Source organism: Eubalaena glacialis, chromosome 17 (genome assembly GCF_028564815.1).
Source record: "Eubalaena glacialis isolate mEubGla1 chromosome 17, mEubGla1.1.hap2.+ XY, whole genome shotgun sequence".
Classification (NCBI taxonomy): domain Eukaryota; kingdom Metazoa; phylum Chordata; class Mammalia; order Artiodactyla; family Balaenidae; genus Eubalaena; species Eubalaena glacialis.
The window spans coordinates 25,549,582-25,686,433 of record NC_083732.1 but is presented as its reverse complement, the minus strand read 5'-3'; the positions used below and the strand labels follow the sequence as shown (position 1 = coordinate 25,686,433).

At 37.8% G+C, this 136,852-nt stretch overlaps 4 protein-coding genes across 6 annotated transcripts; 3 read left to right on the top strand and 1 right to left on the bottom strand.

Moving 5' to 3' along the window:
* Nucleotides 1–31,109: 31,109 nt before the first annotated feature.
* Nucleotides 31,110–56,860, bottom strand: CHMP4C (charged multivesicular body protein 4C). The gene is made up of 5 exons (XM_061171678.1): nucleotides 56,490–56,860; nucleotides 38,164–38,341; nucleotides 35,874–35,988; nucleotides 32,717–32,882; nucleotides 31,110–32,525 (listed from the first exon to the last, which is right to left on the bottom strand). The coding sequence occupies exons 1-5, from the start codon at nucleotides 56,677–56,679 to the stop codon at nucleotides 32,461–32,463; spliced, it is 714 nt and encodes a 237-aa protein (XP_061027661.1). The 5' UTR covers nucleotides 56,680–56,860; the 3' UTR covers nucleotides 31,110–32,460.
* A 10,473-nt stretch (nucleotides 56,861–67,333) lies between these two features.
* On the top strand, nucleotides 67,334–92,887 carry ZFAND1 (zinc finger AN1-type containing 1). Of its 2 annotated transcripts, XM_061171990.1 has the most exons (8): nucleotides 67,334–67,432; nucleotides 70,347–70,389; nucleotides 71,358–71,397; nucleotides 73,803–73,927; nucleotides 74,015–74,106; nucleotides 74,896–75,017; nucleotides 92,351–92,506; nucleotides 92,597–92,887. In XM_061171990.1, the coding sequence occupies exons 1-8, from the start codon at nucleotides 67,378–67,380 to the stop codon at nucleotides 92,765–92,767; spliced, it is 804 nt and encodes a 267-aa protein (XP_061027973.1). In that variant the 5' UTR covers nucleotides 67,334–67,377; the 3' UTR covers nucleotides 92,768–92,887. The 2 variants fall into 2 exon arrangements, with proteins under 2 accessions (XP_061027973.1, XP_061027974.1); XM_061171991.1 differs by lacking the exon at nucleotides 92,351–92,506.
* A 3,148-nt stretch (nucleotides 92,888–96,035) lies between these two features.
* On the top strand, nucleotides 96,036–97,692 carry SLC10A5 (solute carrier family 10 member 5). Its single transcript, XM_061171989.1, has one exon. The coding sequence runs from the start codon at nucleotides 96,376–96,378 to the stop codon at nucleotides 97,690–97,692; it is 1,317 nt and encodes a 438-aa protein (XP_061027972.1). The 5' UTR covers nucleotides 96,036–96,375.
* A 7,032-nt stretch (nucleotides 97,693–104,724) lies between these two features.
* IMPA1 (inositol monophosphatase 1) lies at nucleotides 104,725–125,527 on the top strand. 2 transcript variants are annotated; one of them, XM_061171562.1, is made up of 9 exons: nucleotides 104,725–104,785; nucleotides 108,095–108,160; nucleotides 108,539–108,672; nucleotides 110,495–110,599; nucleotides 111,849–111,894; nucleotides 114,151–114,259; nucleotides 115,856–115,964; nucleotides 122,791–122,942; nucleotides 123,814–125,527. In XM_061171562.1, the coding sequence occupies exons 2-9, from the start codon at nucleotides 108,098–108,100 to the stop codon at nucleotides 123,927–123,929; spliced, it is 834 nt and encodes a 277-aa protein (XP_061027545.1). In that variant the 5' UTR covers nucleotides 104,725–104,785; nucleotides 108,095–108,097; the 3' UTR covers nucleotides 123,930–125,527. The 2 variants fall into 2 exon arrangements, with proteins under 2 accessions (XP_061027545.1, XP_061027546.1); XM_061171563.1 differs by having other exon boundaries at nucleotides 104,730–104,785; nucleotides 108,098–108,160.
* The last annotated feature ends 11,325 nt before the right edge of the window (nucleotides 125,528–136,852 follow it).

Genomic DNA, 136,852 nt, shown 5'->3' with positions numbered 1-136,852 from the left:
TATTGGGGAAAGAATAACAGTCTCCGTTTTTTTCTTTCACTAGCTAAAAGCTTATCAGTATCTCGATGTACATATTAAGATGTGGTTGTTTAAAATTCTACGGACGTAGATTAATAGGTACAATGGCTGTTGTCAACCTTTGATCTAAAAAGGAGACTGCTTTTTACCAAAGTACCAAAATTTTTCAAAGTCTTCATCGAAATGGACAGGTATGCTCTATCTCAATATTTTCCACAAACTGTATTAGAAACGTGTGCGCTGTCCGGGGAGACAGGAAGAGGATAATAAAACGGTCTACTTGTTCATTTCAAAATATTATTCTAGGCTTTAAACAGGTTTAAAAAAGAACAATCATTTAAATTAATCCATATCATGTTTAGTCTAATAAAACAAGATGATAAATTCCAGATATTGTAGTGCTACATACATGTCTGTTTTAAAGTGAACCCTACACTTTTTCAAAATCTGGCCTTTCAGAAGATTGTATTTAAAACTTTGAATGGGTGAAGAAAAACTCTTGTTAATTAGGGAAACCACTATTGTTTATATTTAGAATTTACTTTTATAATGCATCTTATTCCCAGTGTTATACTCATTTAATAAATTACTTTTTCAGTACAACAGTAACTGTGTTGTTCAGATCTTGAATACTATTTTTCTCCTCCAGTTTCTGTGTTCTTCTTCCTATCCCTTACGATTATTGTAAATTTCATTACAGTTAACTGCTGCATTTCACAGATGTGGAATGAGTCTGTGATTTTCTTTTTAAGTTTACACTTTATATTACTGATCATTTTAAGTATTTGTAAATAGGTGCAGTGCATTTAAATGTAACCAGTATTGATTAAAAATTTGAACATAACTGAAACAGAATTTTGTGGATAATCTTTTAACTTAACCTTTTGAAAATTAAGTCCACGTATAAGAAGTACAACCATAAAATTCAGCATTTTAGAATGTGTTCTATCAACTATACTTAGATTAGCCATTTAAAGCACATTTATTTAGAAAACCATGGTCCTCAGATAAATCATGTAGTCTACTTCACCTGTCTGTGAGATTAGAAAGGAACAGTGGCCTTAGGTCTAAGAATAATTAGTCTGGTTTTGAAATGGATTTGTATTACTTATAGGAATAGAGGAAGTTTTAGATGTTGTTAAAACAAGTTTGTATTCCCAACTAGAAAGAGAAAGGAATCTAAGTTTTATATTCTAGGAGACTTTCAAAGAGCTACATATTTGATCCACATTTTGATTCTTCATAGAATTAGCTTTACTCCATTGCAATTTGCTTCTATGCTGTTAGCTTCTACTAGCAAAAACAATCATCAAAACTTGTATTTTCAATGCATGTGTTTTTAAAGCTGATGCATTCTCTATCACATTGTGTACCATTTATGAGAACTCATGGGAGAAAATTCTCGTAGGTCTCAGTTCCAGTAAAACCTGTGCATCTCCTAAACAACTGATTTGTTTTTATCTTAAAGACTGTATTACTGTCATTCTCTTTTTTGTTTTGTTTTCTGGGGAGCTCTAAGCCAAATTGTGGTTCACCTGTAGCTACTGTATAGAACCTTATGAGTTATCCTTTTGTATAGTAAAGATGACTTTATTTTTCCCTCTTATTTTCTCTTAATTCCAATTTTCTTCCCTATTTAAGTTCTTCAATTAGAACAGATGTATTTTTGTTCTGGTAAAGTCTCAGATTTTAATGATGTTTTAGACTACATTATGTAAGAACTTGTCATAGCCTGTACTAAAACAGTTACTGCATCATTAAGTGATGCCAGTAATTATACAAATTATTTTAAAAGATGCCTTTAAGTAAAATCAGTGAACATGAAATGCAAATTTAGAAATGCTGGCTAGTGGTAAGCTATTGGTAGGTTCTCGGCCAGAACACAATAAACTCAAATTATGGCTTTAACCATTGCCTCGAATTAGAGCAGACCCTACTTGCCACTTTCTTATATTTATCATTGATGGAAAAGTAGAACAGTGTTAATATCTCCACACAAAACAAACAACAATTAAAAAAAATACAGCCAATGTATACTCAATAGATGAAAGGTAGTGTTTTAGATACAGGGAAGACTAGGTACAGACTTCAAATACCCTAGTGTAATGTTAGCAGCCCAGCTAATTGTAATCAAAGAGGTATTAGTGTTAGTCAGATGGTGGCTAAAGTCCTTTGCTACAGTGTGAAATATACAGCCCACCTTGTGGTGATTAATCTCATGACAGGAGGACTCTTCTAGAATGAGCTGATCTGCCAGTCCAGTCTTCCAGTTCCCTCTATAGCACACACCATCCATTGACTAACCTGACAGATGCTTGCATTCCTCATCTCCTTTGCCACCTCCAAAATAAGAATTGGAGAAACTTAATACTTGTTTTCTCAGCTCCCCTTGCAGCTAGGTTTGAGCCTGTGACACATTATGGCCAGTAACACAAGTGGAAGTCTGCTGGTAGCTTCTGGGAAATCTCTTGCTTTTCCTGTAAGAAGGTAAACATGCTACTGACCCATCCTCTCCCCCCTTCCTCTTGTTTTGACCTCAGATGGTATCCAGAGGTACTATGAAAGCCATCTTGCAAACATGAGGTGTGACAAGCATGGCGGAAGAGTAAGAGAATCACAGAGACTAGCCACTTGTTAAACCACTCTAAATTATAGTTTTTTGTTAATTGTACCAAGATAAAAGCTATCTTAAATTTGGATTGTGGATTATAAGCTTGAAGAGAAAATAAAAGGCCTTTCTTCCTGTGATGATGTTGTATATTGGCAAAGAAAAACAAAGGAGAAAAAAAACTTTTTGAAAGCTAAAGGGGAGAGAAGCATCTATTAGACATATCCAAGGTCACTTTACGATTGAGGCTCCTTTTGACAAATCAAATATGAAAGAGAAAATCTAGTATTCTACATATAGGTATTAGTCTGGTGGGGCTAGTATAACAAAATACCACAAACTGGATGGCTTAGACAATAAATTTACTCTCTCACAGTTCTGGAGGCTGGGTGCCAAGATCAAGGTGCCAGCAGGGTTGGTATCTGCTGAAGACTCTCCCTGGTTGCAGACAGCTTCTCGCTGTGTGCTCACGTGGCCCTTCCTCAGTGCACGTGCGTGTGGAGAGCAAGCTCTCTGGTATCGTAAGGACAGTAGTCCCATTGGATCAGGGCCCCACCCATGTGATCTCATTTAACCTTAATTACTCTTAGAGGCTCCATTTCCATATACAGCCACACTCGGGAGTTAGGGCTTCAACGTAGGAATTTGGCGGGGGACACGAACATTCAGTCCATAACAGTATGGAATGAATATGACATCATTAAATGCTTGCAAAGATTTTTCTCAGTTCAAAAGATAAAAGTAGATAGCCTTAAAAAATATAGCATATTCTTTCATTTGTTCATTCAACAAACACTGAGTATCTACTGTGTGTCTGCTCTGGGTTATAAAAGTTATTGAGAGGCACATGATCCCTTCAAGGAGTTCAGAGTGATACGATTTTTTATGATCTCTATGTGGTGCGGCATTGAGGTAGATGTGGTGATATTCTTGATGAATTATGAGAATGAGAGGAATGGAAAGTGGGGCGAAGACTGGCAAGCATTAGAAGTCTAGTGCTTTAGCTGCTTCTTAAAGTGGAATGTGAAGGGCACACCAAGCCGAAGAGTCAGCTCCAGCCTATGCAAGTGACAAGTATAATTATCCATAATTCTTTTTCCCTTATCCCGTACATTAGTTATAGCTACAAAATGCAGAAGTCCACTTACCTGATGTGATAGATCAGAGACACATACTACGATACACACCTTAAACATATTATTTTAACTTAATGCACATAAGTGTATATTCATTTACCAATGTTCTAATAGAGGTTCAAGGCTTTTCTTTGGTATAGTTTCACTAGTGAGAGTTTCTGGTTCTCTCTCTTGCTTAGACATACCCCTAATGCATTTTCTGAATCTTAGCTTTGGTTTCTGCAGAATGAAGACATGTATGAAGGAATCTGCGACAGGAAGCACATTTCTTACTGTTTTCTTTTTCAATCCTGTACTGCTATCTTACATACACTTTTACCAAGTATCATCTGACCTAGTTTTTCCTAGAAATGATAATTTATTCTCCTATTTCACTGTTTTATATACTATTAATAAATTTATTTAAAATTAGTCTAAGTACAGCTGATACAATTTTGGAAACAAAACTGATGCTTGGTAATCACACAGCCCTCTTAGGAGGGAACAGGAGTGTGCAGGTGTTCTAAGAAGGATCCAACCAGCCACGAGCATCCAGCGTATCATGGGTGTCAATGAGCACATTCTCTAGAGAAGATGGAAAACTTCAGCGGGTAAATTATGTATTCTAAGTTTGGGGGTGGCGAGGAGATGGCTTCCCTTATACCTTGAATTTATCCAATTCTCTTCATCTCCACTGCCATCTCCCTGGTCCAAACCACAAAAATATCTCAGGTGAACTACTGTGAGAATCTATCAACTGATCTCCCTGCTTCCATCTTTGCCCCACTATAATCTAGTCTCCCATAGTTGCCATAGTGTTCTTTTTGAAAAATGTAAATCACATAATGTTTTTTTCTCTACTTAAAAACTTTCAAAGATTTCCTATCATGTTTAGTATTGTAACATTCAAACTCCTTTATGTGGCCTCCAAACATGGTTTTACCCTGCCAACTCCTCTCCCTAACACCAGCCCACATGGCCACCTTTCTGTTCCTTGAGTCTGTTAAGGTCTTCTGCCACCTAACCTTTCCATATCCCCTGTCTAGAATGCTGTATCCAGAATCCTAACTGTCTGGCTGTTCTCCAAATTTTTTTTTTTTTTTTTTTTTTTTATTATTAATTTATTTATTTTTGGCTGTGTTGGGTCTTCGTTTCTGTGCGAGGGCTTTCTCTAGTTGCGACGAGCGGGGGCCACTCTTCATCGCGGTGCGCGGGCCTCTCACTATGGCGGCCTCTCTTGTTCCGGAGCACAGGCTCCTGACGCGCAGGCTCAGTAGTTGTGGCTCACGGGCCCAGTTGCTCCACGGCATGTGGGATCTTCCCAGACCAGGGCTCGAACCCGTGTCCCCTGCATTGGCAGGCAGATTCTCAACCACTGCGCCACCAGGGAAGCTCCCTGTTCTCCAAATTTTAAGTTAAATGTTATCTTTTTAGGCAACCTCAAATAGTTCTCAAAACAGTCACTTCAACTGCAGATTTCTTACTTTCTTATTGTCTGTTTCAGAGCTTCCTCCAAAAGGAAGCTCTGAAGCTTTGTCTACTTTCTTCTAACCCTTGCCTGCCCCCACCACTACCAAGCTTAGAAAGATACGGCACATAGTAGGTGCTCAAAAATATTTATTGAATAATTAAAGACCTAAATTAGGGAACTAGTAGAGAAAATAGAGGTATTTGAAAGGAAAATTTAAGTCTTGGGGATTGACACTCTCTGTGGATTGTGCTACCAACTGAGGAAGAGAGTGACTCAGGGAAGGGAAGGTTTAGGGAGGGGGGCGTAGATTCAGTTTGGGACACGCTGGGTTTGAAATACTGTAGGTTATCCAAGTGGAGCTCTCCAGCAGGCATTTGGATACAATCCTCCAAAATTCAGGGGAACGGTGTGCCTTGTAGAACTCAAGTCAGGTTAATTAGGATTAATTGTTTTCCATATCCCTTGCCCATTGTACATTAGTCTAAAACCTATCAGGGACTCATATGTTAGTACTAAAATGAAGACCAGAAATGCATGACTCCATGTGTACTATGGTGACAAGCATCACGGAAATATACCTAATGGGCCCAGGTGTCTCATCCAGTTAATTTGTTTTTCATCCCATAAGTAATTTGTTATCAGAGATCATGTTTTTCTTCTTCCTTCAGAGGGGATACAATAATGGCACAATATCACAGTTTTGTCTTGTTTTGGGCTAATTTTAATATTTAGTATTTAAAGCAAAGGTTAAGAAAAAGAAGAAATTCAAATGTACAATAAAATGAGAAAAGTTTGACCTCACTAATCAAAAATAATTGCTATATATATGTATATGTATATGTATATGTATATGTATATATTTTTTTAATGGTATTTTTACTAGAGTTGGAGAAATGAAGTCTGTGTATTGCTGGTGGCAGTGGGAATTGGTTTAAGAATAATATTTCTGGAGCTGACCTGACTACATACAGCAAAACTATTAAAAATGTTCATAGCCTTCAACCTAGGAATTACACTTCTAGGAACTTAAACCAAGGAAATATATGTGATATTTAAAGATCTTGCTTAAGGGATATGCGTCGCATTTATCTCAAACACTTCAACCAAAATTTCCACTGCTAAGGGGATTTATTAAATATTTTATAATAGATAAAAAGGTAGACTCTTTTGTACCCAATAAAGCAAGGTTGCAGAAGATTTAAAGATGTACATGAAATACCACTACTTGAAAGAAGCAGATTTCAAGACAGTATGGTCTCACTTTTATAAGGAAAAAAGGTATACATTTATGCATTGGTATACAGAAAGAATAAATATGTAAAATATAAGAATAAATAAAGATTAAATAAAGAATAAATACGTAAAATCATAGCCATGGTTATCTACTTGATGGAATTATGAAGGGATTTTTTTTCCTTCTTTTCATGAATCTGTATTCTCTCACTTTTTCTACCTTAAGCATGCATTACTTTGTAGTTTTTAAAAATTATTTTTAAACTAATGGTAACTAATATGTGTTTAACACCACCATCTACTGTGTGTTTGACTCATGGCAAATTCCTCAACCTACCTGTCTCCTGTAAAAGGAAGATAGTGCCATTCAAACTACAACACTGTTGAGGCCTAAATGGAGTGTGAAAACTCAGTCTATCACATAGTAGGCACTTATAAATGAACAGACTCTGACATCCAACCCTGTGTACCATCATTGTTGGCCATTCAGGTGTATACCCGTAAACCTGAAATACAGTGGAAATCCTTCATTAAACTGATATTGGTGGACAGACCGAATGTCATTCATTAACCATGTTATTCCATCATTTACCCTATATTTCACATTTTGAAGGCTTGAATAGGCTCTGTCTGGTTTATAAATGGTTTTTGTTCTAACCATACTTCCACGTGACCCATTTGGTAGGTGATGGTTTATCAAACTAAGCTTAAAATGCTTTTTAATCTATAAGATAATGGAAATCTGTAAAATGTTTGCAATGGGGCAAAATGGTTTTGAACTGGTGATTAAACAAGAATAACTTAACAACAAATATTTATGTGGACATACAGGGCTTGAGGGAAGCAGTTTGATTAGAGAAGAAAGGTACGTGGAGACTTTTTTTTATTGGAGTAAAATTGCTTTACAATGTTGTGTTAGTTTCTGCTGTACAATGAAGTGAAGCAGCTGTATGTATACCTATATCCCCTCGCTCTTAGACCTCCCTCCCACTGCCCGCCCCGCCATCCCACCCATCTAGGTCGTCGCAGAGCACCGAGCTGAGCTCGCTATGCTTTACAGCGGGTTCCCACTAGCTATCTATTTTACACATGGTAGTGTATTTATGTCAGAACTAATCTCCCAATTCGTCCCACCTTCCTCTTCCCCCCACTGTGTCCACATGTCCGTTCCCTATGTCTACGTCTCTATTCCATATATGTGGAATCTAGAATAATGGTACAGATGAATCTAAGTGGAGACTTTTGTAAAGAATCTAATGGGAGATTTCAAAGAGAGCCAGGCCAAACACAAAGAGATGATACAGATTTGTAGTCTGCTCAAAAATGACAACTCTGACCACCTCAACTAAATAGGCCACCAAAGCCAACAAACAGTGCAAAAGATTTGCCATAAGGATACAAAAATAGCTCTCCAAATTCTCCCAGGTTTCTCATGGAGGCCAACCTCTAGTCTGGTGACTCACGCAGCACACATGGGGCACAAGGTCACAGAAGCAAAGTAACCACTGGCTCCCTCCCTGCCTTCTGTACATTAGCTAGAGTGAAGCCATGTCAGCCCTAAAGGCCCACCTACTGCCATACAAGGTAACCCCTTTCAGTGCCATAATTATCTGACAATTAATTCTATTTTTAGTGTCTTCATGCATTCATGTTTCACAAAAGGCTATCAATCACCAGGTCTAATTTTATGCTCATTAATCAAAATAAGGGCTGTGTTTTTGCTTATAATAGATTAATGATTTCCTTGTGATAAATGAGCAGGAATTGGAAGACAGAGGAAGAAGTGAGAGATGGCCTATAGTTGAAATAATTAAAGTATGCATGATAAAAGAAGAACAAGTTACAACAACATTTGGGCTCATGCCCCAGAAATGAAGGAAAGAAGACCAGACAAATATGAATACAGTGGACAAAGCTGGGACAGACAAAAGCAGAGGGGCTCTCCGTCTAGGAGGCTGATAATTCACTGTGTCAGACTTCAATCCTTCAGAAACTCAATGATTTATTTAGTAGGGTCTTGGAGAAACGGTTTTTATAGTATATGAACAACTTTATGTTCAAAATAAGACTTTTATTGTATGTACTGAAAGATATAAATACATTTAGAAATGTCTTTCACTTTTTAGCTAGGTAATACATTAATTCCTCGATAAAGGTTGATATGGATAACATGGATATATTTACAATGTCTTCCTCAAAGTATTTTGTAAAAACCTGTTGGGTTTACTTTTCTGAACATTTCATATCTACAAAATATTTCCTAATTTTCTCCAGTTCTTGGAGCCCCAGAACCTTCCAAGTTCACTTACCTCTTAATCCAATACTAGTTAAGAATATACTTTAAAATTGAACAGACTTAAGTTTGAGTTTTGGCTCTGCTTCTTACCAAGTGGAGCAAGTTATTTTGCCTCTCTGAGCCTCAGTGCTCATTTAAAATGGAGATAATGATAATGTTCACCAAATTGGTTTGTTGAAAGGAGGACATGTGAAAGGGTGTGTCAAGTGTGCAGCTGTGGACCTGGCATCTCTCATGGCCTGGAAATATCACCATAGCCCCGGGGCAGCATGGGTGTGGCAAAGGTGCTAAGTGTGCTCTTCTGTGCACAGGTAAAGCTGTGTGTCAGTCAGGCATTTCTGCCTCATCCAGTGCCCACCAAACTGTGTTATAAAAAGGTCACAGTTCAGTCACAGTCTGGAGACTTAAGAGGAGAAGAGAAAGCTACCTGCAGTCCTGGATTATCCATATTCCTACCTTGTATAGTTTTACTTGGTGATAGTGGGATCTCTGTCTGAATAGATATTTTCATGGAAATACACGTTTAATGCACCCAAGTTGAGAATCAGCTGGAGCTCACCTCTGAAGGTCATCTATCACTCTGCTTCTCATTTCCTAGAGTCATATTAGCCTTTTTCAGCTCCTGGAGTGTTCTGCTTTCCTACCCCCTTACCTTCACACACAACATTATCTCCACATTTTCTTTCAATAGAAGCATAAAGCCAAAACTTAGGATATCTCAACTTCCTGCTTCTGCTGTCTTTCCAATAAGTTTTGTTTCATGAGTGATGCTTACAAATTGTTCTATAAACACTGAAAGTTAAAATGAATTGTCCAGTGTAAATGCATAAGGCAAATAGAGCATATTATTTAAGGACACAAAGAAATAGGGAAATGAAGGAAGTTGATCTATTTGTTGTCAGACATCAAATTCCCTCAGACTTATTCTTGGAAGCATTTTTCTTTTGGTTTAGTCTCACCTTTCAAATATGTCAGAGGAATAATATTGATTTAGTGCACTGTCAAGGCATAAAATCTGATATGGAAGTCACTTCCTAAATTTATTTTCACGGTACAGAATGGTCATCATGACTAAACAGACTGTATGCCTTGTGCCTTGGTAGGTTCCTCATTTTATTACATAGGGCGTTTTCAACTTAAAAATGTTTGAAAATAAATATTATTTGAATAACGTTATTCCATTCTTTTTTTCACAAGCTTCTGCTGGGATGAGGAGAGATGTAGTCTAAGAAATTTGTATTTTGAGATACAGAAATAAGAATTTCCTTAAATTTAACCAATTTGAGATTCCTGCCCATGTCCGTGGAATTTCTGGAAGAATGACAGCAACAAAGACACAATCTATGCTGGCCTTAGATTCTGTCTAGGGAAATATTGCAGAAACTTTTTAGACATTGCTCTCAGTTACACAACACTTTGTAATCTGTATGAGTTCAGGCATTTAATCAGCAAACAGTATTGGCCGTCTGCGTGGTAGAGCCTGTTCTTGACATGTGCTGCAATGAACAAGGCCCTTCCTGACCCAGCTACTTCTCCAGGCCCTCAACTCCAGACACGGTGAGCCCTCTGTGAGTCCTCAACTCCAGACATGCCATCTTCCAGCTCTGCATGGCATATTGCCACTGGGATGCCCAGGAAGCTGAACCCCTAGTACCTTGTACATTCCTCTAGTAGAGTACTTACTGCTTTGGGCTGTACATTTAAGTCCATTCCCCATGTAGACACTAATCATATGCATGCCAGAGGCTCTATGGATATTTGTTGCATGTGAAAGGATTGTGACCAATCTTGGAAATTAAAAATAAGGTATTTGGACCTCAGTCAATTAATACTTTATCAACAACTCACAAGTAATATAGACTCAGAGGATCTAATATAACTAGAAGTACTTTAGAAATTAACTGGTTTAAACTGATCCTCGGGCACAAATCCCATAGGTAACAAAGCTGCCTTTCCCCCAGAAGCGACTGTGATTTGGACAGCTCTCCTGCAGCGGGTGGCATGGAAGTTTGCAGACAGACTCTACTTCTCTAGATTCCAATCCTAGAATGTTTATGCCTGAAGGAGCCTGTCAAGTCTTCTGCTTCAAATCCCTCATCTTACAGGTAAAAAGTCAAACCAGAAAGATTACCTGAATGCAGTGACTGAGTGGTAGAGCGTCATGGAAAACAAGTCTTTTTGGCTTCCAGTCTAGTGCTACTTTATTGCATACAAACCTCTCCTGTGTTTGGTTATATCCATAAAGACAACATGGATGATAGATCATAGCCATTATCTATGTATTAACTTTCCCACAGCTACTGGAGGGAGAGTTCTCAATTTTGTCCCTGATTCCAGGTTCCAGTTCTACCTTTTAGGCTTATGTTGACAGAAGAGGTTGGTGAAGAAGGGTCATGTGTCCCATTTTAATACCAACAAACAGGAGTCAACTTCCAGCCTGAGCCTGGCTGCACGCGTCCTATCCTCTTCCCCGAAGTCTTTGAAAATCGGTACCCATTCCAATACCTGGAAGCTCATAGATAAGGAGAGCTGTTTCTCCGAATTTACTGGAATGTTGAGCCCCTCAGGCGCTGCTGCAATCATGCAGTCCTGGTTCCTCTGTGCGAGTGAGCAGTGAAAACCCTGCTCCTCTGAGCTGCTTGTTAGAGAAGTTACCTCTATTGCGTGCATGGCTGAGCAAGGTTGTTGGGTCTTATCAATTCCTTGAGAAGCAGTCAACCAAGGCATCTCCCAGTTAGCACAGTACCAAGCCACCTGTACTCGGGGAAGAGGGGGCCACCCCAGGCATCACTGCAAACTTGATGCTGTCACTGGCAGCCTCACCTTACTGGTGCGCAAGATGCCCCAGAGTGTGAGATGAAGCAGGAGGAGGGATTCCAAAGACGACTTACTTTCAGGCTCAGTTAAACCATATGGCACGCCTTGTTGCCTAGTTTATAAAGAAGCATTTATCAATTCTAAAGTTTCAATGAATAAAATGCAAACTATTAGCGATTTTCCACGAACCGAGCTGCCTATGGCAGATTTTAGCCGGCGGCTAATCCTCGGCTTGACGATGAGCTTGGAGTGCCGCCTAGTGGGAACGATGCGTGGTAGCACTTGATAGCCTCGCATTCTGCGGAGGCAAAAACTATCAGAGGAGATGTCAGAGAGGCTACAAATTGAAGATCTCGGCGTCTGGCTGTTGTTTTACGGGTTTGTCAGACCTCAAGGAGATACATCCCAAGGAGATTTATCTTGAGAGACTATCTCATCTAAGAAAATGTACTACCCGAATGAGTGAACTCATCCCAGCTAGATCTCAAATAGCCTACAGAGGAATGTATTTCATTTACTGTAGAATTTTGGGGGAATTTTTACGTTTACCTTCATAAAGTAAGAACATAAAATTGACCCTTGCCTTACCCATTTTTATATCTGAAATGCTAAAAGTCATTATCAACTATTTTTTAGTTGTAATAAACTTTGCAATGTATCCATTTCTATTAGTTTACCTATTTTTCACTTAGGATGCCAGCTACACAATGTTGAAAGGTACCTGTCTCCAAACATTTTTAATAATTCTACTCCCAATGTCACCCTTTTCATTGTTTCACATTCTCTTTATTCCTTTATCAAAACTTTTCTTGTGCTTTAATTCCTTTTACAGTTAGTTTTCTAAAAGTGGTATGTTTGAAAACTTTTTGTCACCTTATTTTGAAAAAATAAAATTCTTCCTCTTTTCTCCATATCTTCCGTTTGAGAGAGAGGTTGATTTTTGAAGAGAAGTGGCTTTGCTCAAATAATTAAAAGATGGAAAGCTGCTTCTTGGAAATAGGAGTTTTTCCATTCTGTCAAAATATGTCATAGAAGCTAAAAAAACCTCCTGGATTTTCCATGTATCTTGTTCCTTCCTCGGTTGTAATTTACAGTAACTGGCTATTAGCCAGTCCTCTTCCACTCCACCCTCTTCTCTCTACGGCTGCAGTTTGCTGACTCCAAACTCTGACTCTTGTACAGATTACCCTCTGCACTCCAGCCCTGAAATCATCAATGGGCACTAAACATCTCAGTGTTGATGTCCAAAACCAAACTGGTCCCATTCCTCCTACCCAGGTCAGATCCACCTTCTGATATCCCTATTTCAAAGAAAATGGCACAACCATCTGCTGAGCCTCTCAAACCAGTAATTGAGGATATTTATGACCCCTCATCTAAACCCCATTGCGGTGCTCTCAGTTGACACCTCTCAGTGGGTCTTTCTGTGTTCACCTCATCTGTCTCCAATCTAGTCTTTATTTTTGTGGTAGACTGGACTTTGTAAAATGCAAGCTCATCAACACTTAAAAATCCTTCCTTGACTCCACAGTACCTTCAGCATAAATCCAAATCCTATACTAGGATATTTGAGACCTTCATCACCTGGCTCCTATCAGCCTCATCTCTCCCCACCCTCTGTCTTACACCCAGTGTTCTGGCCATCCTAGACCCCAGTATAATCTTTCACAATGCCCTGCCTTAGCCACTGGCCACCAGCTCCTTGGACTAGACCCTTCAGTCCTCAACTCAAGCAACAGCTTGTCTGGAAGACCAGCCTAAGGCATCCAAGCAACAATGGAACACTTATCACATCGCATTGCACTGTCTTTTGATGTGCCAACCCTCCCCCAACCAGACTTCTTGAGGGCAGGAATTGTGGTTACCCATTTTTGAAAACCTAATGCCCTAGAGAGTAGTTGTTTTACTTATTGGAGAAGTTGTGAACAAGACGACAATGGAGAATCTTTGTGACTTCTCATGTGCCAGGCACAACATGGATGTTACCTGTATGGTTATATTTAATCTTAATTTTGACCTTATAAAGATATTTTTAAATACTTATTTTACACATGAAGAAAACAAGGGTCAACAAAGTTAAATTATCTAAGGTGACTGTGGTGGAAGCTATAATGTACCTTCCACATCCCCTTCAAGATATTACTGACTTTCTCATCTCCTTGAAGTGTTGTCTGTGGCACTCCTCACCCCAAGACTATGCCTTTTTTCAAGGCAGCCACATTCAATAACCGATCGCCATGGGGGATTGCCTCCACTCAGATACCACTTCTTAGTGTCTCACAGGGTTAGCTAAGGCCTCCGTTTAGATTGCATTGCAGCTCAGCTTCTCCTTCTATCTAATCCTTTCCTTGGGTATTGATGCCAAAAGTACCCCTTATTAAACTTCCTGTGTTCTTTTCCATCTCAGAGTCAGCTTCTTAGGGAACCTGGCTGGTAATAGTCATGCAGCTAGTAAATGATGGAGCCAACACCTGGACCAGATCAGCAGCCTACATCAGGAGCTGTGCTCGTGATCCATTAGACTACACCATCTCCTACGATAAACAAGCCTTGCTTATCTTTGTATCCCTGGTACTAAGCATAGGTACTCAACAAATATTTGTCAATTCACCTTTTTATCTGTTTTTTTGGCTTGGTTGGTTAGGGTTATTTGTTTACAGTTCTTGCCCTCAGGAACCTCACAATCTAGTCTATTGCCACAAAGGGGCGGGCAAATTGCATTCTAAAGTTCATGATTTTAGGATCAGGGCAAATAAATGATCAATTTAATTGCTTCAAACAGTACAAAAACACTCTAATTTTAGACTTTGTTTTATTTATCAATGCTTTTAGAAACCCCAAAATTTAGCAATTATATTTCTACCCCTTAAATACAAGCCTGACCCAAGTCTTATTGATGTTATTTTACTAAATACCTTTCAAGCCATTAAAAAGCGAAACATTTTAAGAGAAGGAGAGAGAAGAACTCACAGGCATGTAATGACCCTTGGGTCTACCAGGAGTGTTCATGTCACACATTTAGCTCTCCTGCACTTTACAGTCTGCTCTGAGTGACTTTAAGCATTGCAATCATCTGAAACTTTTAGCTATGGCAGAATGCTCCAGATCCTGTCAACAAACATCTTCAGGAAAGAAATCAGAGTAAAAACAACTCAAATTCCTTTGAACCTCAGTTTTTTGGTTTTGGTTTTTTTGCTTTTTTAAAAAACTTTTATTGGAGTATAGGTGTTTTACAATGTTGTGTTAGTTTCTGCTGTACAGCAAAGTGAATCAGTTATACATATATCCACTCTTTTTTAGATTTTCTTCCCATTTAGGTCACCAGAGAGCACTGAGTAGAGTTCCCTGTGCTATACAGTAGGTTCTCATTAGTTATCTATTTTATATATAGTGCTGTGTATAAGTTAACCCCAATCTCCCAATTTGAACCTCAGTTTTAAAACATGATCTTGAACTTGTCGATCTTGACTAAGAACTACAAATGGGCTAACTTTTCCAATAGGGACTGAGGGGAGCCAGTGTTTAAACTGTTAGTAGCTCAATCTTTTCGGCTGAAGTTTGCTTTCTTTCTCTGCCAAAAGCATAATTGTTCTTTAAAATAAAAAATTAAAACTCTGTCAGAAACACAAATAAACAATTAACTAATTAATTAGAAATGCAACCAATCTGGCCCAGTTTCCCAAGAGTTTATTACACAGTTTTAGGCTTATGTAATTTTGCATTGTCCAAAGTAAAATAACCTACTAGGAGAAATACCAGTATGACGCACTCACCCTTTTCACAGTCTGGATTTCTACAGCCGAAGAAAGACAAGGAATGGTCCTTTCTTAGATTATACTGGTCTGGAACTATTTTCTTAAGGATTTTATACCTGTGTCATCTTGTGAGAGAAGCACCGGTATCAGCAGAAGTACGGGGAAGAGGTTAAGGATATAGGTATTGAACTAAAGGAGAACTGAATTCAAATTCTTAGTCTTAATTTAGCAATTGTGTGTCCTCAGGAAGTTGCTTCATCTCTTTGAGCCACTTTCAAGCTTATTATTAAAGACTACTTATATTAATTAATTAATATCTAATTCATAGCCATGTTTTACAAACTAATGAAATATTGAATAAGACTTTTGCACTCAGTTGGCATAGAGATAGCACATGACAGATGGTGATAATTGTTACCTAAAGTGTCTCTGTTGCTTTGAGAATTGACAAGGGGAGGAAGAAAGTATTTATTAAGCATTAATTTTGTACCAGGTACTGTACTAGTTTTACATACATATTCCCATTTAATTCTCATGATAATCCAGTGATATCAAGGATAGTGTTCCTATTATATCATAGAAGAATTTCATCCTCAGAGAAATTAAGAAACTTTCCCAAGGTCACAGAGCTAAACTGTGACCAACCTAAGAGCAGCATCTGTGTCTTGCTTAAATTCACAATATCTATCATCAAGTAGTCTTTCGTGAAAAAATATATGAACAAATGAATAATTTGGGAATGCAAAAACTAAATGTAAGCCTTATTTCCCATGTAGTGCAGACTGTGCATATGTCACATTCAAGAAAACAGGAGTCTTACTGAAATTTTAACAAATCATGTAGACTGTTATTATGCATTCAGAAAAGGTACAGAGAGTGGTACACACCACTTTATGCAGAATATTTTGTTTTATACAACATACTTTATTTCCAGGTACTTAAGGAAATCTGTATCCAGTTATTAGCTGACCACTAATGAAACAGAGACTTCAATGGACACACACAACAAAGACTACAGACTTTAAAAAACTAGTAACTAAACAAGCAAACAAGTTCAAGAAACAACAAAAAACACTAAGGGATGGATTATAATATTTGAATATATGATATTCAAAATATCCTGTTTTCAACAACAACAAAAATATGATGAGACATACAAAGAAACAAGACAGTATGGTCCAAACACAGGGGAAAAAAGCAATCAATAAAAACTATACCTAAAAAAGCCTAGATGTTGGACTTATTAGATAAAGACTTTAAATTGGCCATTTTAAATGTGTTCAAACAGCTAAAACAAACAATTTCTAGAGTACTAAAGGAAAGCATGAGAACAATTTCTCACCAAATAGGAAATATTCATAAGGAGAAAGAATTTCTAAATAAGACCTAAATAGAAATTCTGAAGTTGAAAAATATAACAACTGAAATGAAAATTCACTAGGGAAAATCAGCAGCAAACTTAATCAGGCAGAGAAAGAATCAGTGGACTTGAAGGTAGATCAATTAAGATTATCTAGTCTGAAAAGCAAAAAGAAAAAATGAAAAAAAAAAAAAAAAAAAAAGAACAGAGCCTAAAAGACCCATCTGATACCACCAAGCAAACTAACATATGTAATTGGACACCCAAATAAAGAGAGAGAGAAAAAGGGAGCCAAAAGAATATTTGAAGAAATAATGGCAAATACTTCCCAACTTTGATGAAAGATATGAATCAACATATCCAAAAAGCTCAATGAACCTTAAGCTGGAAAAACTCAAAAAGATCCACACCTGCACACATTGTAATCAAATTGTCAAAAGGCAAAGAATCTTTAAAGTAGCCAGACAGAAGAGACTCATCATGTACAAAGGATCCTCAGTAAGATTAACAGCTGATTTCTCATCAAAAACCATGGAGACCAGAAGGAAGTAGCATATTCAAAGTGCTGAAAGAAAAAAAAAAAAAAAAAAAAAAACTGTTACCCAAAACTTTATAACCAAAAAAACTACCCTTCAAAAAATGAAGGAGAAATTAAGATACTCCCTGATAAAGAAAAACTGAAAGAATTCATTGTTAATAGACCTGCCTTATAAGACATGCTAAAAGAAGTCCTTCAAGCAGAAATGAAAGGACACTAGACAGTAATTTGAATCAACACAAAATAATAAAGAATAGCAGTAAAGGTAACTATTGCTAGGTAAATATTAGACAGTATTAATGTAATTTTTTGTTTGTAACTCCTCGTTTTTCCCATTTTATTTAAAAGACAAGTACATGATGCAATAACTATAAACCTATGTTGATGGGCACATATGCCTAAAGATGTAATTTATGCAACATAAAGGGGAATGCAGATATATAGAAACAGAGTTTTTGTATACTATTGAAGTTAAGTTTGTGTTAATCTGAACTAGTTATAAATTAAGGTGTTATTTGTAATCCCCAAGGAAATCACTAAGAAAATAACTTTAAATTACATAGTGAAAGAATCTGCCAGGGAATTAAAATAGTACACTAGAATGTATTTATTTACCATTTATTAACTTTTTAAAAGAAGTGAGTAATGGAGAAATTAAGGGGAAAAGACAGACATAGACATATAGAAAACAAGCAGCAAAATGGCAAATACAGTAACTACATTAAATAGTAATGCTTAAATTCTCCAATTAAAAAGCAGGGATTGGTGAATGGTTAAAAACAGAATATATAATTATATGCTGTCTACAAAAGACTCACGTTAGATTCAAGCACAGATACAGATTGAGAGTAAAAAGATGGAAAAAGATATCCCATGCAAACTGTAACCGAAAGAGAGCTGGAGGACCTATAAAAACACCAGATAAAACAGACTTTAAGACAAAGATGTTGACATGGAAGAGATGGCAGGAAAACTAAAGTAAACTTCTAATTGACTAGAACTTGGGATAGAGGTCACAGCTAGAAATATACATGATGACAGGACTGTTATATTAAACTTTAATCCCCATACTAGCTCAGAAGTCAGAGTATAATATTTAGTAAATATTGGTTGACTGAATGAATAAATTTATATGTGAAATCCAAGTCATTCTCATAGAAGGGTAGTTGAAGTTATAATTTAAATGATATCTATGAATAGTATAGAAGAAAGAGAGGTCAAATAACTAAATTATGGAAAATCTGGGAAAGATTCACATTTATGAGTCAGGAAGAAGACTGAGTCCTCCAAAGAGAAAGAAATGCAAGAGTGGGGATTGAGGAAATACAGGAAAGTTGTGGAGGGCAAGGAGTAGCAGACTTTCAAAAGAGTACAGGACACACACATATTGTATTAATATAGAGAGTATGTATAATTTGTATATAAGCATATATAATCTACATACACACATTTCATATATTTATAGATATATTACATATAATCATGTCACATGCCACATACATGTCACCCTTTCAGTGCTTCATCAAGAAGTCTGAATTGGAATGTTTTTCTGGATGCTGAAAAGGAACACTCAACCCTCCTGATATCACAAATAATAGTGTATATATAACCTTCAGTAGCCTGTGAATATCGGAAATGTTCAGGAGAATCATTCATAATCAGAGGCATTACCTACTTGCTCAGTGTTCGAATATCTCCCTTCTGAATAACAGTTTTACTGCTTTGCCCTGTTTGTACTCCCTCAATGTATACCAAGTCTTCTTTTTTTTTTCTGAAAAATAGCTCCAATGTCTTGTATAAAGTGCAATAAAACTTCTAGTCAGTCAAGAAACAAATGATGCAAAGTAAATTTGAAGTTAGAGGAGTATTTTAACTATTTTAAGAAACACTTTCTCCATCAGAAACATTAATATCTGTCTTAAATTAAAGAAATGAAAGGAAGTAGATAGGTGAAATAGACATTGACCAGCAGTTCATCAATTTGTTCCATTGGGCTGTAATGTAATGCTACCAAGATATCCTTATTGGTCCTAGTTTCTCTGTATTTTTCCCTTAAAAAATTTTTTTTTCTTTCTTCTTGCTTGGATTGCTAACTTTGACACATTATTCAATTTGTTTTAGTAAGACATATACCACTGTGGTGTATAAACTATTTGCTACTCCAATTTCTACTAAATAAATCAGTGCTTAGACTCTACGTTTGCCAAGAATAAGGAAATGCTGCAATTCAGAGTTAATTATTCTCGGTTGTTGAGTGGACATGTGTGGTTTGAAGCGGTGTTTTTAGGTTTAGGTAACTAACACCCCTTCTCTCTTCTTCAGGTAGGAGCACCTTGATTATGCTTTAGCAAACCTCCCTTCCTGCTTCTCAGTTCATGATGGTCCGGGTAGCTACTCCAGAGTTAGTTATATGAGCCAAGCTTGGTCAATCAAATATTCTGGCTCTGGAATTTGATTCTTGAGCAGAATAACAGCTTGGTCGAAATGGTAGCAGCTTACATTTCCTCACCGTTGGCTACTCAGAAAAAGGAGTCCCTTAGATCTGGCTGCTGTGAATTCCAGAGCCTCTCTGGTTTCTAATCTTCCTCTGATTTGCATTTCAAGTGTTTTCTTTGATTATGGGAACTATCCAAATCACTTCCAAAAAAATCCAAGTTTGTCTCTTAAGCAACGTTGTGTGTTTCTTACAACCAAAAAGAAGGAGAAAAGTCTAAGTGATATATTAGAAAACATTTTATTTAAAAATATGAAACAGTACTGCCCGAATGGAGATCCACCCCTGAGGTATCACTGTAATGTAGTGAAACCAATTTTTAGCAAACATCCCAGAATTTATAACTTCCAAACAGAAGTTCTTCCATTCTAAGATGCATTGCTGGAAACACCTTTAGATGTCTGATTAATACTTTTATTCTTTTCAATACCTCTTCAATCTAAGGATGATTTACTTTTCACCTTTCCTCTCATTTCTTCCATTCCTTCCTACTGTCAACAGAGGGGCAACAACATTATAATTTTATTTCAAAGTATTTTATTTCTTTTCAGAGTAAGAGGCCACCTTTTGCAAAATTTATTTTATTTTTAACGCTTTGGCATTTTAGTACTTCAAATCATACATTACTTGTGCACTCATGGCTAATGAGGAACTGATCTACTTACCCAAAGCTAACCAATAGAAATACAATGTGAGCCACATATGTAATTTTTAATTTCCAAGTAGCCATATTCAAAAATGGTAAAAACAATCAGGTGAAATAAATTTTAATAATATATTTTACTTAACCCAATACATCTAAAACAATATTTCAACATAAAATAAATATAAAAGTACTAATGACACATTCTACATTCTTTTTATACTAAATCTTTGAAATCCAATACAGTTAAGTCCCCTACATACGAACTAGTTCCGTTCTGAGAGCGTGCTCATAAGTCCAATTTGTTCGTAAATACAACAAAGTTAGCCTAGGTATCCAACTAACACAATCAGCTATATACTACTGTACTCTAATATGTTTATAATACTTTTCATTCAAATAATACATAAAAAACAAACACAAAAAATAAAGAAAACATTTTTAATCTTACAGTAGAGTACCTTGAAAATTACAGTAGTACAGTACAACAGCTGGCATACATGGGCTGGAATCGAGTGAACAGGAAAGAAGAGTTACTGACTGAAGGAGGGAGAGGAGGTGGGAGATGGTAGAGATGAAGGATCATCAGCAATAGGAGACAGAAGGCAAGCTGCAATTTCACTCACACCTGACGTTGATGGCACAGTTTCTGGTTCCTTGCTGGATTCAATTCTATCTACCTTCCTGAAAAAACGATCCAGTGATGTCTGAGTAGTAGTTCTTTTTTCTTGTCATAGATGACACTGTAGCACTGGATTGCATTCCAAACTGCTGCTGCAACCTTCATGTGCCATTCTATGTTCAGGTCCTGTGCCTCAAAAACTAACAGTGCCTCCTCAAATAAAGAAAATCCCCTTACCATTTCCTGCATCGTGAATCTCTTCAGTTCTTCAGTTACTTCTTCTTCCTCTTGTCTCTCTTCATCCTGTCTCTTGGCCTCCAATTCCATCAGGTCTTCATTAGTAAGCTCCTCGTGTTGCACAGCAAGGAGTTCAGTGAAGTCGTCCTCTTGCAGATCTAGCTCCAGCTTCTTGCTGATGGTCACTGAGGACCTCTTTGGACTCCTCATCCACCTTCTCAAATCCATGAAAATCGTGAACAAACTGCGGGCATCCTGGGCTTGAAATAAAGATACTGTACTACTGTACTCTCTACAGTACTGTACAGTAAAGTACACAAAAGCACAACCACTTGTAGAGGATGCACACACATGATAATGTACGCCAGACACATGAACTAACTTACGTGACTGGACATTCAAACGCACGTTCGCATCTTCGAAAGTTCGTAACTTGAAGGTTCATATGTAGGGAACTTACTGTATATATTTTACACTTAGAGCACATCTTAATTCAAATGAAAATTTCAATTAGAAATACTTGTTCTGTATATATATATTTTATAAATTTGACAGTTGAAAAAGTATGTACCCAAGTTTTTTCAAGCATACTTAACATTTCCTTATAGCCAAATTGATCACTAGTTTTTAAATTTAAATTAATTAAAACTAAATGAAATTAAAAATTCAGTTCCTCAACTGCACTAGCCACATTTCAAGTACTCATTTCATGTGGCTAATGGATACCGTTTGGACCTCACAGGTCTAGCAGAACTAGCTAGGTATGTGTGCTTAAGTAAGTGGGGAGAGATATCCAAACATGTCTCAGGTCTCATTTATGAGGTTTTTTTTGTTTGTTTTTTTTTTAACATCTTTAATGGAGTATAATTGCTTTACAATGGTGTGTCAGTTTCTGCTTTATAACAAAGTGAATCAGTTATACATATACATATGTTCCCATATCTCTTCCCTCTTGCATCTCCCTCCCTCCCACCCTCCCTATCCCACCCCTCTATGTGGTCACAAAGCAAAGAGCTGATTTCCCTGTGCTATGCGGTTGCTTCCCACTAGCTATCTAGTTTACATTTGGTAGTGTATATATGTCCATGCCACTTTCTCACTTTGTCACAGGTTACCCTTCCCCCTCCCCATATCCTCAAGTCCATTCTCTAGTAGGTCTGTGTCTTTATTCCTGTCTTGCCACTAGGTTCTTCATGACCTTTTTTTTTTCCCCTTAGATTCCATATATATGTGTTAGCGTACTGTATTTGCTTTTCTCTTTCTGACTTACTTCACTCTGTATGAGAGACTCTAACTCCATCCACCTCGCTACAAATAACTCCATTTCGTTTCTTTTTATGCTGAGTAATATTCCATTGTATATATGTGCCACATCTTCTTTATCCATTCATCCGATGATGGACATTTAGGTTGCTTCCATGTCCTGGCTATTGTAAATAGAGCTGCAATGAACATTTTGGTACATGACTCTTTTTGAATTATGGTTTTCTCAGGGTATATGCCCAGTAGTGGGATTGCTGGGTCATATGTTAGTTCTATTTTTAGTTTTTTAAGGAACCTCCATACTGTTCTCCATAGGGGCTGTATCAAGTTACATTCCCACCAACAGTGCAAGAGTGTTCCCTTTTCTCCACACCCTCTCCAACATTTATTGTTTCTAGATTTTTTGATGATGGCCATTCTGACCAGTGTGAGATGATATCTCATTGTAGTTTTGATTTGCATTTCTCTAATGATTAATGATGTTGAGCATTCTTTCATGTGTCTGTTGGCAATCCGTATATCTTCTGTGGAGAAATGTCTATTTAGGTCTTCTGCCCATTTTTGGATTGGGTTGTTTGTTTTTTTGTTATTGAGCTGCATGAGCTGCTTGTAAATTTTGGAGATTAATCCTTTGTCAGTTGCTTCATTTGCAAATATTTTCTCCCATTCTGAGGGTTGTCTTTTGGTGTTGGTTATGGTTTCCTTTGCCGTGCAAAAGCTTTTCAGTTTCATTAGGTCCCATTTGTTTATTTTTGTTTTTATTTCCGTTTCTCTAGGAACTGGGTCGAAAAGGATCTTGCTGTGATTTATGTCATAGAGTGTTCTGCCTATGTTTTCCTCTAAGAGTTTGATAGTGTCTGGCCTTACATTTAGGTCTTTAATCCATTTTGAGTTTATTTTTGTGTATGGTGTTAGGGAGTGTTCTAATTTCATACTTTTACATGTACCTGTCCAGTTTTCCCAGAACCACTTATTGAAGAGGCCGTCTTTTCTCCACTGTATATGCTTGCCTCCTTTATCAAAGATAAGGTGACCATATGTGCATGGGTTTATCTCTGGGCTTTCTATCCTGTTCCATTGATCTATATTTCTGTTTTTGTGCCAGTACCATATTCACTTGATTACTGTAGGTTTGTAGTATAGTCTGAAGTCAGGGAGCCTGATTCCTCCAGCTCCATTTTTCATTCTCAAGATTGCTTTGGCTATTTGGAGTCTTTTGTGTTTCCATACAAATTGTGAAATGTTTTGTTCTAGTTCTGTGAAAAATGGCAGTGGTAGTTTGATAGGGATTGCATTGAATCTGTAGATTGCTTTGGGTAGTAGAGTCATTTTCACAATGTTGATTCTTCCAATCCAAGAACATGGTATATCTCTCCATCTATCTGTATCATCTTTAATTTCTTTCATCAGTGTCCTACAATTTTCTGCGTACAGGTCTTTTGTCTCCTTAGGTAGGTTTATTACTAGATATTTTATTCTTTTTGTTGCAATGGTAAATGGGAGTGTTTTCTTAATTTCACTTTCAGATTTTTCATCATTAGTGTATAGGAATGCAAGAGATTTCTGTGCATTAATTTTGTATCCTGCTAATTTACCAAATTCATTGATTAGCTCTAGTAGTTTTCTGGTAGCATCTTTAGGATTCTCTATGTATAGTATCATGTCATCTGCAAACAGTGACAGCTTTACTTCTTCTTTTCTAATTTGGATTCCTTTTATTTCTTTTTCTTCTCTGATTGCTGTGGCTAAAACTTCCAAAACTATGTTGAATAATAGTGGTGAGAGTGGGCAACCTTGTCTTGTTCCTGATCTTAGTGGAAATGGTTTCAGTTTTTCACCATTGAGGATGATGTTGGCTGTTGGTATGTCATATATGGCCTTTATTATGTTGAGGAAAGTTCCCTCTATGCCTACTTTCTGCAGGGCTTTTATCATAAATGGGTGTTGAATTTTGTCGAAAGCTTTCTCTGCAACTATTGAGATGATCATATGGTTTTTCTCCTTCAATTTGTTAATATGGTGTATCACGTTGACTGATTTGCGTATATTGAAGAATACTTGCATTCCTGGAATAAATCCCACTTGATCATGGTGTATGATCCTTTTAATGTGCTGTTGGATTCTGTTTGCTAGTATTTTGTTGAGGATTTTTGCATCTATGTTCATCAGTGATATTGGCCTGTAGTTTTCTTTCTTTGTGACATCTTTGCCTGGTTTTGGTATCAGGGTGATGGTGGCCTCGTAGAATGAGTTGGGGAGTGTTCCTCCCTCTGCAATATTTTGGAAGAGTTTGAGAAGGATAGGTGTTACCTCTTTTCTAAATGTTTGATAGAATTCGCCTGTGAAGCCATCTGGTCCTGGGCTTTTGTTTGTTGGAAGATTTTTAATCACAGTTTCAATTTCAGTGCTTGTGATTGGTCTGTTCATATTTTCTATTTCTTCCTGGTTTAGTCTCAGCAGGTTGTGCATTTCTAAGAATTTGTCCATTTCTTCCAGGTTGTCCATTTTATTGGCATAGAGTTGCTTGTAGTAATCTCTCATGATCGTTTGTATTTCTGCAGTGTCAGTTGTTACTTCTCCTTTTTCATTTCTAATTCTATTGATTTGAGTCTTCTCCCTTTTTTTCTTGATGAGTCTGGCTAATGGTTTATCAATTTTGTTTATCTTATCAAAGAACCAGCCTTTAATTTTATTGATCTTTGCTATCGTTTCCTTCATTTCTTTTTCATTTATTTCTGATCTGATCTTTATGATTTCCTTCCTTCTGCTAACTTTGGGGTTTTTTTCTTCTTCTTTCTCTGATTGCTTTAGGTGCAAGGTTACGTTGTTTATGTCAAATTTTTCTTGTTTCTTGAGGTAGGCTTGTATTGCTATAAACTTCCCTTTTAGAACTGCTTTTGCTGCACCCCATAGGTTTTGGGTCGTCGTGTCTCCATTGCCATTTGTTTCTAGGTATTTTTTGATTTCCCCTTTGATTTCTTCAGTGATCACTTCATTATTAAGTAGTGTATTGTGTAGCCTCCTTGTGTTTGTATTTTTTATATATCTTTTCCTGTAATTGATATCTAGTCTCATAGTGTTGTGGTTGGAAAAGATACTTGATACGATTTCAATTTTCTTAAATTTACCAAGGCCTGATTTGTGACCCAAGATATGATCTATCCTGGAGAATGTTCCATGAGCACTTGAGAAAAATGTGTATTCTGTTGTTTTTGGGTGGAATGTCCTATAAATATCAATTAAGTCCATCTTGTTTAATGTATCATTTAAAGCTTGTGTTTCCTTATTTATTTTTATTTTGGATGATCTGTCCATTGGTGAAAGTGGGGTGTCAAAGTCCCCTACTATGATTGTGTTACTGTCGATTTCCCCTTTTATGGCTGTTAGTATTTGCCTTATGTATTGAGGTGCTCCTATGTTGGGTGCATAAATATTTACAATTGTTATACCTTCTTCTTGGATCGATCCCTTGATCATAATATAGTGTCCTTCTTTGTCTCTTGTAATAGTCTTTTTTTTTTTTTCAGAAGAAAAGAAAAGCTTTATTCTTTTTTTTTTTTTTAAGAATTTTGGTAGGAACTTTATAAATTTATTTTTATTTATTTATTTTTGCTGTGTTGGGTCTTCGTTTCTGTGCGAGGGCTTTCTCTAGTTGCGGCGAGTGGGGGCCACTCTTCATCGCGGTGCGCGGGCCTCTCATTATCGCGGCCTCTGTTGTTGCGGAGCACAGGCTCCAGACGCGCAGGCTCAGTAGTTGTGGCTCACGGGCCCAGTTGCTCCGCGGCATGTGGGATCTTCCCAGCCAGGGCTTGAACCCATGTCCCCTGCATTGGCAGGCAGATTCTCAACCACTGCGCCACCAGGGAAGCCCTGTAATAGTCTTTATTTTAAAGTCTATTTTGTCTGATATGAGAATTGCTACTCCAGCTTTCTTTTGATTTCCATTTGCATGGAATATCTTTTTCCATCCCCTCACTTTCAGTCTGTATGTGTCCCTTGTAGACAGCATATATACAGGTCTTGTTTTTGTATCCATTCAGCCAGTCCGTGTCTTTTGGTGGGAGCATTTAATCCATTTACATTTAAGGTAATTATCGATATGTATGTTCCTATTCCCATTTTCTTAAATGTTTTGGGTTTGTTATTGTACGTGTTTTCCTTCTCTTGTGTTTCTTGCCTAGAGAAGTTCCTTTAGCATTTGTTGTAAAGCTGGTTTGGTGGTGCTGAACTCTCTCAGCTTTTGCTTGTCTGTAAAGGTTTTAATTTCTCCATCAAATCTGAATGAGATCCTTGCTGGGTAGAGTAATCTTGGTTGTAGGTTTTTCTCCTTCATCACTTTAAATATGTCCTGCCACTCCCTTCTGGCTTGCAGAGTTTCTGCTGAAAGATCAGCTGTTAACCTTATGGGGATTCCCTTGTGTGTTATTTGTTGTTTTTCCCTTGCTGCTTTTAATATGTTTTCTTTATATTTAATTTTTGACAATTTGATTAATATGTGTCTTGGTGTGTTTCTCCTTGAATTTATCCTGTATGGGACTCTCTGTGCTTCCTGGACTTGATTAACTATTTCCTTTCCCATATAAGGGAAGTTTTCAACTATAATCTCTTCAAATATTTCTCAGTCCCTTTATTTTTCTCATCTTCTTCTGGGACCCCTATAATCTGAATGTTGGTGTGTTTAAGGTTTTCCTGAGGTCTCTGAGACTGTCCTCAGTTCTTTTCATTCTTTTTTCTTTATTCTGCTCTGCAGTAGTTATTTCCACTATTTTATCTTCCAGGTCACTTAACCGTTCTTCTTCCTCAGTTATTCTGCTATTGATCCCTTCTAGAGAATTTTTAATTTCATTTATTGTGTTGTTCATCACTGTTTGTTGCTCTTTAGTTCTTCTAAGTCCTTGTTAAACGTTTCTTGTATTTTCTCTATTCTATTTTGAAGATTTTGGATCATCTTTACTATCATTATTCTGAATTCTTTTTCAGGTAGACTGCCTATTTCCTCTTCATTTGTTAGGTCTGGTGTGTTTTGACCCTGCTCCTTCATCTGCTGTGTGTTTTTCTGTCTTCTCATTTTGCTTATCTTACTGTGTTTGGGGTCTCCTTTTCGCAGGCTGCAGGTTCGTAGTTCCTGTTGTTTTTGGTATCTGTCCCCAGTGGCTAAGGTTGGTTCAGTGGGTTGTGTAGGCTTCCTGGTGGAGGGGACTAGTGCCTGTGTCTGGTGGATGAGGCTGGATCTTGTCTTTCTGGTGGGCAGGTCCACGTCTGGTGGTGTGTTTTGGGGTGTCTGTGGCCTTATTATGATTTTACGCAGCCTCTCTGCTAGTGGATGGGGCTGTGTTCCTGTGTTGCTAGTTGTTTGGCATAGGGTGTCCAGCATATAGCTTGCTGGTCGTTGAGTGAAGCTGGGTCTTGGTGTTGAGATGGAGATCTCTGGGAGATTTTCGTTGTTTGGTATTACGTGGAGCTGGGAGGTCTCTTGTGGACCAGTGTCCTGAAGTTGGCTCTCCCACCTCAGAGGCACAGCCCTGATGCCTGGCTGGAGCACCAAGAACCTTTCAACCACACGGCTCAGAATAAAAGGGAGAAAAAATAGAAAGAAAAAAGAAAGAGGATAAAATAAAGTAAGATAAAATAAAATAAAGTTATTAAAGTGAAAAATAAAAAATATTAAGAAAAAAAGAAAAAAAATTTTAAAGTACAAAAAAAAAAAAAAGGACGGACAGAACCCTAGGACAAATGGTGAAAGCAAAGCTATGCAGACAAAATCTCACACAGAAGCCTACACATACACACTCACAAAAAGAGGAAAAGGGGAAAATATAATATATATTGCTCCCAAAATCCACCTCCTCAATTTGGGATGACTCGTTGTCTATTCAGGTATTCCACAGATGCAGGTACATCAAGTTGTTTGTGGAGCTTTAATCCACTGCTTCTGAGGCTGCTGGGAGAAATTTCCCTTTCTCTTCTTTGTTTGCACAGCTCCCGGGGTTCAGCTTTGGATTTGGACCCGCCTCTGTGTGTAGGTCGCCTGAGGGTGTCTGTTCTTCGCTCACACAGGACCGGGTTAAAGGAGCAGCTGCTTCGGGGGCTCTGGCACACTCAGGCCGGGGGGAGGGAGGGGTATGGATGCGGGGTGATTCTGCGGCGGCAGAGGCCAGCGTGAAGTTGCAGCAGCCTGAGGCGCGACGTGCGCTCTCCCGGGGAAGTTGTCCCTGGATCATGGGAGCCTGGCAGTGGCGGGCTGCACAGGCTCCCGGGAGGGGCGGTGTGGATAGTGACCTGTGCTTGCTCACAGGCTTCTTGGTGGCGGCAGCAGCAGCCTTAGCGTCTCATGCCCGTCTCTGGGGTCCGCGCTGATAGCCGCGGCTCGCGCCGGTCTCTGGGGCTCGTTTAAGCAGCGCTCTGAATCCCCTCTCCTTGAGCACCAGGAAACAAAGAGGCAAGGAAAAGTCTCTTGCCTGTTCAGCAGCTCCAGACCTTTTCCCAGACTCCCTCCCGGCCAGCTGTGGCGCACTAGCCCCTTCAGGCTGTGTTCATGCAGCCAACCCCAGTCCTCTCCCTGCGATCCGACCGAAGCTGGAGCCTCAGCTCCCAGCCCCCGCCCGCCCCGGCGGGTGAGCAGACAAGCCTCTCGGGCTGGTGAGTGCTGCTCGGCGCCGCTCCTCTGTGCGGGAATCTCTCCGCTTTGCCCTCCGCACCCCTGTGGCTGCGCTGTCCTCCGTGGCTCTGAAGCTTCCCGCCTCCGCCACCCGCAGTCTCCACCCGCGAAGGGGCTCCTAGTGTGTGGAAACCTTTCCTCCTTCACAGCTCCCTCCCACTGGTGCAGGTCCCGTCCCTATTCTTTTGTCTCTGTTCTTTTTTCTTTTGCTCTACCCAGGTACGTGGGGAGTTTCTTGCCTTTTGGGAGGTATGACGTCTTCTGCCAGCGTTCAGTGGGTGTTCTATAGGAGCAGTTCCATGTGTAGATGTATTTCTGTTGTATCTGTACAGAGGAAGGTGATCTCCGTGTCTTACTCTTCCGCCATCTTCTCCTCTCCCCTATGAGGTTTTGATGTTTAAGTTATGTTAAGCTTCACTGAACTGTGGGTTTATAGTTTTCATCAAACTTAAAATTTCTCAGCCATTATTCCTACAAAGGGTTTTTTTTTTTATCATATTCCCTCCCCCTACTCTCCCCCCCCGAAAATAAAATCCAGCCAACCCACCACCAGAATTCCAGGACTCCAATTACCTGCATGTTAGACAGTTTAATATGGTCTCACAGCTTACTCTTGTTCTATTTTTTTCCAGTCTTTTTTCTCTTTAGTATGTTATTTAGGATAATTTCTGTTGCTATGTCTTTAAGTTCACTAACCTTTTCTTCTGCAACATCTAATCTGATGTTACTCCCTCCCACTATATTCTGTATTTTCATTTCAGATAATGTATTTTTCATGTCTAGACTTTCAATTTGGGTCTTTTTTTCATATCTGTCATTTCTCTCTTCATTGTGATCATGCTTTTCTCTTCTTTCTCAAACATAGGGAGTATATTTATTATAGTAATTTTAATGAACATATGAAATATATTTATAATAGCTGTTTTAATAACCCTTGCCTTCAAATTCCATCATCTGTGTCATTTCTGAGTCTGTTCTTACTGTTTGATTTTTCTCTTGGTTATGGGTTGTATTTTCCTGCTTCTTTGCACTCCTGAAAATTTTTTATTGGATGCCAGACTTCGTGAATTTTATGCTGTTGGGTGCCAGTTTTATTTTAGTTGTTTTTTTGTTGGTACTTATTAGCTTTTATATTCCTTTAAGCATTGGGGGGTTTTGTTCTGGGATGCAGGTAAGTTACTTGGAATCATTTCATCCTTTTGAAGCTTGTTTTTAAGCTTTTTAGGGTGAGCACAGAACAGCCTTTAGTCTAGGCATAATTTGACCTCACTAGTGAGACAATATCCTTCTAAGGACTCAATCTGATGCCCCTGTAGTAGGAGGTCTTTCCCCTATGGCTAGTGGGAACACAAACTACTCCTAGCCCTGTGTGAGCTCTGGGGACTGATCTGCCTGCTTCTTTCCAGTGGTCCTTCCTGTCCTCAGTAATTTCTTCATACATGTATACAGATCAATTCTGAACCAAAGACTTGAAGAGACCTCTCTGCAGATCTCCAGCATGCTCTCTCTCTCTCTCTCTTTCTCTCTGCAGCAACCTCCTTTCCAGGAATTTCCCCCATAGATTTCCTCCACTTGGTAAGACCGCCAGGCTCTGTGAAGGCAGTGAGCTGGGACTGGAAGTACTCGTTTCATTTGTTTCCCTCTCAAGAATCACAGTCTAGCGCTGCCTGCTGTCAACTGTCTGGAAACTGTTGTTTCATATATTTTGTCCAATTTTCTAGTTATTTGATGGTAGAAGGTACATCCAGTTCCTGTTATTCTATCGGGACCCAAAAGATGTAAAAACTTAATAGTCATTCATTTAACAAATCTTTATTAAATGCCAACTGTATGTGAGGGACTGTGCAGAGATACACAGTGGGATTGAACTGGAAGAGATACAGTCCATGACCTCAAATTACCACAGCCCAGCAGGGAAGAATAATAATAAAGTGATTATTCAAGTAAATATGCAACATAAACCATGATAGATGATAGGAGAGAAAGCAGAGTGCTACAAAAGCATATAACAGGGAGACTTGATTTAGTCTGTGCAATCAGGAAAAGTTTACCAAAACAAAGGACACTCTAAGATTTAAGGAATAAGTAAGATGTGGTATCTGTGTTGTGGAGGGTGGGAAGACTGCTAAGAAAAAACAGCATGTGCAAAAGGCCTGTGGCAAGATGGAACCATTAGACATCATCAAGTCCAACCCTTAGATTTCCCAGTGAAGACACAAAGGCAAGACACAAGAGTTTATGACTTGCCTAGTTGTACTGTGTTAGTGTCAGAGCAGGAGATGGAATCCAGAACTCCGACCTCCAGGTCTAGTGTTTTTTCCATCCCATTAGACCTTGTATTCCCTAAGCAAATGTGGGGAATTACTAGATCATTTTCTATAATGACATTTGTCATTTTATGGTCTATGAACCATTATGGACAATACCTAATGTTGTACTTTCACTTAAAAATCATTATGGCCAAAACTTTATTCAAGATATACTTTTAATTTCCTATATTTTTACATATTTACAAGGAATATGATGTAAAGTATAAATAAATGTACAAGAGAGCACAAAACAGAAAAGAATGAATATTCACACATTTAGCATGCTGAAGCCATAACAGCATCATAATGGACTGGGAATGTTAATGCAGCCCCCTAAGTGACTGAATTACACCCAGGAGATTCTCGCTCAGCAGTGTAAGCTGTTAGTGGTTTCAGACATTTTGGGAAATGCATCCATTGTCCCATTCCAAGCTTAATTGGCATAATAAATGTCAATTAAAACTCCTTTAAGATTTTAAACTGCAAAACTCAAGTGAAACTACTTATGTATAGACTCACACAAGACTTCTCTACAAACGTGTCTCCTATGAGATACGTTTCTTATACATTCATCCTGGGCTACAACATGGATACACACAGCAAACTTGCATTCTCATAGGAAAGAAAGTTACTTTCCCCATCTTTCCTAAACACATCACTCTTAAGTTGCTTATAAACTGTTATATGTTTTATATGTTCATAGAATTCAGTTTTCTTTCAACAAATATATAGAGAGTACCAACTATGTGCCAGGACTGGAAATAATACAATAGTGAACAAGGTAGAATGCCCCCTCCCATCAGTATGGAGAGATCCTCCAAAATGCTACCAGGAAGTCCCATTCCATCCCGGACCCTAAATCTACACATGACTCCTTTTTTAACTTTTACCTATGAGGCTTAAAAGACAATTATTCATCCAGTATAAATATAAAACAGAATCTTTGTTAACTTCTATATTTGGCAAAAACATTTTTTGTGTCTTATGTACAGTTCATTAATTTCGGTGTCCAAACATTCTGTTTTAAGTGGCCCAAGCTGCCAATTGTTTGATATCATCATCCTCTTCTTCTGCCCTCCTGGAAGATGCTGAAACAAACAAACAAAAATGGATAAAAATTAGTAATTGGTGACATTCACACTTTCAGCACAGAAAACAGGTATGAATTATGTATTAAAAGGTATATTTTATGAAATGAAAAATAAGTGCTAAAAGGGATAGGCCTGGCTATTATTTCAGGTAATTATTTGACCACAGGTGGTTGAGGTGGGGAACAGACCTGCTCGGGATCGATGTGCAGAGGAGGACGTGCTTGACATGCGACCTGGTACTCTGTCTGGCTGTGCTGGGAGGGAGGAGGAAGGCACATTTGGAAGTCGGATATTTGCCATCTTCTTATTTAATTCTTCCTGCTCCAGTTCCTCAAGTTCTGCCATCAGCTCATCCTGAACAGAGGAAAAAGAAAGAATTAGGGAGTTAATGTTTCAAGAAGTGGGTTTCCTCAAACATAATAACAAGAACATCTGCTACCCAATTGATATGTGAGAACCCAGTGAAATGGAATATTTATTTTAAGACTAAGTCTTTTTTGCAACACTGAGCAATAATTAAAATATGAATATTTGGGGTTGTGCAAATTTGTTGTAGTTAATCTTATAATACTTCAGTCAACAGTTTTTCAAGTAATTTGTGCTAGCTGAATATATAACCTCCACAGTTTCTGGGAAATTTACACCTTGCCTGTCATTTTTCCAATGTATCTTTTATTTTCTACTGTTAAGAATTAAGAATCTGTGAGACTTTAACTAGAGGAAATAAATATTTTCATTTGGGCTAATGCTACTGAAATAAAACAACAGGTATAGCAAAACCATAACATACCAAAAGTAAAAAGAATCAAAGATATTATTGTTCCTTTGTCAAATTACCAAAACTAGTAAATATCATGCTGTGTGTCTTAGTTAAGAAAGCTTCAATTCAAGGTAGGTACACTGTATTTCTTTCTTTTAGCAATAGCCCCAGAGAGTCTGGTTTAATCCTAAACTATTCTCTGTCCCAAGAACCTTAGAGAGGCAAGTCTAGTTTGAGGCTTTAAGGGTAAAAGTCACCTTATGACAGATAAGAGATAACTTGAGATGAATAGTTCATGTCTAACTGGCTCCAAGTGTCCTCAGGTTGAGTCCAACCCCCCTGAGAGAAGTTGGGAGTCAAAACTAAATTTGTCATCATTAGAATTCTGAGGTTGTCATTATTAGAAATGACCTAAGACACTCTTATATTCGACCAAGGAGATTTCTTCATTTATTCATCATAGAACAAATTTACTGAGAGCTCACTCCTGGCTGAACTCAGGGCTGGGGAGACAAAGTACAAACAACAGTCCCTACATTTAAGGAGCATACTGAATGTAGGAGAAAGGCACAGAAACAAATAATTATTCTATATTAAAATGAGAGTAACAATACTATGGGCCAAGAGTGGAGATCCTTAAGCCAACCACAGCATTCGATCAAGTCACCATGTATCAGACATGCAGTAAGCTGAATGACTGTCTGACCACCATTATATCTACCTCATGAAAAGGAAATAAACATGAAAATGTATAGCATGAGGCCATGTGAAATAGTGTGGTCAGTGTAGTTGTGGGCTTTATGGTGCCCCACAGGCTGAATGAATAATGTACCTTCAGCATGAATACTCTGATATCCTATTTCTGCTCACAAAACAATTAAGAACAAATATAGCAAATGTAGTAGTAGCAGAACACACTATCCTACACTGAATGTATGCCCAGAATTGCCAATAGTGCTTGATGGTTACCAACAGCACTGAAAAGATATTGATATTTTCTTTAGCAAATATGTGGTGACAGAATAATCATCATCTCCATCATTTTCAGACTTCAGGTACCATACACTTATTTATTCATTGATAAAAGAATTTTAGAATTTAAGAAACTTTAGAGATAGTCTAGGGATCCGGTCATTTTCATTTATAAATGAGAAAACTAAGGGTCAGAAAAGTAAAGGGACTTACACAAAGTTTAGTAACAAATGGCAGAACCCAGATGTCCTAATGAGCCCAGAGCTCTTTCCACCATGTCATAGTGCACTCATTAGGTGCTTGTTAGTCTAACCAGGGATAGGCAAACTTTCTCTGGAAAGGACCAGACAGCAATATTTTTGGCTTTGCAGACCGCATATGGTCTCTGTCTCGTAGCCTTCTTTGTTGCTATTGTCACTGCTGCTGTTGTTTTCTGCAATCTTTTAAACATATAAAAACCATCTTGTTCAACAGGCCATACAAAAACAGAACTTGGGGAGGATTTGGCCTGAAAGCCACATTTTTCCAACCCCTGGTCTATACCATTTTAAAAAGCTATTGAAGAAACAGACGAACAGACAACAAATAGAAAACAAATTTATGGTTACCAAAGGGGAAAGTAGTGGGGGGCGAGGAATAAATTAGGAGTTTGGGATTAACGTATACACACTACTGTATATGAAATAGACAACCAAAAAGGACCTACTGTATAGCACAGGGGACAGCACTCAATATTTTGTAATAACCTATAAGAGAAAAGAATCTAAAAAAAAATAGATATATGTGTATGTATAACTGAATCACGTTGCTGTGCACCTGAAACTAACACAACATTGTAAATCAACTATACTTCAATTTAAAAAAAAGAAAGTAGAATGGAGAAAGATAAAATAAAATAAAACAAAACTAGAATAAAAAAGCTGTTGACACCCAATTCTCACTTTCAAGGATTCTGTGGAACTACATCTTAATTATTAGATGTACCATTTTTAACACTACATGAACGTAGGAAGTCAGATTCTTTGCCATGCTAATCTGAGAATTGGAAATGTTTCAAAATTTGTGTGTACTTTGTGTAGAACAATTGAAATTCACAGTGCAGACACCACCATTATAATTATAGTCTGTATTATTGGACTGATTAATCTCAATGGAATGTGTGTGTTAATAATGTCACTCCACAGTTATTTTGTTTCATAGCCTAAGTAATGAACAGAGGCAGCCTAACCTCTAATTTAACATGAGCATGATCTGTCTGTTTCTTGCAGAGTGACACAGTCTGCTTTGTTTTGCCCAGATGTGCGAGCACTCAATTTTTCGTAATGGGGCTTTAGGCTTCAACCATTAAAAGTCACTAACTTTACATAATCTCATGCTGCTTTTCCTTAATAGCTGAAAACTTAATTAGGGGGCTATTTGCCAAACTATATTAATCTTTCCTTTAAATCAGAGCTACCAACACTTCATTTCCCTCTTAAGACAGGTACTTTTCAAGAAATTTATTCTTTAATGATATTTAAGGAAATGTGTAAGGAAACCTGCTTGCCCCATATGGTGGGAAGCTGTCTTTTTTAGCTGCCACAATACTCCATTCTTTACACAGTGTCACCCACCTCATCAAAGTTATCGCCAAATCCAACTCGTTGAGAAAACGCTTCTGAGATTTCTTGGGCAATATCCTGTTGCTCTGTGATCTCTTGCATCAAATCATCTATTTTGTTCAGATCCCTTGGAAATAATATTTTATTGAAATAGTTTAGAATTTTACTTTAAAATTATGAATTTAGATATAAATTAGAAAAATGAGTCAATTTAATATAAACTCTTAGTTATTTCAGTAGGATAGTAAACATTCCAGGTGATAAGACTTATCAACTTTAAGAATTTGCATTTCAAAAAAATTAATAATTCTTTATATGTACATATATTTTAAATTATGTAAATTAAATTAAATTGATAGCCATTACATTTGGGAGTCACTAGAGGGCAAATTATTTGATAACTAACAATATTTGTAGACCCATTTTGAAATTTTGTCTGGTAGGGCATATGTAAAATTTAAATATATGCTGCTATGTATTAACTCTGCAGGAAGTGGTACCATGGGCCACCAAGGGCCACTGTGACTAAGATAAACTCGGGCAGCTCTCAGCAGCTGCTATCAGGGCAGCTTCTTGTAGAAGGTGAACTCTGGAACTAGAGATCTATTTTCTAGACTGCCTAGTATGTCTGAGGTCCTGGTTCCCTGAGAACTTTCCCATAGCTGCTGATGGTCTGAGAGATTACCGATGAGAGCAGGATTAGGCCTATGAAGCCCTCAGAAGAATCAGCAACTTCAGCAAAGGAATCACAGGCCCAGGACGGACAGCTGCTTTCAAGACAGTTTCTAGCACCCAAGTCCCACTGGCCTCCAACCACCCACCGAAGCTGCCAGTGTCCGAATGCCAGCATCTGAGCTGCCTCTCCAGTACCTTGTCTCTGAATCATTCCTCCAACTCTGAAGCTAGGCCAAACTGATTGGATACCAGAGAAGTGACAATTTTCCTCATTATTAAGCAATTAACACCGAAATTTTGATTCCCAGTGGAATAAATCTTTTACAAGTTTTCCAGACTCTATGTATGGGAAAAGCTGAGTATTTTGACATAATTTCATGTAGTAATCAAAAAGAATACTTTGCCATCCTCCTATCACCCCTTATTTCCAATTCTTATATTTATACCAAATATACAAGGATTATTTATTTGAAAATCATATGAGAAAGGTACAGCTAAAGTTTGGGTCTGGGAGTGAATTTTTCTCAAAAGGAACATCCAGGGACACTGCTGCTAAACTACCCGGAGAGAAAAACTATGATTTTGTAATACATTTTAGCACCCAGCTTACAGCAACAATATAGAACTGTGACTCTGATAATGAATTGAATGATGTCTCAGAAGCTGTGAAAATGATGGCTAACTGTCAATTGATTATCAAGGCAAGAAAATGTTAGCAAAGATGTCTTCACTGACCCCAGCCTCTCTCTCTCCCGCCTTTTCCCATCCATGGAAGCTTCTCTACATCCCTCAGTCACTCTTTGCCCTTGTGTACCTTTGGTCCAAACTTCACTATGATATTTAACTTTGGAAAAGGATTAGGTCCCAGACACTGATTCTCAGTGTGAATATAAAGCAAATTGTTAGCCCCACTACCACTATGAATATAGATTACTGAGCGCTTACTTTGTGCCAGGAAATCCTAAGTGCAGTATATCTTGTATCTCATTGAATTTCACAATAACCACATGAGGTAAGTACTATTATTATCTCCAGTTTACAGATAAGGAAACTGACTCAGGGAGAGGCAAAGTAATTTGCCCAAGGACAGTCAGCAGGATCTGGGATTATAACCCAGAAAACCTGACCCCAAATCCATGCTTTTATCTATTATTGTATGTCAATGGTTCTCAAACATTGGTTAGTATCAGAATCACCTGGGGAGCTTGGTTAAAAACAAAAAGGTGCAATCCTTACTTTTCTTGAAGGAGCTTGGGCATCTGTGTTCTCATTAGTAGTGATTTTTGAGCCCCCCAAAATTTGACAACCACTATTGTATTAGTTCTAACACCTTCACAGATATTAACATTTAAGCCTTTTTAAAATTATAGAATGAAAATATTTGCAGGTGGAGTGTCAAACAATAGTGAGGCTACTGGGAAACATTAAGGGAAAAACGAATGTCCTTTATTTTTTCATGGTCTTTTTTTTATTTTGACAATATTACTTCTGCTCTTTCTCTGTGGGAACATTCCATTCCAACATGTCAAAGAGTCTCAAATGAGTAAGCCCATTCCTGCGCAGATCATCATATACTTCCAAAGCACTGAGGGAATTTATGGCTCAGAGGGAGACTAAAGTCACTCACATGTTTTCATGAACTGCTTTCATGGCTTTTGCTGCAATGCCCATGTTCCTTAACACTTCCGTGTTGGTGTGTGAGTTTTCCAAGGCTTCTCTCTGGAACTCAATGGTAGAAAGTGTGCCATCAATCTGAGTGAGCTGCTTCTCAAACCTCTTCTTTCTCTTTAGTGCCTGTAATGCAGCTAAATAAGGGAGAAGCCACATTTATAAGGAGAGAGCCAATCACTCACTCAAGACACTTGCTGAGATGTTTACTCAGCACCAACCATGGAATCAGTATTGTTGAAACCAAAGAGGAGACCAAATAAAAAAACTAAAGGGTAGCATCTATCCTTTCAGTTGCTTGTACCAACTACTGCTTCCTTAAATATTTTGTTATTCTTCTGAAGATCTGCCAAGTGTCAGAAGATGAAAAGTCAAAATTTCATAGTCTATAAAATATACCACAGAAGTGTTTCTGTTAATATTGGATTTTAGAAAAAGAATAGATAAAATAGAAGTAAATATCACGTAATAAGAAAAATAAAACTTTAGAGAAAGAAAGAATTTTAAGGACTATCTATTCTAGCCCTATTTTCTTATTTCAAAGACAAGTTAATTGAGACCCAGAGAAGTTATATGACTTGCTTGAAGGTAGTCAGTGAGTGACAGTACAAAGCCTAGGATGCCAAGCGTGTCTTGGTCTGAAGTGACTATGAGATGATCAGTAAGGTTACATCTAATCATAAGTGTCCATAAAATCAACACTGTAGAGTCATTCTCAAGGATTAGATGGCATACTGGTGAGGGAAAAGACTGGTGCCTTCAGAGAAATGGTATCCAAATACCCTCCCATTAACACTTAGCAAAATCTTAAGTGCTTCTTTCAAAAAATCACAACACTAAGAGAGTTCTTTTGACTATGGCACCTTGGAAGGCACCCCGAAAAATAGGCCCTAAAATGTGAGTTTTGATAAGGCATTTAGTGAGAATGCAGGAAAACAGCAGCAGCAGCATGCTAATATGAAGATAATTAAATGGAATTGACAAAAGAACTCAAATATTTTTATGGTTTCAGAGTGAAACATGTTAGTTATTGCAACAGAGATTTCTGAGGGAAGGCTCTTTTCTAATGGTTTTGGTCAATTTCTTCTTGTACTTCCAACAGATTCAGTATATTTATTCCAATGCTTTTTGTTTGGTGTGTGAAGACTTCTAGCCATTAGACTTTCCTGCTGGATTTTATTAATGATCTATGAAGCAATATTAGTTGATCTCTATTTAACCTTTGCTTCAAATTCCATTTTGTTTTCTATTAAATTAATATTTAATATAAAGTTAATATTTATATATTAAAATTTATATTTTGTATATTAATGTTTAATATAAAATTAATCTTTCAGCTTTCTTTTTATTACAATTTGCCTGTAATAATTTTATGTGGACCTCAATTTCAAAATTGTTTTTAATTTGCTCTTTTTTGATATTGCCTATTACAGATAGCATATATTTGAGTGTTTAACGTGTGTGATTATTTTTAACCATTCAGATAGTCTCCAACTTTTAATGTAAGTTTTTAAGTTATTCTCATTTATTGTAATAACTGATATATCATCTAGTATGGTCTTTTTACTATCATATTTATTGTGTTTTCTGTTTGCTGTGATTTTTATTTTCTTTTTGCTTTCTTGTCTTTATACAGATTGATCAATTTTCATTTGTCCATTTTATTCCCCTTTAATTGTGGGATAGTTATATATACTAAATTATTCTAATGGATACCCTTGTATTTAAAATATACACATATAATTAAACTTAAGTTTTCTATCCATGTTGAAAATAAATCAGAATCTATAATTAATCAGTATCTATAAAATGTATTGTCCCCAAACAAGATTGTCTTATCACCCCAAACCCCACAGTATTTGATTGAAATAATCTCGCTTTTATTAGTTCCAGATGATTACCAGTTTTTTAAATTATTCTTTCAATATTTAAGGAAACATTTCTTAAGTGCAGTAAGTTTCATAGACACAATTTCAACAGTTATTTACACTAAACTAACAGAGCTTGCTGGCTTATTTTCTTACTATTGCTTCTTGTATCCTACATTGTCATGAACCCAAGAGAAGAGAGATAATGTAGGAAATAGAATATGTTAAAAACAAAACTTGTGTTAGTATCTTCAGGGAGATCAAGAGGCTATTGTGTTATAAGACAAGAATGGGCTTCCATAAAAACGAGCAACTAGAAAACAAGAAAAAAATCTTAGAAATTAAAAACATAACTAAAAAAATAAACTAAAATGTTAAAAAGTAGAATAAATATAACTGATGACTAAATTAGTGATCTGGAATATAAAGTTAAGGAATTCTCCCAGAACATAGAATGAAAAGAGAGATAAGTTAATATATTGGCGGACAGAGCCAAGGAATCCAACATCCGTCTTACAAGGATTTCAAAAGAGAAAGAATGTTTCAGGGGGACTGTGGATAATAATACAAGAATAAATAACGATTTCAGAAGAAAATAGAAACAACGGTGGGGAAAGAAGTAATAAAGAAATTAAAGAATACGGTTTCCCCAAGCTGAAGGAAGACGATTCTTCAGAATAAAAATACTCACTGAACACTTAGATGGGAAAAGCAAAAAATAAAAGGCACATGCCTAGACCTATACTAATGAAATTTTGTAACTCCAAGGTAAAAAAAGAAAATCTTAAATGTTCCAGAGGAGAAACAAGCAAAGAGATTATCTACAAAGGAATGAGACTGATATTATTATCAAATGTTTGAAATACTGGCTATTCAACAGCAATGGAATAGTGTCTTAAATTTTTTGAAATGTTTTGAAGCTAGAATTCTGTAAAAATCCAAACTATTATTTAAGTCTGAAACAAAATGAAGTCATTTTTAGACCTACAGGCATTTAGAGAATTTATATCTATGCACTGTTTCCAAAAAAAATACTTTTACTCCAGAAAATTTCTTTTAAAAATCCAAGAAAGGACAATATAGGATACAAAAAGTAATAGTAAGAAAATAAGCCAGGGAACACTGTAGTTTAACAGTGTAAATAACTGTTGAAATCGTAGTTACATGAGTGTTTCTCCATGAGGTCTCTCTCTTGAAAGAGAAGGCTGCCCAGAGCTCTATAGAAGCAGGTGGGGCATGCCAACAGGCAGGCTTCCTTCCAAGGGCAGGGAGGAAGCAGACAGGCTGGGGATTCTTACAGTTGCCAAAGAAACGCTTTTTAGGTGTGGATCACTTTTCTATATTTCCCTCATGAGTGGTAACTTTCTTTCCCCGCCCCTTTCTGCCCACTGTGAAGGTCCAGGGTCAACTCGGTTCTGCTCTACTTCCCTCCCCAGGTGCAACACCACAATTTCAGTCCTTGCTGAATAGCACTAACACTTAATTTAAATAACAGCTTTTATTTATTTATTTAATCTGTCCTTTAGGAAAGAACTAAAAAAAAATAAAAAATAAAAAAAAATCTGGCACAAAGGCCTTTCTACAATATCATACAATATCACTGTGGAGAGGCTCTTCATGTGAATGACCAGAGCTGTGTGAGGGTTTTCTCCTGAACGCAGGAATACGACCAGCTGACCTTCTGTGCTATCACTCTGCCTGGAGATCCACACCCACTATGACATTTATTACATTGGATTATAATTTTTGTAAAATGTATTCTACTCCATCTCCCCTACACTAATTATAAGCCCTTTATGGAAAGATACAGAATCCTATTCATCTGTTTCCCCAGCACCTGGCCCAGTTCCTGGCACATGACCAACAAAATACTGTACATAACAAAAACTGATGTTTACTGAGCATTTGCTAGACGCCAAACTGGTGTTAAGTGCTTTATGTGCATTATGTGATTTATATCATTAACTCTCACAAAAAGCTACAAGAGTAAATACTATTACCGGTCCATTTTAGAGAAGATAAGATGAATGAATACTAGATGAAAAAATTTGATAATTTTGTGCACCTTGACAGCATGGTATAACAGAAAGAGTATGGCCTTCAAAGTCAGAGTGTAAATTTTTCTTCCATGACTTAATAGATGTATATTCTTGGATAAGTCACTTTCCTTCTTGGATAAGTCACTTTCCTTCTCTGAGCTTCAGTTTGCTGTTCTGGAAATGAGGACATAATCCCCAAGAGGCAGGGTGATTGTTCTAAGAACTAGGGATAATTTATGGAAACCACCTTATAAAGTACCTGAACACAGTAGAGACTGAGCAACTAGATATTATTTCTATTAATAATAGTGATTTATGTAACAGTCATTCATTAATGGGATTGCATATCTTATTTCTGAGACCTCCGAGCAACAAGTTACCTGTTTTTTCACCCTAACTCACCATAACAGGAACATAATATTACAAAACGGCTCTGCATTTCAGTGGTACAGTGCATAATACTATACCGCAGAGTATCCTAAGAAGCTAAACTCCAAATACACATCTCCACCCAACATACCCAGAGGTGGAAGGTTCAAAGTCCGTCTCTTTCCTATCTCAGGCTGGTTCAGTGTCCATACTTATTTGCAACCTAACTATACCCATTGACCCAAAAGTATTTTCTTTTTTTTTTTTTTTTGAGAATTTTTTAAACTTTTCATTAAAAAAATATACCACGCTTCCTAGTAAGAATTAATTTTAGATTACTTTCTGTAAATTGAAAAATACTATTTGGTATAAAAGATGGGGCTTTGGAGTCACTAGTACTGCGTTTTAATCTTACCTCTACCAATTAAAAACTGTGAGTAATAACCTTATTATTATTATTATTAAGGAATGTGACCTTAACTCTCCTTAAATGATGCTCCCTCAGTTGAACAATAATAATAACAATAAAAATAACACCTAGAAGATGACAATAGAACATTGTACCCTGGAGTCAGGTTTCCTTTCAAATCTAGGCTCCATCTACCCACTGCTACGTGGCCTTACATAGCTGCTTATTGGAAAATGTGAATATAACTCATGTGATTGTTAAAGATTAAATGAAATAACAAATGTAAAGAAATTAGTCTGGCACATAGTGAGTGATTACTAAATATTAGAAACCTTCATCATTATCATCATCTTCTTCACAAGATTTCAGAACCATATGATGGGAGCCACATGATGTAATGCCCAACCTTGCCAATATTTTTTATTAATAACAATAAGTTCTGGGAATTCCCTGGCAGTCTAGTGGTTAGGACTCTGTGCTCTCACTGCCAAGGGCCCAGGTTCAATCCCTGGTCGGGGAACTAAGATCCCACAAGCCGCATGGCGCAGCTGAAATAATAATAACAAGTTCTGGTCTGGACACAATTTTGAATGCCTATATTAACATATGGTTTCTGCCCTTCAAAATAGTTGGGAGAAATTTAAAAATTCACCAAGATGTGAGATTTCAACTTACACTATTATCTCCATACCGCAAACTACACATTGGCCTGAATCAGAGACCTAAACTCTGAAGGAGGAAGCAGGTAATGAAAGTAAGTGAAGGAGAGAGAGGTTAAAGGGAAAGGCCTTCTTTGTTTTCTCACCTGTGAGAAAGAGATAGAGGAATATTCCTCTATTATAACAATAAAAAATAGTGCAAGAGTGACGATAAATGGCCGTGGACACTGGCTCCAGTATCAAAGAGCCAACAGGAAGAAGTGGGAACTCTGGAGACCAGGAGAGATTAAGCCTGATCTATGGAAGCAACACCACTGGGCTCCAGTCCTTGGCTGCCATGCAGACTGCACGCCCAGCCTTCCACACGATCAAAAGAAGCAAGAGATCTGGATTTGCATCCCAAATCCTTCAAATTTAAAAGCTGAGCTACATTTTTCAAAAAAAACCTTGTGTGAGCAAAACAGATGATTTCTGCATGGCTGGATCTGGCCCCAGGACACCTGACACTTCTTGTGGCTTCTATCTGGCACAGTATGTTTCTCCCAAACACTAAGACCGGAGGCTTCTGTTCCAAAGAGTCAAGAGGTGTATGTGAGGAGTATCCCTGTGAGCTGTTTCTCATGTGAAATGATGATGCCATGGGCCCACCATGAGACGGACAGGCTTTAACTTTGTTTTCTAATAACCAATTTAGGAAAGAAACAGCTGTATTTTTTTCAAAGACATTCGACAAATGTTGCAAATAAAGCATCACTCCTGATTTGGCAAAGAAGGACACTTTTCGAGCCGTGTAATTTAACCTACGTAGAATGTGCAATTCAATCTGCCAAGCTCCTACATGTGCTTTTAGGCAGCTGATGAAACCTGGAAAACATTCTTTCTAAAACAAAGGAATCTACTGTATTCCTTTGTGGGGGAGAAACTTCCAGGGGTTTTGTCTCTTTGTATAACAGTGATGTTCCTTCAGCGACAGAGCTGCAGAACAATGCCCCGTATGTACTGCTGCCAAGGGATACACGAAGAGCCCTTACTATACAGCCCATTGAGAACTGGGACTGAAACGTAAGAATTACCCACTTGAACCAAAATTCAACTAGCCCTCTGCAACTTTACCACATTGCCAGAGGAGGAAGGCTTTCAGTCATCCATGAAAAATAACTTCAAATAGCAGAAAAGAGTTGCCGTTTCATTGCTTAGATAATGTATAGGGCATCTTGATTGGAAAGGTCAATCTGTTATTCTTTGCTCGTTCAAGGTGTATAAATCCGTGCATTGTTCATCTATTAGTTGGCAAAAAAGGAAGAACATTTTAGGAACCATCACATCTAGTGACTACAGACAAACCTATCTGTGAAATATGAAACTGAATTATGACAGCTCTACTCTCTCCCAGGAACGGATGATTTCTAGAGAAGGCCTAAAAAGATGAAGCTTGGAAGAATTAATCCCAGAGAGTGCTTAAGTGACATGCCACTCATAATTGGTTATGTCCTCCTTTGCTTTTAACTGGGAAGTCTCATAATCGTGTTGTTTTATTTGAGAAACTTCAGCGTAAGCCCTGTTCTTACTCACATACAACTCACTTCATTAATCAAACAATAGTTCTATTTATGGCAACTCATTATAGTTCTCGAAAAACACAATCTGAGTAAGCATCACCATGAGCATTCCATAAATGGAATAAAAACAAAATGTTTCTGTTCAAAGTCACAGGTTAGATTGGAAACAGCTGGGGAAATATTAGAAAATTCTAACATTCATTTATTTGTCCAGGGCCAACCCATTATGAATTTTCCCCAGCGTTCGTCATTTTTTAAAAATATCCTTCATCCATTCATTTCAGTCACTCCACAGGTATGCACTGGAGATCCACCACATGTTTGGCACTGCAGGGGCAAAGAAATAAGGCTACAATCTCAGAGGAGACAAAATATAAAACGGGCATTCAACCACTTATTCATCATTCAACAAGCATTTATTAAGCACCTACCATCTTACAGGAACTGTCTCCATGGATACCAACTTGTATAAGGTACATCCTTCACTTCAAGTAGCATAGGAGACATTGAGGAAAATAATAAGAGACATGTACAAGGCACAATGGATACACAGAGGATACACACTACACTCTCTCTGGAGGGTGAGGGAAGACCTCACAGGGAAGGTAATGAAGCCAGGGTGACTGTCTACACAGATGCTCACACACACTGCCCAGTAAGAAGCATGAATGATGAAACATATTACTTCTAGCCCCTGAGCCTCTCCCCTTCTGCAAAACTCTTTACTAAATGATGTAAAGTTTCTGGCTGAGAAACCAGAGCAAATCACACCAGTTTGCCACACTAGCTGGAACTTATAAGTAAGATCACACCTTCAGAGGTCTGGCCAATATTAAATGTCATTAAAAAGGGTAAATAGCAAGCTAAAAGAAGATTAGACCACAGAAATGATGTAGTGGATTATACAATGGCAAAGCAGATGCTTGAGAAAACAGTAAAAAAGGAATGAGATTGGAGAAAGTAAACAAGAGATATTCTGAGGAAAGGGCATTTGGAAGAGGAATATTGCTGTAAGCAAGCCAGTAATGTTGTACTGAATTTTGTGTTTAAAAAAAAAAAGAATGATTGATTAATATTATAAAGTGTAAAGGATTACAAAGAGGTGGCCTCAGCCATCGGCAGAAAGATAGAAAGAGACAAGGAAAATGGACGTTATTGTCCAACAGAAATGATGTTCCTCTCCTCATCCTAAAAAGCTCACACTTACTTTTGGAGATAAGGCAGTTCTTACTGCCAGGATGTCACCCAAGAGATTAATAGAGGAGATAAATCTGAGAGGGGAAGGTCATGACCTAAAAGTGTTATTAGGCTTGAGTTGCCAAAAAAGGAAGAAATTCTTGCATAAAAGACTCATTTTATTTATTTTTTCCTTTTTTTAAAAATAAAAAAAATTTTTTTATTGGAGTATAGTTGCTTTAGACTGCTGTGTCAATTTCTGCTGTATAGCAAAGTGAATCATCCATACATGTACATATATCCCCCCTTTTTTGGATTTTCTTCCCATTTAAGTCACCACAGAGCACTGAGTATAGTTCCCTGTACTATACAGTAGGTTCTCATTAGTTATCTATTTTACACGTAGTAGTGTGTATGTGTCAATCCCAATCTCCCATTTCATCCCACCCCCCCCATTTCCCCCTCAGTATCCATACGTTTGTTCTCTATGTCTGTGTCTCTATTTCTGTTTTGCAAATAAGATCATCTATACCATTTTTCTAGATTCCACATATATGCGTTAATATACGATATTTGTTTTTCTCTTTCTGACTTACTTCACTCTGTATTAAAGACTCATTTTAAATATCCACCGAAATTCCTATTTTTCATAATTAATTGCTTCCAAGGTCAACTTCCAGGCAAGTAAAATTAACTTGTTATTGGAACACTATACCAATGTATTAATTAAAATCTTCTTGACATTCTTTGTAAAGACCCAGTTAAGTGACCAGGCAGAATATACAACCAATTGAATGAATAAGTTTTCTACTTCCTACTAGTACTATTAGTAACCTCACAAATTGGTAACTTTTATGGGCCTGCTATTGCCTAGAATATAGAGGAAAAAGTATGAACATGAAACCAGCAAATATTAAATAGAAAAACTCAGAAACAGCTGATTATGCTTCATTCTACAGGGTAGACATAGGTACCTATGGATGTAATTTTGTATGCTGCGTGTGTACCTTTGTGTATGTCTGTATATATGAATATGTGTATATGCATGTGTTTATATGTGCATGTGTGTATATGTATATATGTATCTATATATGTATATATGTGTTATGTGTATATGTGTGTGTGTGTGTGTAATGTGGTTCTATTTTCTACTTGTAAATAAGTATTCCTTGTTCATATGATGCACCAATAGTTCCAACTACTGTGCCCATGGCTTGTAGGTGCTCCTGAGAACCAACAAATTTTACCCCTAGAGCCCCCATTAGCTCCCACTGCTTATGATTCTATGATTATTCCCTGGAGATTCTATGACCAACAAATCTGGAGGAATACATAATTCTTATCCTCAACGCAAGGTGACTATTACTAACTTAAATTCTTGGAGAAAGGTTTACTTTGACATTGGTGATAAACTCTATGTACTATTCTTTAGTTTTTCAAATGTAAGTGAGAGAAAAACACTCAAATATTATAGTTTACGTAAATATAGTTTACATGAATAAAAGTTGTCAAACTGCTCAAAAAATGATAAAACATAAGTTCTTGTGTATATGATCTTTGAAATATGTGTAAGTTGGCTTAACGTAATCATAACTTTTTTTTCGTGCTTCAGTCAACACAGTAGAAGTTCTGAGTTAAGATAATATCTTTGTTCAAACTCCAAGGTTATACTGACTTTCATTTTACATGAATGAAATATACAAAAAGAATGGTAATATAAATAGCACTGCTCACTGAGAAAGGCCTGTTGAACAATGTTCCTGCTACAGCAAAGAGGACACACCCATTATGACTGTGCAGCGTATAGCGCTCTGTGAAAGAACCAAAAAGTTTCACTAGAAATTCATGCTCAAATAGAGAATGAAATGTCCAAAATGTTTGGCCGCACAATTTTATTTCTCTAACTTCATATGTAAGCCCAATATAAAAGTGTAAACTTTACTAATTTAAGCTCACTGGTTGACATTCAATTTTAAGTTTTTAAATAACTTCTAATACAAGGATTCCCAACTTTTAACAGAGAATAATCAACTTTTCCTTTCCTATACTTTTAAAATCACCACTCCTCCTTGCTTGCCTTTTTGGGTTTGTTTTGTTTGAGGGTAGCAATTACACTGTTGGTACTTAAGTCACTAGACTGCTAGATTGAGAAGAGGTGTTGGAGGCTGCACAGAGCAGATGATGGGCAGGGCTTTAGCTATTCCCCATTCTCTCACTGAAAATTCCCGCAAGATAGAAATATTTGAGAAAAGGGCTTAGCAGTGGGCTGAGAGAGCCACTGGTCCAGGTTTAAGAGCTCTTACTGCTTTAAAGTATGACCATATAAACTTCGTACTAAGTCCTAAATATTTCCAATAAGTAATTCTCTATTAATACCACTTGTTTGAGGTAAGTAATTGAAATCTCTGGTACAAGAAAGTCAGTTACTCAGGAGATGGCTTACTATGTGCTTTATATTTATTCCAGACTCTTGTTTTATTTTTTTTTCCTTCACCTTCTGCAAATTTTTGAGCAATTGTGTATGTGTTAGAACTTCTATAAAATTATAGTCAGAAAAAGTAGGAGAAACTAAAATTACTGGTATATGCTCTAAGTTCTGGCTATAGTTTGCTAAAGCAGAGGATGGAGAGTGTGGTTTTAAAAAATAAATCCTCGATATTATCTATATATTTTAAGTGATTGTGATAATTTTGTCCCTTAAGAGCACAAATAGATTCACGTGTACTTAAGCATATTACAAAAATTGAATACCAAAATAGATTATTCATGCCCTTTCCAAAACTGACCCCCAAAGCAAAGCATCATAAACTTTAAAACTCAGATGCCTTACCTTATAGACATAGGTTAGAGTATTATGTGTTTTGAGTTGTTTTTTATTCTGTTATCTTGAAAATAAAATCTGATCTGAAATAAGTAACCCTAAATACTGAGAAACATACTAGTAATACTAAGTACATCTGAGGACAGTTCACAGTAATCTCCTGTTGTAGTTTCTTGAAACCGCATAAATCATATGATTTTGGCATAATCATGGTGTTAGTAGTAACTTTTCTACCTTATTCTATTTTATTGTGACTGATTCAATAAACTGCAACATAGCATAAATCAAGGAAAATTATATTTTTGCTGAATGTAAATATTTCCCAAAATATGGTGCTCTATTCCAGCTTTGTGGAATTTAAATGAAGAATAATAACAAATGAATGTTCCAATATTTATACTATTGCTCCAAATTCATGAAGGAAAAAAATAAACTAGATGTAAAGTTATATAACACAAGAAGCAGTACCAATTACCCTCATAGAAGAAGCTATGGGTTAGCCAAAAAGTTTGCTCAGGTTTTTCCATGCCCGAATGAGCTTTTTGGCCAACCCAATATGATAGGTCAGCAAACTGTCAAAATTTGTACCACATATACTTGAAAGAATGATTCTAGAACAGATACACTCTATACTCTAGCTTCTGAGGAAGTAGAAAAGAAGCCAGTGGTAACTAGAAGCCAATACGAGTTCACAAAGTTGAAAATTTAGTTAAAAAACTAATCTCATGGGTTTCTTTTCTTTGGGTTACTGGATGATGACCAAAGAAAAAATATGGACCACCACTGGCCTTCTAACTTTATACATATCAAAATCACCCAGAAAGCTATGAGTACCAAAATTCTAAACCTTATCCTAGATCTCTTGAAACAGAATCTCCTGCTGTGGCATCTTAAAAAGCTTTCCAGGTGAATCTGATGAAGTTAACACACCACCAGTTCATAAACCAGCATTGTGAACCAGAGGTGTGTGAATATAGTTTGGTTTTAGGAATGTAATTCGCAAGGTATACTGAGGCATTGTTAGGGAAAAGAGAAAAAACTTAGAGAAATAAGATGGTGTGGGCTAGAGATAGATGTCAGGTGTATTCATAACTAGATGAATAACTGAACTCACTGAGTGCTGAGGTGTCAAACCGGTAATCATGCCTTAGCTGAATCTTACATGAAACATCATTGCTATCATGCAGAGGTGATCCTGGAATGAAGTCTCTAGTGACGTGTCATGAGCTTCTGTCCTTGGTTCTGTCTTATTCAATACATTTTAATACTTGAACAACAACAAAAAAGGCAGCTGAATAAATTTGTGACTGATTCAACCAAAAGAAATGGCTCATATATAAGACAATGAAATTGGAATTTTAAAATCTTAATTTTAAGGCAACTGAAAATAAGATGATATTGAATAGAAATACATGTAAAACATGGAATGCAAGTTTAAAATATTGATTTTAAAAAGGGAGGGAAGGGTAAATCTGGCTGGGATTTTTAATTCTTTCAAAGTCCAGTTGTAGAAAAAGCAACTGATAAGGCATCTGAAAAGGCATATACAAACTGAGGCTGTGTCTGCAGAACAAAAGAGGTAAGAAACCCAAGGCATTCTGTGCTCGTCAGTTCCCAAGTGCGTGAGTGAGGGTGTAAGCCCTGGATCCTTGCCAGGGCTCAGAGGGGAGAGGGAGGTATTAAGAAAGTGAGACGTTTTAAAATTACAGTTTAAGTGAATAGGGCTCCCAGGACTGGTCCAGACATTTTAGGTACCCCCCCACCAGAGGTTAAAGCCAGAAGGGAGCTCCCAAGGTGAGGGAGGAAATTGAGGGTGTAGGTTGAGGGAGGGTCGCATTTCTATTGATCTGTCTTTTCCGGAAGAGAAATGGGCAGTTGACCTGAGAATAAGATCCAGGTATTGGATGCCCCAGGAATAAAATTCTTTTCCCTGGCCCCAGAATACACAGAGTGTGGTACAACAGTTGGATAATCGGAGGCAAACAGAACACTATTATGATGTCTGGTTGTAATTTGAATACTGGGGGACTCTGGGACCCTGCACAACGATTGTGGAGTCATAGTACCCTATACACTTCCCTAAAGAAAACTAATTCCGGTGCATAAGATGACTTGTCAGAAGCTCTGGGAGTGTTTCTTCGCAATTAACACAGCGGGAGGTTTATTTCTCATCAGGGTATCTGAGTGATGACAGAGGAGAGGAGAAACAAGAGAACGGGTGAGGAAGAAAGGAGAGCAGAGATAGTGCCTCCCAGTTTAATGGCCCATTAAATAATACATACAGGTTCTCAAATTGCATCAGAGTCATTGAGTTATTTGTTCAAAGTTCAGGTTTCTGAACTCTACACTCAACCCTAAATTAGAAATTTTAGGGGCGTCCTTCTGAGTATACATTTTAACCAGCATCCTCCAGGGCTTCTGATGCAGCTGAAATGAGGCCCACATTTTGAGAAATTCTATTAAGAAAAGAGGTCGCCAGGTAAGTGATATCTCCCAGGGGAACTTCCATCCGGGTCCTGCAGGCTGTGCCTGTCTCCTATTACCTGAGCCATGCTTTTGCACTCACTAGTTTGGCACTCAACCAGCTGACAGCGATGTGGTTCACTTTACCCAGTTCTTCTGGCCCTCGGTGTCTGAGATTGCAGACTTCAGCTCTGTGACAACTATCATAAAAAGCCCAAAGAGATTCCAACATTGAGCTAAACTAGTGGGACTGTGCCCACATCCTGACTCCAAGGAAGCCCCAAACTGCATCATGACTCTGAAAACAAATTCATCCTTGCCCCCAAACACCTCAGGGCTCAAAGTGAGCCAGCTATGCACACAAGACTCTCTGCCTTGGGGTCTCATTTCACCAAACAGACACCTGGCAAAGAGGTTGAACGAATGACCTCAGCTCCGAGTTGTCACTGGAATCCTGTGAAATGACACCGAGGAGGGATTTTGGTCAAATTCACTTCCTCTCTGTCTCCGCCTCTCACCTCCGTAAGTCCACTTCCCGACAGCCTGAGGCCTAGTGATAACTCCAGCCTGGATCCACCCCTTTTCACATAGTTACATATTTGGATTTCTTGTTCTGCCTGGGAAAAGGTAAGCAACGGGGCCATCACAAGGGTGAGGGGAGAGAGCAGAGCGGTACCGAGGGGGAAGATGTCAAGGGGCACTCACTCTCAGGGCCTCACTCGCCTCACCCTGACTGACCTGCCCTGGTGAGCAAACCTCAGCACAGGAAGGGGTAACTGAGCAAGTGACAGAGGTGGGGTTGCAGAGCAGGAGACTCAGGCAAGGGACTGCTGTCCTCAACTATGTGAAAGGTCTTCACACGACAGATGGAGTAGATTTATTCCGTGTTATTCCAGAAGACAAATTTGAGCCAGTATGTGGATCTTACTAGGAAACTGATGTCAGCTTTAAAAAAAAAAAAAAAAAAAAATGCTATGTTATCACAAAGGGTGATATTTATAAAGCGCTGAACGGAGGGCTTTACACAGTAATGTCGTTAATCATCACAACTTTGAGGATCAACTTTATCACGACCACTATGCAGATGAAGAGACTGAGACTCAGGCCAAGTAAATGGTCTAAAGTCACGCCGTTTCTAAGCGGCAGGACAGGGCCAGGAATCAAACCCAGGGCTATCTGCTTTGAAGCCCAGGCTCTTGACTACAACACTAAGTTACTTTCTATCAGATATTTACACATTGACGGAAACTGAATAGGGATATTACACTTAAGCAAATCCCTGTGACCATCTCTTAAAGATTTTATTAAAAAAAAACAACTCATAAGAGAGGTTAGAACTGTGACCTCTAAGGTGTTCCACCAACTAGTGTGGCAGGAGGGAGTTGCAATGTACTAAAATGTTGATACCTTCAGCTCCTGAGGCCTCCAGCCTGGGGTGTCCAGGGTCCTCGAGCTGCTGGTCCTTGGTTAACCCAGTGACACATACAAATATTATCGGTGCCCATGGGTGTCATGATATGAAAAGAGTTAGGAAGCACTGCAAGACTAAGAGACATGGTATTTCTACCCCACTAACATTACCATGGATTTAGTTTTCTCATCCTTGACCCTGGCTAGGGCAGAATCACCTGCGGGCACCTTTAAAAAATATTGATGCCCAAACCCCACCCCAGCCAATTATATTAGAATCTATGAGGGCAGGATCCCGCAGGCATCAAGGTAACTTTCATATACAGCCAGGACGGAAAACTGCTCTAGATGACAGTGCTCAGCAAAAATAGAAAAAAAATTAAGTGACGTATAAAAAAGTCTGCTTTTCCACAAAGCAGATTACTAGCTTATATAAAGCAGGAGTTTTATCATAGTAATCTGAATAAACTGCACTAAAGAATGTCTGCTCTTCTCAAGTTTTTAACCAAATTATAGATCTTGCTTCAGTTGTTCCTCTTTTAGATCAACAGAGCCTTGATATCATGGCTGTTGCAAAACCAGTTTGGTGGTGCCCACTCAGGCTTTTTTTGGTAGATTATGGTAACTGCCAAAGAGGTTTGAAGTAAGAATTAGCTACCACTGCACAGCCTTGCTACAAGTTGCAATGAAAGCAAGTTTCAGACTCAGATCTGCAGATACACTTATTAAACAAACATACATTGGCCAAGCAGGCAAAAAACAGTTTCTCAACCTGTTTTATGAGCTCAGTGAAGTCCCAGCTCTATGTCCTTTTAGTCTAATACACCTTATATGAAAGGCTCACTGAACACAAACAGCGACCTTCTCTGGCAGAGTGCTGTGCTCTGTGGGAGTTCAGAAATCCACCTGAACCAAGGACTGGACACTATGCTGATTTGATCAAGCCCCGGGTACCATCCTAACGTTGTTAGTTATACACCTAGTACATTCTTAACGCCTGTTCTTACGTGGGGAGCAAGGAAGTATCTCTAAACTATCTCAGCCAAACCACATGTTTAGAATACCCACAATTTCACCAGTGAGATCCCATTTCTAACATTTATTATGCTAATTTGAGTTACTCATTTTACCAATAAAACCCATTTTTGACATTGAGAATGCTAACTGTCAAAATTTCTGTTGTAGAGAACTAGATCATGGAAGAATTTGTACTGGCTGGGAGTGTGGCCCTTTCTGATATGATACTAGCTGGCCACTCAACTAATATTCTTGACAGCATGTTAGCTGACTAACCACCTCTAGAAGTAAAACTTTAACTGCACATACATATGTCACTCTGATTATCAGGTAAATTACGGCCATTCTGACACTGCCATTGTGTAGCATAAGACCCATTTAGTACTAAGTATATTTGGCCTTATTATGTGTGTGAAAATATTTCTTGGGGGCTAATGGAAAACAGTAACCATATGTATATGAAGTTATTTGGTTTATTTGGAAGATGCTGATATTGACAGTGTTTCCAATGCATGGTCTGTGATTGGATTCTTTCCATAGTTTAGATTACAGATGGCCTCATGCTAACCAGACTCTTCCTACTTCCAGGGCCACTGTAGAACCAGACTTGGGCTAACTCCAATGAAGTTCCCATGGATAAATGACGAAAAATAAATAGCTTTTCTGAAACCAATTGATTATTTGCACTTGATACATCTCTAGCTACTCTGATTTAAGGAAGTTAGATTGATGTTCCTGATTAGGGTTGCCTTTATTTTTGTTGTTGTTGTTGTCTTTATAAAGTCTACTTGTAGACACTTTATTTAGTGCATTGCCAACTCAAGAACATTATATTATTTTACATTCTTTTTTTTTTTATTTTACATTCTTTTCTTCTAAAAGCAAATCTATATTTCTGCCACTTCATAGAAGCAGACGTTTCATTTTTCAGATTTTTTTTTAAGCCAGTATTTACTGAGCAACCACTGTAGATAAAGCTACATACAGATCCAAGTGGATAACAAATCAAAAAAAAACAAAAAAAACCCTTGACAGAGTACCTTGATGGGTACTCTAAGCAAATGTCAGAGTACCCATCAAACTGAAGAGGAAGGCCCAGGAACAGAACAACAAATGGCTTTTTAGCAAGTCATATTGGCATAGTCTCTCTGTAGAAATTGCCATTTAATAACATCCCAAAATATTTCAGACACGAAGTAAAAATAGAAACCAGCACTTAACTCTAAAACAGCCTCTAATGTGGACAAGAGTTACATGCAAGAGCAGACGAAAATGAAACTTGGCCTTTTTGTTGTTCGTAGTAAATGGGCACAAATGTCATTTTTATGGAAAGAGCAGGATTTTCAAGGTCAGCTCCAGGAGACATGATTCCTTTCCTCTGTTAAACAATGGCAGGGTCATTTAGGGCAAACTAAATCTTCCCAAGGCTTCATTATGACTCAAGAAGCCCAACATGAGGATGCAAGTTCAGGGTTTGGTGGTGAGCAGAGTCCTAACTTGCCACTTCTATTTCTGGGTCTGTCACTGAACTTGTGTTACAAGAGCAAATCACTTCAACTTCTTGCTGGGTTTTTATATGTGCCACGGGTGTTGTTTAGATCTGTTCTCTATAGAGAGAGCCATACACTGAAGAAACCAATTAACTCTGGCAAAGAACAAAGGGTTCAAGGTGCAGGAGGAGCACCAAGAATCATTATTGACTTAAAGATCTTTCCACGTGGCAAAAGCCAGTGATAGAATTAATATTTAATTCTCCGACATTACTTTTTTGGTATAATAGCTCAACTGCACAACAGCCAACTAAAGTCTTCAACAGCTGAGGAAAAGGGAAACCAGAACATACTAGAATATACTTCAATGGAGATTTACAAGCAAGTTGAAATGTGTGATTCAAAATACAAACACACGGCAGAAAAGTTGATATTTAGCATTGGAGTCAGCAGGACTGGACCAGGGTGGGACAAACCAGGGGCAAAATTTAAGGGGACACCCAAAAAAGCAATAATCAAGATAAATAATATTTCAATGCAATATTTTTGAAATTCAAAATTAATGCAAAAAACATCCACGATGAACAAAACATCACATTTCAGAACGAATTTGAAATAAAGAAGGGCTGTGCAGAACACATAAGGGCCAGCTGCAACAGAAAAGAATCAATAATACCAATCCTGTTTTTATTTTAAATATTGCTATTTTGTTCATTATGGATGCTTTTGTATCAACTTTGAGTTTTTAAAATATTGCATAAAAATATTGTTCATCTTGATTACTGAGATTTGTGGTGCATCCTTACATTTTGCCCTCTAGGATTGTGCTTTGCTTAGCTCTAACTCCGGGCCCCTGGGGGGTCATTACCAGTTTCTAGAAAGGCCGTGGGAGCACACCTGGTGGCCTGGGGGACAGGTGCTGTGGGCCAGACCGGACTGTCCCCAAGGAAAAGGCTGGAGGTAGGAGGGGGAGAGTTCACGACTGGGGCCAGACCCCGAGCCTACCTCGTTTATTCTGCGTGCCGTGCTTCTTGGCCAGGCTGAGCTCCCTCTGGATTCGATTTTCCAGGTACTCTTGTTTCTTGCTCAGCATCTCTTCTGTCTCCCGAAGTCGAGCCAGGGCTTCCTGGCAGCTGGGAGCAGCTCGGCTCTTGGAAGAGCCTCCCCCTTTAAAAAACTTGCCCAACTTGCTCATGGCTGTGGAGTTGAAGGGAGAGCAGCGGTCCCGGGAGCGTCTCAGGGCTCCCCGGGGCCGCGCCTGGGGAACAGGTGAGCGCGATCGGGCTCGGGTCTCGGAGGCCCAGACCCGGGAAGGCGGCGATCCTGGGAATCAACACGCCGTCGGGCTTGCCCAGGTGACACCCTCTCCTGGGCATTTCCTGGCGGCCGGCCGGGCCCCGCCCCGTGGCGCGGCAGGGGCGGGGAGGGCACCGGAGTCGGACGCGGCCGACCGGCGCCACCCGGCCCCCCGGGAGTTCAGGCGGAGAAAAGAGTTGAAAAGAGCGATCGGACTGCAGCCGAGTTGCTGTTTTATCCACGCTGGGCACGCACCCGGGGGTGAAGGACTAGTTTGGGCATGGCTTAGAGAAAAGCAAACCACTGTTCCAAGGGTCTTGGGCGGGGCATGAAAGCCTGTGTATAATAAGTGCGCCTTGCTGCCCTGGATGAACAAGATGCATAATTCCACATGTGTTTTTGTTTGTGATCGTGTGTGAGCACAGTGTCAGGTCTCTGTCCTTGTGAATAAGAATATTCAGGCGCGTTCATCTAGGTGCGCATGGCGTGGGTAGGAGTGTGGCGGGCAGCGGCTTGCAGGACATTTGTCTGCCACTGTGATGCAGGTGTGTGGGCAAGTAGCTCATTCTCAGAACGGCTGGTCTGACTGGGCTTGTTGCCGCAGGTGGAGAATCTGGGCAGGTTGATGTGTGCCTGGCTGCCAGTTGGCACGGGTGGATTCTAGATCATCCTTACATGGCTTGAGGTGACGAAAGACGGTGGTCATCTCTTTCCCTAATGTGAGGACTTCTGAGTGTGTTGATGGCTGCATTCAGTTCTGTAATTAGGAATCTGAAGCTTTCAGTATGATTGCTAGTGTACCAAAGCCTTTAATGGGGTGCCTGTGTTTGGATCTATGTCAAATACCTTTACAGAGACACCTAAGTAACAAAAAGGAGACAATGTCTTAGAGAAAAGCAGCATTATTTTGTTCATTCTCACTATCTCAGTCCCATCTATTAGAGCTGCAAGCAAAGAGTTTGATTAAGATAAAAGGACCACAATAAGTAATGATTACGGATGATGCAATTCAACTGAAAACCTGTACAGAGCATGCTGCAAAGAAGTGGAATATGGGATTGAGTCTATGTTCTAGTTTTCCAGGGCTAGGATGTACTCCACATAATACAGCCCTATTTGAGCAACATTACCCACCGTCATCAGAACCTATTTGTGATCATTAGCTAACCACTGATTGTTAAAGGGGGAAAAAGCATCCATTACTATGACAGATACAGCTCGCTACTCAAGATCAATAACGCTATTTTGTCTGCCATCATATTAACCCAGAAGCATCAGGTTGATGCTTTCTACCATTTTATCCAACATTGGTAGAGCTAGTGACAAAGAAATTGAATATTTTTATAGGAGGCTTACTGGTCTATATCTTACACACACAGACATGGGAACTTATCATTTCCCAATAACTACAGCCAGCCACCTCTTACCATTTCCTGCCTGGCCATCCAAAGCACTTATGGCCTGTAGCTCATATTTTGCTCTAATCTTGTATATAGTACACTATAATAGGTATTATATTTTGTTATTATCTAAATATTTCATGAATCTGTTTTGGAACTTATTTTCTTGCTTAAATTTAAAACCCGTTGAGAGTGGAGAAGTAGCACATATTCTGTGGGTTAGTTTAACCAACCTTTACTGAGAGTATTCTATACATAACGTTCTGGGAATGCAAGTGTAGTCTGCCCTCTAGGAGCTTACCTTATAGTGATAGTAGTAACAGGTGCCATATTTTGAGCACCTATTATATGGCAAGCACACTACATGCATTATTAATAATCCCTACATCAACCACACAAGATAGGTATTGCTGTTTCTCTTTGACAGATGGAGAACCCACGGCTCAACTGGTAACTTAGCCAAGCTCACACAGGCAGTCAAAGTGTAAGAGATCTTTCTGTTTTAAAGCTTCTGGTCTTTCTACTGTTTACATGACCTTTCCCTCCTGTGTAGTTTGGTCCAGAGGAGAAACTCATAAAGTATTTATTTCATTAAATAACATGTGGGGGTAAAGAGGCTGGTATGAGGCATCAGCTTTAAGGGATCCTACAAGCATTACTGAATTCATGGAGGGGTATGTTTAAATAAGAACCTGTCCAGTATAGAAAAACATTCCCTCTGGTTCACTGACCACTATTTTTTTGTTGAGAGAACGTTGAACAAGTGGAACAAAGGGACTGAAATTTATAATGAGGAGTTGCTTGACCATCCATCTATCCATATTTTCATCCAACAGCTATTTATGGAGCATCTCTCTGTTCCAGGCATTTTGCTAGATGTTGGGGAGATGATTAAAAACAAGATAAGGACATGTTACAGTTTAGGAGAGAAGACAGGAGCTAAGCAAATTATCTCACAAATAATGGACTTTATAAGTTAAAGTTCTAATAAGTGCTATGGAGAACTTAGACATACAGAGACATGTAAGAACAAGTCGTAGAGAAAGCTGATCTTGCCCTAGGGGTCAAAAATGGTGGCTTGAAAAAGTGACATTTAAGCTGGAATTTGAATGATGAATAGAGGGTACCTAGGTATAGAGAAGGGAAAATGGTATTCCAGGATAAGTAATCATTCATTCATTCATTCATTATGATTTTTTTCTGAATGCATACTATATACCCAGCACAGTTCTAGATGCTAGAGATTCAGCAGTGAGGAAAGAGAAACTAAAATCCATGCATTTTTTGGAGGCTACTTTCTAGTTAGGGAATGACAGACAAATAATTAAGAAAGTAATGTACTATATGGAAAAAATAAAGCAGGTAGTGTTAGAGAATGAACATTTTAGACAGTGTGTGCAAAAATCTTAAGTCTGAAGTATTAGGGTTTGAAAGAAGACCAGGGTATCTGGGACAGAAGAGCAGAGTGCTGTGAAGTTGTCTTTAAAAGTAGGCTGAGTCCAGATCACATAGGGGCCACACGACATGCTAAGGATCTTGTATTTTATCCAAAGAGCAAATGAAAATCAATAAGAAATTAGAACAAAGGAGTTAAACATTAATTTATAATTCAGTGGAAAATCTGTTCTACTCAATTTGATGTGTAGCACTTTCAAAAACACATGTGGTGTGCAAAGCAAGCTACCTTTGAATTAAAAATCATTCCTTTCCATTAATATATAATCTCAATAGGGAAAAGATAATACTTGCAAACAAGCACACCATCCAAATATATATTAGTGTTTAATCCAGCAGTGGGATATAGAGAATAAATGTTTAAATCAATGATATAGAAGCTGAAAATAACACATTAATCTTCATTCAATACTCATCTTACAAATGTGGTTTCATAAAGAGTTCTCAGCATCTAGTGTATTTTTCATTTTCTAATCTCAATTGATCTCAGTTAATAAGGAGGCTGTTGTTCAAAAGAATGATCTTGTTAGGATGATTTACCATGGTTAAGATGGCAAAGGAAATTGGAAATTTAAAGATCTGTTAAAAAGACCTAGATGTCAGGCTAATTGATACATTTTGGTTACCCCTTAAAATTACATCCATTTTTAGAATGCCAGATGAACTCTCCAAAGAAGAAGAATTACCCTTTAAACATACTGCAGAATCATCATCAAATAGTTATTTATTAAACAGCTCACACAAGCATGTACACATTCTTTCCATCAGCAGTTTTTTTGTTTGTTTCTTAGAACCAAATATTCATTGTATATAACACTCAATCACAATAATGAATACAAAAGTAGCCATTATGGAAAACAATAACTTTGCAAAAATAAAAGTTTTATTGCCCTAATTCATAATGAAGATCTCTGGTACCCGCGACTGAGTTTTGCCTGCATAGCTCTTTATCCATGTTTTCTCATATCTCTGTCCATCCCTGATTAGAAAGAAATTAAAGAATTTAAGGGTTATCAGATTTGGCTGTAAAGTGTTTTCTACACCAGCCACTTAATATATATAAAAGGAGGTGTAACCCGTTTACCTCAACACCATCCTTATTGCATAGCTTTCCCAAAGTTGATTCTTAACGTCTTCATTTACCTCCAGAACTTCATTATGCCTGAGTGCACTCAGGTGAGATTTTGTACCTAATGGAGCAACATATAAATTGTCTCCAATCCAGCTCCTTCCCCTCTCAGGTGATAACTGTAGCCTTCCTTTCACCCAGGCCCAAAACCTTGGAGTCATCCCTGACACCTCTCTTCTCTCACCCCACATCCAATCCATCCGCAAGCCCCACGTACAAAAACCTGGCCACTCGCCACCACCAACCCTGCGAACACGCTGCTCTATGCCACTCTCATCTCTCAGCTAAATACTGCCATAGACTTCTGACTGACCTCCCTATGATCACCTTGACCTTGCTGCTGTCTCCCTACACAGCAGCCAGAGTGAGCGTGGCTCAGAACCTTCCATTGACTTCCCACCTCACTCCAATAAAAAGCCAAGGTCTTCACAAACATCTTCAAGCTCTGACATGAAGTGCTGCCAACCACACCCTCACTTCACCACTTCACTCCCTGTCCACACATCCTACTGTAACTGAAAATGGGGTCTGGCTACTCTCCCCTCAAAAGCCAATAAAGAGGCAAGGTTGGTTTGCTTTATTTTGGATGCCGGCAACTGGGCGGAGGGCGGACCCCTGTCCAAAGGCCGACTTTCCCCCACTGACAATCAGTGGGTAAGAGCTTTTATAGGTGAAGGGAGGGGGCTACATGCAGAAACAGCACAGTCAGCTCTGACAGTCATTTTGAAATTGGTCATCAGGGGTCTGACCAGCGTCATCTTGTTTTAAGTACAGTTAATTTTCAGTTCCAGGGTTGGTTTGTTTCCATTTCTTGAAGGCAGTTCTCGGAATTGGGGCAGCTGATGCCATGGCCACAGTCTGGTCATCATGTAGTTAACGTCTCCACCTGGTGAGGGTTTCAATATCTATAAGACAGCTCAAAGGATAGGGCTCAGAATATAATGTAGAGCCCTGAGGAGGAACTAAAAGTCCTTGAATTTGCTTAATGACTAAACTATTATTATTTGGTCTCCTTTGACTGTTTTCCTTTGTTTCTGTATTTTCTCACTTCTCTGATTAAACTTATTCTTTGGCTAAAGTTTTTTCCACAGACAAAAGGCAGGCAGAGGAAGCAAGGGCCGTAGGGTCCTGCTCTGTTTCACTACCATTCTCCCAGGTCTGCTCTGCTCCAGCCACACTGGTCTTCCCACTCCAGCTAGAATGCAGCAGGTACACTCGCACTGAAGAGCCTTTGCGCTGGCTGCTCTGCCCAGAAACCAGACATCCATTTTCTTCACTCCTTCACCTTTTTTAGGACTCTATTTAAGTATCACTTTCTCACTCCACTCTGTTTAAAATTGCAACCCTCTCCCCTCACCCTCCTACTCCTACAGAACCCTTATTCCCTTTCCCAACTTTATTTTTCTTCATAGCATTTACCACCATCTATCATGTGCTGTCTTGGTCTTGTTATTCTATTTCTTGCCCCTCCCCACTAGAATGCTCCCCATGAGAAATGAGATTTTTATTTGTTTTACTCACCATTATATTCCCAGTTCCTAGAACAGACCCTGGCACATCGTAGGCACTCTATCAATATTTGTTGAATAAATGAATGAATGAATGAAGAAATACAACATAAGTGATAAAATATTCAAATGATGGTATAAAATACGAAAATATTTGGAAATGCATTTCCTAGATCTAGTCATCTTTGTCATGATTCTGGTACAGAAGAGACACCTATATTTCTAAGTTTTAAGTCTGAAACCAATATGCAAAGGTTCTCACAAAATCTCTGGCTGTCTTACTGGGGCAAAGGAAAAAACTTTGGACAGATGTTGCACCCAGCACTTTAGAAGGAAGTAATCACTTTCTCATATTAAAAATGTACTCTCTAGAAATGAATTCATATTTTTAAATATTTGATTCCTTTTCATTGGTGAGAATTTCAAGGAGTCGTGCTAATAGTAGCTGTTACTGCACATCCAAAAAACTTCTATAGTTAATTAATTATATGTGAATACCCAATTTGTCCCAAAACACAATTGAAGACATCATTTCAAAATAATTTTATGTATGTTTATCAGGACAACTAAAATTACTTCTCTAAAGAATAATTAGCTGTGAAAACTCCTTCTGAGACAAACCGTTGCTAAAAAAAGATGATGCTTTCCAAAACGCAGACATGTAATGCACAAACACACACACACACATGCACACATTGGCTGTTATAATAATAGTGGTGACGGTAGTTTTGATGATGGGTTTTTCTTTGTTCACACCTTTCCTCAACTCTACTGATTAAGCCCTAAACATTATAAAGGCTCTGAGTTTCACATAACACTGTTTTTTGTTCTTCACAATTCTGTTGCCTTCCTTTAAATGTGCCCTAGATTGCCTCTTTCACACTTGAAGTGTGGTACTCAGAACCAAGCACAGTATCCCAGGTGTTTTTGACCAGCCAAGCAGAGTGAAACAAGCTACCACGTTCATGTTCCTTGTTCTGAAGATTCTATTTTTATTAATACTGATTAAGAGTATAAAGCTTCTGGTGCAGCTGAATGTCAATGTAGACTTGTTCATTCATTTATTCAGTGGACAGATATTTTCTGAGGCCTTACCATGTGTCAAGCACTGAACAATTCTAGGAAATATAAGAATGTATATTGGGGTAAGTAGAATAATTCCCCCCTCAAAGTTGTCCACATCCTAAACCCTGAAACCTGTAACTATGTCACCTTATATGGTCAAAGGGACTTTGCAAGTGTTAGTAATTAAGGATCTTGAGATGGGGAGAGTATCCTGAAATATCCAGGAGGGTCCAATGTAATCACAAGGGTCCTTAACAGAGGAAGGGCATAAGGGTCAGAATAAGAGAAGGGAGAAGTGGAGAAGGACAGGAAAAGAGAGATATTTGAGGAGGACACTTTGCTGGCCTTGAAGAAGGAGGAAGGGATCATAAGCTAAGGAATGCAAGCAGCCTTTAGAAGCTGGAAAAAGTAATTAGAGAATTAGATTCTTCCCAAGATCCTGCAGAAGGAACACAGCCATGTCAACACATTGGTTTTTGGACTTCTGACCTCCAGTAATATAAGATAGTAAATTTGTGTTGTTTTAAGCCACTAAATTGGTGGTAATTTGTTAGAGCAACAATAGGAAACCAGTACATTTAACAAAGGAGCTGATCTGATCTGGGGCAGGTCCTAGAATCTCTTTTGAGAGCCGAAGATGAGGAGGATAAAACCAAGTAAGTTTGGGAAAAAGAGACAGCATCCCAGACTAAGAGACTAGTCCATGAGGTTGAGGAGGAGGATAGCTGGTAATTACAATTATTTAAGAGGTCAGTGGGGAGAAGGAGAGTAGTTTTAGATGCTGGAGACAGGGAGGCAGGAGGTGAGTAATTTTTTTATAAGCCATTCAATGAAATGGAGATAATAATAGCATATATCTTAAAGCGTTGTGAAGATTAAATGATTCGTTTAAAAGTGCCTGGTACATAATAAAATAAGTAAGAAATTTTAGCTGTTATTGTTAAGTTTGAATTTAGAATATTCAAGATTTGATTTTGAATATGGTATGCAAGATAAATTGATATTCAGGATTATAACAAATCTACAGAAAGGTACATAAACATATAGAGACAAATTAACAAAGAGTTATACAGTGAATATCTATATAACCACAACCCAGGCCCCTGTTCTCACAGAGCTTACAGTTTAGAGGGAGAGACAAACATTAATCAAATAATCATACAAACAAGTAGAAAATCAAGTCTGGGACAAATGCCTTGAAGGAGATACAAAGTGAATGTCATAATAGCAGGATTTGTCCTAGTCAGGAAGAACAAAGAAGAATTTCCTGAGGAAAAGATACTTGAGGTGACAGCTAAAAAAAAAAAAAGCAGAAATTAACCAGATCGAATGGGAAAGGGAAGAGCATGCCAAGTAGAAAGAACAGCAATTGTGAAGCGACTGAGGCTCAGAGGAGCACCCATGATGAAGAGGCCTTTGAAAGATAAAGAGTGAGAGAAAGTTGGGTTGAGCCAAGATTTGAAAGACTTTAAATGCCAAGCAGAGTCATTCCTTCCTAGACCATGTGAGCTCCTTGAGGTTGGGTCTTAGTCAATTCTGTATCAAACCTAGAATAATATCTGATATATAATAGATGCTCAAAAGACTTGCTAAACTGACTTGAGTGCAGAATTTATTTTGTAGCTAATAGAAGCCACTGAAGATTTTTTTGGTCAGGTAAATTATAATCTTGCCTGGTTAGTGCTAGTAAGAAAAGTACGTAGCAGGTGCTACTTTAGCAGGTGGCTGATGTCCTGGAGGATTGAATTTTATCTGTGCATTCTGAAGGCTGTCCCAGGTGAAAGGTTAACAGAATTACACTCTGAAGGTGGAATAAGAGTGAAACCTGTTTGCTAAACTGATCCAATGATAAGAATGAATGTGAGGGCACTTGTTAAAAACATAGCTTCCCAGGACCCATCCCAGACCCTCTAAATCAGACCCAGGGAAGATGTAAATAGCTGTATTTATTAACAAGCACTTTACCTGATTGTTATTCTCAAGAAAGTTTGGAAAACTCTGGTATAGAAAACATTCAAAGGAAAAGGAAAGGCATGTGCCAAAGTATGAACATCTGAGAAAGCCAGAGGTATTTTATGGAAACGACTGGGAAGTAGGGAGCTGAGGGGAAGCAGTTATTGCTGAGGCTGGAAACTGTGAAGAGCTTTACCAGTTAAGTTTGTCCCAACTAAGCTAAAAAATCTTGTGAATCATGGAGACCCAATGGAAGATCTTAGGGCAAGGAAGTTAGTTTTTTGGGAGGAAATTACTCAAGAAATTGAAGAGTACAGGTTTGAGAGACATTTTTTGAGACATAATTGAGAGCATTTAATGGCTACTTCCATGAGAGAAGTAAGAAAGGAGAGATGGAAAATGAATCCAAGGTTTCTAATGTGGCAGACTTCCCTTGTTAGAGAGGGGATGATATGGTAAGAAAGCATTCCAGTTTAGAATTAGAAATATGGAACTAGAAACCTCCAGTTTGGGAGCAAGTTCTCAGGGCAGAGAATATGGTTATGGGATCATTGGAACCGTGGGAATTTCACTTGAATGAGGATGCAAATTGATAAATGGACCAAGCACAAAATTACAGGGAAACAGGCATGTTTAAGTAGCACCTAGAGGAGGAATCAGCAAAGGAGACTAAACAGAGATGGAAGAGTTAGCAACTGTGATCTTGGCTATCTGAATCATTTAATGCTTCCTATACTCCCCAGCTAGTGAACTGAAAAAATAAAAACATTTCCATTAAGATTGGACTGAAAAATAAATATTTGCCACCTATCTAGAACATTTTAACAGTGAAATTCTAGAAAACCTGCCATTGGTTGATACAATCAGCTAAAAGAAACATGCAAAATCTAGATAAGCCACTGATTCTTAAATTCAAGAACACCAGAAGTCTTTGATACTTGGATTTTAGTCCTGGCTCTTCCACTAATTTGGGCAAATTATTTAACTTCTATGAACCTGTCTTCTCATCTTCAAAGAGAAAAAAAAAAAGGCTGGGATAACTAGATATCTTCTGTTACTTCCAGTTCTAAAATCTAAAGTTTCTCCAGAGACCCAAGCAAAGTCTGAGATGAAAATTTTAAATAGATTTATTCAAGAGCAAATCTTGAAGTAAGGATACCTGTTTCCCAACCCCACCCTTCCCTCTTCCTCAATGAATATTGATTGGGAAATATTTAAATTTATATAGGAGGCACTGGATATTTTTACAGTTCCTCTCAGTACAGCTTTGATTGTCACTCATCCACTCTGAGTCGTGTCTAGTGTCACGTCAGTGGAATGGCATCCATTTGCACCCCACCTAGAAGAGCCTCTCCTTTCTCAGTATCTTTGGAGTGGCTCGTCAAGCACATAAGCTCCCTACCTCCCTACATCTCAATGGAATCACCACAAGCTTTCTTCAGGACGTGTGTTAAATGAGTCTGTGCTCTCAACTGAGGGACCCTATGCGGCTCAGTGCATACTCAGGACTTCAAGAGCTAGAGACTTTTTTTTCCTACTAGAATGTAAAAAGTAGGGCAGGGCAGAAAAAGAAACGTCTACTTTTTAAAAACCCTGACTCCTTTGCAAGGAGCATTTATATAATCAAGTAACACTGGTGTAGGACGAGTTAGGAATTGAACCAGGGTCGGTCTACTTCACTTGATTCCTGCAAATACTTGTGCCAAACTGTGCTTCCTAGAGTTATGGAGTTATGTTAATTCAAAAAAAAAAAAAAAAATCCTTGTGAGGCCGTCGGAGGAGGGAACGCAGGCACGCAATCTTCCATAAAGGCAGTTGGATATTTTCCTAAGGACTGGGCGACAGGACTTCCGCCCGAGGGAAAACCGAACAGAGAAACCACCTTTTCCTCCTGTCGCCTCACTAGGCGACCCAGATAGCAAACATTCAGAACTCAGGGCACTCGGAGCAGCCCGATCGCTTTCAGTACGCGCCCCGCCCCCACCTGCGGGCTCCGCCCCTGGGCCCACCCCATTCCCAGCAGGCACCGCGCGAGCGACCTCGTCCCGCCCTGCCGCGGCTGTGCCCGCTTCTCGCGGCGCTGGGAGATGGCGGAGTTGGACATTGGGCGGCACTGCCAGGTGGAGCAGTGCCGGCAGCGAGGTGATTCAGGAGCCCCTAGCTCTGGTCGCGGGAGGGAAGGCCGTGGGGCGAGGCGGAGTCTGAGGAGGCAGGGCGGGCGTGTCCCTTGGGGGGGGGGCGGTCTGCCGTGACATGTGTTGATGCCCTTGATGCCCATGTTTTTTGTTGCCCTTGAGCCTTTGGAAGAGGCTTATGGTCTCCTTGGAAGGGAACCATGCGATTCCCAAAAACATACCTTGCAGTGTGAACGTTGATTTTCGAGTGCGCCTTGCCAAGAAGTCGCTTCGCGCCCACTCCTTTCAGATGAGCACGGGTAGGGAGGACGCTTCGGTCTGGGAGTCGTGAGAGTTCCCTTCTGAACCTGCCACTGCGACCTCGGGCAAGCCACTTCTCTCCCAGACTTTTTGTTTGCTTATCTATTACTTATCTGTCAGAGTAAGGAGTCGGGTGAGATCAGTTTTTAACCTCATTTTCGCGGGCTGCTCAGGAGACGAGCTTATAGTGAGAAGGTCCTTAGCTTTTCCTCCAGATGATCATTACGCTCTCTCTCAGCTCTGTCATTCTTTGATTCTGATTATCACTGATTCAGTAAACATTTACTGAGCACCTCTTTTGGTGCTGGGACCACATAAGGGTATAAAATATAGCCCTTTCCACAGAAAAGCTTTCAGGATAGTTAGCTGCTTTTTAGAGCATTAATAAGGTGATGTTCTCTCTCTGCTGAACTGAGAGACCTTGTGATAACACATAGCCCGATATAATAGCCAGTGGTAGTGTGGTACAGGCCTTAGAAACATCTGCAGCAGGTATGTCCTGAAGCACTAGAGCCACACAGAATGCTCAGTCTTTGGTACCTGGCTTTCACTCCAAATGGATGCTACCACATCTGGCTCATACTACATTGGGTGACAAAATAGATTTTATCTCCCATTGCAACTACAGTCATTGGCAGCAGGTAGCCACCCGATCACTGTTGAGAAGGACTCGGGGGTTTGCCCAGAATTAGTGGGAGTGCTGCAGTTGATAAATGATACCTGTTGTGTGTGGTGGGCAAAAGGACACAATCCCTGCTAGGTTATTGTTACTTTCAGCACTCTGATTTGTATCTTTCACCACTGGCTATCATCTTCAGCCATTCAGCAGGCAAGAACCATTGTTTGCTTGCAGATCTTTCATAGGGAAGCTTAGCCAGTTGGGTTTTGACTGTAAGTTATGTAATTCTGGTATACCTGATTATCTCTAGCAAGTCCATAATATCTACCATTTGTGACATAGTTCATCTGCCTTTCCAACTTCAGGTGTCTCTTAAAGTGTAAATACCTGAAATGAGGCCAGGGTCTAGCTCTTTTGGACTAGTGGAGAGCAGTTAAGATTTAGAATACGTTAAGTGAGTATCCTAAATTTCATTTAGCTTCTGGATGAATAGAAGGATGGTGTCAAGTGTTAGGAAATTATCTTGATCTTAACTCTCACCCCTGGATTCTCTTGGTTTGTGTCTAATATTTAGTTGGTCACCAAAGTCTCAAAATAGTGAGCATGTACATTTTTCCGATTTGAAAGAGACTATAAAAGTTTTGTAAAGTATTATATACTCCAGTTTCCTTCTCTTTTTGACAAATGTATACCTACTTTCTTGATATGAAACAGATACTTACAGTATCATGCTTTCAGGACAACAGTGACAATGCATTAAGTTCGCTTTTCAGGTGAAGGAAGAACTATATTTGGGCCCTCTTGTCCCACAAGCAGAAACATCCAGCGGTCCCTTTGGGTTATAATAGGACCCCTTCTTTTTCTTTTGGGTTAAGATACTCTGTAGAATGAGATATTTTGGGAGCAATAGTAACTTTCTCTAAAGTGCAGTGCTCTTTGTTTTCATTTTGTAAAAGTGGTGTGATTAGATATAGCCAGCCTCACTTGACTGTATACTGTAATTTAATATGAGGTACACTGAAAACAATTTAGAGAAGAAATGATTGTATTCAGTGATTTATGGTCAATTGTCACATCTAAGAATGGATACTTTCATGTGCTTTCCAAAAATTCACTTCCTAACTTAGTTGTTACTTAGTCCTAACTTAGTTGTTCCTCAACAGCAAGGAAAGAAACAATTCAGGACTAAAGTTTGCAGTATCAATCAATCCATCCATTGAATTTCTGGAATTTCTTTGAAGACATCTCTACCTAGTCACCACAGGATTTTTCTCAGAGTTGAGTGTATTCAAAACAAGTTAATTGCTATAATTATTCTTATTAATTACAGATATTATCTTACTATTCTTATCTTTTACATGTATCTCATTTGGTTTTTACAATTACCCTGTGAAGTAGGTGTGGCATATAGCATAGATACATACACACACACACATATATACATATGCACACAAACACAATATACTTATATCTATGTCTATTTTTATGCATATTACCTAATAATAGAGCTTTGGTTTTGTATACATACACATACATACACTGTATACTATATATCAAATATATATATATCCAATATGTATGTATGTAATCCAAAGCTCTACTGTTAAGTAACTTGCCTAGCATTGCTAGATTAGTAAGCAGTGGAATCAAAATTGAAACCTAGGATTGTCACTTCAAATGCAGGATTTTTGCAGTATCAGTCCTCAGAAACAACACCTAGTAAATCTGGGAAACAAACAGAAAACTCACAGGACTTCTTTTTTTTTTTCTGGTTTAGCATGCTACAGCAAGTAACATTTATCTTCTGATAATCCAGTTACTTTCAAAGTGCTTGAGGTTGTGATGGCTTTTGTTTAACCACTGCTTGTTGCACTAGGATATTGTTCAAAAAGGAAAGTTCTCCTATAGCCATAGTTCAGTACTTTACGATTCTTTTTACTTAAGAAAACTAAATCAAAATCAGTTACTGACCAGAACATATAACATTTCCCCTCAATTTTAGATTTTCTTCCATTTGTATGTGATGGCTGTTCAGGAATATTTTGGTAAGTTAAGTTTTTTATGCTGGATTTGGGAGTAATTTTAGTGTTTATAATATGAGATTTATTTCTAAAAAGTAGTATGATTTAAAATAGTTCTTACTTTAGCCACTGATATCTGATATTCATTATAGTAATCACTTGGGGAAAAAAAAACAAATAGACTAGTCATAGACTCTGATTACTTGTACATATATGTGGCTAGTCTTTAAACTTTACAGAAATGGGGTGATGTGTGTGATTTTTATGTAAAAGTTATATATATGTCTTTTAATCACAAGGAGAGAACATATCCACAATATAAAGAATATGGTAAAAAAATCCAGTTTATGATTATTAGTCTTTATTTTAATTAATAAAATGAAAAGAGCCCAACGTTTATGTTTCTTAAATTGAGTACTATACGTCCTTTGCACACACATCACATGCAAAGTAAAACCTGGGAACAAACAAGAATTTTGGAAAATGCATTTTCTTTTCAATTAAACTTTCAAGTATCAGGTATTTAATTTATTAAATAGAGCACTGAAAGAATAAATTCTTTTCAGAAGATGGTTCGGAAAGATTTATTAGAAGTAAATAAAAATAATGCATATTTTTAAATCATTCAGAACTAGAACACTCCTTTGACATTTTATTACTGATTATTTTTGAGAAATAAAAGAATCAAAAGGGTCTTTGCATTTTCACACACCTTAAAGCACTCAAAGTAAAGGTAATTAAGAGTGGTGAATTTTTGTACTCATATTGAAGTTGAATAGTAGTTGGGTTTTAAAACTTTTGAGACTATAGATGCTCTGTCTTTTATTTATCTGTCACTTCAGTTTATTCTTATAGGCAGAGTTGTTAATGTAGTGTGAGTGTAGTTAATCTTAAGGATACTAACCATTAAAATATCTCAAATTACTGCAGTTATCTTTAAGTACATTATTTGATTACATTTAAATAAACACTTTTTTTTGTTGTTATTTAAGCCTTGAACACAGGAGCAGGGAGTCACATAGCTGTCCTGAGGTATGTTAATATCTCCCGGTGAAACATGTTTGTATTTATGTACTTTCATTCAGAATTTGATTCAATTTAATCCCAGTGTACCACAGATTAAAATTTGGCAGAATAAACTGATTATGTAAGAGGGTCTTTATTTATATTATTTTTCTCAGCTTGTTTTAACATAAACTAGTCTACTTGGTATTTATAAATGTTTGTTCTTATAATTCTTATTCCTTTGTACTTCAGTTCTGTTTACGTAGCCTGCTTATAGCTTTAGGCTCTATATTTATAAATACATAATGGAATTAACATCCTCATCATATACTCCCTCCAGTTTGCTTCACTGTTTCATTCATTTTCACTGGTGCCTGGTGTTAGGACTCTGTGGTAATACATTGTTCTGACTCCATCAGCCTTAGGTCACCAGGAGCAAACCTGTAGTCCAGCAAAATCTCCCTACCCTAATTCGGACCAAATCAAGAGATTAAAAAGGGCTGTTAAATAGAAGCCAAAATATCATCTTTATTACTGATAAAGAATAAGTTGAATGATACAGCTTAGTGTAGAGCCAAAAGGGTCTGCAAAGGAAATCCAGAATTAGGTGGATTTGCCCACCAGTCACAGCAATGCTGCACCAGGTTAGGCTTCCAAGGAAAAAAAGAGAAAGCTGAGCCTAATGTAATTTTCTCAAGCTTGTAATCAGAGAAGTTGTTCCACCTCCCTTGGATCAGAGATCAGCAGAAAGTTAAACTGAATTTACTCCATTTGGAAAGAAGCATTTACCTCACATTTTGTGGTTGATATTTATTCCTGCCCACCATTTACCAAACACTTTACCGAGTCTCTTGATTATAGAAAATTAAGGTTAAATGAGCTTCAGTCAAAATCTGGCCCTTTGAAGTTTTGGTGATTTATTTGAGGGAAATAAAAATTAAGTAACATATTGGTATTATTCAGGATTACTTGGAAGGAAATACTCATATAGAGTCATATAGTAAACATATTGATGTTTGTTATACAGCTTGTAAATCTTCCCTGTGTTTTCCTTTTTCTTATATGATTTGATTTTTATGAATGTCTCATAGAATGTCTCTCAATTAGATCTTATTAATTTAAAAGTGAAATAAAAATCTTCTACCTTTAGACCATTGGAATAAATTTGAAAAAATAGTTAAGAAGTTAATTGCAACAAGATGTAACTATCATTTATATAGAGGAATGCCCTTTGGTTATAGATTTCAAGCAATTACAGTTGACCCTTGAACAACATAGGTTTGAACTGTGTGGGTCCCCTTATACATGGATTTTTTTCACTAGATATGTACTATACATTGCATTGGATCTGCAGGTGCAGAACTGCAGATACAGAGAGCTGACTGTAAAGTTATACTTGGATTTTCAACTGCATGGAGGGTTTGTACCTCAGCCCCTGAGTTGTGCAAGGGTCAACTGAGTTCATTCAGTTCTAGAAACCTAGTTACTTAATACTCAAAATAGCCTGAGTGATCTGGATTTTTTTTTATCTCATAAAAGCTCTTTTTCCTCTGATGTAATATTTGCTAGTAATACAGTATTAAATAGAAAATAAAGTATATCGTTGTGTGGGACTTCCCTGGTGGCACAGTGGTTAAGAATCCACCTGCCAATGCAGGGGACATGGGTTCGAGCCCTGGTCCGGGAAGATTCCCACATGCTGTGGAGCAACTAAGCCTGTGCACCACAACTACTGAGCCTGTGCTCTAGAGCCCACGAGCCACAACTACTGAGCCTGCATGCCACAACTACTGAAACCCACGCAACTAGACCCCATGCTCTGCAACAGGAGAAGCCACTGCAATGAGAAACCTGTGCACCGCAACAAAAGAGTAGCCCCCGCTTGCCGCAGCTAGAGAAAGCCCGTGCGCAGCAATGAAGACCCAACGCAGACAAAAATAAATAAATAAATAAATTTATTAAAAAAAAAAAAGAATAGTATATCATTGTGAAAACTGTCTTTAACCCTCTGTATCATGGAAAAACATATAATTTTAAGTGTTCTTTTACATGTATTTAAGCCTCTAAAACCAGTATAGAAAGTAGATATGACTTGCCATTTGAGGAGTGATGAGCTGATTACCTAAGCATACTGTTAAGGAGGCATCTTTGTGTAGTATGTTACAAAGTAGAAGACTAAAATTATGGAGAGTAACTGAGTAGTCATTTTAACTTGACTTAGAAGATAAATACACCACAGTAGGAAGACTTTGAAAATGTAGAGCAGTCAGCACAGTAATCATTTTTCACACGAACAATTTTTATAATCTATGTGAGAGTGTGTGAGTTTCTCTTATAAGTTTAAGCAAAAATGATATGGATATCCAGAATAGATTTGTTGATTTGCTTTAAATGTGAAATATAATGCCATGTCCCCCATTTTACATTTTCAGGTGACTGTAATTGAGAGACTGAAGTCAGATACACATACATCTTACCCATGCTCATTCAAGGACTGTGCTGAAAGAGAGCTTGTGCCAGTTATGTGCCCTTATTGTGAGAAGAATTTTTGCCTGAGGTGATCACTGAGACCATTCAAACTCTGTATATCTGTTTAAGTCATATGCAAATACATGAACTAGTATCACTCTTCTGTTGCTCATAGACATCGTCATCAGTCAGATCATGAATGTGAAGAACTGGAAATCCCTAGGTCTCGTATGGCTGCCACTCAGAAACTTGTTAAAGACATTATTGGCAAGTATCTAGAAAGCTTGTTTTGTTTCCCTACTGCTCTATATTCTATATGAGTTCCAGAGCCCTGCTTCTCGTGTCAGCTTGCCAGTTATGGAAGGTGTTGTTAGCAACCCTGATGGTTATAACTTGCTATAGATTTTGGTGACATTCTTGTGACAGTATTTCTCACAAGGCTTTCCAATGAAAATTTGGAAATTCTATGGAAATACCCTACCAGATGTTCTCTTTTGCTGGACCATTTATATCAGCTGGTTAACCATCTTGGCTAAAAATTGTATTCATGAGGCTAAAGTAGTGGTTTACATTCTTTAAAGACTAAAGTTGAAGCCCAGTCAGCTATCTTATGAATGCTGCTGATATTCTGACATATGAGGAAAGAATGTATCTGTGATTTAGACCAGTCTGTCTGCTACCATGTTAGTTCAGCTGAATTTTCATTTTATATTAAGGATATGACTTTAAATTAAATTAAATTAAATTAATCAAATTAAAATCTTCTATAACCAAATCTTAAAATTCTCTGTAGAAGTGTTCGTGATTGCTCTGGATTAAATAGATTTAAGCTGGAAAGAGGCACATAACTTGAGTTTTTGATGTGGAAATCACTTAGGTCAACTCAGTGGTATTTTTCCATTGATCATACCTATAAAATGAATGTGGTCTCTATATATCTCTATTATATGTAATTCATGTACATTTCAGGGCCATAGTTAATAAATAATAATAAAAATAAAACTCTGGAAAATGTAAAAGTTCTTATTTGCTTATATGCTTACACTTATTTCTTAGATTCCAAGACAGGAGAGACAGCAAGTAAACGACGGAAAGGTGCAAAAAATAGTGAAACAGCTGCAAAGGTAGCATTAATGAAATTAAAGATGCGTGCTAATGGAGATAAATCATTGCCACAGGTTGGTCTTAGAGATTTTAGAATACAAAATGTTCTAAATATAGTTGGAGCTCCCTTTTTACTCTTCCCTCTCATTAAGTATGAGAACCTTGTATGTATCATTTCTACTATTACATGGTATAAGTCTGCATAAATAATACATAGTTTTATGAGTTTTTTTCACTTTATAGAAACAGCAGTAAACCATATGTATCCTTCTTCAACTTTTTTCTTTTACCCTTGGTATCATTTTTTAAAACTTTATCCATGCTGATATGTTGAGTCTTATTCATTCATTTTGATAGCTCACATTTTTCTATAGTATGAATATCCATTTATCCATTCTTTTAGTGAACACAATTCAGATTCCTTTTCCAAGTTGTTTGCTGTTATAAACTGTTCAAAAGTGAACATCCATGTGTACTTGTAGGAACATTTCTCTAGGGCAGCTTCTTTAAAACTCCATGTTGCCAGTTACATTTTCTATAACAATTCAGTACATATGTACATACATACGTACCTTAACACAGTTTCAGTAAGTAACTGATGTGTATGTGTATACCTTATGTGTATGTGTATTTTCTGATATTTTTTATTCTACTTTAAAGATTGTTGATTTTGTAGCCCCTGAAGGATTGAGACCATCAAATTGAAAAATGCTACTTTAGGGAACATACCTAGAAATAGAAAAGCTGGATCATGGGGTTTGCTCATCTTTAGCTTTACTAGATATTTTCAACTTTCTTTTTATTTTAATAGATATTTATTGGAGTATAAGTGCTTCACAATACCGAGTTAGTTTCTGTTACCCAACAAAGCAAATCAGCCATATGCATACACATGTCCCCATATCCCCTCTCTCTTGAGCCTCCTTCCGATCCTCCCTATCTCACCCCTCTAGGTCATCGCAAAGCACGGAGCTGATCTCCCTGTGCTATGCTGCTGCTTCCCACCAGCCAACTATTTTACATTCGGTAGTGTATATATGTCAATGCTACTCTCACTTCACCCCAGCTTTGCCCTCCCACCCCATGTCATCAAGTCCGTACTCTATGTCTGCCTCTTTATTCCTGCCCTGCAACTAGGTTCATCAGTACCATTTTTTTTTTTAGAGCCCGTATATATGTGTTAGCATACGGTATTTGTTTATCTCTTTCTGACTTACTTCGCTCTGTATGACAGACTCTGGGTCCATCCACCTCACTACACATAACTCAATTTTGTTTCTTTTTATGGCTGAGTAATATTCCATTGTATATATGTGCCACATCTTCTTTATCCATTCATCTGTCGATGGACATTTAGGTTGGTTCCATGTCCTGGCTATTGTAAATAGTGCTGCAATGAACATTGTGGTGTATGTCTCTTTTTGAATTATGGTTTTCACAGGGTATATGCCCAGTAGTGGGATTGCTGGGTCATATGGTAGTTCTATTTTTAGTTTTTTAAGGAACCTCCATACTGTTTTCCATAGTGGTTGTATCAATTTACATTCTCACCAACAGTGTAGGATGGTTCCCTTTTCACCACACTCTTTCCAGCATTTATTGTTTCTAGCTTTTTTGATAATGGCCATTCTGACCAGTGTGAGGTGATATCTCATTGTAGTTTTGATTTGCATTTCTCTAATAATTAGTGATGTTGAGCATCTTTTTATGTGCCTCTTGGCCATCTGTATGTCCTCCTTGGTGAAATGTCTATTTAGGTCTTCCGCCCATTTTTTAACTGGATTGTTTGTTTTTTTGATGTTGAGCTCCATGAGCTCTTTGTATATTTTGGAGATTAATCCTTTGTTGATTCATTTGCAAATATGTTCTCCCATTCTGAGGGTTGTCTTTTTGTCTTCTTGTTGGTTTCCTTTACTGTGCAAAAACTTTTAAGTTTAATTAAGTCCCATTTGTTTATTTTTGTTTTTATTTCTTTTACTCTAGGAGGTGAATCAAAAAAGATCTTGCTGTGGTTTATGTCAGTGTTTTTCCTCTAAAAGTTTTATAGTGTCTGGCCTTACATTTAAGTCTTTAATCCATTTGGAGTTTATTTTTGTGTATGGTGTTAGGGAGTGTTCTAATTTCATTCTTTTACATGTAGCTGTCCAGTTTTCCCAGCACCACTTACTGAGAGGCTGTCTTTTCTGCATTGTATGTTCTTGCCTCCTTTGTTGTAAATTAGGTGCCCATATGTGTGTGGGTTTATCTCTGGGCATTCTGTCCTGTACTATTCATGTAAATTTCTGTTTTTGTGCCAGTACCATACTGTGTTGATTACTGTAGCTTTGTGGTATAGTTTGAAGTCAGGGAGCCTGATTCCTCCAACTCTGTTTTTCTTTTTCAGGATTGCTTTGGCTCTTCAGGGTCTTTTGTGTTTCCATACGAATTGTAAGATTTTTTTGTTCTAATTCTGTGAAGAATACCATTAGTAGTTTGATAGGGGTTGCATTGAATCTGTAGATTGCTTTGGATACTATAGTCATTTTCACAATAGTGATTCTTCCAATTCAAGAACATGGTGTATTTCTCCATCTGTTTATGTCATCTTTGATTTCTTTCATCAGTGTTTTATAGTTTTCTGAGTACAGGTCTTTCGCCTCCTTAGGCAGGTTTATTCCTAGGTATTTTATTCTTTTTGTGCAATGGTAAATATCAGTGTTTCCTTACTTTCTCTTTCTGATTTTTCATTGTTGGTGTATAGGAATGCCAGAGATTTCTGTGCATTAATTTTGTATCCTGCAACCTTACCAAATTCACTGATTAGTTCTAGTAGTTTTCTGGTGGCATCTTTAGGATTTTCTATGTATAGTATCATGTCATTGGCAAATAGTGACAGTTTTACTTCTTCTTTTCCAATTTGTATTCCTTTTATTTCTTTTTCTTCTCTGATTGCTGTGGCTAGGACTTCCAAAACTATGTTGAATAAGAGTGGCAAGAGTGACATCCTTGTCTTGTTCCTGATCCTAGTGGGAATGCTTTCAGTTTTTCACCATTGAGTATGCTGCTTGCTGTGGGTTTGTCATATATGGCCTTAATTATGTTGAGGTAGTTTCCCTCTATGCCCATTTTCTGGAGAGTTGTTATCATAAGTGGGTGTTGAATTTTGTCAAAAGCTTTTTCTGCATCTATTGAGATGATCATACCGTTTTTATTCCTTAATTTGTTAATGTGGTGTATCACATTGCATGATTTGAGTATATTGAAGAATCCTTGCATCCCTGGGATAAATCCCACTTGATCATGGTGTATGATCCTTTTAATGTGCTGTTGGATTCTGTTTGCTAGTATTTTGTTCAGCATTTTTGCTTCTATGTTCATCAGTGATATTGGTCTATAATTTTCTTTTTTTGTGATATCTTTTTCTGGTTTTGGTATTAGGGTGATGGTGGCTTCGTAGAATGAATTTGGAAGTGTTTCTCCCTCTGCAATTTTTTGGAAGAGTTTGAGAAGGATAGGTGTTATTAGCTCTTCTCTAAATGTTTGATAGAATTCGCCTGTGAAGCCATCTGGTCCTGGACTTTTCTTTGTTGGAAGATTTTTTAAATTTATTTATTTATTTTATTGAGTTTTGGCTGCATTGAGTCTTCATTACTGTGTGCGGGCTTTCTCTAGTGCGGTGAGTGGGAGCTACTTTTCGTTGCGGTGCCCAGGCTTCTCATTTCAGTGGCTTCTCTTGTTGCAGAGTACAGGCTCTAGGCATGCGGGCTTCAGTAGTTGCAGCATGCAGCCTCAGTAGTTGTGGCTCGCGGGCTCTAGAGCACAGGCTCAGTAGTTGTGGCGCACGGGCTTAGTTGCTCTGTGGCATGTGGGATCTTCCCGGACCAGGGTTTGAACCCGTGTCCCCTGCATTGGCATGCGGATTCTTAACCACTGCTCCACCAGGGAAGCCCTGTTGGAAGATTTTTAATTATGGTTTCAATTTCATTACTCGTGATAGGTCTGTTTATATTTTCTAATTCTTCCTGGTTCAGTCTTCGAAAATTGTACCTTTCCAGGAATTTGTCCATTTCTTCATGGGTGTCCATTTTATTGGCATATAGTTGTTTGTTGTAGTCTCTTATAATCCTTTGTATTTCTGCACTGTCAGTTGTGATTTCTCCTTTTTCATTTCTAATTTTATTGATTTGTGTCCCCTCCCTTTTTTTCTTGATGAGTCTGGCTAAGGGTTTATCAATTTTGTTTATCTTCTCAAAGAACCAGCTTTTAGTTTTATTGATCTTTGCTATTGTTTTCTTCGTTTCTATTTCATTTATTTCTGCTCTGATTTTATGATTTCTTTCCTTCTACTGACTTTGGGTTTTCTTTGTTCTTCTTTCTCTAGTTGTTCTAAGTGTAGGGTTAGATTGTTTATTTGAGATTTTTCTTGTTCCTTGAGGTGAGATTGAATTGCTATAAACTTCCCTCTTAGAACTGCTTTTGCTGTGTCACGTAGGTTTTGGGTCGTTGTGTTTTTGTTGTCATTTGTTTCTATGTATTTTTTAATTTTTTCTTCAGTAATCTTTTGGTTATTTAGTAGCACACTGTTTAGCCTCCATGTATTTGTGTTTTTGACAGTTTTTTTGCTATAATTGATTTCCAGTGTCATAGCATTGTAGTCAGAAAAGATGCTTGTTATGATTTCAATTTTCTTAAATTTTCCGAGGCTTGATTTGTGACCCAAGATGTGATCTATCCTGGAGAATATTCCATGTGCACTTGAGAAGAAAGTGTATTCTGCCACTTTTGAGTGGAATGTTCTGTAAATATCAATTAGATCCATCTGGTCTATTGTGTCATTTAAAGCTTGTGTTTCCTTATTTATTTTCTGTTTGGGTGATCTGTCCGTTGGTGTAAGTGCGGTGTTGAAGTCCCGTACTATCGTTGTGTTAGTGTCAATTTCTCCTTTCATGGTTGTTAGCATTTGCCTTTGTATTGAGGTGCTTCTATGTTGGGTGCATAAACATTTATAATTGTTATATCTTCATCTTGGATTGATCCTTTGATCATTAGGTAGTGTGCCTCCTTATCTCTCAGTCTTTATTTTAAGGTCTATTTTATCTGATACGAGTATTGCTACTCCAGCTTTCTTTTGAATTCCATTTGCATGGAATATCTTTTTCCATCCCTTCACTTTCAGTCTGTATGTGTCCCTAGGTCTGAAGTGGGTCCCTTTTAGACAGCATATATATGGGTCTTGTTTTTGCATCCATTCGGCCAGTCTGTGTCTTTTGGTTGGGGCATTTAATCCATTTACATTTAAGATTCTTATCGATATGTATGTACCTATTACCATTTTCTTAATTGTTTTGGGTTTGTTTTTGTGGGTCCTTTTCTTCTCTTGTGTTTCCCGCTTAGAGAAGTTTCTTTAGCATTTGTTGTAAAGCTGGTTTGGTGGTGCTGAATTCTCTTAACTTTTGTTTGTCTGAAAAGCTTTTGACTTCTCCATTGAATCTGAATGAGATCCTTGCTGGGTAGAGTAATCTTTGTTGTAGGTTTTTCTCTTTCATCATGTTAATTATATCCTGCCACTCCCTTCTGGCCTGCAGAGTTTCCACTGAAAACATAGCTGATAACCTTATGGGGATTCCTTTGTATGTTATTTTTTGTTCTTCCCTTGCTACTTTTAATATTTTTTCTTTGAATTTAATTTTTGTTAGCTTGATTAATATGTGTCTTGGTGTGTTTTTCCTAGGGTTTATCCAATATGGGACTCTGTGCTTCCTGAACTTGGGTGACTATATCATTTCCCATGTTAGGGAAGTTTACCACTATAATCTTCTTGAATACTTTCTCAGACCCTTTCTTTTTCTCTTCATCTTCTGGGGCCCCTATAATTTGAATGTTGGTGTGTTTAGTATTGTCCCAGAGGTCTCTGAGATTGTCTTCAATTCTTTTCATTCTTTTTTCTTTATTCTGCTCCTCGGCAGTTATTTTCACCATTTTGTCTTCCAGCTCACTTATTTGTTCTTCTGCCTTTGTTATTCTGTTATTGATTCCTTCTAGTGTATTTTTCATTTCAGTTATTGTGTTATTCATCTCTGTTTGTTTGTTCTTTAGTTCTTCTAGATCTTTGTTAAACAGTTATTGTATTTTCTCAATCCGTGCTTCCATTCTATTTCCGAGATTCTGGATCATCTTTACTATCATTACTCTGAATTCTTTTTCAGGTAGATTGCCTGTTTTTTCTTCATTTATTTGGTCTTGTAGGTTTTTACCTTGCTCCTTCATCTGTGATGTATTTTTTTGCTATGTCATGTTTTTTTTTTAATGAGTGGGATTGTGTTCCAGTTTTACTGGTTGTTTGGCCTGAGGCTTCCAACACGAGTTTGTAGGCTATTGGGTAGAGCTGGGTCTTGGTGCTGAGATGAGGAACTCTGTGAGCCCTCACTCCGATGAATATTCCCTGAGGTCTGAGGTTCTCTGTCAGTCCAGTGGTCCAGACTCGGAGCTCCCACTGCAGGAGCTTCCGCCCAACCCCGTGCTTGCAAATCAAGATCCCACAAGCCACGTGTGTTGGCAAAAAAAAAAGAGAGAACAATAACAAAGTAAAAAATAAAATTAGATTAGGAAACTAACAGATATGTTAGAAAGAATGTAAAAATAAAAATATAGATGAATCAACAACTGGAAGGTACATCAGTACCACAGTAGTAAAAAAGAGGAGGGAAAAGAAAAAAAAAGAAAAAATAAAAGGTGGGGGGAAGGCCTTGGCTGTGGAGAGTGGGGCCTAAGCAAGGATGAGGTTTGGGTGGTGGGCGGGGCCAATGCTCAGATCCCACAGGGCTGGAAAAAGCCCTGGGGGCTGTGGGGGGGTGGGGCTTAGGCTCAAGGAGCAGAAGGGGCCCAGGCGTGCCCCCCACTCCTGGTCTCAGAAAGCAGGGGACCTCACCTGGGAGCCCAGCAGGCTTCCTGGGCTTGAGTGGGCAGGACAGACGCCCTCCTTTCCTCTCCTGCTCCTCCGGTCTGGGGTCTGGGAGGGCCCCTTCCGCCTGCCTCTCCTGATCTCCCTGGCCTCCCTCCTATGCCCCCAAGGACCCATGCAGCCTGTAGTGGGCTTGGAGAGCAGGGGATCGGCCTGGGAGCTCAGCAGGCGAGTGGGCGGGACAGTCATCCTCTGTTCCTCTCCCGCTCCTCCCAGAGGGCCCCTTCCGCCTGCCTCTCCTGATCTCCCTGGCCTCCCTCCTATGCCCTCAAGGACCCACATGGCCTGGAGGGAGGTTTGGAGGGCGGGGGACCGGCCTGGGAGTTCAGAGGCTCCCTGTGCCCGAGTGGGCAGGACAATTGCCCTCTGCTCCTCTCCCGCTCCTCCTGGATGGCCCCTCCCGCCTGCCACTCCTGATCTCCCCAGCCTCCCTCCTATGCCCCCAGGACCCTCATGGCCTGGATGGGGCTTTGTGTGTGTGTGCGGGGGGGACCGGCTTGGGAGCTCAGCAGGCTCCCTGGCCCCCATGGGCCAGGCGATCGCCCTCTGCTCCTCTCCCGCTCTTCCCGGAGAGTCTCTCTCACCTGCCTCTCCTGATTTTCCTGGCCTCAGGGGTGCCGTTCTTGTCTGGCCTCCACTTCTCCTCCCGCCTCGGTCCCCCTACACCCTACCTGTTCACTCTGGGGTTCCTCCCATCTCCTTGGGGGTTAAAGTCCCCCACCAGTGGCTGACAGGTGCCCTAGTTGTGGGGAGATGCTAACTCCATGTCTTCCCACACCGCCATCTTGCCTTCTCCCCTCCTTGTCAACTTTTTATTTTAAGTAGTTGTACAGATTTATCTCCTTCTTGTAGTGTCAGAGAGTTTCAGTGTTTCTTGCCACTGTAGGGTATTATACATTGTTACCAATCTGATAGATGTGAAATGATACTTCAGTGAGGTTTAAAGTTGAATTTCCCTGTGACTAGTGAGGTTCAGCTACTTTGCATATGTTTATTGGATATTGGGCTTTCTTTTGTGAATTATTTGTTCATATCCTTTGCCCATGTTTTCTGTTGGGTTGTGGAACTTTTAGAAAGGTTTATAAGAGTCTATATATTCTGAATTCTAATCTTTTTTTGATTAAGTATGTTGCACAAATCTTCTCTCAGTCTGTGGCTTGTCTTCACTTTGCTTTTGATCTCTTTAGTAATTCAGACTTCTTAAATTTTAATACACTCAAATTTATTAATGATTTCATTAAGATTGTACTTTTAAAAATAAGTTATTTTCTTACATTTTCCTTTAAAAGTTTTATTTTATATTGTTGTTTAGCTCTTTATTCCATCTGGAATTTAATTGTAAGTAAGTAGAGGCAGAGATTTCTTCCTTCCCCTCCCACCCAATGGGTTACCTATCATTGTAACATAAGGTATTGAAGCGTTCATCCTTGTAATGACATTTCTGTCATATACCAGATTGTTTTGTATATGTGGGACTAGTCTGGGGATCTCAATTCAGTTCCTTTGGTCTGTTTGTCTCTCTTTGCATTAATATCAAACTGTCTTAATTATAATAGCTTTATAATAAGTAGGACAAGCCTCTCCACCTCATTCTTTGCTTTCAACTGTGTCTATTCTTGGCCATTTATTCTTTTGTAAAAATTTCAGGATCACTTTGTCCTGTTCTGTGAAATGGTGATTTTGATAGAAATTGTGCTGAATTTAAAATTAGAGACAGTTGACATCTTTAAAATTTCACTCTTCCCATTCATCTCCATGGTCTATCCAACTTTTTTTAGGTCTTCTTTTATGTCTTTAAGGAACATCCTATAATGCTTACCATACATATTTTATGTCTTTTCTTAGGTTTATTCTTAGACTCTTCATAATTTTTGCTGCCATTGTAAATGGTAATTTTTTTAAATTAACATTTTTCTAATTGTTTATTCCTGGTTGTTGTATAATGTCCTTCCATCCAGCAAATAAACTCTAATAGTTCCCATAGTTTATAGATTTCCTGGCTTGTTTTCTGTGCAGTCACATGTTCTGCAAATGATAGTTTTGTGAGTTGTTTTTGTTTTTTTTCAAATTTGCTTTTCTCTTGCTCTTCCACCTTCTCATTATTATTGTTTGTGTTAGTGCATTGGCTGAAATCGCCACAACAATGTTGAATAATATGAGTGATAGGCATTTTCATCATATTTCTGACTTTTAATGCAAATTATTCTAAAGTTTCATCATTAAATATTATATTTGCTGTAGAGTTTTGATAGTACCCTTCCTTAGGTTAACAATATTTTTCTATTCCTAGTTTTCTAGGAATTTATATCAAGAATAGGTATTAAATTTTGCTATAATTTTTTTTCCTCCATCTAGTAAGATGATTATGTCGAGTTTTTTTTCCTTATCAATGTGGTAAATTACATTGATCAATTTTTTTTTTTGTGAATCACCCACATATTCTGGGATAAACCAGTTGGCTCTGGTATATAGTTCTTTTAAAATGTGCTGCTAAACTGATTTACTAATATATTATTTAGTGTTTTGTCTTCACATTAGTAGCCAAAAAATAAAATTAGTTGAGTAGCTCTCCCTCTTCTATTCTTTGAAATAGTTGGGTATTATTTGTTCTTGAAGGTTTGGTAATGGTTGTTATAACTTTCAGATTTGTTGCCTTTTTTTGAGGGGAGAATTTTGAATACTATTTTAATGTATTAAATAGTTCTTGGCTTATTTGGATAATCTGTGTCTTCTGAAATATATTTTGGTAAATAACATCTTTCTTAAAAATTTCTGTTTGATGTAGATCTTTCAGTTTATTGTTACAAAGTTGTTCAACTTATTTTCTTATGTTCCCAAATTTCTATTGTGTCTTTTGTTAGTCATTCTTAATGTTTTTCATTCGTACTTTTCTTTGATTTCTCCTTGAACAGTCTTGCTAGAGGTTTGTGTTTACTTTTTTAATTTATATTTTAGTTTTTTCAAAGAATCATGTTTTGGTTTTATTGACCTCTGTTGTTTCTTTGCTTTCTGCTTCACTAATTTTGCTCTTATATTATTATTTCTTTTTTTCTGCTTTGTTTAGATTCTCTCTGACGTTCTTTTTCTAACTTCTCATACTGAATAATGAACTTGCTTATTTCAACCTACTTGTTAGGTGTATTTTTTTTTTTTTTTGGTAACTTAATTTTGATACAGTTTCAAACCGAAAAGTTGCAAGAATCGTACAAAGAATATTTTCATATTTGTTACCCAAATGTACCAGTTATTTACATTTTGTCCTGTTTGCTATTTCATTTGCATTCTCTCTCTATCCATATGTATATGTGTGTGCATGCTTACTAATTTTTGGTTGGCTTGATCTATCGGTTTCTGAAACAGATGGTATCAAAATCCCACTGTAGCTGTGGTTCTGTCAGGTTTTTTATTCCTGTAACTCTAATAGTTTTGCTGAGTTGTATATTATCAGATACATTGAATTTCTTCATTGTTATGTCTTCTTTATGAATTTTGCCTTAAATCCAGTTTTGAATTATAATAATATTGTTTCATTACCTTTCTTTTGATGAATAGTTAACTATTATGTCTTTATGCCTTTATATTAAACTTTTCTTGTTGTTTTATTTTTAGGGTGTTTCTTGTAAGCAGCATGTAGCTGGACTTTGTTTTTTTAATCCAATTTGATAGTATCTTTCTTTTATAGGTGAGTTGAACCCATTTATATTTATTACGATCACATGTATTTGAATGTATTTCTTCCATCTTATGTTTTTTGCTCATCATCCTTTTCCTTTTATTATTTATTTCTCTCCAGTCATTTTTTTGTATCGACTGAATTTTCTGTATTCCCTTTCATTCTGCTGGTTTAGAAACCATTGATTATAGTCTTCTTCTTTGATTATCCTTAATATTTCTTTTTTGAAAACTTCTTTATTTGTTTTTAAAATTATAAAGATACATACTTTCAACAAGGGTAACTTTTAAAAACTGTATAAAGGAAAAAAACTAAACACACCCTCCTGTGCTCATGTCCATCTCAACTGAGGATGGTTTTGCCCCCTTGGGGACATCTGGCAATGTCTGGAGACACTTTCGGTTGTCACAACTGGGCATGGGGGTGCTGCTGGTATCTAGTGGGTAGAGGCCAGGGATGCTGCTAAGTGTCCCGCAGTGTATAGGACAGCACCCACAGGAAAGAATTTTCTGGTCTAAAATGTCAATAGTGACATAGCTGAGAAGACCTGCTCTAAAGTATCCAATAATATTATTCACATTACTTTGCAATTCTTTTATTACTTAAAACATAATAGCAAAAACTTCTATAGCGCTAACTTTGTTCCAGGCCCTCTTCTATCACATTTAATCCTCGCAACAGGCTTGTGAAATATGTACTATTATCTCTGCCTAATAGACAAGAAAACTGAGGCACAAAAAGGTTAAGTAACTTGGTAGTAACACAGCTAGTAAGTGGAGAGCTGCGAATTGAAACCAGGGAGACTGCCTCAGAAACCATGTTCTCAACACACCTAACACTTTATCATGGAGCATGCAGGTCTATAGATAGAACTTTTTCCCCTGTATCATTAGTATTTGTGTGTGTTTATACATATATGTACTGACATATATTGTTTATATATATACGCACCCATGTATATATGTGCATATACATGTGTATAATTTTACATAAATGAAAATGGCTATTGGTATATGCATACAAAGACATAAAGAGTGTTTTAGGGTCATTATTTCATAAAAATGGCATGATATTCATTTAGTTAGCACTTTTTTTGAATACGTGCTATGTATCAGGTCCTGGGGATACAACAGTAGGTAAAACAAACCTGGGGATACAACAGTAGGTGAAACAAAGTCCCTGCCCATATGAAGTTTATATTCCAGTAGGATGAGACAGCTATTAAAGATATACTACAATTTCAGATAGTGATTAAGCCTATGGATACAAATAAAGCCCGTTTCAAGTAGATAATATATCCTTTTGTCTCTATATATTCTTCTCATGAATGCCTAACAGAAATTCCCCCAAGGGAACTGGTATGGTTCTAAATCATTTTCTTTAAAAGCTTGGATACCTTTCCAAGTGGTGTGGATATACTGTGACTTATGTCACCATTTTCCTATTGATGAACATTCACTTCGTTTCCAGTTCTGGCGACTGTGCTAAGAATTTTCCTATTTCTGGTTTCCTATTTCCGTGAGATAAATTCCCTGGAGTATGTTTTCTGGGTCAAAGGGTATGTGTATTTTAAATCTTAATAGATGTTGCCAAGCTGCTTTACAAAGAAGTTGAAACAATTTACATTTCTACTATCAGTAATTATAATAGTCAACTTTTATTGACTGATTGCACTATGCCAAGCATTGTTTTGCGGCTCTAGATTTTTTACCTCCCTTAATACTCATGACTGTCATGTGATATATTATTATCCTCATTTCACAGATTAGTAATCTGAAGTGAAGTGCTGTTAAGATCACTCACGTGGTCAGAGCCTGCCATTCTACCCTGTTTATTACTATGATGCCTCTTGTGGCCATACATGAGAGTACCTTTCCCCTCCGATGGTTTCCAGTAGTTGTTTATCTTTTTAAATGTATTCCAGTCTAATGGCTGTGAAAAGATATTTCCTAATTGCTTTACTTTGCATTTCCTTGACCACTGTTCAGTTTGAGCATCTTTTGTTATGTTCATTGGCCATGTATGATTGCTCTTCCTTGAATTGCCCATGCATATCCTTTGATCATTTTTCTTTTAGGTTGTTATTTTTATTTTTATTTCATTTATATTTTACTTGGTCAACTATGGAAACTCTTGGAGTAGAATAGATATTAATCCTTTATCTATAATCAATCTGCTTTGGAATCTTTTTTCAAAATCTGTCAAACATCTTGATTTTACTTAGGTATCTCATTGACATATCAGGGTTCTAAATTTTTCTAAGGTCTGTCTTTCATTTCTGTTTTGGTTTTCTTAGGGTTTTCATTTTTTTTCATCTGTCTTTAATAGAGCTGGAATTTGCTTTTAGCATATGATATGAGCTAAGGACCCAATTTTATTTTCTTCCAGTTGTTTAGCTAGTTTCTGCCAACCAATTAAAGAATTCATCTTTGTCCTATTGAATTGAAATACCAAATATCACCTTCATGATAAGTTTAAAATTTAATTTTACTAGATCAGTTTTTGGATTTCCTATTCTATTCCATTCATCTATTTTTTATTCATATGTTAATACCAAGTTGATTTGATGTAATAACTTTATAGAATGTTCTAATATATGATAATGTAAGTCCCATCCATATTTTTCCATAGTTTTTCATAGCAGTTCATTTTTTTTTTTTTTTTTTTGCTTTATCCATCCATATGAACCTTGTGATTATCTTACACAATTTTTTTTTTAATCTCTCTTGGGATTTTCATGGTTGTCATAATGGGACAAGGTTGTAAGTGACAGACTCCAGCAGATACTGTTAAAGAATATAGCCTCTTTAAAGGTCAAAATGGAGAAACTGAAAGAAATCATTATAAAAAGCAAGAGAGAACACAGCATGGTTTTAGGCAGAAATGTGGCTTCTCATATCTTTCAAAGTTTCGCACAAGGATGTTGGCTGTGAATAATAGTGCCTACCGGAAGTGAGAAATCTGCCATTTATGAGAAGCCTGATTTGCCATTCTCAGGAGGATTTTATACCCAGTTGGCCTCTTCCTTTTGATTCTGGGGATTCTGGCTCCTTCCCTACCCACCAGGTGCAAGTAACTGAGGCAAAACCGCCTTGATATATTATCAAGAGATTTCTGTGAAGTTGGGTGAAGTAAAATTCAACTTCCCAGCAGCATCTATTAACAAGTCCTGACTGAGGATCATTCCTGAAGGATTCTCTGAATTTGCATTTTATGATATATATTAATTTTGAGAGAAATGACATTTTTATGACATCGTCTTCCTATCTAAGAACTTTACATCTTCTCTTTTAGATCATGTTTTATTGCCTTCTGTAACATTTTATATTTTTCTTCATTTAAGTCTTATTATTCCTTGCTTATTTTCATCTCTGATTATCTTATGGGTTTTCTTTCTTTTGTGAACAGAATATTTCCCTTTATCTCTATTCCTAGTACTTACTGTTAATATAGAAGAAAAAGGTCTTGAATTCTGTACATTCATCTTATTCAATCACATCGCCAAATTCTTCTATTTATTTTAGAAGTTTTTTTTTTCCCTTTGGTTTCCTAGGTATACAATCACATCCCATTGACAAGTAACTTTAGTTTTTATTTTTCAATAATTATACTAGTTATTTTATTTTCTTGTATTACATTATCTATAATCTTCAATATAATGTTTTGTAATAATAGTGATAACAGGCATGTGCTTACATTTAAAATTTTTAACGTGTATAATTAGATACCAATTCTTCTCTAAAAATCTAAAGTTACTTGGTATTGTATCCTCTTGAATAAGACAAAGAGTTCGACATGCTTTATGTAGTTGAATATCTTCCATCCCATCATCTTTGTTCACACATGATTATTTTTAAGTCACTTGCTATTTGAATTTACCAATATATTTTTGGAGTTTCTTTTTTCCTTATTACTCACTTTTATTTTGGCTAAAGGCCATTCTTTAGCAGTTCATTCATTAAGAGTCTTTGTTGGTAAACTCTTTCAGTCTTTTGTTTGTCTGAAACTGCCCTTATTTTCCCTCACTTGAGCTGGATTATCTGTTAGATTCTCTCAACTCTGAATATACTATTCATTGGCTTCTTTTGTCTATTGTTCAGGAAACTTGTGCTGTAGATCTTATTCTTGTTGCTTTATGGGTAATTTGTCTTTCTTTTTGTGCGTGTGTAGCTTTTAAGATTTCATCTGTGATATTTTCCAGTTTCAGTGCAATGTTGCTAGGTATGGATTTGTTTTAATTACACAGCTTGACCCTTGAGATACATTTTAAAATCTGACTTATCTCTTACTCTTGGAAAATTATTATTATTTTCTTTCTGAATATTACTTCCTTTTCTTCTCTTCTGAAACTCTTACTAGACATATTTTAGAGATTTGTAATTTCTATCTTTATGTCTATTTGTGCTTCCTTCTAGATGACTGCTTCAATTCATCTTCCAATCAAGTAAACCTTTTTATTGAAGATTATAGAAATTTATTGTGCTTGAATTTCTTATTTCAGAGACTGTATTCTTAGGTTTTTATATTTGTAATTGGATCTTCATAGCTTTTCCTGTTTCATTTCTGCCTGTTTCAGTTTTACAACTTTCTGTTCCATTTTTATGAATATTATTCTTTATCTCCTTGTACATCCTAAATAACTTTCTTAAATGTCTTTTTCAAGTTTATTTAGTTTCACCTGCCCATAATAAGTTAACCTTTGATTTGTTTTGAAATTTTGGCGTACAGCTTCTGCATGTTCGTGTTGAGTAGGAGTTTCTTTCTGTGTCTCTCTTACTGTTTTCACTCACCTCTCCCTGCTAGCAGTCTCACATTTTCTTCCACAGGCCCACCTACCCATGACCTCTATTCCAAACCCAAGTTTGAGATTGACAGTTTCTGCTTCTGCTCTGCGGAGATTTTCAGATTATTACAGATCCATTTACTGAGCTGGAAGGCTTTGGCTTTGTTCACTGTCAAGAGGTTATATCTGTGCTTTTCTGCCTCCCTATATATCGGTTTTTTTTTTTTAAATAAATTTATTTATTTATTTATTTATGGCTGTGTTGGGTCTTCGCTTCTGTGCGAGGGCTTTCTCCAGTTGCGGCAAGCGGGGGTCACTCTTCATCGCGGTGCACGGGCCTCTCACTATCGCGGCCTCTCTCGTTGCGGAGCACAGGCTCCAGACACGCAGGCTCAGTAGTTGTGGCTCACGGGCCCAGTTGCTCCATGGCATGTGGGATCTTCCCAGACCAGGGCTCGAACCCGTGTCCCCTGCACTGGCAGGCAGACTCTCAACCACTGCACCACCAGGGAAGCCCTATATATCGGTTTTTGTAAGCAATAGCCTACATCAACATTCAGCAGTAACTTCTTAAGCCTCCTTTCCTGGAGTGCACATCCCACACAAGCCCCTGCTTTCAATCAGTGAGCTGGACGTAGGTGCCCCATCACCATGTGGCACTGTTATTTCCTGTTAACCCAAAAGCTGAGCTCTTGCTACCTCTTCCTCTTCTGGAGCCCTGAAAGCCTGTGGCTCAGCCTGCCTACTGTCACTTTGCCTTTCTGTTTCATTTTTGGATCCTCAGACATATTTATTTTTTTACTTTTAGGTGAGGGTATATCTTTTTAAATTTCTCTTTTCAGATTAATGCTCTTGTTGCTGTGTTTTTGGAGCAAGGGCTATGAGGTTATAGAGTTGGCCCAAAGCTTGAATTTCCAATGATTTCTTATTTTTCTTTTAATACTTGTTCTCTGTAATAATGCACTCCACTGGTCTCTAACAAATCTAAATTCCTTAGTGCTGAGATAGAAATTGTGTTGAATCTATTATTTCTTAGAATAATTGTGATCTTTCCCTACAATTTAGGGATCCTCCAGTTATGCTAAAATATTTACTGTAGCAGGAATTGGTCTGTAAAGCCAGCACTTCTTTAAAGCGATTTTAGGAAGAAGGGAAAATCAGAAGCCAATACCTTTGTTCCTTTTCTTGTTTCCTACATTTGTTAATTTTGCAAGAAAGTACAATATAAAAGAAGCATATAGGGTATAGAATACTGGAGGAACGATCTCCAGATTTCTGAATCTTTCTCTTTTGTTGATATGGTGCTTGTCTAACTTTTTTTTTTTTACGTTTCTTTGTTTTCGAAAGCCCTACTATCTCTAAATATGTAGTGAGGTCTTTCAGGTGAAAAGAAATGTTATATGTCTCAGGAATCTTTTAATTGTAAGTGACAGAAACTTGACAGAAACCAACTAGCTTACTCAAAACAATTTTTCTTTTTCTCACATAATGGGGAGTGCTGCATTGATCTGGTCTCAAGGGATGACTGAATTCCAGGGCTCAAATGCTGTTGAAAGAGGCCATCTGTTTCCTTGACTTCTCTCTGTGAGTTAGACTCACTGTTTTTCATTTGAGGAAACTTTTCCACATTGGTTCAGGAATGGCTGAGAGGCATGGAGGATAGCTGCAGGCAACCTCAGGTTTAATTCAGCAAGACTTAAAAAAAACTCTGGAAAAATATTGCTCCTCCCTGCCCCCAGGTTTTGAATGTAAGATCCCAGGAAAGGACCTTGATTGGCCTAATGTAGGCCACATGCCTATTTTTGCATAGATCATCCTGACTAGGGTCTTAGATCCTCTGCCCATGCATTTAGGTGGATGCTGGCGTTCTGTGATTGTACTCCCACTAGAAGTTGTATCATTAGAGGGTAATCCTTCTCTGACCAGGAGAAGAGAGGAAGAAATGTCACCAGACAAAAACAGATGTCCATTTCATGTATATAATCTGTATTTTAACTTATTATTTTTACAGACGGAAAGAATTTACTTTCAGGTTTTCTTACCTAAGGGGAGCAAAGAGAAGAGTAAGCCAATGTTCTTTTGCCAGCAGTGGAGCATTGGAAGGGTCATAGACTTTGCAGCTTCTTTAGCCAGTCTTAAAAATGACAATAACAAATTAACACCTAAGGTAACAACAGGTTATAACTTTTTCCCTAAAAGTTTTAGAATACTCTATAAAGCACGTTTATTACATTATGATGTATCTCTCTCTTAACAGAAATTGAGGTTATGTCACAGTACCTCAGGAGAAGCCTTACCCTTGGATCATATTTTGGAAACCTGGATTGCTAAGGAGGATTGTCCTTTATACAATGGTGGAAATATTATCTTGGAATATTTGAATGATGAAGAACAGTTTTTAAAAAATGTTGATTCTTACTTGGAATAGTCATTCAGGGAGTCAAACTAGAAATCATGAGGAAAATTCAATGTTAATCAAATTCTTTTACTACAAATACTATGTATTTTTTATTTTTGAACCTTGCTTTTTATTTCCATTATATCATAATTTACATTATCAGTCTTCTATTAAATTGGATTTGAATTTTTGTGTTTTCAAGTTTAACTATGAACTGACATTTAGCAAATTCTCTTATCTAATTAACATTTATTAGGTTATGCTGTAATAACAACAACAAAGGTATATTTCTCATTTGGTTAATGTCGGCTTTGATTGGCTGTGACTGCTCCATGTTTTCTTTACTCCAGAATCTAATATGAAGGAATGACCCCTTTTGGGGACATTGCCATTCTTACGGCAGAAGAAAGAGATGGCTCTTAGAAGATAACATGTATCACTTTTGCTTTAAGCAAGACACATGACCAAGCCTACCAGCATGGGGCCTTAGTATCTACCTACATTATGATGTATAAATTGATGTGTATACATGAATCATAGAAACTTAGAGGTCATCTCACTCACTCTTCAAATTTTGTGGATGAGGAATCTCAGGCCTAGGAAGGGAAAATTATTTTCTTGTTGTCACCTAAGTGCTTTGGGGCATATCTCTGATAAAAAACCCCCTCCAGTAGGATTCAGCATTTTGTCTGTATCGTATAGTACAGATAAGAAGAAAGAGGGGATAGTTAAACTACATTACAAGTCCTTTATATATATACCAAAGCAAAACACATGCCAAAGGAACTACATTTTACCAACACATTAAAATTAATGCTCCTGACTGATGTATTCTATCTATACTCAACAAAGTACTACTATAGAGAAGAAATAGAAGTTATTTCTGTTATTTGTCCCTTTCCTACTTTGCGATAGACAGGGATAGTGGCTTTAGGTTTAATTAAAGGAATAAGCTCACAATGTTTATTTCATCTCTAATTCTTTCTTCATATTATTTTCATGCAGTGAATGGAGATAACTTCTGACTTCTATCAGCTGCTTATACATTCATTTATTAACCTAGTTATTCAAGTACCTACTAAATGTAAGGATTTGATTCTAACTGCCATGGTGGATACAATGAAGAGATGTATACGTACTTAAAACTATAATACAAAGCAGTGTGACAAGTGCCAATGAATATATAGTAAGTATAGCTATGTTCTAATAGCTCTTTTATCAGAAACCATAAGACCAGAAGTAGAAATAATCTTTAAATATATTCCCAGATACCAGAAAGTTTTAATACAAATACCTTAGCATCTGCATAATTACTTGCACATGGTAGATGACCAACACATGTCTCATGAATTGAACTGAAGCTAAATATACTGGAAAAAATACCAATGCGGGTTGAAAAGAAGGGAAGTAAGAAGGGCAGAGATTGAGCTACACTTAAGGAGACTAAAGAAGAGGTCCTGTCAATGATTAGAAAAGAGACAAAGCAGCATGGAGGGAAGGACTTATGTCATCTGGTCCCGGATAGTGGAGCAAACTAGTCTGTAAGAGACACAGGTGCCAGCATTCTTGGAGGCTCTATGGACGGGGGCTCCGGCCTGAGAAGTCTCCTAAAGAGAACAAGATTGTGGGCAAGAGAGGAAGTCCCCCCAGTGTCTCGTTTCCAAATTACTCTGAAATCAGACATCTTTCTCAGGCTTTCTTTTAGGGCTTTCAGTTGAGTCTGCTTAATATAATTCTAGGGTTGGCTGTCCCCACCCCTCCTTAGAATCTTTCTACCTGCTCACAGGCAACTAGAATTATAAGCAGAAAACCCACAAGTAGAAAAATGTTTTAAATTCAGATAAATATCTAACTACAGTATGATACAAATGAGCTTAAGCTTCATGTAATCAGCCAGTAAAGACACATGAATAATAAATTACTAGATATTTCCCAGATTTGTCAGATTTTATTCCAGGCAGTTTTCAGATAAGAAGCCTTGGAGAACCTGAAGAAGGGGAAAGGCTACAGATGGAAGGATCTGAGGAAAGTAAAATTTACATTCCTCACCTCTTTGACCTGGGCGACAAAAATTGTGAATTAAGATATTTGGTCACATAACTGTAAAGATAGCTTTGGTTTCATAAAGTTCTTGTCTTATGTTTGTTTTGTTTTCGTCTTTTTAAACCAGGGAAGTTCCCTGGGAACTTAACTGAAATATCACAGAAACATTAGTTGCAGTACCTATTTCAACATTGGTATAGTGTATTTTGTTTTTCTCAATGTGGTACATGGAAATAAAATTTATGGACTATAAAGTCTATTGTATTTGAAAGATTAACCTACATAAGTCAAATTTTTAAAAACTTGTAAAAATATCCAATAAAAATTGCTTTGACAATTTTTGAGGAGCAAACATTTTATGATCTAAAATACTTAATGTGTAACTGTCATTGTTCCATTTGACACAGATTGTGTCATGATTACAGGAAGGATCTGCTGAAATGATTATATGATCAGAGACTACTAGATCTGTAGGCTCAGTAGTAGATAACTGTAGTGGGGTTTTTTTGTTGTTGTCTTTTTTTTTTTTCTGCTTAGCATCAGAAGCCCCTCCTCTTGTTTGGGAAGCAGAAAGCGTTTGTGAATCTGTGGGTTGAAGTTCAAAAAGCCTGACTCTTTTCCTTATTCCTGGCAGCCAAGACAGGCATATGACCTAAGTTGGGTCAACTGAATATCCTTGCCCTAGCTGTGAGTAAGAATAGTGTTACTAGGAAGGAATAAAAGATTAGAATTAGTCAGTGGGCTTCCATTGCCCCATTGTGTCAGGGTCCAAGTGTCCAGCAGCAGTGGTCCCTTAACCAGGCTGTACCTTTGGCCATGGATCTGGCTATGTGCTCTCCGTAGGTTGCCAAGCTATCTGGTAACCATCCAGGAAATTTTTTTTCTACCTAAGGACACCACAAACAGTTTCAGTTTTTGCCCAACTGATACCATCACTGTTTAGAGTCGTGGGAAAACCCTAACTAGCCTAAGGATGCTGCAAGGCCAATTTATGGGCTCTGCAGTTTCCTAAGTAATGATAAAGAGCCACCAAGACTAAGCTCCAGGAGGGAAGAGTCACCTAGCTTGATTACTGTGGTATACTCAGCTCCTAGCTCAGGGCCCTAGTACACAAGTTCAGTAAATTTTTATTTGATTTTGACCTGAATGAATAAAATAGTAACACCCACCTCTAGGCCTCAACATCTATTTAAAATTTTTGGATCCTGTCTGCTTTTAGTGTAGATTTTCCTTAGGAAGGAACAGAACTCAAAAAAAGATGACACTAAGGTTTTAAAATCAAGTAAGTAGGAGGCTGTTTTTCCAGTGGCAGAAATGAGGAAGTCAGGAGTAAAGATTAGGTTTCTGCTGTGATAAATTGAACCTGTTAAATGCTATGACTTTTACATTTCGTAACTGTTGGTTAAACCGGTTATGTCACTCATTCGATAGCGCTGTATTTGTTTGAAAAATACAAGAGTCCCTCCTACTGGACTTTGATCTAGCAGAAACAGCTGTTACCTAACAACCTCAGACCGTCACTGGAACACCTGTACAAGAACGTTCTTTAGTTTATTTAAATGGTTTTGCATATGTAATTTATTTAAGCCTTCAAAATGATTAGAAAACTTTTTATGGTCCTGCTTTTGTCGTCTGTGACTCTTGGAGAAGCAAGGAAATCGTTTCTCAGTTTTCTGAACATAGAAAGGACTGAAATGCTATTTTTCACAAAGACTGAAGAAACTGTCGTTGTAAGGTCAAGTTACAGAGATAAACAGCCAAACTCCAGCTACCTCTTTGTGCAACTAGAAGATCCTAAAATGCTCCAAGTGGTGAATGTGACTAAGACCTTATCAGATGTTACCAACTTTACCATAAACCTGGTGACAGATGAAGATGGGGAGACAAATCTGACCATTCAACTGTGGGATTCTGGAGGTAGGCAAGAAAGACTCATTGAAGAAATAAAGAATGTCAAAGTCAGAGTGCTCAAACAAAGACAAGACAGTCTTTTCCAGGCATCAAACCTTATTGATAGAAATATCCTTATGCTTTTTCTACCAATGATACTGTTAAATAAATGTGCATTTGGTTGTAAGATTGAATTACAGGTGTTTCAAACAATATGGAAGAGACCTTTGCCAATAATTCTTGGGGCAGTTATACAGTTTTTTCTTATGCCATTTTGTGGATTCCTTTTGACGCAGATTTTGGCATTGCCTGAGGCACAGGCTTTTGGATTTGTAATGACCTGTACATGCCCAGGAGGGGGTGGGGGCTATCTCTTTGCTCTGCTTCTAGAAGGAGATGTCACTTTGGCCATTTTGATGACTTGCACATCAACGTTATTGGCCCTGATAACGATGCCTGCCAATTCGTACATATATAGTAGGATGTTAGGGTTATCAGGTACTTTGCATATTCCTGTTTCTAAGATTATGTCAACACTCCTTTTCATACTTATACCTATATCAGTGGGAATAATCATCAAGCGTAGACTACCTGAAAAAGCAAACTTCCTGGAGAGGATCATTAGACCTCTGAGTTTTATTTTAATGTTTGTAGGGATTTATTTGACTTTCAGAATGGGATTAATGTTTCTAAAAACAGTGAACCTAGAAGTGCTTCTATTGGGTGTCTTAGTTCCTGCTTTGGGTTTGTCGTTTGGGTACTTTTTTGCTAAAATTTCTATGCTGCCTCTTCCTGTTTGTAAAACTGTTGCTATCGAAGGTGGGGTACTGAATAGTTTCTTAGCCCTTGCTGTTATTCAGCTTTCTTTTTCACAGTCCAATGCAGACTTGGCTTCTGTGGCTCCTTTCACAGTGGCCATGTGTTCTGGATGTGAAATTTTACTGATCCTTCTGTTCTACAAGGCTAAGAAAAGATGTATCCTTACCATAGAAGAGAAAAGAAAGAAAAATCGCCCGGTCTAACAGTTAAAGCGTTACTGAATTTTCCTACTCTGAATGAGGTACTGTGGGAGATTCAAAGAATATCTGAAATGATGCCTGCTCTCAACTCACTTATGATCTGATTGAAAACTTGACATTAGGGGAGAAGTATATACATACATATAATCATATGTGCTAAACACCCAATGAATAGTACAGACAGTTAAATGTACAGGAATTCAGAGGAAGGAGACTACTTTTCAACTGTGTTGGCCTGGAAATGTTCTATAGAGTTGGATTTTAATATAATACTTTATTATGGTGTCTTGAACAGGAAAGAGCAATTCAAAAAAAAAAAAAAAGTCCTCCTGTAGTGATTATGATATATCCCGAGTATTTATGGAAGGGCTGCCCTTCCATAATAGGCATTTGGTAAATGCTCACACAGTGAATGAATATGTAAATTCCTCTTTGGAATCAATGTCTTAAACTAAATATAGCATTTCTGCTCTCATAAGTGTACTTCCTCCTGTCGTCCACGTCTCCCACTAAAGACGTTACCATTTACCCTGAAGCACAGGGTCATCTCTTACCCCTCTTCTCCTTTCTTCCCTCTTCTTTCTTTCATTATAGTCAAACTATTTCCTACAGACAGTTTTTTTGTTTTTTGTTTTTTTAAAGAAAGCATCCCAGGTGAAGTGAGGTGGACCAGTATTCTTTTTTTTTTTTTTTTTTTTTTAAATTAATTAATTATTTATTTATTTTTGGCTGTGTTGGGTCTCTGTTTCTGTGCGAGGGCTTTCTCTAGTTGCGGCAAGCGGGGGCCACTCTTCATCGCGGTGCGCGGGCCTCTCACTATCGCGACCTCTCTTGTTGCGGAGCACAGGTTCCAGACGCGCAGGCTCAGTAGTTGTGGCTCACAGGCCCAGTTGCTCCGCGGCATGTGGGATCTTCCCAGACCAGGCCTCGAACCCGTGTCCCCTGCATTGGCAGGCAGATTCTCAACCACTGCGCCACCAGGGAAGCCCCAGACAGTTTCCTGTAATATCTTTTTATCAATCTCCTCTCTATTCCCAGTACTACCACTTTTGTTCTGCCCTAGATTGCTGCTTCCCTAAACCTTTCTTACCTGGCTTTTGGCCTCTCTGTCCACTCTCCAAGCACTGGCAGATTAATCTTCCTAAAAATCTAACTTTGATCATCTGCTTTCCCTGCTACAAACCTTTTTGCCTCTTGAATAAAGTCTGTATTCCTTAGTGAGGCATTCTGTACGCTCTGCTCACTGACTTCACCCTAGCTTTCCAGTTTTATCTCCTCTCCCACTTCTTTACACGCAGTCTTTGCTCCAATCAACAGATAACTTGATAACTCATGACTCTGCCTTTGTTCACACTGTCCCTGCAACCTGAGGGGACCACGTCATCTCTGTCTAGATTTTGACCACTCTCACAGACCTGGCTCAAATACCACCCTTGCCATGAAGCTTTGACTAATCCCCCTTAGCTACCGGGAACTGAAATTTCCTCTAAATTCTCATCACAATTTTTTATGCTCATAGTACTTGCATTACAGCTATTTGTGTTCCTATTGTATCCTCCCGATTTTCCTATAAATCCTTGAACATGCAAATTATAAACATAATATAATATGTAAACAATATAATAGAATATTGACAGTACAATATATTAGTATGAACAGTATAATAATATAAACAATAGAATACGATAATGCAAACAATATTCATTACTCCCCATAATATCTAGCATATTTCCTGTGTGCTTATTCAAATAAAGTGTTGAAGCACAGACTAGGGCCCAAATGAATAGTATGCTCGTTTTTATACCACTGTTGAGTTTTCAAAAGCAATTTTCAGTATCTAGTTCCAGTTTGCACTTCTCTCCAAAGAAAGTAAGGGCATCAAGAAAGAGAAATATCACTCTCAATAATTCTGCTTCCCACATTTCCCAGACCCTTAGTTGTAGGCAAATTACTTAACCATCCTGTAGTACCATTTCCTTATCTAAAAAATGGAGATAATAGTGTAAACTCCATCAAATTGTCATAGGAATTAAATGAGATCTTATTGACAATGTACTTAGAACAGAGTACATGCTCAGCAAGTATTAGCTGCTATAATTATTTTACTGGACTTTAAACTTTTGACCTTGATATATCTACTGTTGGTTTGAAATACTAATCTGATAACTCTGCATAGAGCCTAAAACTTCGAACATTTTCCTATCAGTGTTATTCACCATCTTAATTATAGTATTAGGGAATTTTTGTTCAGTTTGCCAGCTGATAAGACAACCAAAGTTCTTTTTTTCTTATTTCACCAAATCCAGTATGTTAATACCAAGACTCATCAAAGCGCTGGTTTGGCATGGTGATGGATGGTTATTATTCACTTTATAAAATGATAATTGCCTACATGAAATACTTTACTACTGACTCCTTTAAATGGAAATCTCCACTTAGGGGTTTAAAATATAATTAAGCTTGCATAAATTTGACTTATGTACATTTTCATGAACATATTTTACTGATTGGGAGACAAGAAACTGCCTTTCTAGTTGCTCTTTATCCTTAACTTTGTGGTCTCGAACAAGACACTTCTCTGCAGTTCAGTTTTCAAATCTGTAAAATGAAGAGATTCAACTGAGGTTTAAGATCTTGCTTAACTCCTAAACCTGTAATTCTGGCATAAAACTCTGGGACATTAACACCACAGGCAGGGCGATGGTTTCAGGTTGACAAGAATAACCACTCAGCTGCTGCTTTCTACTTAAAGCAACAACCAAAATATGAGTTTCTTGAGGGCAGGGACCACATATTATTCTTTGAATTCCCTACAGTTTTTAACCAATACTTTTAATTGAGTTGGTGCTCATAAAACATTGAATTAATTAATCATTAATGTCTATGAAAGTCAATATCATATACTCTAGGGCCAGATTATGCCGGGGTCTGCAGTTCCAGCTCTGTCACCAACTGGGTGACATTGGTCAAGTTACTTAATCTCTCTATGCCTAAGTTCATGTGGAAAGTGGGGATAATGATAGTACCTACCTCATGGTATTGCTGTGAAGATTAAATGAGTTAGTATTAATAAGGTCCTCAGAATAATGCCTAACACACAGTAAACTCTATAATTATTATAGTTACTCTCTGCATGTTTGATCTTGCACCTTAAAAGCAGATGAATGTGTACAAATGGAACTTGGAATATATTTTATTTATCTTATAGATGTATCATGGAAGATTGAGATTTTTATGTAGGAACATTTGTCTAATTTGGATGGGGATGAAGTTATTCAAGCTATTTATTTATTGTTTAAGAATGAGAGGCATAAAGCAGGCTAACTAATTGCTTGAGTTCATACCAACCATTTGTCCAACAATAATCAGTATCAAGGCTGCAAAGAACAAAAGGCTTTATTTGAAGTCTTAAGAATTGCAATTCAGGAGACACAGATTTGGGACTTCCCTCGCAGTCCGGTGGTTAAGACTCCACACTGAAGGGGGCCTGGGTTCAATCCCTGGTCAGGAAATAAGATCCCACATGCCGTGCAGCACGGCCCAAAAAAAAAAAAAAATTATTTTAAAATTAAAAAAAAAAAAAGAGAGAGACAGGAGACACAGATTCGGGTAAAACTGAAAGAGTATTGCAGGGGAGAGAAAGAGTCAGGAGCTTATGCAGGCAAAAGCCACAAGATTGTTCAAAAATTATTACTGACCCTGATTCAAGAAGGGAAATATTTGTCCTTAAGGCTGTCATGAGTTATTTTAGGGTAAGGGTCCAATAAATATCTTGAGTTTCTGGAACATTGGGTAAGTGTTCTGGATGCATGTGTTAAGATAATAAGTGGTCAAAAGTTTCATTTGGTCTGAGACATGCATAGGTCACACTTCCTCGATGGCCTCCTGGCTCCATTTTAGAGAGCTCTCTTAGCAATACCAACTCCATTTTGATTTTCCTTTCACACATTTTACACAGCCATGATTGATTAGACAAAAGATCCAGAGGTAGAGGGATAAGCCATTTTAAAAAAAATAAACTTTCATTCCAACCTTTAATAGAGATGATTCTATGGTACATTTTTTTCCAGAACTAAAAACTCTATCTGTAATTCCAGCCTATGTTATGTCAAAACGTGAAATCTTGTTAGGTATCCTGAAGATTCCACCCATAAGGAACCTGCATTTTGTGTTTATAAATTTTTGTCATTTTTAATCAAAGTCCACTAAATAATTAACTGTTAATTAAGAAAGTCTTGGTATGTGGAATCTGCATTTTTTTTTGTTTGTTTGTTTTTAGTGAAAGGAGTTGCCATTTAAAAGAAGTCAGTTCCAGAGACTAAATAAAGTTAGCAAGATACCCAAGATTGCAGGGGAAGGAATCACCATGAAGGTCGCTCTTTATTATGCAAATACAAGGCACCTATCACTCATGTAGGTGATGACCAGAGCACTCTGTGGCTTGACAAAGGCCATCCTTCCCAGAACCCCTCCACGAATAGTCAGGTGTCTGGGGAGGTGTCAGGGGCATTGGATCTTGCCTCTCTTCCATTTTGAGGTTTAGCATAATTGGAACCTCTGTCATGGATGCAAGTCCGCTGGTAGGAAAGGATATCAAAGGCCCCCAAGAGGGAACTCCCCATTAGGGAAGTCTGGAATGGTGATCTGGTCACTATGCCAGGGAGCAGATTTTGTCCTGGTATAGTGTGTGGCTGAGGCTGGAACCTGACCCCTCCATAACCCCAAACCACCTTGGCACAGCAGACAGTCTTCAGGGTTGGGAACAACGGCTGCAGATGTGACTATAGCTTTAAAAATTGCTCTTTTGGGAAGCCAAGATCAATGCACCAGGTACCGAGGTCTCTGCAGCCATCTGAGTCACTCACAGCACTGGACAAAAATCTTTTGGATTGTGTGGGACCAGTTTGCAACACTGCCAAAACCAGATCGGAGCGCTAGACCTCCCTGTGTACTAGAGGATTCTTCATTTCACTTTGTCAGGCATTTGAAAGCAGAACAACCTCCTTGACTGAAAAATCCCTGAGTTACTTGAGGACAATTGTAAAGTAGCAGCTGAGGCTCCTAGAAAAAGATTGTACTTCTTGCTCATTAGAGGTAGGAAGCTTGAAATGGTTTTAATTTGAAGGAATGAGATATTCTATCTATCTTCACTTCGATTACACTGATTTTAGCAGCTTTGTTTATTTAAACGAGGCTTAAAGAGGACTCAAATGACATTTCTGCAAATGCCTGGAAAGTTTTATTTGGTTAAAAACCAACACTTGTCACCACAGAGTTGGCAAGATTTTTACTTTAAGATGACTGACAATGAAGAACCAAAAAGCTAATTTCTAAAGTTTTTAAATTTTTTTTTAATCAAGAAAACAAAAGCATCATTTGCTAGACAAATTGAGGTGTTCAAATCAGATACTTACAGCAACACTCTTTAGAAGGAGACAAAGTTCTGGCTCTTTGTGAGGTTTGAGAATTGGTCCCACACTTCATGTCATTCATCTTTGAGAACCCTCATTTGCAACACGTTGGTGACAATACCCTGTCTTCTGATCAAGCTAAGAGAACCAATCACTGCAAATGCAAGGAGCCAAATAACCTGCTTCCCTGATCCTGTTGTGGCTAGGACATCTTTTACCTGTGCACTGCCTTTTGCATTATAATAGTAAGACTATATGATGCCAGACCTGTAATTTCAAGAAGCAGAACTATTTTAAGGACCATAGACTAGTCCTTGTATTTCATGTGATGCAAGCTTATCGTACCATGTATTCCCTGAATATGGACTTTGGAGTCAGTGTGTTCTACTCTTTGCTCTTGCTGTGTGACTTGAGGATAAATAACTTCCCTGAGCCTCAGTTTCCTCATCCATATGATGAAGCTGATCATATCTTCTCATGGAACTGTTGCAACCTTTAAGTAAAATAATGCATATGAAAACAAAAGCGCCTGAAGCATGGTAAGTCCTCACTACATGGTTACCAAATAAATTATTGAGAATAAGGGCAGTTGGTTCTGGCCAATAGATGTATGTCTGTCTACCTATCATAGGTTTACTATAGTGCATATTGTTGGGGAGGAAGAAAACTTTCCTCTAGAAAACCTTCTAAGTTCTTCTGGCTGGTCTAAGAATTAAATTGACATGAGACAGATTTAACAGGAGAAAATCAGATTTAATTTTATACATAAGAGAATCCCACACACATAAAGGGGCCAGAGACCCCACATGCATGAGAGGGTCAGAGGCAGAAAAGTAAAATGAGGACTACATGCCATCCTGAACTAAGGAATGAGATGGGGGCCTGGGGCTTCCAAGGACAGGAGGATGATAAGAAGAAAAGCAGATGTTTGGTAATTAGATATTCGCCCTACCATATAGATGGGGCCCTTTAGATAAAGCATATCTCCAGTAATAACTCTTTTCTGAGAAAAATTTCCAGTTTAAATTCTTCTAGGTAGTTAAGGGAGGGGGAGTATTTTCTCTTGCACTCACCAGGTCTCAGTTGCCTTGAGCTCAAAATAATCCTCATGCAAAAATGGAATATTTGGGGGACGCTCCGTTATGACCCCCTACAATATGTATATAGTGTAGGTTTACCCAGCATAGTTTTAACAAATAAAAGTTGCAAAGCTAGAGTCCTATCTCCAGTTTGTGTTTTGCCAAAAGAGTAGTATGGAATAAAAGACAGGGACAAAGAAAGGGAAACAGGAAAATTGGAAGGAATGGAAGACGTAAGGGATGGGCAAAATAGAGGAAAGGAATTTTTTAAAAATTACAGAAGAATGTACAGGTAGGATAAAGAAAGTCAGAAGAACCACAGAGGAAAAAGAAGAGGCCAGATCTGGAAGGACTAGGCAGAAGGGGGACGGGTCACGAAGCGATCACCAGCGCAGCTTGGGGCTGGGGGTGGGGCAGGGAGTTGGGGGTTGGAGGGCTGTGCTCCGTTGTGGGGCGGGGCCAGAAGAAGCCGAGCCCCGTGGGCGGGGCTGCAGGGGCGGGACTTCCTGTCGGAGGCGTAACCAGCCTGACCCTCCTCTCCCTCCGGAAGAGCCCAGCGTTGGATCCGGCTGGTATCCTAGCGAGCCTCAAGCCTTCCACCCAGAGGTGAGACCTTCCTTCCTGCGATCCCGCACCAGCCCTTGGGCGGGCTCGTCGGGCGCTGCGGGCGCTGCGGGCGCGGGCGGCTCTCCGGAGTGGTTTGGAGTGGGTGGGCTCGGTCAGCGGTGCGGGATGGCGCCCAGGGACAGAGGCCGCAGTTGGGGCGCCTTCATCCCTGCGGTTTTGTCCTGAGCCACGGCCGAGTGACACCAGGAACGGTCCCTGCGTGTGTAGCGGTTTCGCCCCCGGGATCTCGCTGAACCTTTGCGGCAGCTTGTGTAGAATAATTCCCTCTTTTTCATTTTACCGATTCCAAAGAAGCTCAGAGAGACCTGGCATACTTCCAGGGGCGTGTAGTCCCGGTGTAAGCCCCCGATCCCGTGCTGTCCGCAGTCCCGCTGCTGGGGACAGGTGGCCGGAAGGTGGCATGGCTCCCACCGCAGGGAGGGTGGTAACCAGGACAGAAGAGGTTGAAAATGTTTCACGTGTTTGTCTTTGAGAAAGTGAAGGTGAACAAAATGTGTTCCTTTTTGAGATATACTCAAAACTGGTTGGAAAGATAAAGCATGCAGCACACAAATGACCGAAATGTAAGGAAAACATTCCTGAGTGCCCCAAGAGCGATGTACAAAGTTTTATGGGGTCTTCCAGGCTTGGGTGTCCTCTGAGCTTCTCACGGCATGTTCCCTCCTAAGGAATGTCATTCAGACTCAGGACTCAGTTGATGCCTACTCAGATGACTTGCATATTTGTATCTGCAGGCCATACCTCTCCTCTGAGGTCAGGATCCATACAGTCAGCTGCCTAATTGACATCTTTTGGTTTCACAAAAGTTCCTCATCCTCTACTAATTAAACTTTTGTTCTCCCCACCTCCTACCCAGATCCCAAATTTGACTCTTTTCTATTGCTCCCTGTTTCAGTAAAGGTCACCATTATCCATTAAGTTGCCAAAGTGAGATATCTGAGCATCATTAAACTCTTCCTCTCCCTCATACTCCATATCCAATCTATTGCTAAGTGCCCTCAGCTTTACCTCCCAAAGCAAATATCCCCACTGTCTACTCTTCCCTCCACCCTCTAATCCATTCTGTTCAGCAGCCATGATGTAATGATTCCTCATGGCTCTCAAATCAAAGGCCTCGCTGAGGATGATCCCTACTATCCCCCAGCCTCACCCCTCCCCCATTTCTCTTGATCTCTGAGCTGTCACACTTAGGCCTTTCGGTTGCTCTTCACATACCAGGAGTCCTGCAGTTGAGTTAGTTAATACCTATTCTCTTGTCCATCAAATCTTGGTTGAACCATGTTCTTAGGGAAACCGTATCTGGTACCTACGACCAGGTCAGAGTTCCCCTGTTACATGCTTCTCATTGCACTTCTGCTTAGCCTTTATTACATTTGTGATGTTGCATGTGGTCTGTGATTTTTTTTTGATTAATATCTGACTACCCACTAGAGAGTAAGTGTGAACTCTGCCTGTTTTTCCTCACTGTGATGCATTGCACAGCATATAATAGATATTCAGCACATAGCTCTTGAATGGTTAAACAGATTATGACTTCTGGGTGGAGAATCCCTAGAAGAAAGGGTAGCTTTTGAAATGAGCCTGGAAAAATTGGTAGGAGATATCAGTGCTGTTAGTAGAGGGAGATATGAATGGCTTAAGCAAAGTTTCTGGCTATTGAGAACATCTAGTTCTGTTTAAGCCTAGAAGAAAGGAATGGGAGTAAGTAAGAACGAAAAAAAAAAAAAGTTTGGAAACAATTCTTGAAATGCTCTAAGCAGTTACTCCTATAACTCAAAAAGTGGCTTCCTTTTAAAATTATTTAAATGCTTATATCAAGAAGAAGAAGCAACTAGCAGAAACAGCTCAAAATATCTGTCCTTTGTCCTCCCTTCCCTTCCCCTCCCTCTCCTCCCCTCCCCATTCCTATACTGTGAGCACCATGATTGGGATTTCCGACCAGTCTTCAAGGTGAAACTCTGTGTAAGTTATTCTCAAATATAAAGATGACAAGGGCTTCCCTGGTGGCACAGTGGTTGAGAATCTGCCTGCCAATGCAGGGGACACGGGTTCGAGCCCTGGTCTGGGAAGATCCCACATGCCGCGGAGCAACTGGGTCCGTGAGCCACAACTACTGAGCCTGCGCGTCTGGAGCCTGTGCTCCGCAGCGGGAGAGGCCGCGACAGTGAGAGGCCCGCGCACCGCGATGAAGAGTGGCCCCCGCTTGCCGCAACTAGAGAAAGCCCTCGCACAGAAACGAAGACTCAACACAGCCAAAAATAAATAATAAATAAAATGCATAATGTAAAATGTATATGATTGCAAAGGCAGTCAATTATTAAAAAAATAAATAAATAAAGATGACAAAATTAGGATTGCTTTATATATGATCCACATTTTTCTGAGTCTGACAGCTTGAAAAGCTTCACTGTCCTGGGTACAGGTTTTAGAGTGTGGTCAAGCCAGTGGTGAGTTATTTTAGTCTTCTCTTCAGAAGTCAGTGGAACGCTGGACAGTTCAGAAGACAAAAATGTGTTGTTTTTTTTTCCCTCTCTGAAACTTGGGGAAATTCCTTTTTTACTTAATTGTTATTTTTTTAGTCCTGGAATTTTCTTTCCTCAGAATGTTATGATAGAAAGAGCAGTGGACTTTACATTCAGAATTGAGTTCGAATTCTGACTGGGTCATGTGTCTAATAAAACCTTGGGCAAATTACTTATAATCACTGAGCTTTAAGTTCTTCATCTTTACAACCTCATTAAAAATAAATTCACATGTATAAAGTACTGAACTACCTGACATTCAATTAGTACCTGTGCCTTTTGCTCCTTCCCTTCAAAGCTTCTTTAATTTCTGTCTGTGGTTAGTGGAATGCACAGATGCCAAAACTGCAGATACTGAAAACTGTCTGTGTTCCCTGTGTTCTTTCTCTAATTTTCACTTTATTCTTAACCCAAACATGCACCTGTCTTTTAAGATATTTCTTGTGTCCTTTCTTCTCCATTCCCTAGACCAATGCTGTTTTTTAAAATGTCGTATGGTATAGGCACTTTGGGAGACACTTTTATAGAATACTTTTTATTATGAAAATGTTTCTACAGTAGAAGTGAAGTAATTTAGGTAAAAAGTGTTTCTTAATGGACCTGTGAGTGAATACTGAAAAAAACTGAACTCTAGAATCAGGTAGAGGGTGAATCCTGAATAAAAGTATTTTGCAAATTGAGGTGTTTTTGTGAACGAACTATTCTATGATTAAGATTTTTAGAGATTTGTAACTGCTGTATCTTTGTATGTGTTAAATCTGTTCAGAAGATGGCTGATCCTTGGCAGGAATGCATGGATTATGCAGTAACCCTAGCAAGACAAGCTGGAGAGGTATGAACTGAAATCTTTTCAGCCATGATGTGTTGGATGTGGACAGCGTGTGGTTGCCTTGTTAAACAAAACATGTACTTTGATTCATCTGTATTTGTTTTCATTTTATTAAACTTTAGTGGAGTGTTACTTTAATTTTGTCATTAAACTTTTTGTGATGACAGTTGTGAATCTAAAATAGGATATAAGATTCTATGATTTTATACCCAGAAGGTCATAACCCCTAAGGATTTATTTTATTTACACTGTGGTAAGAAATATTTAAGAATATCATTTAGGACAGATTGAATGTTTCAAACCATTTCTGTATTTCATCTTTTAGTTTGATTTAAAATGACTTACGCTTTTCCTATTTGCTTACCAAAAAATCTTTTTTAGATTGCTCGTGAAGCCCTAAAAAATGAAATGGATATTATGATCAAAAGTTCTCCAGTTGATTTGGTAACTGCTACTGACCAAAAAGTTGAAAAAATGCTTATCTCTTCCATAAAGGAAAAGTATCCGTCTCACAGGTATTTCTTACTTCAGTTTCTTGTGATAAAAATGAAATCTAGGTTGGAGTCAATAGTACTAGACAGAAATTTTGATTTTAGACTCAGTAATTGACTATACTTAATTTAAGCTGAACGGGAATTTATTTGGAGGGTGTTGGGCAGCTCAGGAGCCCTGAGAGCAGGGCTCAGGTGGGAACCAGGGAGGAAGGCAGAGCTGGTTAGGATTGGGTTAGGGTTAGGGTTAGGGTTAGGAGCCATTGCTTCAGATGCTGCTGGTAGCCTCTCTCCTGTCTCTGCTCACTTTGGATATCTTTACCCCATTAGCTCAAGATTACAAATCCTGGGCAAGAACATCTGCTAGCTGAACTCAGGTTGTTTGCCTAAGCTCACACTTCCAGGGAGCAGTGAACAGGGGCTATTTGGATTCCTTTATAGTAAGAGGAGTGTTTGGATGCTGGGAAGTTGACGTGACAAGTGTCTGGCATAGACAAGATTTTAAAGTTCAGTTTTATTCTCTATATTGCAAACTTTTTTAGGTGCTAAAGTCAGGGTAGCTTTAAGGAGTTTGAGAGAAAATACTAAAATCAGGGCTTTCTTTATAGGCACCAAAATACTGTCATCATTTTAAAGGTTTAACATTGTCATTCTCTACTTCTTCGTGATCATGCCATTGGCCATTCCTGGTATTTTAGTCACTGAGGAGAAAAAAAATGTTTAAAGCTAAATATATGTCTTCTCAATGAAAAGGTTTATAGCCAAGAGAAAAAGAGATACAAGAAAATTATGATAGTGATTATTAGGACTGTTCAGTATTGAATAAAGGACATAAATAAAAAAGAAAGTAGCAACGGAAAGAAGAAATCCAGTGAACTCAGACACCATTTACAGAATTCACCTGAGATTTACTGTGTAGCGTGTTTTAGGAAAGCATGTAGACCCAGTAATTTTGGTGGGTGATTTGCTTTCTCATTGACTTATTTAACGTTCTGTATATTATCTATTGCTGTATAGCAAATTACCCTAAAAACTTAGCAGCTCTAGACAGCAAACATTTATTATCTTAGAGTTTTCTAGGGTCAAGAATATGGGAGTAGCTGGGCTGCATTGTTCTTGCCAGGGTCTCATAAAGTTATAGTCAAACTGTGGGTCACCTCAGGCTCAACTGGGGCTGAAGGGTCCATTCACTTATGTGATTGTTGGTGACTTCAGTTCCTCATGGGTGGTCTGCGGCAGCTCCCCTCAGTTCCTTACCATCTGGGCCTCTCCACAGAGCAGCTGATAACATGGTGGCCGGCTTCCCCCAGAGCGACAGAGGGAAGGGGAGGGAGGAAGAAATAGAGTGAATAAGATGGAAACCTCAGTGCCGTTTTGTGAACGAGTCTTCCAAGTTGCACGTTGTCACTTCCACTTTGTTCTATTGGTTAGAAACGAGTCACTAAGTCCAAATTCACACTCAAGGCAAAGGGTGTTAGGCTCTACCTCTTGAAGAGTTAGGCTCTACCTCTTGAAGAGGGGAGTATGAGAGAATCTGTGGACTTATTTTTAAAACCTCCACGTTTCCTTAGTAAGTTCTCATCTGCAACAAATTCACTTTTCAGCATGTGTGCCTTCACTTATCCTGGCATTCCATTTGAGAATTTCAGATTCTGTTATTTTTCACATGACTTTGTTCTGGGGGAAGTAAAACTTTCTCACTTTCATCAGTCTGCAGGGAAAACAATAGAAAAGTGTAGTGTACAGACTTTTGTTATGTTTTATAGTAGACCCTGGGTAGCTTAAGGTTTGAAAATTGTTGAAAGCAATGTAAAGATTCCGAGTTTGTTATTTTTTTTGTTTTTAGTTTCATTGGTGAGGAATCTGTGGCAGCTGGGGAAAAAAGTATTTTAACTGACAGCCCTACGTGGATCATTGACCCTATTGATGGAACAACTAACTTTGTACATGGGTATGTTTTAAAATTTTTAATATTGTAATTCCTGTTTCTGTATTAACTGAATGGACTATTGGATATTTTGTTCACAAACATATATACTTTAGAGAATTGTGTAATTTGTAGAGTAGTTTATAAGTGTATTATGCATAATTTTCATCAGCTATGGAAGAGGTGATGAACTATTAATGTTGTAGACTTGCCCTGTGCAGGGAAGTGCCCTGTTCACCATTCTTTTTCTCACTGTTGAAACCACATAAAAATGTATGCAAGCAATATTGCTGCTTTGAGATCAATTAAGGAAATAACTAACTCAATACTGGAGTGTTGTCTATATAGAATGGGTTCAATCCAGGAGAAAAAAAATGTTAAAAAGAGCATGGGTTTTAGGATGTGTGAACGTGTGACCTTGAGCAAATTGCTTAATCTTTCTAAGCCTCAGTTTTTTTTTTCATTCTATAAAATGGGCACATTAATGGTACCTGCCTCATAGAATTGCTTGTTGATGGGACTCAATGAGTTGTACATTTATATAAGAACTTACTCTAGTGCCTGGCACAAAGTAAGTAAATAATTCAGTATATACTGAGAAGTATATGTAGAATATATATACAAAGTAAGTGTATAACTCAGGATATTTAGAAGAAAGCCTGATGGAATTGCCAGTGAGGGTTCAAATGAGTAGCCTAGTTTGGTGGGATGACACATAGTTGTTATATTTGAAGTTACCGCGTAGCTGTATGTATCTTTACTAATAGAATTGTTAAAGCCATAAAGCTAAGATGTAGAATCGATATGTGATGGAATGTTAATGTGGAAAGATGCTCATAATATTATATAACATAGAGAAGATTATAATACAGTGTATAGTATGATCCCATTTTTGTTAAAATTGAAACTATATTCATGGAATTCTACATTTAAACGGTATGAAATGGCATACAGTGCCAAGTAGCCTTCCCACTTCTGACCCCAGCTTCTCAGGACCCAGCTCTGGAGGTGACCATTGTTATCAGCTTCTTGTGAATCCTTTCAGAGATGTCTCATGCCTGTAGATGCATCCTGCATGTATGCATCTGTATATTCTACCCTCCCCATCCCCTACGATTTACACAAAGTGTTGCATACTGTATACACAGTTCTGGGGGAGGAGGGATAAGACTGTTCATATGAAAAAATTTGTAAGCAGTTTTATTATGAAAAAACATGTTTGTTGAAAATAAGTTCTATTTTGACAAATTTATGTGTTTTTTTTTTTTTAAAGATTTCCTTTTGTAGCTGTTTCAATTGGCTTTGTTGTAAATAAAAAGGTATGTTGTTTAAATTTATGGTTGGTAAAATGCCTTGCTCTCATTTTCTGAGAAAGAGTAAATGTGTCTCCATAATAAATTTAGGTTTGTCTCTATTCAATTTATGTAGCTGCATCATTTTGAAATAAACTCCAGAACTGTTAAACTTGTCATGATACTTTTTCCAGTGAAGAAAATGTAATGTTTTCTGAGAATATTTTATAAGGAAAAAATACACACAAGTAACTGAAATATGATTCAGTATTTAATCACCATTATATATATGATAGAGTCAGATAAGATAGGCATTGATGTAGGGTCTAAAATGCTTAATGGAAGAGGTGTGCTTTGAGCTAGGAATGCTTTAGTAGGCATTGTGAAGGGAAACACCAGGAAGTGGTAGGGGCCAAACATGGTTAGAAAATGCAGACTATGTTCAGGAACCTGAACACTTGCTGTATCTAAAGCCCAGTAGAGTACAGTCTCTACCTGTTGCATTTCCGTGCTGTTTGGGTATTTGATTGATCAAAACACGAATGGTGTTTACTAACATCTTACATAACTGTCTTCAAGGGGCTTGTGATATAGTTGATCAGCATGTGCACAAGAGAGTTAAGAAATCTCTGACAATAAAAACACAAATTAGTGCAAATGAAATCTTAGGCACAGGATTGTGTTAATCAGTGAGAACATTCAAAGGGAGATAGGTGAGCATTTCTCGTTTTATCAGCCCTGGGCTGTTGAACTCCTAGTTCAATGCAAAAGTTACATGTGTGAACAGATGAAGGTAATATGTGGTGGAACTATGAAAAAAAAAAAAATACTATGAGAACATGAAGAGGGTGTAACCAATTCTGCCAAGAGTGGTTTGGGGAAATCTTCATACTAAATGGAAGGGGTCTTAGAATTTGGTCATGTGAGTTGGGTCATAGCAAATTAGGGGTTTGCCAGATAAAGAAGAAAAGGAAAGCATTTTAATCAGAAAGAACAGTTTGGAGAAGAGCATGATGTGTGTGGGGAACGGTGAGATGTTCATTGTGAGCAAAACTCTGGAAATGGCAGGAGCAGAACCAATGAGGTGAGTTAGTTGTGGTCTTGCCGTGAGGCACCGTGGCCTGTCCATGTCAGAACATTTAGATTTTGTTTTTAGGTGGTAGGAAACCAGTAGCGGTTTTTAAGTGCAGAGTGACAGATAATTCCAGCAACGTAGACGTCACACCAGAGGGGCAGGTGATTCTGAACTCAGATGGAGGTGGGGAGAATGGCTGAGGAAATGCCAAAAATCAGGAAGTGTTTTCAAGATAAAATTGGAAGGAAGTGACTAATGGGGAAGGAATGAGGCGTGAGTGATCAGGTAGTGAGTGAGTTTGACCTCCTCAATTGAGGTTTCTGCAAGCCTAGGTTCTGAAGCACAGCTTCTGACCTGTGAAGATGGGGTTGGTGGGAGCCACAGTTAGAGAGGTAGTTGAATGTGTGGACTGGAAAGAACAAACCTGTAAGAATTGAGAGAGCTAAAAGGGAAATGGAAGAAAAGGAAGAATGAAAAACTCTGGGGAACACAACTTTTAAGGGTTAGGCAGAGAAGAAGGTCATAAGAAAATGTGACACCAAGACAGATCAGTGAGTGTGGTAGGAGGACTAGGAGAATACTGCCAGGAACACAGAGTATGGGATTAACTGATGATGGTCAGCAGTCTCCAAATCTTCAGAGAAGGCATTTGATCAGCAAGAGTGCACTGATGATCTCTTTGCAAGGAGTTTCAGGAGATGCGCGATCAGGGAAGAAACCAAATTGTAATGTAGTAAGAGAATGGGAGATGCAAAGTCTAGACCACTCTTTGGCAGTGAAGAGAAAAGGAGAAGGTAATGTTTTGAAGGTTTTGCGAGGCAGGAAGAAATTTGGTGAGAAGTACCGGAATGAAAGTCCAAGAGAGGAGGGATCAGTTGATGGAGCAGGTTTTCAGAGAAGTATAACACAGGAGGAAGGATTCACCCTAGAAAACGGGAACGATCTGTCTTCATCTGAGGCAGGAAAGAGAGAGGTCAAGGTGGGTGCCCTTAAATTTAGAAATGGATGAGACAGGAGTCAAGTGTTTAGGTCTGATGACTTCTTTCCTCTGACTAAGCTGGGAATTAGCATTTTAAATATCCCACGATTTAGCTGTTTGAAAACATTATTAGTATACCAGATTTTCTTGTTACTTTCTTAGAAAAAGTATGGATGAAATGAGAAAGAATACTCAGGTTTGGTAAAGGAAACTTGTTTTCCTTCTGCAGATGGAATTTGGAATTGTATACAGTTGCATGGAGGATAAGATGTATACTGGCCGGAAAGGAAAAGGTGCCTTTTGTAATGGTCAGAAACTACAGGTTTCACACCAAGAAGGTAGGTTTATCCTCTAATTTTTGGTGTGATTGATATTATGTATTCGTATGCTATTGTTTTTGAATGTTAGCCTATAGAGCTCTCCAAGTGTTAACTGATTCATAAACTGTGTCTGTTTTCTCTGTACTTTTTAATTGTGACCACAATTTTGGATGTGGTAGTGGAAGCAGGGGAAGCAAGTGCGATGGAGCAGAAGACACTTGAGGCTTGCGTTTTGTCAGGGGCTGGGGAGGAAGATGAGTAAGAATGACTCTGCCCTCATGGCGTTCATGTTTTATTGCTTCAGCCACTGCATCTCAAATTCTTTGTAGAATTCCTTTGTTCTGATGCCATTGGGCCCAGTTATTAGTAAATTGAGGGGGAAAAGGCACTTCAAGTTGGGAATCATTAAAAATGAGGCATAAAACTATTATATATAGGATGCATAAACAACAAGGTTCTACTGTACAGCACAGGGAACTATATTCAATATCTTGTGATAAACCATAATGGAAAAGAATATGAAAAAGAATATATATATCTATGTATAACTGAATCACTTTGCTGTATAGCAGAAACTAACCCAACATTCAGTTATACATATATATATTCTTTTTCATATTCTTTTCCATTATGGTTTATCACAAGATATTGAATATAGTTCCCTGTGCTGTACAGTAAGCCTTGTTGTTTATGCATTCTATATATAATAGTTTGCATCTGCTAGTCCCAAACTCCCAATCCTTCCATCCCCCTTGGCAACCACAAGTCTATTCTCTATATCTGAGTCTGTTTCTGTTTGGTAGATGTGTTCATTTGTGTCATATTTTAGATTCCACATATAAGTGATATCATGTGGTATCTTTCTCTTTCTGATTTACTTCGCTTAGTGTCATAATCTCTAGGTCCATCCATGTAGCTGCAAATGGCATTATTTCATTCTTTTTTATGGCTGAGTAATAGTCCATTGTATGTATATACCACTTCTTTTTTATCCATTAATCTGTTGATGGACATTTAGGTTGTTTCCACTTCTTGGCTATTGTAAATAGTGCTGCCATGAACATAGGGATGCATGTATCTTTTCAAATTATAGTTTTATCTTGGATATATGCCCAGGAGTAGGATTGCTGGATCATACAGCAACTCCATTTTTAGTTTTTTGAGGAACCTCCATACTGTTTTCCATAATGGCTGCACCAACTTACATTCCTGCCAACAGTGCTACCATTTAATTTTAATTTTTGTCTTGTTTCAAATCTATATATAAATTATTTAATTTCTAAATTCCACTTTAAAAAAAAATATGTAAGGTGTTTGCTCGTTTCCCACGAAATGTATCATGCATGCAGGCAGATTGGTTATATTCTGTACTTTTGGGGGGGTGGTCTAAGGAGCTAGACTCTTTTTGATGATTATAAAAATGATGATAAAATAACTAAAAGAGATAATAAATTGATAAGTATTTTAATATTTAAAGTCTTAGAAAGAAACAAATATGATACAACTAGGAAGAGGAATAAAAATGTCCAATTTGTTCTGAGTTACAAGTGTCAAATTTTTTATCAGAATTCTTATTAATCAACTCTAATGATTATTTAAAACATTTTCTTTTAGATGTTACCAAATCACTCTTGGTGACAGAGTTGGGCTCTTCCAGAACACCAGAGACTGTGAGAATTATTCTTTCTAATATGGAAAGGCTTCTTTGCCTTCCCATCCATGGGTAAGCTCTTCTCACTTTCTCCCTAAAGTTGAACATTCTATGTTAACATTATAGATAATTTGACATTCTAAGGAATGAATTTTTCTTTAGAAATGAAATTTTTAATTAATAGACATGGGATCAGTACCGTAATTCTAATTTTATAATGTAATTTTTAAAACTTTTATTTGAAAATAATTTCAAATTTAACAAAATTTTCAGAAATAAAAAACTACAAGAAACAGTAGTATACAGTTTATCCAGATTCACCTATTGTTAACATTGTACCCCGTTTGCTTTATCATTTTATCATTCCTTCTTTTCTCTGTCTCTGTCTGTCTCTATCTCTGTGTGTATGTGTGTGTGTGTGTTTGTGTAAATATACTCCTTTTTTCCCCTGAACTATTTCATGGTAAATTATTTACCATGAAAAATTATTTACCATGGCTCTTTACCCCTAAGTACTTCAGTTTGTTATTTCCTAAGAATAAGGATACTCTCTTCCATAACCACAGTACAATTATTGACTTCATGAATTTGCTCTTTATCTAGTCTACCATCCATACATATATAGCTTTGTCAGTTGATCTAATAATGTCTTTTATAGCATTTATCTTCCTCCAGTGCAAGATTCAGTCTAGGGTCAGTATTATGTTTAGTTGCCATGTCTCTTTTGCCACCTTTAATCCAGAACATTTCCACAGCCTAAGTAATTACCCACTTCCTCTAAGTTTTCAAGTTATTTGCATAGAGGTACAAAAGGTAGAATGTTATAGTTTATTTCTGGCCTCTCTGTATCAGTAGTTATTTCCCCCTTATCATTTCTTATTTTGTATATTTGTGCTTTCTTCTTCTTTTTAAAAAATCTTGATTAAGTTATTTGGTGGTTTGTCTATTTTATGTTTTTTCAAAGAACCAGGATTTTGCTTATTAATCTGGTCTACTGTTTTTCTCCTCTGCTTTATTATTTTCATCATTGTGCTTTCTTTTTGTTCATTTTGTTGTTTCCTTTTTTTTTCCTTTTTAAGTAGAGAATTTATTTTTATGCTTTGATTTTTATTGATGTAAGTATTTAGGCTATGAATTTTTATCTGATTACTGCTTTAAATGTATCCCATAGATTCTGATGTGTTTTCATTGCAATTATTTTTCACAAAATTTGTTACTTCTGTTTGTATTTCCCTTTTCACCCAAGAGTTGTGTTCTTAAATTTCCACGAGGAAATGACTTTTTTTGCTTTTATAATTTCATTTTTAATTTGTAGTTTTATTACATTGTAATAAATATATATTATGGAACTTTATGTCTTCTTTGTGCCCCGTATATGATCAGTATTCGTGGAACTTCCATATGCACTGAAAAAAAAGTACATTCTGTATTGTACTTTGATGTTTGGACTTGAAATCTACTTTGACATCAGAATTGTGCCTGGTAAATCTTTGTCCGCTCTTATTTTTAGTCCTTTTGAATCACTGAGTTTTAAGTGCATCTCTTGAATACAGCATAGAGTGGAGTTTTGCTTTATAATCAATTTGAAAATCTTTTTTCTTTTGATAAAAATGTTAGGCTTATTCATTTATTGATATGACCATTTTGTTTGGTCTCAATTCTGTTGTATTATCTTACCTTGTAAATACTTTGTATATTATGTTATAGTTACTGTATTTATTTGGTGTATCCTCTCTGCTTTTTTTCTTTTTAGAAATAGAAATTTATGAAAGGTTCAATTTTATTCTAATGGGTTTCTTTTATATTAAAACTCTTTATAATGCTCTTAATATTCTCTTTTCTTACTTGACCATTTACTCTCTGTAAAGGCTCCAGAACGTTTTGGCTTCCGCCTGTTGCCTATATAACATTCAGTGATTTTACTCTACTTTCCCCTTTTTCTCTCCCTTTTCATCCAGTTTTTTAAGTTGCATTCTTTCTACTTTGTCAGACGTATTATTATTACATATTCTTTCACCCACAGTCCCATCCTGTGGTCCTAGTTTTTGACTTTATAAAAAGCTCACAGTCCTTCCATGAAGTTTTCCTGGTGTCAAAAGTTCATAAATAACAGAATTAAAACCAGTGAATCACTGAAGTATAATTAGTAAAAGTTTATTGTTCACACACCAAAAAGACAGTTTGCAAACCAGGAACACCCTGACCAAAACATGAAATGAGGCTCAGGTATATATTGTTATAAAGCAGCTTATAAAGTGAGAAAGCAGTGACTATTTATTCTTCACAGTGATTGGCTATAATAGAATTTTTTTAAATGATAGGGAATTGATTAGTGGTTACCTCACATCAACCTTGAGAAACAACTTAAGTTTTGCGTGTCATTTCCAGAAGCATAAGCAAGAAATGACCCAGGTTGAGTTAGCTTTGCAAAATATGCTAAATTAAGCTTTGTTTGCATGACTAAACTGGTTTTGTCTGCTCAGGGAATTTTCAAGGCTGGTCTTTGTTTGTTTTTGATTTAACACCAATCACCTTTAGATTAGATGAAGCTCATCTCTTAGTAGATTCCTTGAGAAGGGCACATGCACACAGTATTCCATGAGATCTGGTACATTCCAAACTGTTTTTCTGTGGTCTTGAAATGTGAAGGACAGCTTGGCTGGATAGAACATCCTTAGTGAAAGAAAGTATAAAGTACATTTCTTTTTTTTTTTTTTTTTTTAGAAATTTATTATTTATTTATTTATTTATTTTTTGCTTCGTGGGCTTTCTCTAGTTGCGGTGAGTGGGGGCTACTCTTCGTTGCGGTGTGTGAGCTTCTCACTGCGGTGGCTTCTCTTGTTGCAGAGCACGGGCTCTAGGCACGCGGGCTTCAGTAGTTGTGGCACGTGAGCTCTAGAGCACAGGCTCAGTAGTTGTGGTGCACGGGCTTAGTTGCTCTAAGGCATGTGGATCTTCCCGGACCACGGATCGAACCCATGTCCCCCGCGTTGGCAGACGGATTCTTAACCAATGCACTGAAGTACATTTTTTAAAAATGCTATTACAGGGCTTCCCTGGTGGTGCAGTGGTTAAGAATCTGCCTGCCAATGCAGGGGACACGGGTTTGAGCCCTGATCCAGGAAGATCCCACATGCCGTGGAGCAACTAAGCCCGTGTGCCACAACTACTGAAACCCGCATGCCTGGAGCCCCTGCTCCACAACAAGAGAAGCCACCGCAATGAGAAGTCTGCGCACTGCAACGAAGAGTAGCCCCCACTCGCTGCAACTAGAGAAAGCCCGTGCGCAGCAACGAAGACCCAACACAGCCAAAACTAAAATAAATAAATAAATTAAAAACCCAAATTAAAAAAAAAATGCTATTACACTGTTGCCTTGCTTTGTATGTTATGAGAAATCTGATGCCAATTTAATCTTATTGGCTTTTAAATTATTTCATGTTTTACTTGGAGGCTCTGAGAAAAATTTTTTTCTTTTAATCTTCCATGGTTGACACTTTTATAAGGGTATATCTTGGAATTGCTCATTCTGGGATGTTTTCTCCCTATAACAGGTAGATTCATATCTTTTTTTTTTTTTTTTTCCTGGAAAGTTTTCTTGAGTTTTAGTTTTAAATATTAGTTCATTTCTGCTGTTTTCATTTTCTTCTTCAGAGACACCAGCAGGAACATTAAATCTTTGTTTCTTCCCTTTCAGCCACTTTCTCTCCAACCCGTTTTACTTCTTTCTTTTATTGCTTTTCCTCACTGCCCTTTATTAAGTTTTCATTTGCATCTGTTCTCTTTAGGGGACCTTGCGATTTAGTCTTCATTCCTGATAGAATTTTGTCTTTTTTCTCCCACTTCTTTTCTGAGTTCAGTTATCTCTTGTTTTATTTTTTCCTTGTTTTATTTTGTTTTGTTCATTTCTGTGCTTAACTTTTTGCAGAGACACTTTATGAGTCAAAAAAACCCCGAACACTTTTATTAGCAATGTCTGATGTTTCACAGTAGATTTGTGTGGATGTGTCTACTTTTTCTATTTCTGTTCACCTTGAGATCCGGGTTCCTGGTTTCAGAGCTCCTTATCCTGTCAGTTCTGCCCTTCTGTGTAGGTTCTGTTATGAATTTCTGTTAAGTGGTGGTGGGAGGTGAGGATTGGCATGTCTTGTTTCTCTTTCATTTCTCAGGATCTTTAATTTTTTCACTCTTAGCTCCTGCTTTTCCTTCACTTTGTCCCAAGAGATACCAACTCTTTTTATTTTAAATTGAGGTATAATTATATATTAATTATAAATGACATTTATGAGGCAAAGTAAATCATTATGGGTCAATTTCCTTTGTGTAATTTTTTGGGATTTGTTTAATGAAGTGCACTGTATTTGTTTACTTTAATGATGTTTTCTGGTATCATGCTTTAGGGAATCATTTCTTCATAAATATAGCTACTATTTTTTGAGGCCCTTTTATATGCTAGGCCCTCTGCTAGGTGCTTTACGTCTGTTGTTTCTAATCATTGCAGCCATAGCCAAGGTAAGTTGGTATCTCCATTTTGATGACAAGAAAGCTAAAACTTGAAGAAGAAACTTTTTCAAAATTATAGTTTTTAAGCAACTGAGCAGGGGAGCCAACTCAAATCTTTGTGATTCTGAAGATAGTCTTTTTTACTCTGTACCATCCTAGCTGTGTAGGAGGATCAGACTAACATAGAATTCAGGACACAAATGCAAAATCTAGACCACAGCCTCAATTATTTGGTAATTAATAATATTTAGTAATATTTGTCCATAAAAGAATATGCTTTCTGATCAAAAGACCTCTTGACCGAGAGCCATTGATATACATCAAAAGTAGACAGAAGCATAGCCTATATGCTATGCTGGAAGAACAATGCCTATAGTATTGTTCTTCCAGCCTAGGGTTCTATGTTTGAATAGAATACCAAGAGATAATTTGTGAACGATCTTGGTATTTTCTTTCTATGACATGAGATATGAACTATCACATATCCTTTGAGAAAAGGAGGAAAATACACCATTATTTATAAACTAAAAAAAGCCACTAATGTTAATTTGGGTTTATATGTTTGGAAAGCAGTCAAACACCTATGGAAGTTTATTGAGGTTGCTAGTTCTTTCTTAAATTTGATATATAGTAAGAATATAGGCAGTAAGATGTATTTGAAATCAAGGGCATCATGTAATTCTGATCCTTTTTTTAAAAAAAAAATTGCTTTGGCATGAAGGATGTACTCAGGTGTAGTACTTTTTTTATTTTTAAGAAACAAAACAAATACCACATTAGTCATCAATTTCCCATTATTTCTTTTTTTTTTAATTTTAATTTTATTGGGGTATAGTTAATTTACAATGTTTTGTTAGTTCAGGTGTACAGCAAAGTGATTCAGTTATACATATATTCATCCTTTTTTAGATTCTTTTCTCATATAGGTTATCCCAGAATATTGAGTAGAGTTTCCTGTGCTATACAGTAGGTCCTTGTTGATCATCTGCCTTACATATAGTAGTGTGTGTATGTTCATCCCAGTGTGTGTGTGTTCATCCCAAGCTCCTGATTTATCCCTCCCCCCTGCGTCTCCCTTTTGGTAACCATGGCTTGTTTTCTATATCTGTAAGTCTGTTTCTGTTTTGTAAATAAGTTCATTTGTTTCATTTTAAAAAATTAGATTCCACGTATCATATGGTATCACTCATATGTGGAATCCCCTTATTTCTTTAAAAATAAATAATGAAGGAACTCAGTGAACAGACCTGACTGCTTTATTTTCAGAGGTTTAAACAGCTAAAAAAGAAGCTTGAGTAAAACGCATTTGAAAGTAGTAACTTACAGACATGATGACCTCTTTTTCTTAAACATTTCAGTGTGTATATTTTAGATAAAAGGGACATTCTCTAACATAACCACAATTACTAAAATCAGGAAATTAAGTTTGATACATTATCTAATATAGTGACTTAATTCGTATTTTGAAAGAATTCTAATCCAAGATCTAATTCAGGATCATACACTGCATTTAGGTGCCATTTCTCATCAATTTCTTTTAATCTGGAGCAGTTGCTTAGTCTATCTTTTATGACCTTGACATTTTTGAAAAACGTAGGGTAATTATTTTATAGTATGCCTGTTGATTTGAATTTGTTTCCTCATGATTAGATTTGGGTTATGCATTTTGGGCAGGAATGCTACAGAAGTACTCTTATTTCCTTCTCAGTGCATTATATCAGGAGGCACATGGTACCTTTTTGTCCCATTATTGAATACTAACTTTGATCACTTGGTAATGATCTTGCTATCTTTCCCATTGTAATTATTATGTATCTTATAGGGAGATACTTTGATATGTAAATATCATTCATCCACTCATTTTAGCATTTATTGATGATTCTTTCCTGAATCAGTTATTATTTTAATGGCTAATAAAGTAATGTCTGTACTTACCTTAACTTGATATATTTCCAAGGAAAAACTACCGTGAGAAAGCAAACCTGAAATAATCTTTCCAGGCAGGCCTAGATCTAAGCAGAGCCCACCAGTGCTGTTATCTCTTTGGTCACGTGTACTGATGCCCATGCAGCTGGGGATGACCGGGAGTACATTTTCACCCTTCTACAAACTACTTGTATTGTGGGGCTCTTGTCCCTGGGTTTAGACCACAATGAATATACATGCATACCATGATAGTAGAATTATAGCATTTTCTTCAGTTTTTTTCCCCAAAATATCCTTGTTTAAAAGTTTATACTATAAATGATTGCTTCATAAGGATTAGTTTTGTCATTTATATAGTGCATCATGACTGTTGCATCAGTCAACACTTAAAAGAAACTGAAGTTAAGGAGGAATGCCTTATTTGAAATAATTTCTTTTTCTATCTTACTTTTAAAATGTTATTTGTTAGGATCCGAGGTGTTGGAACAGCAGCTCTTAATATGTGCCTTGTGGCAGCTGGAGTTGCAGATGCATATTACGAAATGGGAATTCACTGCTGGGATGTAGCAGGTGCTGGCATTATTGTGACTGAAGCTGGTGGAGTACTCTTGGATGTAACAGGTAAAATTATGGGACAGTAAAGCATTTTTCTTTCCATATCTGTTGGACCTTCCTCTATATATGGCTTTTTTCCTTTAATGTTTGGTACATATTATACCTCAGCTCTTAAGGCAAAAAAAGCCATGTAATTTTCTACACAATCAAAATAACAAACATTGGGAGATAGAGGCAAGGATAAGAAGCTAATGGTAGCATGGGATTAATAATGATAAATGGCTTAGCCTCTTCAAATATGAGTATCAGGAACTCTTGAGAGGCTGTAGAAAAAGTCTAGAAGGTCACTGAATCTGAGAATTGTACCAAGAGTTCTTTGAATGGTGACCATGGTGGTGGTTGAACATGGACTTCGTCCACCATCACTTTCTGCCTTGAGCCTAGAGGGGCTACATATTTCCTCTGCGCTGATGGTGAGATTTTTAAAAGTAAGAGTGAACCTGGGTTAAAATAATTCATCAGTGGTCTGGGAGAAAGACAGCAAAGAATTAAGGAAATGGGAAGGAGAGTGGTGTGAAAATGCATTGGAGTCAGATTTTCTGTCCATAGATTCCCAAACATTAAAGAGGTAATAAGAGTAATAAAAAGAAGAAATAGAACACACAAAAGGTGAAATAGAGAAAAGATGACATTTTCCAGCCTAGTGTGATTGAGATAACAGTTCCCTCCACAACTGGTATTTACTAAAAGAAGGTGCTTAGAAACTCATTTATGTATTATCAAAGCTTAAACATTATGGTTATGTGACAGCATAGATCTTTTTAAAGATAGTCAAAAGTATTAAAATGTTATGATTGACCATAGTACATATTGCTGTGCGAGTTTTATAGGAATTATTTTTGTACAGGATATAACCATGTTCCATATTTGATTTTAGGTGGACCATTTGATTTGATGTCACGAAGAATAATTGCTTCAAGTAATAAAACAATAGGAGAAAGGATAGCCAAAGAAATTCAGATAATACCTCTTCAAAGAGATGATGAAGATTAATTCTAACAGCTTCACACATTCAATCACAGTTGCATCTCTCCAGGTTTGCTAATGGTGTTACAAAATTCAGGACATCTGTTTCACTTGAATAATATGATTGGTTTAAGTTGTCTTCGATGTCCAGATTAAAAATTGCAACTTGTTCTGTAGTTTACTAAGAGTAGGTATGCAAGAATGGCTGAAATGTTTGTTTCATTGTTTTAAAAATTTTTGTGTGTTAAGAATGTACTTTGGGAAAAATATGCAGGCAGTTGATGAGACAGGTATCACATCAACTGAAATAGTCAATTAGCAATTTAGAGTTTCTAAGTATTTATGAGCCTCTGAAATTTTGACTTAACTATTTATGTGCGTATGCATTCTTAATTAGAAAGTTAACTTTTTGGAAAAATTTTTTTCTTTAGTTCCAAAAACCATACTTAACTAAATTTGTAAGAAGTATATAATGAGTACTCCCTAGACCAAGGTTTCTTTCTTTGCAGAGAACCTTGTTTTATTCATCAGTGTAGCACCAAACATGGTACCTGTTAAAGAGTAGGCAGTCCAAAAATAAGCATTGAAAGAATGAATATTTTAAAGGTAGCAATTCCTAGTTGCTACATAAAATAATGAGCTCATCATTCTGTAATTTTACTTCAGGTTTGCGAGTAGAAATTATCTAGTCATCCTTTTTACATTTCACATTACCATTCCTTTTAACATTTCACATTACCACGCCATTTCAATTAACTGTACCTATACCTCCTGATACATTTCAATTACTGTACCTCCTGATATCATTTATTTTTGTGGGCATTTCTGCAGTTTATATGTTTTTCAAAACACTGCATTGCAGTATTTGTTTGGATTTCTTTAAAGTTCACATATAAAAGAGAAGAAACAGTTTCAGAAAAGCACTTTCATCAGGTATCTGATGTAACTAGATACTGTATGACACTTTACTAAACTCAGAATTCATGTTTTCAAGATGTTCAGACTGATCTGGCTGAGCACAGGAACCTGGCAGATACACTGCATTGTTAATATTGAACTATTTCTTTCTTCCCAAACTCCTTATTTACCTTTGTTGATTCTATTCAACCTTTAAATATTCCTTAATAGTCTTTGGCTTCTCAAACTCAAAAAGAAAATTGTTCTGGTTCATAGATATTTTTAAAAGAATAACTTATTGCTTAGCCTTGTCCTTTGACACATGAACAGTATTAAGTTTTGTTATAGGCTCATGTGAGCCTTATATTTGATGAAAAGAGAAGTGCTTCTATAAAGTTTTCAAGAGAGGATTGTTTTTTGTTTTTCTTAATTGTCGTGCACATCTAATACATTAAATATCTATGAACCTAAGATTTGAGTATTATAATTACTGTATTTGTACTGTTGGTCACATGCATCTCATGCTGTATTATTCTAAGACAGGTTGTTTTACAATTAAATATATTGTGATTAAGAATATGATCATGAATAAAATTTTAAATAAAAAGTATATATATGTTATAGTCAGGGTTTATAGTCTTCCCAAATGTGTACACACACACACACACACACACACACACACACATAAAATATACACAGTTTAACACCCCTCCTTTTTAAAATAAAAAATGAGCTCATTCTATCATGTACTTATGTGTGAAGTGTTCTTTGGATTCAATTTGAGTTACTAGCTATTCCTAGAAATGATTTACAATGTCTGGGTCAGTAGTTTGCCTGTGATATATATCATTTTGACTCAGTTGTCCTTCATTTCAAGATCTAATCTAGAGCCTAAGATACAATGTTTAAAGAAAGAAAAAATAATCATTTCAAATTGTTTCCATTTGCTTCAAGTTTATAACCCCCTATCTTTACCCTGCCTCATTTGGAAAAATTAATTCTTTTGTTATCCAATTAATACATACACATAGTTCAAAATTTCAAATAATATACAGAGCTCAGAAGGAAAAGTGACATTTTCCTATCCCATTCCACCTCACCCCTAAGTTGATCTCCCCAAACTCTTTAAGTAGTTTCTTTTGGTATTTACCTCCATCTTAAAAAAAAAAAAAAAAGAGAAACATATTCTGTTACATCTTTATTTATTGACTTTATTAATTATCTATTAACTTGCTATTATGGAAGATGAGGATTTTGTACTCTTAACTCCATGAATTACTTTTAGCTCCTCCTTTCTATTCTTCTAGTATAGTGATATCTATTATTTGTTGTTGTTAAATTTATATTCAGTGTTTTACTTAGGACTTTTATTCCCTGCTAACTAGTAGTGTGTTATGATTACATTTTCTTTCCTGTGCAACTTTTTGTTCTTTCTGAAATTGACAAATTTTCCACGGGACTGTAAGTGCTCTTTGTTTTCCATTTGTTCAACCATAATCAGGTATTCTCTTCTATTAGTACTATTTTCTTTTCCTCTTGAAGGTAGATCTTTTGGGGCCCTTTTCCTTTTCTTCTAGTCTGATTGGTTCCTGGCTAGATATGCTGCATGGCAGTCCTTCTGGGGCTTCCCTTTGCTTCTAGAAGATAGCAGAGGAGAATATCTTCCTGACCTTGGTAGACAAAGAACTGGTAAATAGGACACAAAAAGCATTATGCATAAAGGAAATTGATTAATTGGGCTACATTAATATTAGGAACTTCTACCATCAAAATATACCAGAGAGTCAGAGGGCAACCCACAGAGTTTGTAATACATACACCTGACAAAGTATATCCAGCGTATATAAATAACTCCTACATATCAAGTTCCAACAAACCCCCAATGATACCAAGGGTTGATAAGGATGTGAAGCACCTGGCCGCCTCTATCACTCCAAAGGTTCTGCGCTTTTTATTTATTTATTTATTTATTTATCGCTGTGTTGGGTCTTCGTTTCTGTGCGAGGGCTTTCTCTAGTTGTGGCAAGCGGGGGCCACTCTTCATCGCGGTGCGTGGGCCTCTCACTGTCGCGGCCTCTCCTATTGCGGAGCACAGGCTCCAGACGCGCAAGCTCAGTAATTGTGGCTCACGGGCCCAGTTGCTCCGCGGCATGTGGGATCTTCCCAGACCAGGGCTCGAACCCATGTCCCCTGCATTGGCAGGCAGATTCTCAACCACTGCGCCACCAGCGAAACCCGGTTCTGCCCTTTTTGAAGTGGCCAGTGATGTCCTAATTTAAAGAAGAAAAATCTTTTATGCTATTAATTTACTTGACCTCTCTGTAGTTTTTCATCTCACCCGTTCTCTGTGTTTTTAAAATTACATTTGTCAAATTCTCCTCTGTCCACTTCTTGTCAGTCTTATTTGCTGACTCTTCTTCCTCTGGTGAAGATACTGTGCTATGAGAGAGCCATTCTTGGTCCCCGCTTCTATCAAGTCACTCAGGAAACTCATTCATGTCCCTGACTTCAGCTATCACAACCATTATGCTGAGTCCCAAATCCAAATCTTAACTTAGTGCCCGCATTTCCCTTGTGAGTTCTTACCCTGATTCATCTCCTTCTCCTTGCTGGACGGCCCCTTCTGAATGCCCTCTACTTTTATCAGCTCAACATGTCTCTAACCAAACTAATTAATTTTCTGCTCATAATTTTCTGCTACTGTCCTATATACATTCCCTCCCTACCCAATCCTCTCAAATAAGAATCTGTTATATTTGATGTGTCCTTTCCACTAGTCTTCCATTCCACTTTGTCAAAACCAAGTTTTTCATAATATTCCCCTCTCCCCACCCCCCCAATATTCCCATCGAATACTCCAGCCAAACAAACACTTACTCTTCACTGGACTCCTCTGAGACTTTTCAGATAATATTCTTTCTGCCCAGTATTATTACAGTAATACTGATCACTTTTTATGACTGTAAAGATACCTCTAAGTCACAATGATTCCCCTTTCACTGGGAACTGCCCCCAACACACAGGGCTGTCCCTACTGTTACCATGTCTGTAGGTGATATGGTTCTGCCCCCTGATTAATTCATGAGATGACATCTGACCCAAGCAGGACAAGTGAAATTTGCTAGGGAATTGGGCATTTTGAACCCAGTTAGGAATAAGAATAGGACAGAAATTAGGAATGATTGGGAGTAACTTATAAAGTTGAGGTCAGTACTGAATATGAAGTCAGGTGCTTCTCAGGGAGTGGCTGACCCTCAGGCTGTGCGGGATATCAGCATTAAATTCCACAGGTCTTCCAGCTTAAGAAGAATAGAAATAGGCCATATGTCACATGTTCTAATTTCTAGTATTCCATATGTTATATATTTATATCCCTTAGGTTGTTTATTCCCTTAAATAACTCATAAAATATCCTTGATAATAAATATTGTTATTAATAGTTAGCATTTGTTGAGCACAATGTACCATAAATTATGCTAAGCACTTTTCATTCATGATCATATTTAATTCTCACAATAGCCCCAGGAGAGGTTATTATCCTCATTTTACTGAGGCACATAGATGTTATTTAATTAAACCAATTTTCCTGCTCAAGGCCATACAACTAAGTGGTGGAACTCATGTAGAGATACAGCTGAGTCCACAGTCTTAACCCACCACCCAGTGGTCCTCTCCCTGGCTGTACGTTAGAATCACCTGGGACATGAGTCTCACTGAGTGAATCTGACTTACTAGGTCTGGAGAGTGGCCTGGCCATCTGTATTTTTTAAAAATTCCCCAGGTGATTCTCAGGGTAGCGAGAATTGGGAACCGTTTGCTCCAGCGTACTGCTTCCCAGAAGTAACCGATATTTTAGAAGTAGCCGACTCACCTGCCCACACACTCCCTCAGCTCCACAGACCTCAGAAGGTTTCATGATACAATTTGATGTCTTAAACTTGAAATGTTGTTTTGAGTCATCCCTCTGCCACCGAGTGAGCCAGATTTGAAAATTATTGTACCACCCTTTTTTATTTCCACAAATTAACACTAGATGGCAAACTACACATAGGGAATCATCTTATGTTAAGCATTTTTATCTCTGAAACATTTGATTTTTTCCTTCAAATAACCTTATTAGCCAATATTTGAGTTTAATAATATAGTATTAAAACCAGGGGGATTTTTTTCATAAATTGAATTACTCTGTATAGTGGATCAACTCATATTCCCTTAAGCAAAACCATAGATACCCTAGATGTACACTATGGCCTTAATTTTAGTTATTTTTTCAGCTTCAGCTTTAAAAAGGGGTTCATTAATTATAAATGTACATAAAATGAAATATTCACGAACACTTTTCTACCAATAGATTTTAATGTCCTGTCAAAAACTTGACTCATTAATTAAAACGTTTACTAATGTCCTACTTACGTTTCCTAGGAAGTTTGTGGAAAGCCAGCCCTGCAAAGCCGGGGTCACTTAGACAGTGTTATATGCCCGCTTTTCCTAATGGCTCCCTCATTTTCTTGGAATACAGTTTAAATTCCTAAGTATGAATTAGAAAACCATTCAAGATCTGGCCTGACTCTCCTGTTTTCTCAACTTTTTCACTCCCAGCCCCACATATAACATATATAGAGCTCAGACTAGATTTCTTTCATCTTCAGCAGCATATCTTCTTCTGTTTCATGAATGTTCACTACAAGCTGGGATTTGTTTGTTTGTTTCATAGCATTCTCTCCCACCTTCCATTTTGAAGCCCATCTCAACCCACCTTCACATGTTTAACTTCTACTTACATATTAGGTCTTAGCTTACATGTAACTTCCTCCAAGAAGCCTTCCCTGACCACTCAAGTATGGTTTTGTTTCCTCTCTTTATAGAGTTCTGCATTTCCTCATTCAGACTACGTACTTAGCACACCATGTTATAATTACCTCTTTTGTGTCTGTAAAGACCTCAAACACCATGGAGGCAGTCTTGGTTACTCTTGTATTCTCATCAGTGAGAGTCTCAGTGCTTGGCAAATACCAAGTCCTCTACAGGTATTTACTGAACAAGTGAGTGAGGTCTCAATATCTAATAGCACCCTTATGCCATTTTGTACCCAGGTTTGAGAGCAGTAACTTTTATGCACACCTGCAAATAACAAATTGTCTAAAACCAGCTCAAATTGTCCCTTTCCTAGAAAAACAAAAGACCATCCCATCTAGTTATTGATTTATTTAAAAAACAAGACAAAACAAATCATCTAGAAAGCGCCCCCAAAGTCTTGCAGATTTACTTCAGATTCAAGGTGACAGGATGTGAGATGTGGAAAATAAAATGTATGTCTCTTTTGCTACAAAATTGGAAGGAACAAAACTTTACATGATCTTGCAAAGTTTATGTGTATAGAGAATTTCACCACATTGAGAACTTTTGATGATTTGGTTCCAGTAAAAACAGACTTAGGTCTTCACAAAAAGCAATTTCCATAATAAGGAGGAGCTAGCTTCCTTCCATCCCCCTCCCTCTGCCTCCTCCCTCAATCAGAATTCAAGCCCTGAGGATAATGTAATTTCTCAAGAATAAATTCTGAAGATAACTAGATAACATTTCTTCCAAACCAAAGGAGGCAAGAATATATAGTGGAGAAAAGACGGTCTTTTTAATAAGTGGTGCTGGGAAAACTGAACAGCTACATGTAAAAGAATGAGATTAGAACATTGTCTAACATCATACACAAAAATAATCTCAAAATGGATTAAAGACCTAAATGTAAGACCGGATACTATAAAACTCCTAGAGGAAAAGATAAGCAGAACTCTCTTTGACATAAATCGAAGCAATATTTTTTTGGATCTGTCTTCTCAAGTAAAGAAAATAAAAGCAAAAATAAACAAATGGGACCTAATTAAACTTAAAAGCTTTTGCACAGCAAAAGAAACCATGGACAAAATGAAAAGACAACCTACTGAATGGGAGAAGATATCTGCAAATGATACGATCGATAAGGGATTAATATCCAACATACATAAACAGTTTGTAAAACTAAGCATCAAAAAATCAAACAACCTGATTAAAAAATGGGTAGAAGAACCGAATAGACATTTTTCCAAAGAGGAAATGTAGATGACCAACATGCGCATGAAAAGATTATAAACATCACTAAGCATCAGGGAAATGCAAATCAAAACAACAATGAGATACCACTTCACACCTGTCAGAATGGCTATCATCAAAAAGAACACAAATGTTAGGGAGGATGTGGAGAAAAGGGAACATTCCTACACTGCTGGTGGGAATGCAAATTGATGCAGCCACTGTGGAAAACAGTATTGAGGTTTCTCAAAAAACTGAAAATAGAACTGCCATTTGATCCAGCAATTCTACTGCTGGGTATATATCCAAAAAAAAAAAAAAAACAAACCCAAAACACTAATTTGAAAAGATACATGCACCCCTCTGTTCATAGAAGCATTATTTACAAATGCCAAGATAGGGAAGTGTCCATCAACAGATGAATGGATAGAGAAGAAGTGGTATATAAATACAATGGAATACTATTCAGCCATAAAAAAGAAAAAACTTTTGCCATTTACAGCAACATGGATGGACTTGGAGAGCATTATGCTAAGTGAAATAAGTCAGACAGAGAAAGACAAATGCTGTATGATATCACTTATATGTGGAATCTAAAAATACAACAAACTAGTGAAGATAACAAAAAAGAAGCAGACTTACAGATATAGAGAACAAACTAGTGGACACCAGTGGGGAGGGGGGAGGGGCAATATACAGGGGGGAGTGGGAGGCAGAAATTATTGGGTGTAAGATAGGCTCAAGGATGTATTGTGCAACACGGGGAATATAGCCAATATTTTGTAATAACTATAAATGGAGAGTAACCTTTAAAAATTGTATAAAAATAATTTAAAAAAAAATTTAAATGGAATAATAATAATACTTAGTTAATGGGGTTATTATGAAGTTAAATGAGATAATGGATGTTGAAGGCCTAGCACAGCATTTGATGCAGCTGATTTTTTAATAAAGTAAATTTCCTTCATTGTGAAAAAAGAAAAAAAAATATAGGTAAACCTCAATGCTGACATAGCCCTGAGACTTGTATGCTTTGCTGACATAGTTACTAAGGGAGTCTTGATTTTTGACTGCGTATAAAGATAATAGTATTGAGTAGATATAAAATCCTTTTTAGCTCCTATCCTGGGTTAAGCAAAACTGGCAAAAATAAAGTTCCTGCAGAATGTTGTTATTTTTTTTGCCTCCTCTTTACCAAATCTCAATGTAATTACTTTCACATAACTATATGCAATTTATTTTGAAGGTTATTATAAGCAACAGTCTGTGGGCTTCTAAAACTCATCTTAAATCCCTGTAAGAATGTTCATTGTATTTCTCAAGGTTCTCCTTGTCATTCCCTGGAAGAAAGTTCTGTATGATCTTTATATATATATATAAAAGATTGTTCTCCTGAGAACTTGGATTGCTTTTATCTGAGAGATCAATAGGAATGTGCTAAGATTATAAATTCCATGATCTTACCTCAAATCAGCAGAATTTGAAGTTCTGTTGTTGGGGCCTGATTCTAGTTTTATAAGCTCTTCAGGTAACTCAGGTACTCAGAAAAGTGTGGGAATCCCTCTTATAGACAAGATTTGTATAATTGACTAGATTTCTCTTCAAACTTGGCCACTGGCAAGCTGAAAGACACATTTATGGTGCAGTGGTAGCAGGTGTGTAGATTATTATATTATGCTTTTTAATTCTTTTCCTGTCTCCCTGTGTTCTCATCTTTGGTTTGTTTTTAATTTCTTCTTTCACCTCACTTCTAATTTAAATTCTTGTCATGTTACATATTCACATATGCCATCTTAAATCCTTTTTGGAATATGACAAGAAACAGATGTGTAGATAGCCACACAAATATATAAATAATTATTACACTCAGCTTCTGTCAAGAAAAATATTGCAGTTGGTACACAGATTAAGCACCCTTGGCTGATCTGGAGAAAGCCGCGTGCACGTGTGTGTGTGTGTGTGTGTGTGCTTGCACGTACGCTCACTCATGCTGAGAGAAATGGGAGAGGAGGTCATGCGTGTGCATTACAGAACTATTGTACATCTGTTTAAAAATCAGTAAATGATTTTTCGATTTTTCTGTCAAAAAGCAACTATATTTCCTGGTTGCTCTTCACTAAACTCATGGTACATGTACCAGCTAGAAAACTCACGTCTGAAACAATGACATGGATGTTTTGCTGGGACTGACCCTTTCCCTCCATTGTGCTCTTTTTTGCTTGGCCCCAAACCCTTCCACCTTAATCCCTGTCTCATCTTCCATTACTTGCTAGCTAATTCCCATGAAGGCATTAATTTATAGCAGCTTTAGAGAGTGATTCTTAGAATTAGTAAAGGGGACCCACAGATTGTTTTGCTGTGTTTCACTAAGGGAAAATACACTCTCTGCCTTTCTATCTTTACTACAACCACCAAGCCTTTGAGAATCACTACAGATGGAATTAAGCCTGGCAATTATACCACATGGGTAACTGTCTGCTTTATTTATCTGGATGACTGGTCATGTGTCTGCAGCTGAGAGAACCAGACATTCCTCTCTTGTTTTACTCTCCTCAGTCATTCCCAGGAGGAAGCTCCAAGAGCTAGTGAGACCACAGTTTGAGACATATCAGCTAAATGACATCAGGGAGCCATTGGGGTGATGCGGCCTGACACCAGCTCTCTGCCTTAGAAACCAAACTGAGGGCTCTCAGGCTTCACTGTATTTGCTGGGTTTTCACTTTTTGCATATCTACTTATCACACGGCTCCATCTGTTCTGAAACATGTGACAGCTAGGCTTCACCATACCAAGATCAGCTTTATAATAATTGGGTCATGTTGGTTCAGCTGAAAACCCTAGAGTCTGATAAATCTAATTGGGAAATATTCTTCAGGGCTCTGTAGGTCAACACAATACTTGTCAAGCTGCTACTAAATTTTGAGATAAGTATTAAGCACAGGGATCCACCTAAAGACAAGGTCCTACTTCAGCTCAACCAACATTCTGAGCACCTAGTTTGTGAAGGGTATGGGCTAGGCATTACAGGGATCTGGAGATGGGAAAACTGATCATTAGAGTTGATAACAAGAGCCAACATTTAGTGAGCACCTGGTAGTTAATATACATAATTTAATTGAATTTGAAAAAGTTGAGCATAACTCACTTCTTACAAATAAGGTAAGGATAAGAATAAGGATGAGGAATGTATAAGGAACTTGCCCAAGGCTATTTAGATAGGTGTTGGAGCTGGGATGCAAAGCTGCTGTTTTTTCCCAACTATGGTGCCACCTCCAGCACAGAGTGCAGTATGTGTGTGTGTGTGTGTGTGTGTGTGTCTCATAAGATATGTAAATCAATAACTATAATACCAAGAAGAAGAAAATAAAGAAAGTGTGATGGAAGAAAGACCAACAATGTGCTATAAAGATTTGGAGGAAAGAATTCTGTTAGGAGGAATTGGAAAAATGACTTTTGAATTGAGTTAAAGCCCTTAAGGGATGGATGGAATTGGGAAAGATGGAGTTGAGACTGGCATACCATGAAGAAGAATCAGCCTGACAAAACACCTGGAGACAGGAAAAGCCTGGTTAGTTTAGAGAAGGGTGAGAACTCCCATTTAGTGAGCATCTCAGGTAAGTCCAAGGGCCCATCAGGAGGACAACATTGTGGAGGGCCCTGGATGCCTGGCCAGGATGAGGAATTTCTCTTAAATTTGCTAATGGACTCTCAAGGTTGTTGGGCAGCAGAGAGATTGACAACAGTTGCACGTAAGAAAATGAATAGCAGATTGCAGACAGGAGTGGTATTTAGAAAGCATGAAGGACAGTTAAAAGAGTTTTAGAGAAGTCCAAGAAAGAATGCGGGTGACTTGGCTGTGGGCATCAGGAACTCACAGGAGGGGGACAAATCCAAAACCCATTGTAGAGATATCTTCAGGACTTTGGCAATGATTAGAAAGATTAGGAGCAGATTTGGGGAGAAGTTCAGTTTGGGACATGTTGAGCTTCAAGCAAAAGTAGGAAATCTAGGTAGAGATGCTTAGAGGGCAGTTGGCATAGCTACCCAGAGTTTGGAAAGAGAGGATTAGTAGAACATGAGAGATTTTGGCAGAGAGGTGATAGTAGACACTATAGGAGAATAGGTGATTGCAGAAAGGCATAAGGAAGCGATGGAAGATAAAGATCCTCATCAGAGGATCTTCAAACAGTGTGGGTCCATTCATTTGGAGATAGATTTATCAGGAAAGTTGATAGATGTAAAATAAAAACAGTGATAAAGAGCAATTTAATCCCATCAGAAACTAGTATCTTGACCTCTCAAAATACGATAGTGGTTATCAACTATAAACACAATCTGACTATGGAGAAAAAAATCTAGGTGCAGTGAAAGAAGAGCTGTATAGAATCAACAAGCAAACTTACCTTTACATGTTACTGAATGCAGGTCCTTGTGCCTGATGCACAGTGAGGCCAAACAAACCTAAATATTGTTGGAGTTTGGAACAGAGAAAGATTTATTGCAGGGCTGAGCAAGGAGAATGGGTAGTTTGTGCTTAAAAAACAAAAAAACAAAAAACTCCCCAAGGTTTTATTTATTTTTTTAATTTATTTGTCTGCGGCGGGATCTTCATTGCCACTTTTGGGATCTTTGCTGCCGCATGTGAGATCTTTTAGTTGCAGCATGGGAACTGTTAGTTGTGGCATAGGAACTCTTAGTTGTGGAAGGTGGGATCTCGTTCCCTGACCAGGGATCAAACCGGGCCCCCTGCATTGAGAGCGTGGAGTCTTAGCCACTGGGCCACAAGGGAAGTCCCTCCCCAAGGGTTTTAACAAAGCACTTTTAAAGGCAAGGTGAGGGAGGGGCATCCCAATCAGCTCCTGCACAATTCTCTGATTGGTTGATGGTGATCAATCATTAGGTGGCAGAAGGTCTAGGGGCTACATGCTCATGATCATCAAGTAGTTAATTTCTTCCCTTTGGTGGGGTTTTTAGCATCTATGAAACTCAGGAAATATACATCAGATGCTATTATCTAGGAACTTCAGAGGAGCTAAAGCAGAGGATATGGGGGATGGGTCTGTCCTGGGAAGGCCCCATAGGGTCCTGCTTGGCTACATACAGAACTCCACACACACAAAAGACTTAACAAGGAGGAAAGAACCACCCCCATGACTTTAGAAAAGATTGGATGACAGCCTAGGCCTCTTGATTTGTGATATTCAGGATTCCCCTGGGTTGGTTTTTGTTGTTGTTGTTTGAATAACTGTCAGCCTGAAGTCACCTCTTTTCAGCCTTCTCCTTTCAGTTTGTTTTACTATGACTTGTGTAATAGGAGCAGACACAGGCAATTCCTCTGTAAAATACAAATTTAAAGGGGAGGCTGAGACAGATCCACCCTTTTTCCTGCTTGCCCCAGCCCTGGATCCTGCTTCATTACCGAGTAATTACCTGGGCAGTGCTACAACCTGAGTGAACATTTATTCAAGCCAGAAGCACTTCAAATGGCAAGAGTATTCTTTCAATATTTACCGTTCTGCCATGGACAGCTTAGGCCAGAATGCTGCTAATGACTTTCACACACACAAAGGTTAATAGATTTGAATGATAGCTATCATGTTCTTTAGTCACTTGGTGAGTGGCAAATACTGCTATAGGGCATTTAATGATTGAGGATGTAACTACTATAAAATAACAAAATAACATCATGGAAATCGAACCCTTTATATAGGCATTAGGTCCCACTCACAGCAGCACGTGAGAAAGGGCAGCTCACCTCTGTCCATCCTCTGCTCTCTACCCGCAAAGCATGAATGGCTCTTTAAGGAAATCCATTTAGCCCAGATTGAATATTGCTTTGGTTTCTTCCTGTTTCCTCTAGTTGTAAAATTCAGGAGAGGTAGCAAGTGAGAATCTGTGTCAAGATTTTAATTCTTCTAAAGAATCAGATCTTGTTCATTGTAGATTTGGTTTTCTTTACCTACTCTTTAAGAAAATGGAAAGAACGT

Excerpts from the sequence above, each read along its gene's own strand:
- SLC10A5 (XM_061171989.1), top strand. The coding sequence starts at position 96,376 with ATGATTAGAAAACTTTTTATGGTCCTGCTTTTGTCGTCTGTGACTCTT.
- CHMP4C (XM_061171678.1), bottom strand. The coding sequence starts at position 56,679 with ATGAGCAAGTTGGGCAAGTTTTTTAAAGGGGGAGGCTCTTCCAAGAGC. Across the intron at positions 38,342-56,489 it reads CGGCACGCAGAATAAACGAG|CTGCATTACAGGCACTAAAG; the intron begins GTAGGCTCGGGG and ends TCCCTTATTTAG. Across the intron at positions 35,989-38,163 it reads AAAGCAGTTCATGAAAACAT|GGATCTGAACAAAATAGATG; the intron begins GTGAGTGACTTT and ends ATTATTTCCAAG.
- ZFAND1 (XM_061171990.1), top strand. The coding sequence starts at position 67,378 with ATGGCGGAGTTGGACATTGGGCGGCACTGCCAGGTGGAGCAGTGCCGG. Across the intron at positions 70,390-71,357 it reads GGCTGTTCAGGAATATTTTG|CCTTGAACACAGGAGCAGGG; the intron begins GTAAGTTAAGTT and ends TTGTTATTTAAG. Across the intron at positions 75,018-92,350 it reads GAGATAAATCATTGCCACAG|ACGGAAAGAATTTACTTTCA; the intron begins GTTGGTCTTAGA and ends TTATTTTTACAG.
- IMPA1 (XM_061171562.1), top strand. The coding sequence starts at position 108,098 with ATGGCTGATCCTTGGCAGGAATGCATGGATTATGCAGTAACCCTAGCA. Across the intron at positions 108,161-108,538 it reads TAGCAAGACAAGCTGGAGAG|ATTGCTCGTGAAGCCCTAAA; the intron begins GTATGAACTGAA and ends AATCTTTTTTAG. Across the intron at positions 110,600-111,848 it reads ACAACTAACTTTGTACATGG|ATTTCCTTTTGTAGCTGTTT; the intron begins GTATGTTTTAAA and ends TTTTTTTTAAAG.